Here is a 121222-nt window from a genome sequence, read left to right as displayed (position 1 = left end):
CTAGTTAGGGTTGTGATTTTGAAAAGTGATTTTTAATTGTTATACATTTATTGTTTTTATACACTGGAAATCAAAATTTGAGAACAACCTACAATTTCCTGAATATCAAGGTCACTACGTAGTTCTATATTTGGAGGTTATCCAAACAGGAGTAAAAGAGCAGTATTTCAACCACATGTTACGAGTTACATAAATTCAGAAGCACAGTATAAGAAACTTAAATATTTGAAAAAACACATTCAGATACCTCTCAGTTATTGGTGTAAATCTGGCAGCCAGTGCTAATTTGCTTAATTATTTGACAAACCCTATTTAACTGTCAGCCTAACTTTCCAGGTATCAATGACTTTGCAAGACATTGAGCTGTTCTAAAGTGACTGAAACCCTGTGGCAGTAGGTTGTCCAGATGAAGGCCAAATGGATGACCCATATCAGCCATAGCAAGAGAAGCTGGTCGTTCCAAATCTGTGATTTCTAATATATTGCACCTTTACAACGTCCCAAACTCATTTAAGTTCTCCAAGAAGGCTGGTCGTCCACGAAAGACAAATGTAAGAGTGGACAGGATAATGCAGAAAATGTCAATGGGGAATCGTCTCTACACTGCAGCTGGAATTGCTCACCAATTCAGCGCTGAACAGGATAAGGATCTGTCTTTTCATACAGTGACTCGACGTTTAAGAGCATTTGGACTGTGAGCCTACTCTGCAGTGACCAAACCTCTCATAAGCAGGAAGAATCAGAAGGTTAGACTAGACTTCGCTGATGAGGATGTTGTGAGGACAGAGGAGAACTGATCCAAAGTTCACTTTAGTGATGAAAGCAAGTTTAATTTAGTTGGGTCTGATGGGAAGCATTATGTTTGTCGTCAAACTGTGGAAAAACTGAATCCCAACTGTGTTTAGTCAGTGAAAGGTGGAGGAGGAAGTGTCATGGTTTGGGGAATGATTTCTGCAGCGGGATTTGGGCCTCTTATACAGCTACATGGAAGAGTGAATGCAAATTTTTATCAGAACCTTCTTTGACAACATGTGGTTCCTTCCATGTGTTCAGTTCCTTTCAGTTCCTTGAAACTGAAAACATTGAAATTATTAAATGGCCAGCCCAGAGTCCTGGTCTAAACCCAACAGAAAACCTCTGGAAAATCCTTGGCAACAAAGTTATGGCTAAGAAACCTTCTAGTCACTGAACTGTGGAGGAGACTGCAAGAAGTAACAGCAATTCCTTCAAATGTTGAGCAACGAAATCTGTGAAATCATTATTTATGAAAAAAAATCAAGTGTTTATAAATTGTTCTCTAATTTGTATATCCAGTGTATGTCGTATAGCTCCTTAAAATCGTTATAATTCAACGTCTGCTGTATAACTTCATATCCTACGTAATGTGTCCGACCCGGATACGTATCTTCGGCGTCCCGGAAGCACATAGTCACCAAGCTCCGAGCGCCACACGTGCGCGAAGAACGAACCTGCTTGGTATTTATTTCTCTGAGTGAAATGGCCAAAAAGAAAAAATCAAAGCCGGGAGGAAAAAATAGGGAGAACAAATGTATTGTGACGTTCAACGAGACGGATCGTCAGTAAGTTTACTTAACGCAGTGTTTATTAATCTGAGACATTTAACATATTAGAAAGCCCATACAAATGTCATTTATCTAGATAAATACATTATAGTCGTTTTAACAGTTTAGGAAACTACTGATGAAGTACGGCGTTCCATGTAAAGCTAGTTGCAATACATATTGTTTAGCAAGTGAACCATCATGCCTGACACTCGTTATTTGTATTATTTCTCTATTATCTTTGGGAGATATTACGCTATTAATCGTCTACTGTAAATATTGAAGTTATTGCACTTTTATTCTGATGTACTTCATTTCGAAACATCTTCCTGTCTCCTCAGAGAATACCTGACAGGATTTCACAAGAGGAAAGTGGAGAGACGGAAAGCTGCAGTGGAGGAAATTAAGAACAAACTTAAGGAAGAACGGAAGAGGGTTAGAGAAGAGGTACCGTGGAAAATGTAGTGCTGGCCAGTGGGATTTAGTGTGAGAGGAAATCGTTTTAGTTCATTTTGTTCATTGCTTGGGTTGTGAGCATCTGTAACATCTGTGGGCAGTGGTGGCTTGATGGTTATGGACACGCATTTTGTAATTAAAAATTTTCAGGTTTGAATCCCAGACCAGCAAGGCACCACTGAGGTACCCTGAGAAAGGTGCCGCCCCCAAGCACTGCTCCCCGGGCGCTGAATTAGCTGCCCCCTGCTTTGTCACATTGTCACATATGGGTTAAATGCAGAGAAAATGGTAAATGGATTGCATTTATATAGCACTTTTCTATTCTTACAAGTACTCAAAGCACTTTACATTTTATGCCTCACATTCATCCATCCACACACACATTCCTACACCGGCAGCGGAGGCTGCCATACAAGGCGCCAACCTGCTCACCTGGAACAATTTGTAGTTCAGTGTCTTGCTCAAGGACACTTCGGTTGCTGCGTCTCGAACCTGCAACCCTCTGGTTGCCGAATGATAGCACTACCTCCTGAACCACCATCTTCCCACATTTCGTTGTTATTCACTGTGTGCTGTGGTGTGTCGACAATTAATCACTAAATTCAATTCAAATAAAGTTTTTAGGATAAGGACAAGAAAGGTATTGTTATCTGTACCTTTTCAGTGTGGTGTTCCCAGAAACATAATGGTATAACTTTATTAGGAAGTAATAAAATCTTTATCCTTTGTTATAGAGACATAAGGAGTATTTGAAGATGCTGAAGGAGCGAAATGAGGCCCTCAGTAAGTGACTGGGAATGAAATGTCTCTGATATATTGTCGTTGCTGATGAGTATGTATATCCACTTTTTGACGATTGTGACTTTTTACTATTGATGGAATACGCCCATTCTATGATGATATCCTGGCAATTCAAACACGATCACATCTCTGGCCTGTGTTCTTGTGTGATATTTCTACATAGAAGAAGCAGATGAATTGGAGGACGTGATTACTAACACGACAGAGTCGCTTCAGTATGATTTCCCTAACCACACTGTCACCGTGACAACCATCAGTGACCTGGACCTGACCGCGGCCAGTCGTCTGGAGCCAGTGAATGCTCAGGTCTCTGCATTTTCTTTGGTGTTTACAGATTCCACGCTCTGTTGAATATTATTGCCCAGCCTGACAGGTATTTAATGTTTCAACTGCATGCAGAACTGACTCCCATTTGTTCTCTCTTGTGCATTTTTGCTTAAGCAGGCAGATGACGTTAATGAAAATGAGAAGGAGGATGCAGTGAGCACAGTGCCAAAGACGGCCAGAGCACCGATACTTTCCAAAAAGTAGGACCGCCCTCCTGTAACACCTGTATAATGTGTCTGAGTGACTCTGTACAGCCTCCTTAGTCAGGTTTCCCTTCATGTTTTGCACCCCCAGGGATTAATGGGGGGACTGGAACCTGTCCAAGGTGCCATATGGCTCAGGGCAGGGGAACATACTGGAAGAACACACACACACGCACAATAGTCAGTTTAGAGGTGCCAGTTAGCCTAACTGCTAATCTGTGGACTGTTTGGTGGAAACCAAAGAACCAGAAGAAACCTGCAACACAGGAGGTTCTGCATCCTCAAAGCCACAACAGTGAGCTTTAAAAACTGCTCTATTCCCTGTGGCCCCTCCCAGCCTAAGACTGGCTCTGTTAAAAGGGCTAATAACTCTAAATCTAAATGTATTTAATTTCTGCACATTCTGCTTCCATGACAAACAAAACAATCTCACCACCAATTACTTGGTTAAGTGCATCTCTTTGTCTCTGTTTTTAAAATGTTATGTTTGTTATGACTTATAAATCATAGCAGACGCATTTATGTATGTGCATGCGCATATAAAGCAGTATTTATATTTTGTTTGGTTAATCTCATTGGCATTATGACCAACAGCGACAGTAGTTCACTACAGCGTATGACTCCATGCACCAAATTATACGTTTTATACGAAAAAAAAACCATACAAGGAGAATATGCAGATTCCTGTATAGAGTTGCAGTGACAGCTCTAAGAAACTTTATGCATGATGTTTCTCTTGCTTACTAATTTCTCCACTCTTGTGCACCCCGCCCCCACCCCCCCCCCCCCCCCAGGCTGTCCTCTCTCACTGCCTCCCTCCACGCTCGCACTAAAAAGCGGAAGAAGAAAGGGACGGTGAGGGACCGGGGGCAGGAGAGATCAGGAAGAGGCCGGGGGCCAGACAGGAAGTTGGGGCCCACAGACAGGAAGTCCAGACTGGGGCGAACCAGCAAGAAACAGCGACGCAGACGGACGGGGAGGAAGACCTACCATGAAGACTGAGAGGGGCAGGGAGGTGGTGGTGTCGGGGTCGCCTGGGCTTTTCGGGGACCAAGCAGTTGTGATGAGCTCCGCAGCGGAAGATTTGTAAGCTAATTAAAGGAGGTTGGAAAGAAATGGCAAGTAACAGCACTGGAGCACCATATGACCTCTTTATCGACTGTGACCTGCAAAACCTGCGCGTTGTTGTTGTAATGATGAGCAGTGACATCTGTCTTAGATTTCTTTACTCATGGTGCTTTTGTACTATACTTGTGTATAAACCTGAACAATTAATGTATTCACATTGTTAATAAAACCCTACCTGTGTTGTCTTTTTGACTACAGCTCAGTTGACAAGATTATTGTGTCTTCCAACAATTGAAGAAATAAATCGAGTGATACGATATATCCTGAGATGATCTTAATACAGTTGATAACGCATGAGAGAAATGTTAATTTACAAATTTCACAGACACTTGAACCATCCAGTTGCCCAGTTTATTAAAACCCCACCATTTTACTTATTTATGTAGACTGCTGTAGGTGTATGCTTGCCATCTGTGCATCCCAAAGGTCCCTCGTCTACTTTTCTATAGCAGATGATATTCAATACAGCTACTGGGCAAGAAACTGTCAGGCCATGGGTGCCATGTTGGCTCTTATGGGTTATTGGGGGGTGTTATGTAGCAGTCCCCATCTGAGCCAAAATGGCCAACCATGTGGGTAGCAGTTTTCCCTTTGTTTGAGCAGCCAATGAGCTTGTGAACCCCTGGGGGGATTTAAGTACCCCAAGAACAGGCCTGCCTCGAGTTCTGCTAGACAGATTATTTTCTGGCTTTAAATGGATTGGATCTGACCGAGGGTGACTGACATGGGAGGTATTGTTAGAAACTCTTTATTGGCTTTTCTTGCTGTAAATGAACTTGGAACGTGCTATAATTTATTATTCCAGAACTGCACATTTTTTATTGCAATGAATGTATAATGCAAGTCTTGATGCAGTGTTTTTCCATATTTGTGAAACTGTGGATTAAGTTAATTGAAACGCTATAAAGTGTATAAGAGCTCTTTGTTGTGTTTTCGTTCGGGTAGCGTAGGTAATGACCTCGCTGTTCCGCCCGAATGAGTCTCTGGCTCTGCTGAGCTGTGAAATACAGTCCACAGAGCTGCGCACAGCTGCAGTTACAGTCCTGCTGCATACGGCAGGGTCGCATCTGTCCCAACTGCGATGACAGGGACCTGTAGTGAACAGAAAGCAGCATTTTTTTTGCAGGCAGCTTTTTTAAAAATACATTTCTTCCATTGCTACTGTCTCACCATGGCGAGATCAATAAGGCCTCTTTTTCCAGTTCTGTATTTCTGTGTTATGTTGATTCCTATCTCATACAACACCGAGCCGTGCTTATAAATCCCTTGTTTTGATAGTAGGGTTTGGGAAGGGCAATGAGTGATACTGTGTGCCCCTTCCGGATGCGACATGCCACTTGCCGGCGAAGACCTCTACTGTCGCAAGTTCCAGCCCAATATCTTCGACCCGTCCCGTTGCCAGACCTGCTTGCGGCTCAGGCACCTGCATGCCAACGTGCCACAGCGGGTGAGTCACAAACAGTGGTGTTCCATATCTGGGGGATTTCTACATGGGCTGGAACGGAGCTGAGGAGGAAATGGGCACAACCAGGCTGAGCGAGAACAGTAGGGAGTAACAACATGACAACAAGGAATCAAGACTCAACTGATTTAAAGGTCGAAGCAGATGTGGAACATCCATCTATTTCCCAAAATCCTAATTTGGGCCTGAAACACAGACGTCCTCGAGTCCTGACCGTATTTCTGAATATATTAAACCCACGGCAGGTGAAGTTATACCCAGTTAAACTATACGCCAGTGCTGCTGGAGGATTGTTAAAAACCACAGGCGGGGAATGGACAGGAGCACACAATCTGATTATAAATTAACGAGAACAGGTAGCTTACAGTGTCATTGGGAATAGGAGCGTAATATGAAGACGGAGTCTGCATGAGACGGGGTAATGACTGCGACCTGTTTGCTCATAAATTCAAAGTCATCATTAGTAATGCTAGGATACCTCCTTATGAACTGGAGCGTTTACCTGTAGGAGGTCCATGGCTTTAGCAGGCCCTCTAGCACCATTTTGTTAGTCATCTGGCTGCCTGGTTCTCTCACCCTTGTCTGTCTTTCGGTTTGTCCTTTTAATTTAGTTTTTTTGGTTTTAGTGTTTGTATAGTCATTCAGGTGAGTGGATAAAAAGTTCAAAAGATTACGTACTTGGTATGAGGAAAGCAGGTGAAAAGGGATGAAAAAGGGAAAAAATTCTCTTTAAAGGTGTTCATGTAAGAACATTATTTGACTTGAACAATTAAGTGGTAAGATGATTAGCACTTCTGTGAAGTGTGTGTTCTCAAAGACAAACGTGATACCCAACAGACGAGCGTCAGAAAGTTAGTCGAGAATTAACACATCAAACCATTGCATTTAGCAGACGGGGAGATCAAGAAGATCAAGACGACTGAGCCTATAAGAAACATAAAACAAAAAAGCATTGCAATTAAATAATCATAAGATAGCTTGAGTTACAGCAGTGTAACCCTGTAGTCTAGAGAAGGAAAGAGTGCAGAGAGAGCTAAGGACACAGAAGACGTTGTGTGCCTTGTTGTATCTCTGGCTTTGCAATGGATTCATAAATAGGAGCTCCAGACCAACGCTATACTAAGTAAGTTCATATGACTGTGTTTGCGTTTCTATATCAGTACACATGTGTCTTTTATATATTATTTATGTTAAAGCGCGGCATTCTGAAACTAAACGGTATCTAGTCTCGGGAATGTTAAGTTATTTAGTCAAAAGATTCCAAACCCGGAGAACTGACTGGTCGTATTACTTACAAGAAAATTGTTGGTCAATTTTCTAATCATGAATCTTACCTTCAATCAAGATGAATTTCTGGTACTTTAAATGTCTTTTCGTGTACTGGACTACCACAACATCTCAAATTTACCTATATTCCAAAGCAATGTGCAAAATAATCATTCACAATTTTTCTTTCATTGGATGTTTATTTTTATCCTCCACCAATCAGGACGATTCAGATGACCTGTCAGTGGTGAGCAGCTACTGTGACATCAGCAGGGATCACCTGGGCTGCGAGGAGGGTTCCCTGTGCATCCTGAGTCCTGACTGTGAACTTTACATCTGTGACGAGGACGACAGCACAGACAGGTTGAATTATTAGACTGAAATTCCGTGCTTGAATTTATTGAGAGGGAAGAGCTTATCTGAGCTCGGTATTTGTACTGTGTCTCTTTTGTGATTGTGTTTCTTAGTGTTGATCTTTATGTTGACCCCATGTCCTCAGTCCTCTAATAACTACCTGATACGTTTCCTTGCCTCCACTTTGTTTTAGCCACCTATCTGCCCTATTTGTCTGTTTTTTTCTCTTGTCACTTTCTCCTTCCCAACTTCCCTATTTGTATCCCAACTGACCAGCACTCAAGATCCATCTGACTTCCCTGAACTCAGCGATTCGCTCAGCCAAGAGGAAGACGAATTTGCCCACCAGGACGGAGCATCTTACCCCACCATGACTCGTCTGCACCCAGCTCCCCACAGACCCAACCCCCAAGCTTGGATGGAAGAGGCACGGAGCAGAGATGGCTTTTCTAGACAAGCAGGTTTGGCCTTGCTGCTCCTAGACTCCTCACAATGTATGATTGTGACACCAATCAAGAACCGTAAGGACTGAACCACGTGACTTAATTGGATATATTCCTAACTATTGAAAAAATGGTGTGATTTTTGCCTGTACCATACACTGTTGTACAAATCTAGCTCCAAACTTCATCATGTTCTTTTCATGACTGGTATTTACTTTCCATCAGGAGCAAAAGGACAAAAAGACCATGACAGTGGCTACCTTTCTCTGGGAAGGGCCGGAGGTATCCATTCTCTTAAGGAGAAGAAGCCACCAGCACCATATCGGCATTTAGAAATAGGCCACCCCCTACCCAGCCACCGGAGTCCAGAACCCAAAGCTACTATCCCCTTTCGGAACCCAGACCTTGGTGTACCCTCTCAGAGGCGGAGCTCGGAGACACAAGGATATGATCCATCTCTGGAAAATTCCCCACCTTCGGGGTTCTCAGAATCCAGCTACGGTTGGAATTTTGACTCAGGACAGAGAAGCCTAAGTCCCACCCCTTTTAGACAGGCAGAATCTCTGGAGTCACCCCAGCATCGACGCTGTGACAGCTCTTACTCTAGAGGACAGCAGTCGTCTTACTCTTCAACCCATCAGCAACCCGGAAATTTGCAAAAGCAGGGCTGTACGTTTTCTCGATCATCTTCACCATGCCGGAGTGCTTCTCCATTCAGGCAAGCTGACCAGTCAGGCATGTCCAGCAGGAGGAACTTTGACTTTCCTCAAGGGTCCAGTCAAGGGCCTCGAACACCGTCCCAAAATTCTTATGGACGAGGTTTGGATATTGCTAGCGTATCAAAAAACTTTAAATCAGTTGGTAACTCTATTGGCTCATATTCACAAACTGACTCCTTTGCAAACCTAAGAAATTCTCTCAGGAAAAAGGATGTGAATGTCTCCAGTGGAATGAGGTCAAACAGTCGCGACTCTTCACCATCAAAACGAGGATGTGATAATCCAAGCCAAACTCTCCTCCGAAAAACAGACACAAAAACCACTCCTAACAGTTATAACCGTGATAGCCGTAGCTCCTCCCCATCTAGGAAAATAAACGAGACTCCAAGCCAAACCCTCCTGCGAAAAACAGACTCAAAATTAGCTACCAATAACTACAGTAATAACAGCCGTAGCTCCTCTCCTTCTAGGAAAGGATATGACACCCCAACCCAATCTATCCTGCGAAAAACCGATACAGGAAACTCTACCAATACCTCTATCCGTGACAGCCATGGCTCAGGCCCTTCAAGGAGAGCCTGTAATACCTCAAGTCAAACTATCCTGCGGAAATCGGAGGCAAGAGGCACTTCTGGCATTCAAAGCCATAACAGCCAAATTTCTACCCCATCCAGAAGAGTTGGAGAGCGACTGAAAAAAGACTCAAACATGCACTGCAACAGTCGAAGTCTCGACAGCCGGGGCTCATCTCCCTCCAGGCAAGGTCATAACACATCAAACTATTCCATCCTACGTAAAACCGAGACGAAAAGTACAGCAGGCATTCATGGTCATGACAGCAGGAGTCCCTCCCCTTCAAGGCAAAGTCACGATTTGCCTCGTCCATCATTTCCACCTAAAACCAGGGCAAACAGCTTGTCTAATACCCCAGCCTACGACAGTCGTAGCTCGTCTCCTTCACGTAAAGTCTATGATACCAACCAGCCAGCCCCAAGGAAAGCTACTGATATAATTTGCAGACCGGGGTCAGTATCCTCTGAAATAAAAAAAACTACTTCTCAATCAAGTCCCTCTCCAGGCTCCTGGCGCAGCTCCTCAAACTCGCTCCACAGTCCCCCCATCTCACGTAGCTCTTCCCCATCCAGGAGGCAAGGTCAGGGACAACATATCTCCAAACCAACCTTCAACACCTCTGAAGCCAACAGCAGGGGCGGCAGTAGGAACAATAGCAGACAAAGGAGTCTGGAGCCCCATACCCCCAGCCTGGAGCATCGACAGTCATTTCATCATAACCCAGGTCTCTCCCCCCAGTCACAGCAGTACACATCTTCCCAGAGTTCCCTGGAGTCTGAGTCCAGCCACCTCTCTGGGGGATCATTGTATGTGGGGCTGAACAAGGAGGAATATGCTCTCATGGCTGACCTTCCTAAGGTCAAAACAATATATGAAAGGGAAGGTCCAGGGCAGTTTGGAAGATCTCAGAACCATATCTTGGCAAAGGGGGAACTATATAAGCCGGCAAGGTAAGCAATCATCTGTATACAATTGTTCTAGGTGATTTACATAAATGACAAGCAGTAGGGATTAAGGGGTGGTCTGGCAACACAAAAGTGAATAATGAAAATGGAGTGTGTAATTCAAGAAGACGAAGACAAAAGTGCTAATGGGAGAGATATAGCATAACTGTTTTTTTTTTGTCATTTTCAGCAATGTTAGCATACCACAGTGTAGTGTGGGGGCTACGGCCAATCCTGTAGGCCAAGCTTTTGTTCCAAAAACTGATGTTATCAGATACTCATCAGCCAGTTTCATTGCAGTGCCGGTTCTTGCCAATGTAGCTCCCTAGGCGACTATCACCGCCAGCGCCCCCCTGTCTGAGGCAAAAAGGCACCCTAGGCAAGTGCTTATGTCACAGATAGGATTGACTAGACCTGGCAATAATCTAATAAGTACCTCCTTAGAGATATAGAGGCAGAGATATTATGCACAAACTAACTGAATGGTTGCAGTTTTATTTGCCTACACATAGGCGTCTATTCTATAATCAGTCACTCAGTCCTCAAGGAGGGCTGGTGCAAAAATTTGCTGACATCAACAGGTATATAGCAAGAGAAGCTATTGACTCAGCACAAGTTGATGGCTTGAATCACAGGTACTATAGCAAGGAGGCTCCTGGAATTTGAACCGATCGTTTCCAGTTTAAAAGTCAAGGTTGTTGTCTACTGCACTACCTCCTGCTGAAACACTGCAGCCCTGGGCCAGTGTCTCTGTCTGTCTGTCTTCATGTACAGTATTAAAGCTCGTGGTCTGTTACAGTCACACCCAGACAAAGGAAGTCTACAGGGACCAGGCTGGGCTGGGTGAACGGGGAAAGGCGAATGGAAGGGAATGTGACCAGGGGCAGCGGCACAGGCAGGACAGAGAGGCTGGCCAGTTAACAAGGACCCAGTCCAGCAGCTCTCTCCATACACAGGTGTGGATTAAAAAAAGGACACAATGATACTTGCTGAAGAATAGTGTTAATGCTCCTCACACAGCAGTAGACAGGAGGCATTCTGTGAGCAGAATCTTCTGTGCTGGAATACAATAATATAATAATGCAATATAATAACCACATTCAATACAAAAGAAGTCGATGTCAGTCAGTTTATGGTATGTTAATTGACCTTAAATGTTCTGTATAAGAATACTAACACATTCAAGTATGATACACTGAAAAAAAAAACAATATAGAACAACGATATAGTAGTATGGTTTGTTGTATGTTATCACACAATATAACAAGAACCTCAACATTTCATTTAACCACTAGAGATCAAGCAGTCCCTCACAAGAAGAAGGTAACCATTGGAAGCTACAGCTGAAACGTTCATCTGGACCCTCTCAGGTCAGTCATTGAAATAAATCATTTCATTTAAATATTTATCGCTATTTTCTCAATTAATTTTCCTTTTTTTCAACACATTTCACGTGTAATGTGACGTATAGTATTTGCTTCTTAAAAACGTAGCATGTCTGTTTAATTGCGTGAATTCTAACACTGTGGAAATACAGGAGCTGCTTCCAGACAGAACTGCTGGAAATTGCCGTTCCAGATTCCCGTCAGACGAAGCGCGTGAAAAGGCAAGCATCCCTTACCACACCGTCATTGTTTTGCTGAGGAAGCGCAAGCTCCAGTAAAGATTTCATCATGGGAAAGACCCACCGATTAGTCCGACAGTAATGTTAGTTCCCCTCCTTAGGGCACAGCTGTCGTATGGTTATGATACGCATCATTGCACTCAGGTCATACTGGTATATCGACGGGATATAGATACGGGACACTTTTGATGTTAAAATAACATTCTAAAGTAAAACATGTATGCATTGAGATAGGGGTAATGTACTTTCAGACGCCCCTAGTTAGTGCTCAGAACTGTAAATGTTATATATGCTAAAACTCAAATCATAGTTGATATATTAAAAATACATTTACGATAAATTGTTTACTGAAAGATATCAAGTGTGTACCTGAAAGGTAAATAGCCTTGCTACTTCCAATTTTTAGGAAGATTAATTGCTTGTTTTTTCAGTTTTAATAGATTTATTGCATTATTTATTTTTGTTTATTAGTTATATTGGCACTTGTCCCGCACTGAGGCTGTGTGAATAGCCGTAGCAGCTGATGTCCCGGTGGCTGTCCGTCTCTTACGCAATTAGTCATCCTTCCCTTAGTTGGCAGGGCCTGATACACGCGTACATTTGTCCGATAAATTTGCCGCCATTGTGCGTGTGGAGCGTCCTGCCGAGATATGAGATGCCTTTATAAAGGAAGAGTTTGACTCCTAAGAACAAAGTGATCAGTACTGATACGTTAAAACGGAGACTGCACGGCCCAATTAGCCTACTGTAAGTGAAGATAAGGCATGTACGTTCTTGCCTTTTCTTTATTTACAAGCACACGGTGCAAAATTCACCTCCATCAAACACTGACCACTAGCGCGTCAAGTCGCGCTCGCCGGCGGCGTAGCTGATAGGTTTGCGGATCCGCCCAGGAAGTAACCAGTCTTTCTTGGGTGGTGGTGCTGCAAACTTGTCAGAAGTTGTGAAAGCTGCGGATTATCGAAACCTGAACGATCGGCGTCTCAGTTCAGAAACATAGATCTGCTTTTTTTCGGATATATAATCGGATTATGAATTAGGCGTTTTTGCAAAGGGCTGAAACGGCCGAGAAAACATGCTGGTTTTCACCGCTGGCATCAGGATCGCTAGCACATGAATTATATCAATGTAGATAGATAAATGCAACGCGTTTATGATGACAACCGTGCCAGCGACACAAAACTTGGTTAGTTAACATCTGATTATTTTTGTGTGTTTAACATCTTTTTCTGCCTCTGTTTTACAATCTGTCCTCCGGACCTGGCTGACATGACGGTAAGTCTTGTCTGTTCTTGAAATGTGAATGATCAGTAGGCTGGCCCAGCTAGCTTGTTGGCAAAAAAAGGTTGTAGTTAAGAGAAAGGTTGTAGTTAAGGGAATGACTTGTGGAGAGTGTGATTTTTAGTTAACTATATTGTGTATGTCTCCGTATTGTTTTTGGGCGTTAAAGTTTCGTTTGAGTTTTGCATATATGCAAGTAACGCTTTTGAGAAGTTGATTAAAGTAAATGGTGGGGCGGAGGAGTGGGTGTGTCTTTATGCGGTTGGAGTACGATTAAATTGGTAATATACTGCAGTTGTGTAGTTTCGTTATTTGTATTTTAACCTTGACGAGTTTGTGTTATACCCTTTCACATATCTACCAGTATCCGCCGATATCATTTGCGCAAAATACGGATGGGGTTGCGTGGTGCGTCTCTGCACGCGTGTTTATTGGACCGTGCTGTGAAATTAGTATCCAGGAAACGACGTTTTATCACGCATCTGTAACAAGTTCAACCCAAATACACAAATGACTATTCATTTTCTTTAAAATTAGCTGTTAATTGTTGATGGGTGTTATTAAGATATGGGATATTTTGGGTAGCAGGTTTCCCGGAGATGTGACTTGGGGATCAGCAAGCTTCTTTGGGTTCTTGTTTGTTTTGTGTCTCGGCAGTATCGTTGTCCATTCGGCTGAATTTAAATGCATGGGACCTTTCGTCCAGAAACTGGCATAAATTTTGTCCGTTCATATCAGCCCCCTTATGTGTCGCTTACGTCTACATTTCCTCTTCTTCCTCTTCGTTTTGTCCGTAGGTGTTTCCTGAATACGTACTTCGTCGTGTAGTGCCATGTTTTATGTTAGCTGTCATGTTTTAAATTACTCCGTTGCACGCACTTTAACCTCCGTCTCAATATTAGTTTCTCATGAAACTCTGCGTTTCTGTTGGTCGATCAGTGGTCGGATTTTACGCAGACGTAAATATTACTCTACACAGAGTTGCTTGCTTGATACAGGGAGAACCTTTTAAATTATGAGGTGTTCCTTAACACTAGTCCAGTGTAATTTTAAATATATACATAATATACGTATATATGTATATGTAATTAATATAGAATAAGAAAAGATTGTTTTGAGAAATCACTTGATGTCGACTTTAGCTGAGAGTAATGCAGAGTATTGTCTGAGGGTCAGGAAACTTTGCATAAGGCAGCAAGAGATAAAACAGAAGTTGAGGAATGTAAATATAAAAAGCTTTCTTAATCTGAAACCACAATCTGGAGGGCTGATTTTTTTTGTTGTTGGTGTCTTGCTCTGTATTTGAATTTCTCTGCTGTTTCGTGTTTTTTTTTCTTCATTTAGGTGTTTCCTGCAGCTATTCACACATTTTGTCATATATCGCCTCTTCGCTTTCTTCCTGCATTCACACATGTACACGCAGACGCGCACAGCTGTGTGCACTCCTTCATTTGCACAGACTTTCAGCAACCCTGACCTTATTCACTCCTGCGTTCACGGCCCTCTGGGCCATTATTCACCAGCTCCTCCAAAAATATCATGTGTTACATGAGATGCATTCCAAGGTGTGTGTTGTGAGGAGCACAGAAACGCCACGTAAATTGTGTACGGCAGTTTGACAGTATCACAGGAAAGATGGTTTTTAATTTTAAAAGTTGTGTAGTTTTGAATGTGGATGATCTTGCAGTTAAGCACTTCACTGGAACAGTATTGTCTGTTTATAACAAAGATCTTTCCTCACACCCAGAAATGAGCTTGACAGCTGACTACCTGTGTTCTGTCTCTCTCTGCAGCCCGATCTCCTTAATTTTAAGAAGGGGTGGATGTCAGTGCTTGACGAAAATGGAGAGGTACAGAACCGAACTCTCGCTGTCCCTCCTGTAGCCTTGAGTTTTTATTGAACAATCCTTTTTAAAAATCAGCTGAAGTGACTGTGTCATCCTGCTTTAACTGAGCTGACCTTTTATGAATATTGGCATCTTTAAGGTCCCTCTAACTATTAATGTCAGAGTATTATTGTACCAACATCTATTTAAATGTTCAAATGTTGAATACTTTGGTAAACTGTTTTGCTGTTCTGTTCAGTTTTGTATTTTTTGTAAACAGGTTTGTTTGGTGATGCTGTAATAAGACCGTGTAATTATCCACTTCTTACATCATTCTGTCATATGGGCTCATGTACCCTGATATGTACACATCATTCATGTGGTCATATAGACTTGTTCATATGTTAGATGGACAAGGTCAGTCAGTCATTGACTGGTTTTTAGTCAGTATACGAGTAGATCAGACCCTGTGTTTGGTAATACCTCGGTATGGATTCCATGTCTTACAGTGGAAGAAACATTGGTTTGTGCTGACTGACTCCAGCCTGAAATACTATAGGGATTCAGGAGCAGAAGAGGTGAGCTGGCTGTTATACTGGCACTTAATACATTTATTACATGGTATTTAACCCTTGATGGATGTTTTATTTCCTACTTTAAAATTTCCTCTGGTTTGCTCTAGCAATGCTTCATATTTGGTAACTATAGCAACATCTTTATCCTACTACAGGAATATGAATTAACTTTTCACAACTGCTTGTTCTTTCATGTAAATTTAGTTCGCGTGCCTTCGCTTGGCGTCTGGTATTTTATCTTCTGTCCCCCACCCCCACAATAGAAGGATGAGCTGGATGGGGAGATCGACCTGAGGTCCTGTGTGAATGTGACCGAGTTTGACGTCGAAAAGAACTATGGCTTCCAGATACAGGTGCACATTCCTGATTGGTCCTTGGCATTGCTGTTCTTCGTGTTGCGTCAACTGAAATCCTTCCTTTTCCTGCACCCCCCCTCCCTTAACTATCATCTGGCTTTTGCCCTCCCCCCTCCCCCCCCCAGACCCTGAATGCAGTCTTCATCCTCTCTGCCATGACTGCTGGAATTCGCAAGAACTGGATCGAGGTTTTGAGGAAAAGCGTCCGGACTGGCAATACCCCCGACATCACACAGTAAGTGCACGGTGCTGCACTGCATGGGCCTTGTCCATTAGCAGTGCAGTGATTACATGCTGCGTCACTGGCAGCAGGTGTATACAGTGAATCGCTACACACACCTAGGGACATGTAAATCAGTGGTCTGATTCATCGTCTTCTCATTCCCATGCAGACTGCCGGATAGTAGTAGTGACAAGGAGAACTCCCATAGTCTTGGTCGCACCCCCTCCTCCCGTCAACAGCCCTCCTGGCAGTCGACCGGGGCAGCCACCCCTCCCGCCCTGGCTGCTGTGCGGCGGTTCGACTATGTGGAGCTAGCGCCGGTGACTGTGGCCCTTGGGGTTATGCCCACCTCTCTCCGGGGGGCGGGGGAGGGGCAGGCTCGGGAGAAAGGACCAGGCACAACGATGGAACAGCGGCAGCGAATGGAGGAGGAGATTGAGAAGAAGTGGGTGGAGTTTGAGAAGCTTCCAGTGAAGAGGATGTGCTCCCTGCCCCCAATGAGCTCGCTGGGCGGACAGCCGGCCAATGAGGCGCTGCAGAGGGAGGTAGTGAGTGAAGCAGATTTTTAATTTGCAGATGCAAATTAACAAAATGCTACCCAGTGTGTGGCCACCCGCCGCTTTTGGTTTGCGTCTAGCTGCCGCTTGGGTTAGTTTTGCTTGCCTCCTGTTCCCTTGCAACCAGAGAGTAGATAAGCATCAGAGGAGGGGAGTTTAACTTTGCCACGTTGTTCCACATTTTCTCTCAAAATAGCACATTACGAAGCCTTTAACGTGGATTTTGGAGTGTATTTTAAAATAGTCACCTGAAAAAGGAATCTTTTGCAGCTCTGTTTTACCATTGCTAATAATGAGGGAAAGTCTGGATAAACGGGGTGTGTGTGTGTGTTCAGGTCCTGTGTTGTTCAGGCCTCCCCCTTGGTAATCATGTGACCATGCCGGCCTGCTTTACCCCTCTCTCCGCCTCTCTGTTGTTCAGGTGGCGTCTCTGAGGCAGCAGCTGGAGCGAAAACAGAGTGGAGGAGGAGGAGGAGGAGGAGGAGTAGGGGGGATGGGTCACTGTGGGCCCGAGGCCCCATGTGGCCGCAGCTTGGAGGCCATGGAGAGGGCGCACCAGCATGCCCTGGCCGAGCTGCAGAGGAGACACGACAGGGAGACACGGGAGCTGGAGAAGGAGAGGGACAGATTGCTGAAGGAGGAAGCACAGGCCACAGCGCAGGGTGAGGTGGGGCCAGGTGGCTTGAGGCGGGGCCAGGCAGACCAAGGGACTCCTGTCGTTCTGCTGCTGTGTGTGAACTGTGTTTATCAGATGCATCCCCATGTGAGAACTGTCTAGTGTGTACCCCAGGGTTATTATCTTTTGTTTTTAGTACTATTCATCTAAAGGAATGAATGTTTATCTCTCTTCCCTGACAGAAATCATTCAGGGAAATATAATCCAGTATATTATCTTTAGATAACCATCGATACAACCTGGGACATGTTTTCCCCATTTGGAGGACATTTAGTACATTACGTGTCGTCAGACATGAAATACCTCTACTACTTTAGGACTATCCCTAAATATATAATTGCTAAAACTTAACCTGAAAGTAATATGTATCTAAAACTAAATTGAAATATATTTGTAAAATCAAAACTAATGAAACCACACATTATACTGGATTTTGAATAAAAATTGAAAAGAACATGAAAGTGAAAAACAAACTTAAAAATTAAAATAACATCACTGGTGTAATGCAGCCTTGCACCCTGTGCCCCCCCCCCCCAACACTGAGGGAAAGCAGTTGGATGATGAATGTTATTATTTTTTCGTCCCCTCCCCAGCAATGGAAGCTCTGAAGAAGGCCCACCGCGAGGAGACGGAGCGAGAACTGGAGGCAGTCCGGCGGCTGGTGGGGGCCAGTGCAGATGTGGAGGCTCTGCAGAGGCAGCAGGAGTGAGCACCTGGGAGGGCCCCTGGTGGATGGGGGTGGGGCTCTGGCAGATGCCAGGCTGCAGTGTTGCGTAACTCGCTAACGGCACATATTGGGGCCCCACGCATATCCTGCGGAGCTGGGTGGGAAAATGCAGAAGCCCCGAGAGCTGCGTCGCATTCTTCAGGACCGGTTCCGTTGCATTTTGCGCTAAAACACTGCAGTCCGGTGGGTGGCAGGATACGGGCTGGGGGGGGTATTACAGTAGGAGCCGCTGAACTATGGGTTATGCTTCAGTTTTACTTTGGTTTCGGTCTATCAGTTACACATCATGCATGCTGCCGCTTTCTGTGTGCCTCTCATGAGGAGGTGTTAGAGGTATGGTCCAGAAAGCGTGTGTGTGCGTGCGTGCGTGCGTGCGTGCGTGCTTGTGTGCGTGCGTGCATGCATGCGTTATGTATATATTGCATGGTGGGGTCGGTCCTCACAATGTGATAAAAGTCTGTTCTTTTGACATCGTAGACACCATTTTGTTGGTTCCCACGAGGGAAAACTGAATTTTTTAAAAATCTGTAACTGCCCTCAAATTTAAAATGTCAAAACTCTTGCATTTTGTTTGCTTACTTGTGTTTAAGGTTAGGGCTGAGTAGAGGATAGGGTTGTCATTGTTGGGATTAGGGTTTTACCCATAAAAATGGAAGGATGGTCCTCAAAAAATATTAATACATACGTGTGTGTGTCTAAAGTCATGTCTAGTCTTACAATTAGAATGTTTTGTGCCAATTTTGAGGCTTAATAACTGATTTTGAGAGCTGATGTCAAGTTGATGATGTTGTTTGTGATGGCGCCCCCTGCTGCCCTAAGGTCAGAGCGGCAGGCCCAGCAGAGGGAGCTGGATGGCCTGTCTGAGAGGTACTCTCAGAAGTGCCTGGAGCTTAACCGGGCCATGCAGAGTGGCGGGGAGCGGGAGAGAGAGCTCAGCCGCAGGGAAGCAGAGATGGAGCAGCTGAAGAAAGACAACCAGGTGAGGGAAGTGGGGGGGGTGCTGATTAGTGCCATTTAGTTGTGTGCCAGGATAGTGGGGGCTGTAAATGGTGATGCTTAATCCTGCTCAGTTTACAGAAGTACCAATGCCAGGAAACTCAGGACACGTAGTCACACGTTAATCGCGATTACCTGCATTGATTCACCCAGAACCCTGAAATACCTGTAAAATTAGACCCACCTATGGAAGGCCATTTGGAACTTAACGTCTACTTTGACATCCGTGTCAACACGTCAAACAAATTGTCTTAACACGTACATTATTTACGTGTTAAGCCGTTCGGACGTCTTAACACGTCTTAAAATTACGTGTTAACGCGGCCAATTTGAACCTCTTAAGATGTTTGTACCTTTAATGCATCTATATTATTGGTTGGCATAAACATACACACCCCTTTTGACGTAGGGGCTATATGTATGCAGTACGTGCCATGTATGTTGTAGTCACGTGGTCGCCATGTGAGTCCTACATTGTTATCACGTATAGGCAACGTATGTATTACGTTGTATTGGGCACAGTCCATTTGTTGGAGGGGTGAATCGTGGGCTTATTTACACTGGCAGAACAGATATCTGAAATGCTATTTTTTGACTAGGAATAATTGTATTCGAGATATCTGCAATACATATCCAGTCTAACTATTAAATGTTAAAACGCCTTGCCATACTTTACATGTATTGTTCCTGTGCTGCAGTATTAAACTATTTTAAAATGCAAAATAATTATTCTGTGATTGCATTGTTTATTTTTTTCCCACATATTTTAACAAAATTTATAAAAAAAGAAACTGTAAAAACATGGAACGGATCAGACAGTGACAGTCAGTCAGCTACCTGAGGTCATTATCTAGTGACCGAGGAACATCTTTCTCTTCTTGCAATGTCTGTCTGCAGGACTTCCCCTCAAAAACCGATAAAGTGGTAGTATCCAATTTTAAACGTCTTCAGAAGTTCAAATTGGCCGCGTTAACACGTTGTTTTAAGACGTGTTAAGACGTTCGAACGGCTAAACATGTAAATAATATATGTGTTAAGGGGTAAATTGTCTGAGGTATTGACACAGACGTCAAAGTAGACGTTAAGTCCCAAATGGCCTTCCATACCCACTTGACACGCCCGAAGGTGGAACTCAATTTTATAAAAATCTGAATGAAGTCTTGTATTTTGTGTGGTTACTTATGGTTAAGTTTAGGGCTGGGTAGGGGTTAAGGGTTTTATCGTTGGGATTATGGCTTTTCCCATAGAAATGAATGGAGAGTCCCCACAAAGATAAGGGTACAACAGTGTGTGTGTATACATGCACGGTAAGCCCTGATCCTTCAGTTCCTCTCCTCTCAGGTGCTCCAGGCCCGTCTGCTGGAGGAGATTAGCCGGATGCACTCCTTGGCCAAAAGCCCGGGGTCAGATGGCATCCCTCATGATGGCCGTCAGCCCGACTCCTGTCACCTGGAGGTGAGTTTCAGGAAGGGAGCAGTCGCGATTGCGGTGGGTGGGGGTGGGGAGGATTCAGTCAAGGGGAGCGGAAATCAGGTCCCGCCTAAAGCAGCGAGAGGGTCTCGTCAAACCGGTACTGGACTGCGGATAAGAACTGGCAACTCAGTGAAAGTTGAGGAAACACTGGAGTTAGATGGAAGGCCGTGCAGACATGGACCACCTAGAGCAGAAAGACCACCAGTGCAGACCGTGATCCACACTGGCGCTGAGAAAGGAGGAGGAGGACTTTGTCATCTAAAAAAAGTCATTTGTCAAGGGCTTCAGGAAGATCTGCAGCCAACCTGGCAACCCTGGTGACTTTTACATTCATTGCTTTGGCAGCACGATTCTGCTGTTAGTCTGTTGTGTAAATAATATCGTTTCTACAGCTACAGATAGCATTTTTTTCCTCCATTGAATGTTCCCGCGAATGGGTGGGGTGGATGGAACAGATAAACAAAGGAACTCCTTTAAAATTAAAACAAAATAAATCTTTAACTGATGGATGACAAGGCCGCATATTTTTATTTTATTATGCAAAGTGTTTTTTTTTTTTTTTTTAAGATGACGATTGTTATGAAGCTGGCTGTAGTTCCAGAATCTTCCCAAATGTCAGTGACTTGTGCAGTAGCATCTGTTGCAAACTCGATTCCAAGCCAAATATTTTCTCCATGAAAAACGTTTTTAAAAAGAGTTTTCTCTCATGTGGCTGCTGGGATTTCAGTGGTAACATGCACTTCTGGCCTTGTCTGGTCTGCACCAAATGAGTACCTTCTTCTGCAGAATTACGGGTTTGGGATTGTGGGCCTTTCACCTCCCCTGCTCTCTGCCCTGGTCTCCCTTTATAAACGTTTAAGTGTCTGTGCTTCACTCGTTTTAGGAGATATTGCTCCCTGACATGGTCTGATGCATCTCAAACATGTGCTTGGAGTCACATGCTTATACTGGTCTGGAAAAAAATTGAGACCCCCAGCAAAATTTTCAATTTCACTCATTTTTATGGGTAAGCTTCTGTGTAAAATACACATTTTTTTGCGAACTCTAGCCTGGCTCTTCCCTGCTTCTCATTACTGAAGGGATTCTTCCTGACTTTATGGGTCTTTGCTCCTGCACTTAATGTTTCCCATTTCTTTTGAAGGTCACTTGATGTCATCCTCTGATTCATCATTCACTGTCGGATAAGTTGACAGTCATCTCTGGCATTAGAAAGTTGCTTCCGCCCTTTTCCTGACTGGTTTATGGTCCCAGTGTCTCCTGCTTCACCTTGTCCTGTGTACTGCTGTCATAGAAACTTTGAGCCTGGAAGCAGCCTGCCTCACAGAGTAGCTTTCTGCCAGCACACCCAAGATCAAACCAGGTTTTAAAAATGCAGATTTTTATAAAAATAATATAGGATGGTCTCATTTTTTTCCAGAGCTTTTTCAGTTCAGTTGTTTTTTTTTATCCATCCATCCATTTTCCAAACCGCTTATCCTGCTGGGTCGCGGGGGGTCTGGAGCCTATCCCATTTTTACCTCGGAGCACCTTACATTTACCTATAATTACCCACGGCACACCGTGCAAGGAGAAGAAACCCAAAGACAAAGGGTAATTCAGAGATGTTACGGAAAACCCCCTTTAAACTGACAGTCTCCTTGTTTTTATTTATATCACATGCCAGTTAATAGCCGTATTCCAGTTAACAAACCGGCTGCTGTGCGTAGTATCTCTTCCCTTTCCTTGGCGTGCGCGTTCGATCGCATCATTCCCTGAACACGCAGAGCACCAGTGTGCCTCTCCTGAAGTGTGCCTCAGGGCCCTGCCTGGCAGGTCTCATGAAACTGCTGTCAAGATGAATCACTGCCCTGTGTTTCCGGACAGAGGTGCTGTTCTCTGTTCTGTTGGGACAGAAGCTACAGTATGACCTCGGAAGCCAGTTTAAAAAAAAACAAAATGACAGAGGAAGTAGCAGCGTATTCATCTTCAGCTTGAAGAGTGGATTTTTCTAAATTAATGCAGCTCTAATGAGGAGGAATCCTGACACCTGGCAGCCAGCAGTTAATGTGTCAGTGCAGCATTTCTAACTTCAAAGCTACGTTTTTGTTTATTATACTCTTAGGATTCCACGTACAAATATTCAGAGCATGAAAAAGGCAACAAGTTGAATAGACTGCAAAATGAAATCTGATTTTAACAAATAATGCGAAAATGAACTTTGTCATCAAAGGGCAGACAGTATGGTTCATCGCTTAGGTTTTCTTTTTTTACTAAATGTCTCGCTGTTCCTTGTAGGAAACGGGTTTCACATTGCTGGTGAAGTTGTCGTCTGTCAAATAAAATGCTATGTCCCGTCCTGTCAACCCATTTGGGAAGTGATTTGTCCCGTATTTCTTCAGATTGAAAGTGGAAACCGTAATTGCTGGTGTTTGAGACTGTAAGAATGCAAATTCTGCTGGCTGACAATGCTACAGGTTTAGCTTGGCATAAGTTTCTGGCAGAGTTTGACACGCAACACCGGTCTTGCGTCGGACTTTAAACTGCAAAACGTTCCGTCACACCACCCTTTGTTATCCACAATATCTCCATTTTAAAGATGATGTGCCTGCTGAGCTGTCACTTTGCCATTTGAAGCTTTCTCTGGGGGGGGGGGGGCACTCATCTCTTCCATACTCTTACCAAAAGAGTAACATGTGGCGTGCTCCGTTAACTCAATCAACCTTGCTGCGCGTTGATTGGGCAGAGGGTGTCCATTCTTAAAAGGATACTGTATGATTGGGTGGAATTAGGCTTGTTTCTGTGATGAGATGGGTTGATGTGTGCTATCGAGCAGTGTACCACATCCACAGTTTATCAAAATGTCTCATTTTCGTATTATTTTCATATGTTAAGTCGATACATTGTTCATATCGCCTGGCCTTATAGCCTCTATGAATTTTGAGGGGCTTCAGGTGTGTGCAGTGGCCCATCATTGACCGAACCACATTGTCCTGCCGCATTGCAGTGGACCAGTGGTCGAAAAACACTGCGATAGAGTACCAGTGCTGGTAACTGCATAACTAAGATTTTATTTGGACTGATAGCAGGATGATCACAGTAACACTATTATGTTTTTAGGTGCTGCTGCGGATGAAGGAGAATGAGGTGCAATATCTGCTTAAGGAGATCGGCTGCCTGAGAGAGGAGCTGCAAGCCCTCAACATGGTACTGGCCGTGTGTGTGTGGGGGGGTTATGTATATATTATATCGTGGGGACCGAATGTCCCAACATTGTCAGAAAAACCAGTTATTTTGACAATGTAGGGACAATTTATTTTCAGTCCCCACAAGGGGAAACTTAATGTGATAAAAATCTGTAACTGGGGTTAAAAAACTAAAAATACCAAAAGTCATATTTTGTTTGGTTACTTAAGGCTAAGATTAGGGCTGGGTGGGGGGTTAAGGTTGGGTTGCAAAGGGGCAGAAAATTTCTGGAAACTTTCCATGGCAAATTAAGCTGGGGAATTTTGGAAATATTGAATTCGGTGGAACTCCACTTGAGCTGACAGAAGTCAAAGAAAACAGACTGTATGAATAATGCAACATGGAATATGCCTTATAAGCAGTGAGTTTTGATGCATATGCTTATTTTGGGGTGTTTTTACTCACATAATTATTACAAGCACTTGGTTACACAATGATATCACTATTAATCCCATAAAGATGCTTTTTTTTCCTCAAGCACATTGAAGTTCCGCGTTATAGGCTAACCTGTAATTTTCAGGTTCCAATTTTCAGTTTTTCACTCTTCTGGTTTCCAGTGTAGCCCGATATGTACACACATGCACACACACATTCCCATTAATTGCCATACATATTCCTGTTACTTCCAATGAAAATTCCCAGAATTTTGCAGCCTTGGTTGGAATTAGGGTTATGCACAATGGAAATGAAGCAATGGTTCCCACAAAAATAAGAATACAGACATATGTGCGTGTGAGAATGGAACCGGGGAGTACATATGGATCAGACACACTTATGAACATCCCATATGAAGTCCCACTGTTGCATCTTCAGGTTCCTGTGTAACATGAACAGTGAACAGGCTGTTGATTTTGTTTGGCTCTGTGTTAAAATGGCCTGTATGTGAGACGCAGAGACCCTATCAGATTACGTTATGATTTTCTTCTTAAAGAGAAGGTCATCCTGCTTCACCCTGCTCCGGCGGTGCCGCTTCTCGTTTGTCTTATGGTTTAGAATCGGCCTAAATGGTCACATGGTGTTTCTGTACCCCCTCCATCAGGAAAAGCGGGAGGCATGCAAGCGCTACAAGGAGGTGCATGCGGAGCTGAGCGGGATGAAGAGCCGTAGCGAGCGGGAGGTGGTAGCCCTGAAGGAGCACCTGAAGCTGGCCATGGCAGCTCTTCAAGAGGGCCAGCGGCTGGGGAACAGCCTGGACCACTAAGATTGAATCGGGGGGGGTCCGGAGGGCTGAGTGCACAAGTGGAGAGGAGTCGCCCCCTCACCTAGGATCTTGGGTGGACCCAAATCATTATGTCGTGCTTTGTTGAACTCCCCCTCCCCCCCACAAAATGAGCTCTCCTCCTTCCTAGATGAGCTCCTCCCACACTGGTCTGACTGCTCTATATTCTTTTTTGGATGAATGGAGCCCGGGTGATGAAATTTCCGGAATCTGACTGACCTTCACTGAAAGGTCTTTAAAACTGGTTGTTAAAATTAAGAAAAAAAAGGTTTTACAAGGGTATTCCAGGTCTCGAGGATGCAACCCATTGTAGAGGGCCTTGGTGCAGCCTTGTGTTCACAAGATGCTGTTATGGGGGACTGAGCTCTTAGTCCCGACCTGTCAGGAAAGTGCGATGATATGCTTTAGCTAGTCGATTTTCTACACTGGGTCAACCAAATGTCAGCCTGCACTTTTTAGCTGTGAGCAAGTGTGGGAGTGCAAGCAAAGAATGAAATGTAGATTTTAGGCAGTGGGTGTTTTAGGAATTCTTAAGTGAAATTTCTTCTGAGCAGTGAGTGTAAAGTAAAGCATGAGTAATTTCCTATTTTGGTCACTTTGCATTGCAGCCTTGGATAATCAGATGGACCCAGTGTGTGCGGAGTCATATCAAATATAAGAAATAGTGTTTTGGATGGTTGAGTGAGTATTGTAGGATTCTAAATGAGCTCTGTATATAGATATATTTTTAAGATTATTTCCTTTTTTGGGAGAGGGATGCTGTGTTTGCTTAGTTTTTTAAACTTTACTGTTGAAATGTGTGATCAACCATGGCTGTAATTGCAACACATTGGGACAAATTAAACTGGAATGGTTACAGGGAGCCTGGTACACATGCCAACCCGTTTCAGTCAGTAGGGGGCACTGCAGCCAATTGTGTCTTTTGTCAATAAAGGTTTATTTTCACTGTGGTGCTTCTCTTGATTTTTAAGCAGTGGTTGACTGTAGTTTAGATCTTAAGAGGGAAACACGGGGAACACTATTGATGACGGGAAGAGGATGTGAATATTGCGCATGCCACTAGAGTGCTGATATGAGCCAATACTAAGTTAAATTTTTTTATGATTTATATATTGAATTTGTAAAGTCATACATCTCTTATAATTAGTGAAATGGGAAAGGTCAGAAGTGTACTTATTTGCAATAAAATTGTTTACAAACAGTCGGTGCATATTTCAAGTGCCCTAATGAACTTAACAGGATGTTAACATATTCGTAATAATGTTTGAATCCGTGTTCAATTCCTTATTCAGTTGCCGTTCATCTGGTGTTGCACCCGCTTCTAAAAAGATCAAAGTAAAACTTAAAGATTATTGTTGCACGCAATAGTATATGGATTATTTAGATAGTTCCTCCAGCAGAAAAATAATGGTAATATGTGCAAAACCAGATCTTCAGCACTAAGCGCAACAGTAACACACACGGCAGATACAATTATACTCGCAGTGTAGGGATGGCGTCCCTGAGGGAGGGCCAGCGGCTGGGGGGACAGTCTGAACCACTGAGACTGAACTGGGGGGTGGTCCGGAGGGCTGAGTACACAATAATCACTGGAAAAGCAGTGATAAAAAGACTTTACTTGAGGGGCAAAAATAACTCAGTAGTATACTCTTACTTAATGTATTAATTAAACAGAAAACGGTTCATGTTTCATGCAGTTACTCTATTTGTGCCTTATTTGTACTCGAGTGGTATCTGAGTTACTAAGGTACTTGTGCCCCCTTGTGCCACCACAGTGTTGTAAGTTCTAAATTTAAATGTTTTGATTTCCTTAAAACCCACCGAACATATTACTTATGTTTGTATTTCTGAATTACAATGTTGTGCTATTTCTACTGTTTATATTTTTTTCTATTTCATTTAAAAAAGCTGAGATAATGGAAGGTTTTAGGATATTAATGATGTGGTAGTTTACACTCCAGAACTCAAGATGGCGCTGTTGAGTAAGTAAGTGTTAAATTAAGAGTCTGGAGCTGAAGAAGTAAAAAAGGTACGGGACAACAAAGATGGCGTCCGCGGCGGCTACCCGGGGAGCCAGCGGAGCGGTTAAAGTGGTTAAGCCAATTTTCAGTCGCGATTTGGATGAGGCTAAACGTAGAGTCAGGGAATTGTACCGAGCGTGGTACCGAGAGGTGCCAAATTCAGGTAGGAAGAAAATCTTGATGAAATGTTTTTGTATTTCAAGGAAGCCACAAGTAAACGTCAAGGTCGCGTACATACCACTAGCTATCTGGCCAATCTGCCTTTTAAATCGAAGTTATTTAATCCTTACTCGTTATTAGTACTGCCCGGTATGAAACACCCTATATATATCACTATGACTAACGCAATTTCCATGCTGTCATTATGTAGTGACCGTTTTTATTGTTGCAGCTGGCCTGTACACAGAAATTTATATTGGCATTATTTGGACTGGTAACGTCGTAGGCATATGATTGTAATTTATTACATTCTTTGTGGTTGATGGGGACTTTAATGCTGTAGAAAGTGTACGTCATTGTTCTGATGAGTTTAAATATACATCTTCTTTTGGTGCATCCAACAGTGGCGATATATCAACTGGACGTGACGGCACGCCAGGGCCGAGAGAAACTTAGAGAGATGTTTCTCAAGAACAAGCACGTCAAAGACCCCCGAGTCATCGATATGTTAGTCATTAAGGTATGCTAACTTTCTCTGTGTCTTTGATCCAGTATGTATAGGTGTTCTGGTTGAATTAAACACTTGAAATGTTATCGCTCATTTTGGGGCTTCTTTGTACCTTGGTGAGAAATTGCACCCAAAAACGGTTACACTATTTCATTTTCAATCCTTTTCATTAACTTGTACCTTAATCTGTCTTTCAGGGTAAAATGGAGCTTCAGGAGACTATACAGGTCTGGAAGCAGAAGACTCACGTGATGCGGTACTTCCATGAGACAGAGACGCCAAGACCTACAGACTTCCTGTCTAAATTTTATTCTGGACATGATCTTTGAACTCGATGCTCTAAGCATTTCTGTACAGAAAGTACTGAAGTTGTGAACTTACTGACTGTAAATATACACTTTACATCTGATTCATTGTGTCAGAATTATTAATGAGAATTCAGATTATTTATTCTTTAGTTTATAGTCCTGGATTATTAAAGGGGCTGTTTTTCAGACTTGGGTGTAACAAATCAACAAACAAGGAACTTAGAATCACAGTGTAATCTTTATTTGTAATCAGATAGTATAAACAGCATGTGATATAGCCAAGAATGATATTACAAGCTTTGAATATGCGAGTATGAACAGAAACCATCTTGTGATATCAGCTACTAAACAATTGTTCCTCACTCAGAACATTCACCTGACTGGTTCACAATTCCAGTAGTGGCCAAAGCCATTTTGATTAAGTTCTTTGGTCGTTCTGTTCATGCAAATAGTAGAAGCCAGAAAGAATGGCACCACATTTCTTGTCCATCTCTTTCTCTGGTGAGTCATAATTAAATAGAGGAAGCACGCTGTGGAAGTTGAAGGACAGGTGATGCTGATTATCCAGATACAGGTGATGCAGCAGTCTACTCAGTCACTTTCCAGTGGTTTCTCTCTTTGCAAGCTTTAGTGCTGCACACTGCAGGAAAAAAAGACATTGGGCAAGCATTCATGTGTGGTCATATAGCAGGTTACTGCATATGTGCTTTCATAACGGAACACTCACATACGTGCATGTTTAACCTCCCTATAAACGCGTGACGCTAATGTAAATCATAATTTAGCTTTAAGAAGTAGAGGTTAACTTGATTCAAAATGTCATACTATGACAACGTGTGTTTCGGCGAACAATCGTCCTTACCGGTGTCAAATTAGTCGTCGTCATCGTCGTCCTCGGGAACGAAAATGTCATGCTCCTCTAGTAAAGCGGCAAAGTTCTTGCTAATGAGAGTACCCACATACAAGAAGGGCACCACGACCACAGTTATCCTAATCAGGCCAAAGGAGATCTGTATGGAAGAACATATGTGGTTTTGATACTGCGGTTTTTTATGTGAATTAACGTTAACTTCAATATTGTGAAATACGGATTAGCCACCAACCAAGTCTTAAAACGGTTTAGGTGTCAACCATGCATACATATATAGCTTATACAATTTTCACAATATAGCCTTATGCATTATTTATACATATGCTTCGTCTGTTACGTGTGTACTTACAAATAACACTGAAATTGTGTGTAGGAAATTCGATGCGAATCTTATTTAAACCTAATGTTAGTGTAGAAGAAATGTGCTGACATAGCAAATATCTATATATTAGGAGACATTGTTGCCTTTCCTTAGTAAAGCTACTGTTTGGTACGTAAATAAACGGTTTATTTACTTCCATATAGCAGAATCAACATGGACGCACAAACGCCCCGGTTCTTCCATTTATATAAGCCGGAATCTTGGTTGCAATCGTAACGGTCCTTTAAAAATTGCTTTAGGAGTCCGTACAGAGCTCCTTCCTTCCTATAATAACATCCAATTCACTTTAACAAATTAGACGCTCACCTTGACAGGCTTGGGCAGAATGGCCCCTGTTGAGGTTGCCACAGCGTTTCGGCACTGCGGTGCATCCGGCCGTTTCGGTCCGGCACTGCGTGTCAGGACCGCGGCGTTGCGGAGCCTCGAGAGCCGGGAAAAACGACACACCACGGACGCCATGTTTTTCCACTGCTAGATGAGCTCAGCCGGAGCCGGAGCCGGAGCTTGAGCTGGGCGGGACCAGCGTCCGGTGCTGGCGGACGCTGATGTGAACCGCCCCCCTTGGCTCATCTTTCTGCTTTCTACAAGCGCAGCTCCGTACTGATCGTCAATATACTAACATTAAATTATTGATATGCATAGCTTTTCATTTTGTATCTGACATATAACGCCATTGAATAGAAGCGAAATCATTCAACGAAGTAAGAGAATAAGTGCGTGTTAATAAACGGTCGTGTTGAACTATAAACTATAAAACGTACACATGAAATGTAGTGGTTTTTAAACACGGTTTTATTTTGTGACATTATTCTGTAATCAGCACTATTTAAAAATTGTATTTACATTACAAATAACCCCGTACAATCAATAGCAATAAATAGCTAAGTAGGATACTGCACTTTCTTAATACCTGGATTCAAATCTAAGGTACATTCTTTTGAACAGTTAGTGCGCAACGTTGTATTACGGTATTGTAGCGCCGGTGAGATGAGTCCGCATAGCGGAGCCTATTAGCATTTATATGGCACCTGTGTATGTCTTGTAACTTGTTCTGTGGTTGTTCTTATGTGGTTCTTATCGTGTGTGCCCTTGCTTGTGTTTTGCGTGCATGAACCCTGTCCGATCATTTAGCCGTTGTTGTTTGTGCCTTTCTATCCGTTTTAAGGATTTAATAACATAATTCTTTCCCTGAAAACCAAGCCTCCTCCCTTCTTGTTGGAGTGCGATACCTCTGTGCTACATTGCTGTCAGGGATGAGATTCTGGAAGTGGACCTACCGGCGCTGCTGGAGTGGGCTCTTCACACCATCATTTGGTTAACTTGCTCCAGCCCACAGACCTGCAGGCTGCTGTGAAGTGGTGAATGGGGAGAGGCGGCGGTAAGGCCAGCCCAGAACCACAAGCTGTGGGAGGAGTTCATCTGCTGAGGCTACACCAAGAGGGGGCACCTGGTACGCTCTGGCCTGGAAACCCATCCCAAAGCCAAGCAGCCAAGCTCGGAGTTGGGCAGCGAGGGAGGTGTCACCCAGTCCTTCTGAAGTACTCCAGACCTGTGCAGTGCGCCCTCAGTGCCACTCCTGCCAGACCTGATGACAATGTCAGCAAATGAAGAAGGCAGGTGATACCGCGGACTCCGACCGCTTATCGGCCATACTTTTATCCAAAGTGTCACATGTAAGTCCGTTTGTTGAGAAGATGCAAACTATTTATTGTAGTTCTTCTCCAGCCAAAAACATGTGCCTGTTTTTTTTAAAGAATCCCCTGTGCCCGGTCCTCGGTGCTGCCTTATGACATCATCTTACAGTTGCCTGCAGTGCTTTTATAGCCACTGTGTAAAATATCAGTAACATCACATCTCCCCTTTCTAGAACCAATAGGTGGACTACCATTGATCCAACAGACCTTAGTTGATTATTCTACCTCTTTCTGCTGGGAGGTCTGCTCCTGTCTGAGCCTGAACATACTAATCTTTAACTCAACCATATGACAGTAACCATTTACCTTAATACTACATCTCTCTGGCTATTAATTACAAAGTTACTTAAGTTATTTTAAACACATTCACAGCGCTTCCCATTTTGCACCATTATATACACATATATATAGTCCAACTTACTTGGTTTCATCCCAGTTCACCCAGACTTGGTTCTAGGAGTTGATGGTATACTCCGCCTTGATGGTTCATGTACAACAGAACTCTAAAGTGGCACACTATCTGGGCATGGCACATGAGTACCATCACTGCTCTGCTCAGGCAGCGCTGGCACAGGAATGAGATGATGGCGATTTTGTTTCACCGTCCCATGACAACCGAACATGACATATGAACGTGGAGTGGTGTGTTCACCAAGCACTATTCCAGGTTACCTATGGTCTGTCACCCATATTGATTGACCTGGTGAGGGATTGCTGAGCTCTCTTGTGCTGTGATGCCTGTTGTACTTTTGTGTATCCCTCATTCTACTCTCCCTTTCCTTCGGTACAACAGAAGCACCATTGGAAAGAGCAGGATTGAGCAAAGCTGGAAGCATTGGGAATGGCGTGTAAAGCTGCCTCTCTATGAGGAGCTGAGCAGGACTGTATGCAGTTTGCAGTGGGGTAACTCTATGCTAGCAAAGCGAGGTACAAGTCAGCTGCCTTTTTGAGGAGATCCTTCACGGTCTTTACTGCGTGTTCAGCTTTGCCATTACTTTGGGGAAATTTCGGACTGCTGTCAGAAGCCGTATGACTGGGCAAATGCTGTGAAGGACGTCCCAGTGACCTGTGGGCCATTATCTGTTGTCAATGTCTCAAAATGCCATGCCATGCAAAAAGTGATTTCAGATGGACTTTAACATCTGTAGATCCTGAGAGAGTTAATTGAGCAATCCCCACATATCAATGTCAAAGTGAACTTTATTGTCATCTCTTTTGTATACAATATCTTGATGCATAGTCCACCACCAGCAGATAGGTCTTTCACCCCCAGCTTCTGCCATGGTCGCTCTGGGTAATCTGTGGCTATCAGTGATTCTTTGTGGTTGTCTTTTTCTGCAGCATATTCGGAAATTTAGGGCCAATTCATTTAGCTGCTGACTCGGGCCTGGCCACCATACTGACTGTCGTGCACGCTCCCTGCATCTCACCACACTCTGGTGACCCTTATGGAGTTTGGCAAGTACGTCATTTTTCATGGTCAAATTCCCCTCAGCAAAAACCCATCTTTAACCTTAAGATAGGTCTATTCTGCCCAGTACAGCCTAAGCACTGGCTCACTGTTGCAGTGTGCTGGCCAGCCTTTACATAACTGCATCACACATGCATAGACACGGTCTCTCTCCAGCTTCAGTTAAAGCTCATCTAGGTACGTGGCTTTCGCTAGCAAGTTTCCCATGACCATGTCCACATATATGTTTGTCTCTTCAAAGAATTTGTTTTCATCAGGTGCCACGCTCCTCTTCACCCGTGACCATGAGACAGTGTGTCTACTGTCCACAAACATTTCCCCGGCACTTGAGCAATGGAGTAGGAGTAGTGCATTCGCTGCATGTGAAAACGCTGAATATGTGAAGGGAGGGCATCCAATGCTTGTGACCCCAGGAGACTTACTAGTGGCATGTGATCAGATTCCAACAGGAAAAGTTTGCCGATATGGAAGTTCCTGAACCTCTCACAGGCCCAGGTCAAGCCCAATGCCTCTTTCTCCATCTGTGCATAATTCCGCTCTGTCTGTGTGAGAGATCACCACACATAGGCACAGGCTTCCACGTTGCCTCCCATTTTTGCAGCAGCAGCACACCACCTAAGCCGTATGACTATGCATCCGCTGACACCTTGCAGTCTCTGTTTGGCTCATACATAAGTAACACCAGGGGGAAACCAGTGCCTCTTTCAGCCCATTAAAAGTTCTCTCACGTTCGCATGCTCGCAGCTAGCAGTTCTTCTTCAGCAGGAGATCTCGCAAAAGGCTTGTCTTTCTCAGGAAGTTGTGGGATTGACTTCCCAAGCTGATTGACCATGCCAAGGAAGCTCCTCAGCTCCCTCAGATTTGTAGGCTCTTTCATTTTCCTAATGGTCTCTGTTTTCCCTGGGTCAGGACTAATGCTTTTGGTGGAAATCACATGACCCCAAAATGTCACCTCGTGTTTTTACAGGTGGCACTTGTCATTGTTCAGGGTGATGCCCGCCTTCTGGATCTTTCACAGTACTGCACGTAGTCGATCATTAACATGGCAGACAACCCCTTTGAGACCCCCTGTGACCTAAGTCACCACCCTGTCTTGAAAATGCTCAGGCGCAGAAGCAATCCCGAACGGCATATGTCTGAAGCAATATTAGCCGGAAGGTGTCATAAAGGTTGTGTTAACTGAATCTTCGGTCAGGTGTATTTTCCAGAACCCATCTGTTATAGTTGTCTTTTCGGGCAGCCCTTTACCTTATCAGTTCCTCCCGAGAGGACTTAGGAGACCATGTCGTGTTATCGAAATTAACACACGTGAGTTCATCTGTTGAGAAGACGTGAACTATTTATTGCAGTTCTTCTCCAGCCAAAAAACACGCACATCTGTTTCTTAAAGAGTCACTTGCGCTCAATCCCCAGTGCTGCCTTATGAAATTTTACAGTTGCCTGTAGTTATGTTCAAGCTGCCACTTTAAATAATAATAATAACACCACAGTTCCCTCTAAGCCACATAAGGGAAAGGGTCTGCGCCTGGGGCGACCTGCAATGCCAGTGCCTGCCAGCAGCTCAGTGTTCGCCAGCCTCCCGCTCTGCTCGGCCTCACCAATGCTTGCAAGTGGATGGCTCTCCCCATTATCAGAGACACACCAGCTGGGTGTGGTTTCCGGGACGGTCGAACTTTGGGGGGGGGGGGGGGGGGGGGCAGTATAGCGCTGGTGAAATGGCTCCGCACAGCGAAGCCTATTAGAATTTTCCGGTAGGCTCGCTAGTCTTCTGCATAACCCCTGTGTGTCTTGTTCTAAATATGTTTTGTGGACCCAATTATCGTATGTACCTTTGTGTTATGAATGAATGCTGTCCAATCCTCGCATATCTTTAGCCATTGCATAAATTACCCATCGTGTGTATACCTTACAGTCCAACATTAGACCTCCCTGTGTTTCTTCGTTATGTGTTGCCAGTGGTTGTTTGATGTCTGTGTTAGTCTTTTTAAGGGCTTAATAAAAGGGCATTCCTTCCCCCTAAATCAAACCTTCTAGTTTCTTGCCTCCACTGCAGTGTTTCGGTCTGCCAAACGTTACAGGATCATCAGCAGTGATTCAGACACGCATTGTTTATACCACATAGCACTCTAAATATGATCGAAGTGGTTAATTTGAGTAGCCCAAATCAGGGGCTACGTTACGCCCTTCTTTGGGTGTTTGAGTGTACTTTGAGGTTATCGAATTTTCCAGTCACGTGACATTCTGTTATTACTCTAAGATGCTGTAAAATAATATGACAAAATAACGTCCTTAGAATAAATTAGATGACCAGTAAATATATAGTCATTCACATATCTATGTACTTGATCAGTAGCACACTTGCTTTGTACCACACAAGCCAGACCTACACAGAGCAGCAAAGAGAAATATAAGCAAACACATGCATCACTGTACTATATGAATTAATTAAACCAAGTCTGTTACTAAATTGTTGTTTAAAAAGCTTTTGACCAGTGTTGGAATGTGTCCCAAATGCGTTCAAACAGACATGCATTTTTGTGCTTTCTGTCTAGTGAAATTGTAGTGGTGAAGCCTAACGTATCAGTGCTGTCTATATAAATGATGAAACATCTCATATGCTATTCAGAGATAGAGTATAAATAAATAAAACAAGTTCCTTACAAATAAAACCTTAAAATTTCTAAAAACAATTATCCCATCTCCAGTAGTCTGTACAAATAGCTAGGAAACAAAAAAAAAAGAAAATCACATTTTGTGGGTGAGATTTGTGGTTGCTTAATCCAGTGAAAATGATACTCCACCCCTTCTGTGGTTCTCACGCGCTGCTCCATGGTGACGCAGAGTGGGCCCAGGAACAGCCTCTGGTCACTGCATGTGGGTAGAAACGACACTGACACCGCCGCACTAAAACAATACTCCCTCAGTACAGCAGCACTCTTCCTGGCTCTGCTAACGTACAGCTGCGTAACATAAAACCCTACATGACCCTCCCATATTCCAACCTCTCAAAACCACAGATTACCTTTGTCTTTACCTGATGTGGACGAAAAGAAAGCTGTCTGAAGAACTTGTTTATCTCGAAATCCCCAGGCCTGAGGGACTGGCTGGCCCGCCGGGCCTCGCCTAGCCACAGGACGCGGCCGTCTGTGATCAAGGCCTTTAGCCTCATGTGCTTGACCACCTGAGCGTCAGGCTTGGGGCCTGTTGGCGGGTGCCGTGAGGAGACCGTGACGTAGGACGCATCTTTCTGCTGCTCCTGGTAACTCACTGAGAGACAGAGAGAGAAATTAAGAGAGATCCATGTTCATGGTGTCAGTATACTGACACAGGGAGTAAAATAATATAGCTGTTAGAGAAAAGGAATTCGACGAGAGATCCTGTGGGAGATGGCACTGTGAAATGAACACTTCATATGCTGGGAACATTGGCACCTTCAGTTTATGTCGTAACATAAGAAAAAACACTATCGGGCGAAATAATGTGTGAGTTTGTGGCCACAGTGGTGACGTCACTATGCCAGCAATAAAAGGCAGTGCCTGGCATTGTCCCGTGGAAACCCCGACTGACCACAGCTGGCGGCTAAAAATTCAACTTCAACTGAGGCCATAAAGAGAGGAGAAGAAAGGAAATATCTGGCTGTGTTGGGTTCCTGACAGCAAAAAAGCAATAATTAATTAGTCTGTTTATCAGCATAGGTGTACAGTGCGATTCCGTGACCAGGTGCTTTAAATGCTGCATGGATGAGTTGAATTTGTCACCTGCGGCAGTGAGAATGGTGTCTGTTGTACTCGTAAGCTCCACGAGGATTGTGGGGTAGGCGGGGTGCAGCAGGTACAGTTTTCGGAGGACTGGATCAGCCGGGGACTCCACTGGAGAGGGCTGCAGAACAGGAATCAAGATAAATATATGAATTCTCAGTTCCCATTTGGGGTGGCGCAGTGGTTAGCACTGCTGCTTCACACCTCTGGGACCAGGGTTGAAGTCCCCACCTCGGATCCATGTGTGTGGAGTTTGCATGTTCTCCCCATGTTGTTCTGGGGTTTCCTCTGGGTACTCCTTTCCCCCCCCCACAGTCCACAAACATGCTGAGGTTAACTGGAGTTTCCAAATTGCCCCTAGATGTGCTTGTCAAGTCAAGTAGGTTTACTCTCATTTCAGCCATGCACACAGTGAAATGCAACATTGTTCCTCCAGGACCATGGTGCAACACAAAGAACAAAAATAGAAGCAACACAAGACTGCACAAGTATAGGCAGGACAGAACTATACAGAGTGCAAGGAGAGTAAATTGAGAGAGTACAAGATAAACACAAGAGCAACAAAACAATGTTACAGGGCAATACAACATACAGTGCATTTAACAAAAACAGTACTAGTTTGAAAGAATGCAGTATTATGACAGACTGTGCAAAAATGCAAGATTGTGGTAGATAGCAATAAATAAATAACTGTGCTAACAATAGCAGCAGCGTGATGTGTCTGTGACAGAAGAAAGAGAGACCCCGAAGACGTGACAGAGGGGAGAGAGACCTTGATGATTTTTTCTGCTGTCCTCACTATCCTCTGTAGGGTCTTGAGGTCCAAAGCGGAGCAATTCCCGTACCAAGATGTGATGCAGCCAGACAGGGTACTCTCGATCGTCCCTCTGTGGAACGTGGTGAGAACGTGAGGTGCTCAGTGATGTGAACACCAAGGAACTTGGTGCTCTGGAAGATTTCCACTTAGGATCCATTGATGTTCAGCGGAGAGTGGTCACAGTTGCCCTTTAAAGTCAACAACCATCAGTTTTGTGTTGTCTACATTCAGAGGTGGTTCCACAGCAGTTCATTAGCCATTGTACCTCCTCTCTGTATGCCATCTCATTGTTCCCACTGATCAGACCCACCACAGTTGTGTCATCAGCAAACTTAATAGTGTGGTTTGAGTTGTGCTTTGCTGCATAGTCATGGGTTAACAGCATGAACAGCAGAGGGCTGAGCACAAAGCCCTAGGGGAGTCCCTGTACTCAGGGTGGTGGTACTGGAGATGATCCTGATCCTGACTAACTGAGGTCTCCCAGTCAGGAAGTCCAGGATCCAGCTGCAGAGAGAGGCCCAGTCGTCTCAGTTTTCCTAACAGATGCTGAGCAGTGATTGTGTTGAATGGTGATCTGAAGTCTATGAACAGCATTCTCACATAAGTATCCTTTTTGTCCAGGTGGGTGAGGGCCAAGTGAAGGGTGGTGATGATGGCATCATCCACTGAGCGGTTGGGAAGATATGCAAACTGCACAGGGCACAGTGAAGGGGGCAGCTGTGATATTATATACTTCATGACGAGCCTCTCGAAGCATTTCTGATGAGGGGTGTGAGTGCGATAGGATGGGATGGTAGTCCTTGAGGCAGGATACTAAACACTTCTTTGGCACTTCTTTGATTGTGCTGGCTTTGAAGAACGTTGGAGCAACAGTGGTGCTCAGACAGATATTGAAAATGTCCATGAGGACATCTGGCAGCTGGCTTGCACTTCCCTTGAGCACACGACCAGTAATGTTGTTTGGTCCGACTGTCTTCCATGTGTTCATTCTGAGCAGAGTTCTCCTCACATCAGGCGTGGCCAGGCAGAGCATCTGGTTATTGGGGAGTGGAGTGGTTGTCCTCGCTGCCATGTCATTCTGTGCTTCAAACCGTGCATTGAAGTGATTCAGCGCATCTAGAAGGGAGGCTTCATCATCACAGGCAGGTGAAGATGTCCTGTAGTTGGCGATAGCCCAGTTTCCCTGCCACATGCCTCATACGTCCCCAGGGTCTTGGAAATGACTGTGGATTCTCTGAGCATGTGCACACCTTGCCGCTCTGATGGCCCAGGACAGGTTGGACCTTGCTCTTCTCAACTGACCTGGAGGCAGTGTCTCTGGTTCTCAGCAGCGCACACAACTCTGCAGTCATTCATGGTTTCTGCTTGGAGCGTGAGATAGTAACATCATCAATGCACTAACGCACTTGCTGATGTAGCCAGTCACCGACACCATAGGTTGCAGCTTCCCTAAACATGTTCCAGTCTGTGTCCTCAAAACAGTCCTGAAGTGCAGAGATGGCTCTTGGGGGTCAGATTTTCATCTGCTTCAGAACGAGTTTGACATGTCTAAAAAAGATGTGGGGTGGGGCTCAGCACGGTACGTGCCAGTGATATTCGTGTAAACACATGTTTGCCCCCTAGTAGCAAAGTCCACATACTGATGACATTTAGGTAGAACTGACTTGAGATTTGCATGGTTGAAACAACAATAAACAGTCTGTCTGGGTGGGCGTTTTGAATCTCGCTGATGGCTCCTTAAAGTTCAGCCAGTGCGTTGTTGATGTTAGCACTGGATGGGATATATACTGCAACTACGAGCATGGTGGTGAATTAAATGTAAATAAAGTGGTCTATATCTAACAGTCACAAACTCTGTAGCGGTGAGCAGAAGCTAGACATCTGCACAGCATTCCTACACTATTCTGTGTTAATGTAGACAAACAAACCCCCCTCCTAGTGTCTTACTGGTCAGAGTGCGTTTCTATCTAAACAAAACGTTAGCAAGCCGGTTATCTGTATTCCATTGTCTGTCATCTCTGAGCCATGTCTCCATAAAAACAAAAACGATCTCTGAACTCAAGCTGGATAGTCCAGTTTATTGTCCAGCGATAGAACATTGGCGAGCACAATGGACGGGATAGCTGGCCGGATAGTGTTAGTTTTTAGCCTAGCATGGACCCCTGCCCACTTGCTGTGAATCCGCTTCCTCGCGTAACACTTGCGATTTGCACTCCCCCGGCCAGTAGCATCAGACGACCCTGCGGTCTGAGGACCTGGCCCTTCTACCAAACCGAGGGTGCATAGATTGTTCAGCGCGCCATCCTCAAGATTATTTTCCTGTTGCTGTCTTAGTTTTATCCGGGTATGTTGGTGACAGACATGTGCACCAGTTGTTCTGATACACATGTGAGCAAATATGTGGTGTGAATGTTGACTGAAACCACACTTTTGCATCAAAACATTGGACCCAGAGAGGCCGCTGTGACTTAGGGCACCGCCATCTTGTTTCAGAAGTTGTTGTGTGTGTGTGCCCTGTAATGGGTTGGCACCCAGTTATTCCCTACCTGTTATTGACCTACCATGATCCTGAAAAGAACAAAAAGGTGCTAGACGGATTTAGTAACATCATACACAGACAAGGGCAGAGCAGGCAGGGCCACAGCCTCTGAGCCCTGCCCCTAGCCATAAAAGGCCCCTCCCCTATACAAACAAAGTTATACTGATATAATTTCTCCCAAGCTTTTCACAACTAAAATATATTACTTACACTTTAACTGTGACTTGCAACTTTATATATCTTTCATTTTTGGTATACATTCTTATTATGGTGGGTGTATGGTGTAATTTTTTATAAAAAAAATCTTTAAAATCCCTATAACAAACTTAAAATATAATACACAGTCATGTTTTGAAGTCAAACTAAGCTGTTCCTTTTGCATTTAATGGTTTTCCATTGAGGAATTTGCAAAAAACTACAGTGCATGATGGGTAGAAAATAGCCCGATTATATGCCGTGGGCTTTTTCATTTGTTTGTTTGCAATTTCACCAGGTAGGCTACCTTCTTTAAACTGTGTTTTGTTAGACTACATATTTCCGGATGTTTTATTGTAATTTTTGTAAGCTTAAGGGAGCAAGCCAGCTCAACTAGGTGCCGGTCCCAAGCCCGGATTAATGGGGAGGGTTGGTGTCAAGAAATAAAGAGACTGTATCTTCACTGCATCACTCATGTCAAAATGTGGGAAATATGTGGATGTATAAATAAATGCGATACAGTAGGTTAATGATTCTGTGCTGTCTAAATTGTATGAAAAGTTGGCTACCTGACATTTGAATGGGTTATTCCCGGATGCATAGATGCATTATGAGAATGAGAAGGACGGCGTGTGCACACTAATTAATCTATACCCTGTTCACTTAGACAATACACTGTAATTCTGGCAACAGAAATGGATGAAACGCAATTTAGCCACTAAAACTTTACAGATTTTGTGAGGGATAGTCGAATTCTCTCGTTAAGTTTTTTGTGTTCTTGCACCCACACTTTAAAACTCGTTTCAGCGCCACCACGTGTGTGTGTGTATGTGTGTGCACGGGGGAGGGGGGGGGGGTGATCCGCCACTGTACACAGACTCAAAATGGAATGAGCTATAGACTTAAATACCATGGGTATAGCTACTGCACATATGAGATCTATTCATATACTGACTTCCTAAAATAGTCATACATACTGGCGATGCATCCGATCATTTGTGCAGTACAGGTTCTTGGGGGGAGGGGGGAGCAATGTGCACCATGCATCAACCCTGGAGGTGTTCACCATTATACCCACTAAATCACCGTGCCATTCATTCTGATACATTCTGAATAAGTCTTATAGGACTGTGATGCTTATCTGCCTACTCACCGTTGCTATGGAGAGGTTCTGAGGCCGCTGGATGTCACCGGCCCAGAACAGGAAAGCCGACTGGCCAGAGCTGGTCAAGAGCGAGGATCCCTGCAGGTGTATACGCGGACACACAAACTCCGCTTCCCAAAGGTTCTGCCCGCTTGCGCCATTGATGACCTGCACCTGGAAGCCAAAAGGAGACAGTTCACTGTCACACCACGGGCGCACCTGGGCACGATACCAGTTCTGTCATGCGGAGGGACATGTGATACCTTTCTGACTCCTGGACCAGCAGACTGCTGGATCAGAAGGTCTGGTATTCGATCTCCATTGAAATAGCCTGGCGTTGGACGGCTAGAAGAGACAAAAATCACCCTCTAGGGAAATTGGACTCCCCTGATTTGCCTTCATACTCCCCAAGACCCTCTGCAGCCTCTTGTCCACCCTTCACTATGCTGTCCCTCTGTTACTTGCCATCTTACCCACCTCTGTATGGCCGCGGTGCTGACCATCCATTCTGTTTGGGCATCCTGCTCCTTCAGCACTGACAGCCTTCTGGAACCGTAAACCACGGCCCAGTTGCTGCTACTGGCGTTCATATCAAACTGGAAGTACAGGTTGTTGTGGTTGCTACACAACCCTGCTGCCATGGGGAGGAAGAAGTCAACCTGATCGGGGCCACTGAAAATACAGGTAGGAGGAAATATAGAAATGTAGCTTCATCTGAGAAGACGACCATTGTGTCAAATATAAAGTGTTTCTCAATACCAAGAACGCAAAGATCGTACTTGTGGTCTTGGCAAGGGCGGTCTTGCCTCCAAAGAACAAACATGGGACACAATGAATAATGGGATTGTTCTTGTTTGGTGAGGATGCAAACAATGCATCCTTGATATTTGGGCTGGCGCAATAACAACATCCGAGGATTTTTACCATCCTCTGTACTTCTGTTCTTGAGTATTGGAACTAGTCTTCGGCAGTGGAAGATGATGCAAAATGGGTACATGGGAATACAAGTACGATCAAGAATGCATATTAAGAAACACCCACAATCTATTATGCTCTCTGGTAAGCTAAAAAAACACTGATCTGAGAAAAGGGGGCAGTGAGGAAATGGACCTGTGGTTTAGCCTGAATGACGGACCGGATCAGGGGGAAGGAAAGCATTACCTAGAGATGTGTATAAGGGAGGAGTTGGGCTTGTGCATCTTCTCCCAGCTGGGCTCTTTGACTCTCAGGGCAGGAGAGACTTTGGTCCTGCTAGGTGCATTGCTGGTGGCTTGGGTGTAAATGTCTGTGAGCCACACTGCTTCCACGGTGCCTGGGGGTTAGCCAGACAGATCCTTCAAAACACACCCTGCTTGCCGTGAAAATGAAATTTAACTGTCCGATGCAGGGAAAGTACTGTGTTGTTAAGAAACCTGAACTCATTTAAGGGAACAAAGGGAAGTAGGAAATAATATACTCAGGAATGCACATAAGTGGCACACAAGTACGCATTCACCGTATAAAATGACACACACGGCACTTTTTTGTCATAACAGTGCAATGTGCATTTGTGCTCTTATGACAGGAAATAACCATGCATTTTAACCTTCATACAACTAACGCGTACTACATTTGCAGTACGAAGGTTAAAATGGACAGTAATTTCTTGACGGAACATGGCCACTGCATGGATTAGTGGTCTGAGCATGTGGCTTGGAGGTTGGCGTTTCTTTGGGAGCAGCGTGTGGCTCAGTGCGCTAACCCTCTGTGCTTGTGATCAGAAGGTCACCACCTCAAGCCCAGCGCTGACATATCTGCACATGCTTGAGAAAGGCCCTTAACCCCCAGCTCCATGGATACCACAACCAGTAGCTGCCCTTCACAGTCAACTTGCTCCAGCTACAGAGAGTAAGTTGAGGGAGATGTAAAGGTAATTCCCCCCATAGGAATCAAGAAAGTACATTGCCCAGCAAAAAAAAAAAGTTGTCATTTGAATTTTTCGTTAGACCGCTTTTAGCTTTGATCATGGCGCACATTTGTCATGCCATTGTTTCCACAAGTTAATGCAGCATCTCCTAATGCTTTAATTAAAAAAAAAAACAAAAAAAAAAAAAATTCTGCACTACTCAACGGAGTTCTCAGAGATAGTATTCATAGCTTGGGTTCTTATTGAGCTAGCATCGGAAATTCATTGCAGAGTCTCAAAGCACTTATGTAAGTCGCTCTGGCTAAGGGCGTCTGCCAAATCCTGTAAATGTAATGTAAATGTAATGCAGCATTCCTTTCTCACCTAGATCCTGTATTGACAAGTGAGTTGAACCTCCATAAAGCCTCCTTCAGCTCATCCCAAAGACCTTCAATGAGGTTAAAGTCACAACTCTGTGGTGACCAAGTCATCCGTGAAAATGATTCCTCTTGCTCCCTGAACCACTCTTTGAGAATTTGAACCCAATAAAACCCCATTTTTGTCCTGGAATATGCCCATGCCAACAGGGAGGAAAAAATCCATTGACGATGGATGGAGGAGTAACCTGCCCATTCAGTAAATTCAGCTGTAATAGTGATCCAGTCATTGACTGTTACGTATTTGCTGATATAAATTCAAATGGCAACTTTCTTTTGGCCAGTTAGTATATTTATCATTATTTACAAGTGTCATGACAAAGAAGTGCCACGTCTTCTGCTGTATACGGCAAACATGTACTTGCACATCACTTATGTGCATCCCTGAGTATAACCCTTTGTTTTGACTATTCATCAAAAAAAAATTCTTCCATTCATTCAGGACGTAATACTTTTAGAGTCAAAAAGGAGGTGTTAAGTGGTACATCGGGTGTGGGATGATGGGACATGGGAAGGACATCCAACACACACTTCCTGCAGGTAGAAGACAAGCTGAACAGCAGAGCCATGGGCTTCCTCACCCAGTCCAAACAGAATGTAGTACGCTCGCTGCTTGGTGACATGCAGTTCAGGCCCAATCAGTTTGCCTTGAGTAGTGACGTTAAAGGTTACAGGGTGTCCAATGGGCCCGCCGGACACCCCCGACAGTAGCATTAGCGAAAGATCAGACGCCTAAGACAAAAAAGGTGTTAATTTTTAGCTGAACGGTGGAGTACATGTCTGGACGTGCCAAGCATGCAAGTTTAAATGGTAGTAAAGGAGAGAATTAATCTCGAAGAAATTATATAGACAGAACACCATGCTGAGCATGAAAATAAAAAGGTTTACAGTGTCCTCTGTGCAGTATACGACAACAACTTGACGTAATGCACCTGAAATAATACATGCTTGAGCTGCCAGTGTTAAGACAGAACAAAAGAAGCTCTTGTGAGCATTTTGAAACAACTTGTCCATACTGATCCGTGCAGTGATTAGTGGAAGTGTCATGGATGCCGGTGTCTGGGCCCACCTGATCGGGGGGCAGGGCGGCAATGAGAAGATCTGGAACGGCGTCTCCAGTGAGATCTGGCACAGACACCACCTGGGACACTATCTGCCCCGGGGATACAGTCCACAGCATCTTACCTGGGGGGTTAGTAAGACATTAAGCTGGGTGATGACCATTGCTGGGATGCTACTACAGCTGATCTGAGATCAGGGGTGTCAGATTTTAAGTGAGGCAGCTCAGTCGGTCATTTGTCCTTTTTCTTGGTGTCACCAAACATCACAAGGGTTTCGTTTTTTTACACAATCCTCAATTAGGATGACGATGTTACCTTATCAAATAATGCACTCTGAATGGCCTTGCATCTGCTATATAAACAAACTTGCTTTGCCTTCAACATAACATTCTCTCATAGTTCCGCAACACCAACCCAGTGTGAATGTAAACATGCAAGCAGACAAGGTCAAAAGTTCGCCAATTTCATTATTTAACATCCTCTGGTAATGGAAAAGGCAAGTATGTAAACCAGTATAGCCATGATCTAACCAGTGGCGGCATCAAGGGCGCTGAGATGGGCTGAGCCAGTCACTAGGCAGATGGGTCCCCTGCCCTGGCCCGCTGGCCCCGAGACAGACTGCCGCTGTGGGAATGTTCTGCGTGGTGGGGCCACGGGACGAGCCTGTGGACGCATCCCGCACTGGATGGACAAAGCTGGTTCCTTCAGGCCTGTTTTCCACAGCACGTTCCCCCGGACAGCAGATACAGCGGCCACGCTGTGCTCTGACGGAGAGACAGATGGTGAGCAACAGGGATTTCTAACTGTAGACTCTTCTTTCCTTTTTGTTTTAATCACAAATCGGTGTGCAAACACTCAGAAATACCTTTGCTGTTGCCCTGAGGGCCTCCCAGCCGGCTGTCATTGGTTAGCTGAGTGACTGACACTAACACATCTTCAATGGTGTCGTTGTCCACATCCCACAATGCTAGAGGGGGTGAGTTAACACCTGGATGTGGGAAAAATGTACCTTTAGTTTAAAAAAAAACTATTCTTGCATTGAGTTGCCATACTTAACAACGCTGAGCAGTCCAACAGTGACTAGTGTAAAAGTCAGGACTTACCCGCTGCTATGCTTTGCTGCAGTCACTATTAAGATACTGGATTATTGGATCAGTACTAAAACATACCATTAGTTACTCACCTACTTCCCCTAATCCGGTTTCCCACTGTGGTATCCCATTCAACTCTCCCTGCTGGCAGGGCAGTAGAAAGGCACAGAGCAGCACCAGTAAAACAGCACAGCAAAGTGGCACCAGGAAAACTGTGGTGCGGATCGTCCCTCTCATCCGAATCCTCTTTGCCTCTGGGTCAGATCCTGAGTCCAAACCAAGCCCACCAGCACGAGTGGACCCTGGCCCCCCACCATCCTGGAACCCAAGATCACGGCCCTCCCTCTGACTCCAGTACTGCCTGCTCTTTAGGTCGTCTCTTTCCTGTCGGTTCTTCTTGAGATGTTGTTCCCTCCACTCCTCCTCATCTTCGTCCCTTTCATCCACATCATCTTCATCTTCCATAAGCCTTCCTACCCTACCACCACGCATATCTGTTGTGCCTGAGCCCATACAGTTGCCCCTGCCCAGCCCATTGCGAGGGTAATTGAGGACCAGGTCATCTTCCTCACTGTCATCCTCACTGTCAGCCTGGGTCAGGGGGTCATATTCTCCAAGCTCTGAGCCCTTTTTACCTAAATGGAAAACACATTCTTTAGCAAATATTTACAGCTAATTATGTCCTTTAATGCCAGACTACTTGCGAAAGGTTTTGCGGAATCTCGCAAAAGTCTACACCAACTTTGCGAGATCTCGCAAAAGTTCACGTTTTTCTTGTTTTTCAACGGCCAGTTTTTCCTCTCCGTGTCCATTCCGGGATACGCATACATTTGTTTTGTTTTTGTAAAAACATTAATTCGATTATTGTACCTTTTGATATCCGTGAGACAATCACACCATACCGGTAAAATCAGTGAAAGTGTCTTTTTGACAACACATTAAAATTAAAATAATGGATTTAGTAGCAAGTATGTCGTGGCACGAAGATAAAATTACAGAAAATAAAAACAATTTATCTCTGCCATTAAGTCTGTGGTTATTTAATATCTTAAAAAGAATACTGTGAAACAATCTAAATTAAAAAACGTGTATAAATAATATAATTCAATCTAATATAATAGTATAAGAAATAATGAGGCCTATGTACAGAATAATGTGAAAATATTATACAGCAGAGTGTGACATCGCTAATCCTGTTGTGCGTCACGGACAGCTAGCGAGCACTGCATCGTACTGTATATACAAAAAATTGGAAAATATTTTCCAGCTATATTTCCGCCATTTCCCAGAACAAAATAACATACTTGAGTAAAATATATCGATTGCATTATCATGAAATCATGGTTACTGAGCCTTTTTGATGGTTGCTATATCAATGACTATTGTGACAAGCAGATAGAAAGCTAACAGCATCGCATCGTGGAAATACAAAACTAGCTGAATAATTGTAATGTTGGGTGGAGTAGCAAAGCTAACAAAACGGCTAATTTATTAATTTTTCAGAACGCACAATTTGGTCTTACCAGGCAATTTAAGAGCTCGCGACAGGGCTGCTGCCATCGTAGAGAGAGGAGGATAGAAATGTCACAATATGCGGGCTGTCATTTGAGTACAGAAAACGGTTTTTAATTCGCTATGAAGGACGCCCCCTTTTGTGGAATTCTGGGACTCGTAGTTTTATTTTTCTGAACGCATAACTATTCAATTTTCTTTTAATTATAGCTGCTAATTACTAAGCCAAATTCGGGCTGTGATCTCAGATGATACCTTTAATGTTTTTCAAGCACTGGTCAAACACGAAAGTGTCGCGCAAATGTTTTCGGCATCAAAAGAAGTGGCACTTCTTGAATCTCAGGATTTTGTCACTCATAATGGCAATATCTCTGTATATTTTCAGCAGTAAATCCGTATTTTAAATAACCTTAATGCACAATACATATGTATACAAACCTGTGCTGCATACTACATCATTTATTCGTCGGTCACTATTTTATGGTACAGAGTTTAATAGTAATGAGAGATGGGTGTGACGTAACGGTACTTTGGGTGCGCGGATGCGCGCAGAGCTTCCTGAAGCGAACGAAAGAGAGCAGAGCGCGCTCACGAGTGCGGAAAGTCAGGAGGCACGGGGCTAAAGCAGGGCAGATTACAGTGCAGTATCTCATATATAGCTAGTGTACGAATTAAAATGAATAATAAATGAAATACAAAAGTACCATCAAAACAAGACGTGCGTGTTACTTTAAAAAATAAAAATATATTTAAAGTTTTGGTACATTGCTAGCAAGTTAGCTGTCCTCACTGTCGGTGTCATACTAAGAGCACGCCGAATTTGTATAATCCGAGGCGTCAAAATTAAAGATAGATTATGTGGGGCATAACTAAAGCGACGTTAGTTTGTTAACTAACTTTATTCGTGGAGCTGTGAAGCCGCGAGTGTCCAGAAAAAAAGTTTTATTTTTTGAACCCGGAAAGTTAGCTTCAGGCTAGCCGTAGGCCCGTCGCGTTCTGTGTACAACAATCGGCGCGTGGCTTGGCTTGTCAGAAAGGGCGAAGATGTCGGCACAGGCGCAAATGCGGGCCATGCTGGACCAGCTCATGGGCACGGGAAGAGACGGTCAGTCCCATCACGTTTTACACGTTATTACATTAACTATTTCGATGGAGGTGTGTTGCGGGTGCTGCAAAAATGTGACCAGTGACATCAAGCTTGCAGGCATTCTTTATGAGTAACGAGCCGATCTGCTAGCTTATTATAAGCGAGGTATGCCATCCTACCAGGACAGATAAAAACGTTTGTATTATCGGTCTCTGAGGCCGGCCAATATAAGAGTTTTTCTAAAAGCTCGTAAATACTACCACCGATCACTTATTTTGCTAGTGACACGTGAACATGGAGAGTTCACCCAAATTTCTGTGAATAACTACTTGCAAATTTGAGTGACACGTGGAAAGTACAACATGAAATATTCTGTGAAGAAAAGTATATTTTTTCGAAGAAAAGTATTGTAATATACATAAATAAATATATTCATCTTAAGTGTCAGTTATACTAACTATGCAAAAAATGTAGTTTCAGCATTTTTCCCAGTGTAATTATGTGTTTTAGACATGAAAAATCCACTAAAAACAACGCTGAACACCACTGAGCCATAAATAAACTTTTGATGTTGAAATAAGTATGTGGTTTTCTTCCAGGGGACAGCATGAGGCAGAGAATCAAATTCACAGATGAGAGAGTGTGCAAGAGTCACCTTCTGGAGTCCTGTCCCCATGACATCCTGTCTGGGACGGTCAGTAAGCTATGGGGCACGTCTTATATGTTTGTTTGTGTGAATGCATGTATCAGTGTATAGTGTGCATTTGTATAAGAATATTACCTAAAATACTAAATTGCCTATTGTATATGTAGGTGTGCACCCTACAATGGTCTGGCATACCTTCTAGGGTGTATCTATCTGTGCTTTGTACTTTCAGGGATAGTATCTAGGCTCTCCATTATTATGGTGCATTGGACAAGTGCTTGTAGAGGATGGATGTTTTGGGTCCTAAAAGATGGGACCCACGTTAGGTGCTGTAGGCAGTGATGTATAGTGTAGTAGGAGTGACATTCATTCTCTAATTCTGAAAGTTTTTTTGGTTTGTTTTTTGAATGGTGCAGCGAATGGATCTGGGGGAGTGTATGAAGGTTCACGACCTGGCCCTCCGGGCTGACTATGAGATCGCCTCCAAACAGCAGGAGTACTTTTTTGAGCTTGACGTGAGTTTTAGTCCCCCTACTGCATTTCACTCTCTGTTTCTCCTGTGTCTCATACTGCCGTGTTCTGTCACCGCGTCTCTGTGTCCTCTTCCTTCATCCGTGTGACTTGCCTCGCTTATCTCGTGCCTTTTCCTTAGGCTGCGGAGCACCTGCAGTCCTTCATCGCCGACTGTGACCGGAGAACAGAGCTAGCCAAGAAGCGTCTGGCAGAAACTCAGGAAGAGATCAGTGCGGAAGTCGCAGCTAAGGTGCCACTGTCGGGTTGTCATCGTACCTTAGAGCCCCCAGCTCTGTCCCTGCTACACATGCTCCTTAGCTGCTCCATCCGTCTTCCCCTGCTGCTCCTGTCTCATTCCGAGCGATGTTCAGGACGGGCATTGGCCAATTTCATGTTCCCGTTCCGCTTGCAGGCGGAGCGAGTGCACGAGTTGAACGAGGAGATCGGCAAACTGCTGGCCCGCGCTGAGCAGCTAGGCGGGGAGGGAAACGTGGAGGAGGCGCAGCAGGTGCTGGAGAAGGTGGAGAAGACCCGGGCCCTGAAGAGGGAGGCCGAGGTGAGGGCTCCGGCCAGCTGGTGATCGACTCACAGTAGCCAGGAACAGACGTGTGCATCTGCTAGCATTGATCTCAGTCTCAGGTCTTATATAAAGTGAACCATTGTTTAGCTGAAAGGAGGGTAGTCCAGTGGGTTTATTATAATTTTGATATATTTTATAATAAATGGAAAGTGTTCTCATTTAATTTCGATTTTTCTTCCTTTTAGGATATATACAGGAACTCAATGCCTGCCTCGAGCTTCCAGCAGCAGAAGCTCCGGGTCTGTGAGGTGTGCTCTGCCTACCTGGGTCTCCATGACAATGACCGTCGCCTTGCCGACCATTTCGGTGGAAAGCTTCACTTGGGCTTCATTGAGATCCGTGAGAAGCTCGAGAAACTGAGGGTGAGAGAAGGATGGTATTTTACTGAAAAAGCTGTGTGTGATTTGAGCACGTTGTCAGTGTTTCACAGGTGGAGCGAAATTTAAAGGTAAATTCAGTCTCTGAACCAAAACATCCAGTGATCCATAGATTAACTCATGGACTGACACAATGCTCACATAAGTAACTATTGATTGACTAAGTCTGTCTCCTGTTTTTGGAAAAGCAGAGAGACAAAGCTCTTGGTCACAGAAAGTTCTTGTTTTCTTCTGCATCAACAGAAAACAGTGTCTGAGAAGCAGATGCAGATGAGACTCCGGAGACGGGAAGAGCGTGACCGAGTGGAAGAGAGGGAACGCGAGTGGGAGCGGGAGAAAGAGAAGGAGCGGGACCGGGACCGTGAGAAGGAGAGAGAGAGAGAAAAGAGGAGGCAAGCCAGTGGAGCCGTGGGGGTTTTGGAAGAATTTTCAAGAACCTCACAGTGTCATAAAGATGGTGAAAGTTTATATCATGACGTGAAATGTGTTTTAAGTACAAATTCCTGTTCCTGTCCCTCTTCCTCTGTAGAGATGGCAGGAGCTCCTCTTCCCATCACAGCCGACGCCATCACTCCTCTTGCTCAAGGGAAGAAGGAGCTGAGAGGGAGCGAGAGAGGGAGCGGAGGCACAGGCATAAGGACAAGGACAAGGACAAGGACAGACATCGCTCCCGCTCACACTCGCACTCCCACCGGAGCAAGAAGAAGAGGTATGTCACATGCTTTTGGTTTTGTTTGTTTGTATTTGCAAATATCTGTGTCCTAGCAGAGTGAGGTTACTATGTCTGTTATAATCTCTGCAGTTAGCCAAAGTGATGGCAGTAGGTTGTGTGCTGATTTAAGCTGTGGTTTCTTAATCTGCATCAACCTTAGAGGATTTTGACGTCCACATGTGGGATTTGCTGGTGCAGCAAGCGCATCTTATACTTGGAAATGGTTATTCAAAGCTGTCTGCGTTATTCGTGTTTACGCTTTATAAAGCATTGCCTTTAATACCAGTTAGGCCTAATTTTTATTGCAGATTTTTATTACTCTTATTTAGGAAATTGTATCTCCTGGGACATGCAGGAGCTGGCCTAATTTTCATCTTGTCTTTCAGATCTTCCAGAGACAGATCCCCACACTTGAAGGAGAGTGATCAGTCACCATCACTGGAGAGAAGGAAGGAGAGGAGAGGAGAAAGGGGAGCAGAGTGGCTCAGGGAAGGCCAAGCTCTGGGCACAGAAGACTCCCCATCCACAGAAATGCCCAAGGGGAGAGATTACGGTCGAGGAAGGGAGAGGTCACTGTCATTTGAAAGAGAGAGACGATCAAGCTCTGAAGAAAGAGAATCGGGGGAGCTGTGAAATCAGAGGAGGCGTACGATAGGGGCCATGGGGGGAGGGGGGCGTGTCGCATACTGCAGGGGTTGTAGATTATTGTGGGTGAAAGACTATTGTGAGTTTCACTGAGAGGCAAGGAAGCTGAAAGATTGGAAAAGGGAGAGATGAATTATTAGAGAAGAATTTAATCTGGAAGGATGGTTTTAGTAGCTCAAAGGGGGGACAGACTACAGAGTGCTGTTAGTATATTTACAGAATAATGAAAGCAGGGTAGGCAGAAGGACTCCTGTGATAAAATGTACATAAACAAATTCTACCTAACCAGTTTTTTTTTTAAAGTCTGGGTCGTTTTTTTTTTTATTATGATCATTATGATTGCTGCAATTAAACAATTAAAGATCTGATCCCCTACAGACTGTTTGAAAACGAGATCTTTACACTGAATGAAAATTCACCTGTATTTATGTTAGATGTCATTGTCAATTCCGTTTTTAAGCACCAAGAGCCTATTCTAGGGCACAAGACTGCGGTACAACTCGGACGGGGTGCCAGTATGTAGCATATGGGGTATAACTTCTATCAGAACCAAACTGGGCTCACAAACATTTGATTTCAATAAACAGAGTGGGGCATCTTTTATATTGCTATTGATCCTGCACCAACAAATGAGTAAACATTTATTTCCATCCATATAACACGTATGCTGGGAAAAATTTAAGGGATGGATTTTGGATACCCCCAATGCAACCCATTGAGCCACTTTACCACCAAGAATTTTAGTTCTTTGGGAGGGTGTGACTCATAGGTATTCCTGTACCTAAAAATATGTTACATAGACATTTTTAACTCCGTTTTATATTTACAAAGATGCAATGGTGATTAGGTGATGTTTTTAACAGATGAGATGATTAAAGTATTATTGTTAGGACATCAGTATAATATACTGACCCAAAAGCAATAGATGTGTGCTATATACTGGAATGTAGATATGGGTAAATGTGAGAAGTACAAAATAGGTAGAGCTCGCGAAAATCGGCATTTTATTTCTTCGCTTAAACAATAAAATGTAAAATCACCAAATATTTATACAACTAGCCATCTATTGGGAGAGTTCATCAATATCCTAAATCACATTTCATTTTCATTAATTGCTCCACAAAGCATTATTGGACGCCGGACGTTATAGGGCAAGATTTATCTTGGTCGACTGGAGACAAATACTAAAAGGAGTGAGTCATTCAAAAGAAATTAATTATAAATGTATACAATAACAGTTCAATGGACATATATTTCCGACAAAGATTAGGCCAGAATATGCAAATGTATCTATATACAGTTTTATCCTCGTGTTATATTGTTCACTGAAATTACAGTAAATTTGAGATGTAAGTTCTAGGTTTCTGCTTTTCTGCTGCTTTCTTTTTTTCCGTTCGCTTTATCTATTTTGACCCAATTTGGACACCATCCCATACAGTGTGACGTAACACATCAGATTGAATGAACCGGAACCACTAATAATTTACTTGCGTTTCCATGGATCCCAACCAATAGAAAACTAAAAAAACAAAAACGGTAACTTTTTATCGTTCGTTTATATGTGAAATGCAGCTATACTAAAATTTAAACAATGCTTTAGTAGCATGGTATTTAGTAAATAAAGCAATCCATAAAACAACAATAAAAATATGATGAAAGATACACGGTGTATTCCTTCGTTATAGCCACCAATCCTATCTATTAACACATATTATTCCATGGATGAAATAAACGTTGCACGTTCGCGCTTGTAAAACGAGGCTCCTCCTCCTTACCCTAATTGCACCCGATGGTTAACGCCGCTACATCTTCCCAATTTTATTTCTGTTCATCCACAAACAAGATGGCAGACCTTCCCTTGGATGAGATGATGCGCCGGCGATTTTTTAGAAATAACATTCGTGGGATAAACAACAGGTAGCAAATATGTTTTGTATTACATATTATGTGTCTACTGCGATTATACCAGTACTGTTTGTTATTAACCGAAGTGCAGTACTTAATCATCTCATTTTATCGTACGTTTTCAGTATTGATGTCGATTGTTGGCAGTATTATATAGAAATTGTTATATAAACTGAGTTTGTGGTTTAATCTTACGTGGTGCTGCACGCATCCTGTTTTCCCGACTATACTGGGCTTTAAAGTGTCCGTTTTCTGTACAATAAAATTGTTATTATGTCATATTAAACAGCAGTAACGGGAACTGCACGATTTTTCATCATTTGTTTTGTTAGGTGAATATTACTGCAACAAAGTCATACGTTTGTCTTCTTTCGGCCTTACTGAAGGGCCTAATGATTTGTGTCCAAGCATGTCCATTGGCAAATGCTGTTCTGGAGCTAAAGCTATAACAGTCTCAAAACTTGCATGATGGTGATGCACAGAAATCAATATGATACAGTTTATGATGGCGAACTAATGTTTTTCACCTTATCAGATCACTCGTTGGTCGGGGTGCAGGAGATTTTGGGGGAACTTTTGACGCCCGACTCAAGATCGGAAATACCGATGTCAAGCAGAGACTTGGTGGATCAGGAACAGGTAAATAATTAAACCAATAAATGTTACGTTCCACTATGACTACAGAAGTACGCGTCAAGTAATGATTAATAGAAATTCTTAATATCTTTATTCGTTCTACTTTTATATTGAAAACTATCATTGCTGGATGTCTGCTTGGAAAAGCAGAAATATGTTTCTCATTGCAATGTATTACCCTTTTTTTGTGATTACTGCAGTATTCCAGGTGAAAGATGCTAGAGAAAAGCTAAGTCAAAAAGACCCCCGCTTTCAAGTTAGGGGCAGTAGTGCGGGAAAGACCATTCAAGACGCCAGACAAACAATAAACTCTCGCAAAGAACAGCACGGATTGAAACGGCTGCACAGCACAAGGACAGATGACCCACCAGAAGTAAACCAACAAGTTCACCATAACAGGAGTAATGTGAACAAAGCCTTTCTTAATGTGAGCCCCTCCCCTCTAGGATTAAATGTCAAAGTGGGCGTGGCATTGCAACAGGGGGGTGGGCCTAAGAGGGAGGTGGACGCTCGTGATAGGCTCCGGCTCAAGAGAAGCCCCGCATTACTGTCATCTTTCAAGATCACAAAGACCATCCAGGTAAGATCAAGCATTTTTCGGGATTCCCATTTTGCGGGCTTGTCTGCAGTCTGTCGGCTGGCCTCTGTGTCTGCTCACGGCTTCATGTCGTTACGTAGCAGAAGCCTGCTGTGGGACTGACCAGTGGGATTTGTGTTGGCGTAGCCAGAAGAAATAATCAAATGGATGAAATGGAACCAGGAAGTGATGCAGAGGAGGTACACATTGTGTTTCCCATGTTTCTCAGTTGAGTCTGTTGGCAAAGCGTTTGTCGCACTGACAGACGGTACCCTTGTCCATCGCCGACTGGTGACAGGCATTGTGCTGTTGGGCCAAGATTGATTCTGGGTCATTCCATGTCAAATCATCACACTTAGAGACCTCATCGTCACAGATTTTAACAAAACCTGGCATGCTGATTTGGTCACATGAGCAACTCATGAAACTGAAATTGGATGTGTCTTGGATCAATATTGAGGGGGATTTTAGCGTATTAACTTATTTTTGGGGGGGGGGGGGGGGTTATGACTTTAACTGTTTATATGTACCTTAATATCAGCTGCACATAAATGGTTCTCATATTGTTTTAAAGCTATTGTCCAGCTCTATAGATTGAACAAATATTCCATCCCCATATGAAGAAACTACACCCAGCACTGGAGAGTTGAGACTGAGCCTTTTACATCCTCATGGACCATCTCCATCCTATTCATTCCCATGCCATCCTGATAGACTTGTTATGGATCATCAGGATATGCATTAAGTAGTTGAACTGTGCATTAAGTAGAGTACTGTGGTAGTAGTGTGGGACAGCGTGTGGTGCAGTGGGCTAAGCCTGTGTGCCTTTAAGCAGCAGGTCACAGGTTCAAACCCAGCCGCAGCATGTCTGTGGGTCCTTGAGCAAGGCCTGTAACCCCCAGCTCCCTGGGCGCCATTGCAGGTGGCAGCCCTTCGCGGACAGCTTACTCTACATGGAGCAAGCTGAGGGAGGCGTAAAGACAATTTCCCCACAGAGGGATCAATAAAGTATCAATTATTATTATAGTAACAGGGCAGACATACACGATTTCAATCTGACACAATAGCTACATCCAAGGCTCTGATGGACTATAAATTTAGGGTACAGTCAGTCCTCGTGCATTTGCACTTCATGATTCGCAAATTCACAGATCTGCGAAAATTACATGGACATGTTTCCTTCACGTATTTTATTGAATTGTACCTTGGTTATATATATGACTTCTGTCAATAATTTTACAGTCCCATTCATTTACTCATTTTACCTTACTGTGAATGCAAAAGAAAACAGCAGACAATGCCATGTTCTATGAATTAGTAGGGGTAACATTAGTATACTGTACTGTAAATGTGCTAGTGTGACAAATATCTGTTAGGCGATACTGTACTCTGTTTTTACATCAATCATTATTTTTTTTAAAGGTGATGTATTAAGCTAACTCTAAATTAAAGTGTTTTGGGAGCAAGACTGGGGTCACATTTACGGTTTAAACTATAGAAATAAACACATATTTCCATTTTAGTGACTCTACCAAACATTCGCGACGGGTTCTGTAACCTAACCTCGCGAGTGTCCGAGGTCTAACTGTATAGCAATTGTTTATGTTCTTACATTCCCACCTTCCCTTTAAACAGTACTTGTATGTAACTTATGCATCATTACACCTATGTTGAAATGTTCTCCTTACCCCAGTCCCATAAAAGCCTATCTAGTTTATTTATTTTTTGTTAGTTTTTCAGGTTTTTGACAAATGAAGGCCCTTTTTAGTAGGCCAGTGTGTAGTCAAAAGTATAAACTAAAGAGGAAAATAAACTCTTCTGATTGTACCATTAATTCTCTTTTTTCCAGTTACTTTGGAAATATTTTCTTTTTATTCATTTTTAATAGTAATTTAAAATGTTTTAATTTATATTTCCACAGCTAGTTCTGGCATTAGCTGTGGTTGTCATGGAAAATAATAACCCTGTACCATGCATTGATCACTAACTGCTATTCTGCTACTGCTCACAGCATTGTAAGGAACTGTGCTTTTGATACACATTTCACATAAGTAATGATATCTCAGCAACAACTCAAAGACCAAATTTTCGGGAGATGTTCATGACATTATGTGCTAGCTTTAGTAAAAAATTCATCAATTTTGAAATATATTTACGTAGTAATTATTCATATGGGGATAGCATGTTATTTGTTCACTCTATAGAGCTGGACAATAGCTTTAAAACAATATGAGGACCATTTCTGTGCATCTTATATTACAGTAAATATAGCCAGTCAAAGTCAGTCCCCCCCCCCCCCCCCCATAAAAGTTCAAATTCTGTTCGCTTAAATCTCCCTCAATATTAATCCAAGACACACCCAATGTCAGTTTCATGAGTCACTCATGTGACCAAATCAGCATGCCAGGTTTCGTTAAAATCCATGACGATGAGGTCCGAAAGTGTGATGATTTGACATGGAATGACCCTTCTGGTCTATTTTATTTTATTTTTTTTTATTGTCTTACAATTAATTTTCACATGTTCTAATGTATTTTTTTCTGATCAAATATACACTTACTACCCAGATGAAGAGCCTTAAACATTTTCTTTGCCTGCCTAAGACTTCTGCACAGTACTGAATATATTTTGTTGTGATTCTCCTTAGTCTGTCGTGGGCGAGGAAGATGTAACCCCAGGCAAACAGATGAAGGTTGTGACGTCTGGCAGCGCATTGCACGAGCAAGTGAGTGGTATTGTGTGAAAAGGGCTCGGTGACACAGGCATGGGCCAAACTTTAGCGTGTGGGATGCTGCTGATTCAGTGTAACATGCTGCTGTATGGTATGGCATTCAGTGCCCTGATGGTGAATAGGGGGCATTGGGGATCCCTGTCACCCTCCCCATGACACATTCATGCCCCATGTTTCCCCCACCCTATGCTCTCTCTGCAGGCCGATTCCATCGGCTGCCCCTTTTCTCTCTCAAGCCCGATTACCAAAGTCGTCCAGAATGACAGCTACACGGCCAGTCCCTCTGTGCAAATCCCGCCCAGCGCCAGCCCACCGGCTCCTGCCCTACAGCCCGTGTCCCGGACCCTGATCACTGGGCAGATCCAGCAGGGCATCAGAGAGGATGCCGAACCTCTTATTGGAACACAGGTACGGGAGTTTAATCCGTCCAGCGTGTTTGTCCATTTAAAAACAATTTCGCGTACTTTAGCTTGAAAAGAAACAAGTGTCTTGGAGAAATTCAACAAACAAGAATGGACATTTTAATCTATAGGATATAATAAGTCCTTTATTTGCTATTTGGACAAGTAAAGTACATTGGACAGCTTCTCTTCACCTCCCCGTCTTGCTTTCCATAGGTTGGGGGTTGCAGTGCAGGGTCAGCGCCCTTAGAACTGGGGGTTAAGGGTCTTGCTAAAGGGCGCATAGACATGTGACTGTCCAGCTGAAGCTGGGGCTCTAACCAGCAACCTTCTGATCACTGCCCCATATTTTTGTCGTTCTCCTGTATAGCCAGCTTTCAGTCCACTGGAAGGGACGAAGATGACAGTGAACAATCTTCATCCACGTGTCACAGAGGAAGACATTGTTGTAAGTAACGGCTTGGAGGTTTTCTTTTTCTTTAAAACCTTTATTGCACCTCTTTAATGTGGTCTGTGTAACTTGTTGTCATTATGGCCTCCTTCCACACCCACACAGGAGCTGTTCTGCGTGTGTGGAGCCTTGAAACGCACACGGCTTCTGCAGACGGGTGTAGCAGAGGTGGTGTTCGTCAGGAAGGAGGATGCCATCGCGGCCTACAGGAAGTACAATAACCGCTGCCTGGACGGTATGTCGGGGAGTGTGGAATGGGCTGGGCTTACTAGATTGGTTACTGTGGAGAGTCCCGTCCAATCACATAAACCAATGAGAAGAGGGTGATATGGGGCGAGCTCTCTGTTCTTTGTGGAGTAAAATGCAAAGAAAATCACATAAACTGAATTTGCAGCTTCAGTCACCCCTCTCCTCCATCCATCTCTTTTGCCTTCAGGCCAACCCATGAAGTGCAACCTTCACATCCAGGGAAACGTCATCACGTCAGATCAGCCCATTCTTCTGTAAGTGTCTGGGTGCCCTTTTTAGACCATAGCATTTTAAAGCCAGGAGGCACAGCAGAGAGACCTGCCTTTTTTTGGTGGTTGGGTGGGGCTTAATGAATTAGGCCTCTGTGTCTTTGATCGGAAGGTCGCCAGTTCTTCATTGGGCCTTTGAGCAAGGCCCTTAAACTTGGTTAGGGAAGCACACTTGTAATTGAAAGATTGCAGGTTTGAATTCCTGACCGGCAAGGCACCACTGAGGTACCCTGAGCATGGTGCCGCCCCCAAGCACTGCTCCCCGGGAGGTGAATTAGCTGCCACTAATTCACTATGGTGAATTAGCTGATATGTCACATTGTCACATATGGGTTAAATGCAGAGAATACATTTTGTTGTTGTGCACTGTGTGCTGTCGTGTGTCAACAATGACAATTGATCACTAAATTCAAATTCAAGCCCCAAGATACTCCTGGGATGGAGCATAAAGAACTGAATATGTGTTTGGATCTAAGATTCACTCGCGTGTGTGTGTCTCAAAGGAGAACTAGATGGGACATGCAAAAAGAAGCGTTCCAATGTACCTGCACTCGTACTTGTGTAAAGATTTCATTTTCATTTATTTCAAATGCATAAGCTTTTGACCACAGATGATATAGATGAGCACAGTGCCCCCACCTGTTGACCAAAAATGAGTCGTAAATCTCTTAGAACAGTGCTTGTGTTCTTAACTATGTGTATTCCATGGCTGTGGGTGGGTTACTGTATTTATTTATAGATGGCTTGATTTCTTCATTGAGGTGTATCTACTTCCTCCCTTCTTTTAGGAGGCTTAGTGACACCCCGGGTGTCAGTGACGCAAAGACAGAGGGGCTGCCCACCTCCCTGTCCCACCCAGTAGGGCGGTCGGCTTCGTCTCAGCCCCCAGTGGAGGTGAATCCCCAGACCATCCTGAAAGCCTTGTTCAAGTCGTCACTTCCGCCCTCCACATCCTCAGACTCTGCCGGCTCGCAGGCGACAGCCTTTTGCATTAAGATCTAGCAGCACGCGTGCACCGCTGCTTGTCGGTTCTCTATCAGTGGCCTAAGGAGTTACATATACATGCCATAACGTTTGGCCAGAAACTCTTCATGCTCCAATATTCAGCCGCAACATAGAAGACAAAGCCACAAAAAACTCCTGCCCTGTGCACATGCATCTGCTCGCAGGAATTTTCGGGTGATGACCTCTATATCAGTGTATTAACATTTACGTTTGCTAGGAAGAAATATCTGATATGGACAGACAGGATTTTTAACAGTCGATTGATATTAATGTTGATATTAAGTGATAATTTGACCTTTAAAATATTTTTATTGATTCCTATAGTAGCAGTAAGACAAACCTCATTTGTTTGCATTCCAAGGGAGACAATGGCTTACTTTATATATTTGCAGGTTGTTCACATTGAACACTACTTTTCTGTTTCCCCTCAAAATCGAATAATATTGTACATTCTCTTCCACATTTTCTTAACATTCAAACGAAAGTCGGTATGTGTTTGTGTCTTTTTTCCTCTCTTTTTTGGCCTGTACCTTTGTTATTTTGGGCATCTGTGTCCCTTCAATCAGGGAACAGTGTCTATGGGAAGAGTTAAGTACAGTTGGTGTTCATAATTTACACTGATAGTTACGGCTACTTTTGTGTCATTTCTTGAATACATTGTTGCTTATTATATTTCTGCTTAGTGAAAAATGAAATATTTTGTTGAACAGTATATACATCTGGAAACTAATAAACTGATACACCCCAGCATGTATATTGCTTCTCGCCTTTGAGCACAGATACGTTTAGTGGGAAGCAGTACACGCAAATTTAATGGGCGTCGAAAAGGATAGCCAACGTCCTCAACTGAACGTGCCGACTCTTAACATCCGATGCAGTAGGTGGCAGCAATGTGCTCGTGAAGAGAAAATAACGCCGCGTTGCCCGGAGAAGACGAGGAGAAACGCTGTGAAGATGGCGACGTCCAAGAAGAAACATGCGAAAAAGCCGTGTGTTATTCCGGGCGGTTTTACGGGTATGTATATGATTTGCTATGAGAACTAAAGGACGTGTATATATACTGAATGAGGGTGCACTAAACGTGTGCGAACAGATTTAAGTTATATTATAGTTTTTAATATGATTTGCTAAATTACCGACGTGGCTGCACTTCGGACATGAACGTGAAACACGAAGCCTGTTTTGTTTACAACGATTTCGAAACCCAACTACTTAACAGCATTTCATTTGTAACAAAAAAAAAAGCTGCTTGGTCAAATAAATTAAGCAATTTATTTACTTTCTCCATAGTCGTTCAGTATTATAATCAGATACTGTCCAATGTCAGACGTTTGGTATTTTCAATCAAATTTAACTTTAAAAAGATTTTTATCGTATACCATTTCTAGTAGAATATGTATTTACTAATTTGAAATTAGCTGTAGTATTCTATATTTCATCCAGGTATTCTTTTTTGTTGGTGATTACTGCGGATAAAGTTAAGGAGCCATGGTAATTAATATCTGTTCTGCTGTTCAGTTATTGCTGTGCTGTTTATTGAATACCTGCTGATCTTTTTGTTTATTAGTCCTGCCTCTTCAATTCAGCGCAGACAGTGTCAGTCAACACAGCATTTACGTAAAGGAACACAGAGTTCGGGCAGAGAAGACCTCCCACAGACCACTTGAAAGGACGTTGTTTGTGGTCAACATACCGCCTTACTGCACAGAGGTATGCAAAACATAACTATGTTGCAAATCGTAATACAAAGATTCAGGTTTATGTCAATGCCTTTAATGCAGTATTTTTACCATCTTTTAAAACACTTCCGTCTATAAAAAAGATTCATTGGTAAACAAAATAAATAGTTAATAATTAGGAATTTCTCTCCCAGGTTTCCAAGGTGAAAAAGAGTACCTTTACTCAAGATTGTGTCTGATAAATAGTTATTGATTGTGTTCTCTCAGTTTGTCTCTCACTTAACGCTTGATTTGTATCTTTTAGGAAGTCGTTCATAATCTGTTTACATTGTTCGGCGAAATCCAATCAGTGGAGCTGATGGAAAGGCCTGGTGCCACCGATCACTCACAACTGCAGCTGTCTAAATATTTCAGACCAGCAAAGAAAGAGGTGGGGGGGCTTGGCAGGAGTGCATCACTGTGTGTTTACAGCCCAGTCATGCTGCTTTGTTTGATTGAATCAGCCAATTATGAAATGTCCATATGTTTTGTTGTTGTTGGTTTACAGGGATTCAGTGTGGCATATATTGTGTTTAAAAAAGCATCAAGCGTGAAGGCAGCAAAGTCACACCCCCATAACATCCCATTGGTTGTTAGCACAGAACAACAACCAGTTAAAGTTGGTCTGAAGAGTGAGTGACACAGTTGAACTTATTTTTTAATTTTAATTATTATTATATGTATTTTTTTTATTTTATTTACATGGTCAGTGGATGCTTGGAAACAGTGTGTCTGTTGTCTTTTCCCAGAATGGATAGATCAGTACAGACAGTCGGTAGCTTACCCAGACAAACTTCAAGAAGCAGTGGACACCTACATGCAGGAGTATGACAGGAGAAAAGAGAAGGTCAGTCTTAGTGTTTGGTCCTCGTGTCGTCTTTGTCTGTGTGTTTGTTTGTTAGAATGGTTCTGAAGGGAAGTGAGGTGTCAGGTTATATTTCCAACCTGGCAGTTTCTGAAGATTTTCTTGATTCTTTCCACCTTGTCTCTCAGGAATCCCAACAGTTGCAGAAAGATGGGGATGGGGACGAGGAAGAGGATGATGAAGGCTGGGTGAAAGTCACAAGGGGCACCAGGGGAAGCAAGGCCCGGCCTCACACCGAGGCGGCCAACCAGAGGGCTCTCCAAAAGGAGGACAAGAAGCGGAAGAGGAAGGAGCTAATAAATTTCTATGCATGGCAGCACAGACAGACGCAGAGAGAGCGTAAGTCGCAATGTACCTTTTGATGAAAGACAAGGCTGCTTATCTTTTTATCACAGCCATTTTTTTAATCAATTTCATTTGTATGAAACTTCCTTCTAGATGTTAGAGTTGTATGTACAGCCTAATTAATACTCTGCATGTCCATGTGCTGTTATGGTCTGCGCACAGTGCAAATGATGTGAATTTTCATTGTCAGGAGTGTCTGCTCTGGCTGCATGTGTGCAGCCCGGATATTGGTTCTAGTGTATTTGTTGTGCGCTAGTGTGCATGGACTGTACATGTCCAAGGAATTGATAGTTTATTTCTAGGTATTTTCAGTAGGTGGAATCTGCTGGACTGGTGGAATATCCTTGCTGTGTGCATGCACTGACTACGACCACATGCATAAACACGCAGTGCCCCAAAATGTAGGATGTGCACAAAAGTTTGTGTGCTCAAGCATGTGTGGCCTGTAGCAGCACACAGACAATTGCAGTATATTCTAGGCTTATTTCACCACAGTGTTGTGCAAACACCATATTAACTAAGAATGTCTCATGATGTAGAAGATAATTACGTTTGTCCTTCAAGCATACAGTGTGCACATCATGATTTGGAGTCTAAATCCAGTATTTCCTGACTTTCAGATATTGCGGAGCTGCGGAAGAAGTTTGAGGAGGACAAGCAGAGGATTGCGCTAATGAGAGCACAGAGGAAATTCAGACCATACTGAGTCGTCACCATTTATACACCTTCATTGTTTTTTGTTTCATTCTTATCTTGCCATCTACCCATTTCCTCTCCATTCCATTAAATAAATCTCATCTTTATTGTTCCTCATTTGGATTGTTGTTATATATCAGATCATATAAACAGCATTTCCAGCAAAAGCAAAATGAGATGAATAAAAATGCATATGGAAAATGTGAGGTGACCACATGCTGAGCATTACTTGTTAATTTATTAACAGACAGTCACATTGTTAGCAACCTGCTTTTAAATAATTTGACATTTATTTCTTAACACCTGAGAACACCAGTAAAGAAATCAGAGAAATGTAATTTCGATGAAACAATGGAGATGCTGTGTAAAACGGAACAGTACATTTCACATTGCAACGTAATGTTCCTTTAAAAACACTGCTCATGAATTTGAAAAATTAAATGACTTTTAGTCTCGTACGTATTACATGTTGTCACGTCATAAAACCCCTGTTTTTATAACTAACAAAGCAAGCATTGTGGAATTTATACTATAATATTTAAGTTAAAACATAGTGCTGTTAGAAAAACTTGATTGTATTAAATGGCTTGGGGAAAGAACACAAAAGCGATGCACTGAAATAATGTGTCCAAAGCTGGATAAAATAATAAAATGCAATGTGATGGGGGAACAAGCTGAAGTCGCCCAACTAGTGACGTAAGGATATCACGAGACGGCGACCAATAAAAGACATTAGGTAGGGCTGTGACGTCACGACGAGTGAGGAAGCGAGAAGGGGGAGGAGAAGAGCTAAGCTGATTTGGTTGAAGAGGATCTTTATGCCACTGGAAAGAGGAGCGACACAAGCGGTGTTGGATCCTTAGGCATTACAGACATGGCCCTGAATCGGAATCATTCGCACAACGGCGGCGTTTTAATCAACAACGGAGAGAGGTGAGGCGTCACGCGCGGCGAGCCCCGCTCGGGTCCGCGCGCTGCCCGTGACCATTACCCTGGCTAATCAGAGGATAAACTTTCCTTGGGCCTCGCTAACTAACCGGCGAGTGATAGTTTCGTGGTATCTTACTGACCGGAAAGCTGTCAGGAGCTGCACCGCCGGATTATTTCAGTTTATATAACAAGTTATACATGGAAGGCAACTACGCAGTTAGCTAGCTAACGAAACCAGTGGCTGTTTCATAAGTCAATAACAGTAACTAAGATTATGAGTGACTATACTGCGCAGGTAAAATTAGACCTACTAGAATTTTGACGACGCTTATTTAAAGCACAAAATGTCGACTCTTTGGCTGTCCTAGAAAGGTACCTAATTAACTTATTTAACATGGGCCGTCACAGCTGGATTACGCGTTTGACCCTTCGGATTGATATTGTGATCGAGCCAGTTGCTTTAAAAAAACAACTGAAAGTAAAATTCTTGGTCACGTCTGGCTGTCACTGAAAATAAGTTATTTAGATGATTTGATCAACTTAATGTTAAGAGACACACATGTTTTAGGCCGATACCTACGGTAACATATGATACTTGTTTTGTCATGCGTCAGTAGATGTCATATCCGGGAAGTAAACAATATTAATGTATACAGTAACTATTCTGACAGCACTCACGGGGTATGTTTTTATTTTTAAATCATCTGTAGTTTCACAGGTGTTCACCTAGCTTGGCTAATGTATTCTAAATCAGGTTTTTTTGCTATGAATATTCACTGATTAATAGTTATAGGACTATGATGGCAAAATGCTAAACGATTTCTAAATAACAGAAAAGTATTCTCAAATTGCCATGTGATGGACCGACATCCTGCTAGGTTATACCCGAGCCATGATCTGCCTGGGATCGGTTCCTGGGCCCACTGTGTCCTCGACCAGAATAAGTGGTTAGAAGGCTGATAGTTCTTCAGTTCAGAGAGCCTGTGTTGTGTGGGATTCCACTGGTCATTCCAGTTTCCTCCTGCAGTGTAAAGACATGAACTTAATTTAAATTGGTGTCCTCTGCTTTAGAGTGCAAGTGTGTCTACCTTGTGGTGCGCTAGTATTCCATCCAAAGTGCCCCCCAGCTTTGTTTTTTTGTCCTCCCTCAGGACGCTGTACTGAATAATCAGTTTGAATGTGGATGGATGAAATTGAGAAAGCAAAAACAGGCAGTTTCAGTTTATAAAGGAAGTGTTGAAGTGATGAAGGAACTTGTGAAACTGGAGAGGATCTTTATTAGTCCTTTTGTGAAATCCCACAGGTGACCCCACAGTGTGGTTAGAATTTCTTGCCACTGCAACTAGCTTGTAGTAATACTACATTTTTTTTATGTATTCCTGTAATTGAATGAAATATAGCTGTCTGTTTCCTCTGTAGTTAGACTTAAGATGCTTAAATGTTTGGGGTTGAGCTGATCTTCCCTTCTTCTAGTGTGCTAAGGCAGTGCCGAAATGTGGAGCTCACCTTCAGTGATGTCACTAGCAAGATGGAATTGCTCCGGGGTACGAAGAAAGGCACTGTTTACCTAACACCATACAGGGTAGGCCTGTGACACTCCTCATTCTTTCGAAGTGCATTTTGCTCTTGTCGTTCAGGCTGCATGCTCTTACACCTGCTTAATCTCTCCCTCACTGTCTAGATGCTGTTTGTGTCCAGCAATAGCAAAGACTGTCTGGGCTCCTTCATGTTTCCATATTACTTGATGAAGGGCTGCAGCATCGAACAGCCAGTGTTTGCCGCCAACTACATCAAGGGCACTATCATGGCCGAAGCGGGCGGTAGGTGTTCTTTCATGCTTCTTAACTCTCTTGGCACTTATTGCATTTTTCTCCCTCTGGAACCTATTGTGTTTGCTCCTTGTACGGCTGTGTCTGTTTCAGCTAGCCTCCTCACACTTTTAGCACCAGTTTATACCATGTCTGTTTGGTAGGGGGTTGGGAAGGAAAAGCAAATTTCAAGATGTCATTCACCTCCGGTGGTGCGATAGAGCTGGGGCAGCATCTCTTTAAGCTGGCAACCAATGGTAAGTGTGTTCAGCCAGCCTCTGCATTGTGGACCTTCTGTGTTTTTTTCTGTACATATTGTAATGAAATATTTGAGTAAAAACCGCAAGGATTCATGGACTCGAAGGCTTTGTCAATTGCACAAGTACAAGTTCATGTGAGTGAAATAAGCTTTACCCAAAGTTCCTTGGCATCATTGCCAGGAGAAATCTCCCTATAATGAATTGGCATTGTCGCAAGGTGCAGTTTTTTGTACGTGTTTTAATCTAGTTTAATGAAATAGAAAGCTAGACCATCTTCTGTAATAGGAGTTGAGGAAATGCATTGAATGCTAATTGGGTGAAAAGCAGAAAAGCTCTGGACCGCAGACACTTGTTTGTGGATGGCACTATGGGGCAAATGTTGTCAAGGAGTCGCTTAGCAAACATGAAGCTAATGTTATGGTTGGATGGATGGATGGATGGTAATGGGGTCATTTTGAGGTGTAGTGGTCTGCTACGTAGGACAGGCTGGAAAACAGAAAAGACAAAAACCTGAAAAAATTGTTTCAATATTTAATTTCATTGTGTCAACAGCATCTCGTGCCCCTCCTCCTCAAAACGGAGGGCCTTCATTCGGGTACCCCTCCCCAGGAGCCATGAATGGTTATGGGGTGCCCCCAGCTCCCTACGGGTACCCATATGCCCCCCCGGCAAATGGCTATCCTCCAGTACCTCCTGCCAACATGGCCTATATGTACCCACCACCACCCCCTGCAGGTACACTAATGTTATTAACATATCAATAACATATGTAAGTTTTTTTATGTGGTAACATCTTCATACAGCAATCAATTTGTCAGGAATGTTTTCTTTGTTCTACTTTATACTTCTGTGTTGTCATTAATGTAACTGTGTTTGCTTCAGGAATGTACCCATCAGCCCCTGTCTTCATGCCAGAGCCCCCACCTTATCCTGGCCCCCCCCAGAACTGGACAGCTCCTCCTACAGGTCAGTGTGCATCACTGCTCTTGTCTAATGACATCACTCTGTTTTCCATGAGCCTTGTGGACCATGCCGTATACAGTTATGTGGTTTTATAATCAGAAAGGATTCGTCTCTGACACTGTAAAATAGCGTTTGCCGATTTGCCATTTAGTATATGTGGGATATGGACTGACCATCAGAGCTGCATGCTTTCTTCAATGACAATGACACAAAAAATGACCAAATGGTTAGTTTCAAAATCCCAGTGTTTTTTTCCTGCATTGCTTGATAGCTTTGTTCCCTTGTTCTTCCGATGCTCTGCATAGGGGATGTGTTACTGTCATCTTATTTGTTTTCCTCATTGTTCCTGCCTTTCCAGGAAATCCTAAGGCAATGGAAGCTGCAGGCAGTGCATACTACGACCCCAACAAGCCACACAGTGTCTACATGCCCATGGTGAGATCACCAGCCTCCCCCTGTTCTTGGCTTATTCTGTATTTATGTTTAAATATGTAGTGTAACATCCATCACTCGCCTATCTTTTTGTTATTCTTAAAGGACCAACCTCCACCCTATTCCCCATACCCACCTCAGTCTGACAAGAAGAACAACTGAGGCAAACAGGCAGTAGGTGAAAAGTGCTCCATCTTACTGTAAAATTACCAACATCTTCTAATTTGGGGAAATGAGAAACCATTTAAATATTTTGCAATAATTATGCTATACTCAAAGCTTTCATTCAGTCTTTTTCATCTATACACAATGAACCTTCTGACCCAGATTGTGCTAATCAGGTTTCAGTGTGATCATGTGATTTGTGTTGGTTTGACAGGGATGCATGCTTCAGTCTGTAAGAATGACAGAATGGCTGGGCTCTGCGTTTGAGTAACGGGGACCTGGGTCAACATGGCTTCTCTGTTTACCCCAGTTGGGTTTTTTTTTTACCTGCAATGCCTCTACTGCAACGTGCAGGTCTTAGAGCAAGTATATTTATACAAAACGCAATTGTTAATGATTTTTATAAAGTAGAAAACTCAGCTGCATTGTTTTCAAATTGGCGTCCTAAAGTCTAAGTACAGCAGTGGAATTCCTGTTTTTACCGATGATGTCAAAATGCCGTGAATATATTCAAGTAACAAATAGCTTTTTCCTCATGTAATTCAGGCTTCATAGTTAATGACTGGAAAAATATTCTACGTGACTTTTTTCTTCTCAATTGTTTCAGCTACTTGTCAATTAATTTATAATGATACAGTGTATGAACTGGTTTAGTTTATGCATTTAGAATAAATGTTAAATTCTGTATAGATCTATTAAGGTTTCAAAAATAGTAAATTTCTATGACTTTTTCTCACTTAAAATTGTCTTTTTTACAATTTATTGGTAAATAAGCAAATACTTGTAGTAATTGTTAATAAATGTTTTACCCATGACGTGTTGTGGGCTGAAGTATAAATGAAACTCCGCATTTGTAGCTGAATATTTTTTATATATATATATATATATATAATATATAAAATATAAATACACACACACATATATATAAATAAATAAAATAAAATTGGTGAATGAGTCAGTGTAATTGATGTTTTGATAAAAGCAAGGTAGACAAGCCAAAATTGGGATATGTACAGAATGTTGAATAGGACCAGATGACTAGGCAATGCCCACAATACATAGATGGCTGATCCTCTATCTTGGTGCTACTGTCATTGGGAGCAGGAGGTGTCTACCCGTAACGAGTACGAAGGAGAAGACCAACGCCGAAATGCTGCAAAAACGATCGGTTCTCTCTGGGAAAGACCGTTATGATTATTGGCACTGTCTGCCCCTAGTGTTTTTGATGTGTCATTACATTTTTTTCCATGGTAAATGGGAGGGACCACAGACCCCTGCAGTGTTTATGTGATTTTTATAACCTACCAGCAGGAATCTGCAAATCCTCAAGCAGTGAGGAGGGGTGCAGTGAAGGTCATGCTTCATCCCGCTGTGTACTGTACTGTCTGTCAAACCCACGCTGCAGTAGCTGAACACTTAAGACTGCTTTTTCATTCTGACGTACCTGCTTGTTTACACAGTCATAACATCTTCGTTAAGAGATTCCAAGTACATTTGACGTGCAGTAATGTCTGCTGTCTGAGCTGGCTGGTCGGTTCATAATTACAGTGCATCAGAACAGTTTTGTTTGCTGCCCATGTCACAGTATACTATCCTAATGTGTTTTGTGATTCAAATTTCACTATGAGCTTCATTACCCTTGGGTGCCTGACGCTGACAACAGCATTTGTAAACAGTGCCATCTGCGTTGCCTTAGAAGTTATAATCATTATGTGCGTCTAGCTGAGTGTAATTTTCTAGTGACTTCAGATAATCACTCGGTTTCTTTGCCCGTTAGACTTAACATGTAATTATTGTGGTGGTTCTAATAATAGCAAGTCATTTAACATTTGACTATTCACTCTTTTTTCCATCCCTTTGTCCATTAGTCATTTTCAGACAGACTTGATGAGTTAACATACATGCTAGTATTAAATGACTAAAGATGAATGCTTCTCTGTCAGACTCCCATCTTGCACCTACATGCATACAGTTACAATGCCGGTGAGAGCAGAAATGCACAAGCAGCTTGTGAATTCTCACTCATCTATATTGCATTCCTCTTTGGGGTGGGATGGCGGGATGTCAGTGTTAAGGTGACGGCTTTTTGGGATTAGCTGTCTGGCATTGTGTTTTGCTGAGGGGCCATACTTTTAGTACGTACGTACGGAAGGGGGGAGGAGGGGTCTAACAATTTGACCAAATTTTGCGTACATGTGCGTATGCTGGGGGGGGGGGTGAATCAACTTGAGAAATTTCAAAATTAAGTGTTTCGTTCACGATACCTGACCTGCTGGATTGCATTCCATACGTGGATATAACTTAAAACATCTTTAGTTCATCTGATCATCAGCCGGCCGGCGGATAGTCCATCAACATCGAATCAACACGCAAGCAGAATTATAAGCATGCAGCACTAACCATTATTATTAATGTCTAACAACTGTTCGCTTGACATACATATTCGATGTTTTCATGTAATTTCAAATTTTCAAGCACCATTATGGCACGTTAACTGTCCAGCGAACCAAGTTTTTTTTTCAGAATTCTTGACAAGTGCGTCTGCTATGCTTATGCCTACTTTTGAGGAATACGCTAGTCCTTATAGCTTATTCCTCCAAGTGCCGACTGAAATACTACATGTATAAGAATTAAAGAAGTCTTATTTGTTGCATTTCGTTTTATTTGAAAGTGATTTTATTGCAGTAAATCTCATGACATCATTCTTTTGTTATCCCTAAAGTTAACAGGAACGTTTGTAGCTCCAAAAAGAAGTGCATAAGTCGACTGACGATCGCCCATGCGTACGTACGCGGGGGGGGGGTTCAACTACCCAGCGTATGTGTGCGTACGGGGGGGGGAGAGGGTCCAAAAAATTGGTAAAATGTGCGTACGTACTAAAAGTATGCCTCCTGACTTGTGTGTGTGTGTGTGTGTGTGTATATATATATAAGTACGGGTCTGTATGTGTGCACGTGGATGTGTGTGTGCTCCCAGGTGCACATTTAACCTGTCTCTGCCAGTGTGCAGTCTTACTCCAAGGCCAGTTCCTAAGTTCATACTCAAGGCAACATTAGTCATCAAGGTGTATCTAGAATAGAAGGGTCACTAGACATTCTGTTGAGTTTTAGTGGGTCAGTGAAAGAGACAGGAAGACTGCAAACAAAAAAGAGTATGGAATAGCAACTGTGTTGATAATGTTCAAAGGGAGAGAGTGCTCTGTGTTAAGCTTGGATAAAGGAGGAGGAGCAGTGATAGTTGGAGATAGATTAATGTTGATGGATCCCGGGAAGATTATGTTGGAGTTACTGAGACATGCTATTAATAAAAGGCCCCTGCTGCATGAAATGGTACAAAGTCAATTTAAACAACAGTAGGGATCCAGCAGCTTTGCGGCTTGGACCCCTGATAAAGAAAACTCAGGATCAAAATGAAAATCTTGGGACTCCGGCCAACAGCATGTCTGTCCAAATATCCATCTTAGACCGGGTTGGGGTGGGCGGTGCCTGGAGCCTATCCCAGGCTGCACAGCAGACAAGGCTGAGGACCGGATACACTCTGGATGGAATACCAATCCACCACAGGCTGCATACATGCACAGAAAGAGCCAGGACTATTGTTAATAAGCAGACACATTTGTCTCAATGATACAGCCTTGAATAATTTTGGTAAATGGATTTTTAATTGTCCTAATAATATCAGCCAGTGGCCATGAAGCAAGATGAATGCGAATGTTACACTGAAATGACATCATTCTGAGGAAACGCACAAGCTGCCAAAACTCACAATTTAATGCAGTTTGCAGAGCCCTTCCTAAAGATCGTGTTAGAATAATCTTCTCAAAATCACACGATGGGCTTGTTTGCATGTCTGATGGTGTACGCCATTAAAAAAAGTTTAGATGCCAACTCTGGACAAAGCTTTGTTTTATGTGCAAGTTGATTAATCCAGGAATGAAAACACTAATAATTGTGTTTCAATATATTCTAATCAAACACAATGGAATATTGAAAGTAGAAAGGGGGTATTAGAGGAATTGTGGACAGCTTGCATGGAAAATATAAGATTTATTCAAAACACCAGTTCTTTAACTGCTATGATTCCCGATATGTCATACACATTGTTTATATTTACACACATTGTACAGAATAATATTCATTCACAAGCACAGTGACACTGTCAAAATTAAACCCAAAAAAGGTCAAGGACCGTCACGTTGACCAAAAGCAAAGATGTTCATGAACTTTGTACATCTTTTCCGAGACAGAAAAGGTGATGTACCTCTGTTGGCTGTGTCCTTAATACACACCATTTGCCTATCATCAGTCTTCATTTCCCTTTTATGTTACATTATCTCATCTTCATGATATTTTTTTTTATTATTTTGTACAGCAATCTTTATTTCACTTTTAGGTATTTTGATTACACAAGTTGAACAGCTTTTTAAAATAGCGAAAGAAAGCCAGGATCCACAGCCACCATCAGTTGTTGTGTCTCCACCTTCATTTTTCCCATCCTTTCCCTCCTGGCTGTGTGGGCAGTTGGAGGCCCACTAATCTGGCCACCTGTTCCGGTGCTCGCTCCCCTTTGCCATGGAAGAGCTTGTGCAGGGTGAGGTGGTGCCTGGTCGATGCCAGAAGACACAGGTAGGAGTGGGAGGCATGAAGAGCTTCCCTCTGAGCACGGCAGTGCCGTTCACTAGTGACCTGAATGTGAAATACAGGATAAAGTGTAAGTGTTTCTGAACTAGTAAAGTTACTTTGTAAATTGTAATGTTAAATGTTTTTACATTCAAAACACTTGCAGTGGTGCTAATTAAATATTTAAGGTTTATGGAACACGGTATGACAATATAACCCACGGTTATATCTACTTTATTGTGAATTGTTTAATGTGAGGTAAGTAGACTGCAGCTGAATAACGCAAGCTGGGTTTTCACAATAACAATCCTAATAAAGCATAGAATGTGAAATTTCACCTAATTAAAGCATGAAAATAAATCGAACAACGTCTCCTTTTGACCATGATTAAGAATCCCGTTCAGCGAGGTGACACCTAACCAAATTTATGTTAAACACAAGAAGAAACCATTATATTTCGTATAATTTGTTGTAATTGCATTTACCAGCATTATCTCGTTACCCCTGATTTTAGCGTCTGCAGTATTGTCCATTCCCGTCCTTGCAGTTATACGTGTGACTAGTTTGTAACGCATGACATCGTAGGTCACCTTGAACAAATTCTCAAACATCGGCGCCTACACTAATAACCCACTGACGTGTCTTTCACGGTGTGTCGTGCCTTAGAAACTGTCTTTTTTCACAATTTCACTGAAAAACATCGTTTCCTCAACAAAACATCCGCAGGCTCCTTAGCTAATACACCCAGTAAGGTAGCACATTGCCTAATGGCCCTTGAGTTACCTGGTTTTTACGAAATTGATCCAAAACAAAGTTATACGCTAGCGTTTGTTTATATTCCGGACCCTTAGACGCCCGTAGCTCCTTCAGGATACCGCGACACACGCGTAGCGGTGAAGACAACGCTGCCATCTTGGAGGTCGGGTCAGTCTGCTATCAAGGCAGTGCTATGGATTATCGAGCAAGCGATCGGCGCAGACCCTACTGGCCGATTCAAACCCCTTCGGTTGTACGCAAATAGGCTCTGCGTATCTCGCGGGGACGACGAATGTAGATGTTCATAACCATGCATAGCTATTATGGAGCTTAATAGCAACGGAAATCCGCTGTTTGTAAAATGAATTAAGTTGGACAATGTAGCATACTTCTTTAGTAGATTTAATAAATCCGGTTCGACATGTTTTAAAAAAAATACATATCGGTTAATTCTTGGTTTTCATACCTAGTGACGATTATATGCTTCGAATATATTATACTGTGTTGTTGGAGTTTGAGGGGCTACAGATATGGAAATAGCAATCGGAAACAGGTGAGCCTCCTACTTCTAACTGCGAGTTTAATATATTTTATTACAAAAAAGTGATGCATGAAGCATATGCATTTAAGTTGCATGTTATACAACCTCGTTTCCAGATAAAATAAAAATGTCTCCAGAAATGCGTAAAACGTAAATAAAAACAGAATACAGTGATTTACTTACATATACGCCCATATTTAATTGAAAATAGAACAAAGACAACACATCAGATGTTGAAACTGAGAAATTTTATTGTTTTGACAAATAAGCTCAATTTGAATTTGATGTCAGCAACACGTTTCAAAAAGGTTGAGACGGGCACGCTGACCACTGTCCTGCATCACCTCTTGTATCAAAACTCTGTAGACGTTTGGGAACTGAGGAGACCAGTTGCTGGAGTTTTCTAAGTTAAGTGTCCCATTCTTGCCTGATAGACGATTTCAGCTGCTCAACAGTTTGGGGTGTCCTTTGTCGTATTTTTCCTTTCATGATGCACCTAATGTTTTCAGCGGGTGACAGGTCTGGACTGGCCAGTCTTACTCTCGGATTCTTCTACAGCGGAGCCACGCTGTTGTAACACACGCAGAATGCGATTTGGCATTGTCTTGTTGACATGTACAAGGCCTTTTTTGAAAAGGACGTTGTCTAGATGGTACCATATGTTGCTCCAAAACATGTACATATCGTATATATGAGCATTAATGGGGCCTTCCGACATGTGCTAGCTACCTAATCCAAGGACACACTAATGCACCACCATACCATCATGGATGCTGGCTTTTCAAGTGCCTGTTGATAAGATGGATGGGCTCACCTCTGCTCGGAAGACATGCCCATAATTTCCAAAAAGAATGAAAATTTTTAATTAATCAGACCAGAGAAGTCAGCGATGTTTTTTGATCATGTTTGGATATGGTTTCTTTGCATGGTAGAGTTTCATCCAGCATTTGTGAATGCAACGACGAACTGTGTTGATAGACAGTGGTTTTCGGAAATGTTCCTGAGCCCATGCAGTGATTTCCATTAGGGAATTGTGTCTGTTTTTAATGCAGTGCCGTCTGAGGACCCGAAGATCACGGCTATCCAATATTGGTTTTCGGCCTTGTCCCTTGCGTACATAGAGTTCTCCGGATTCTCTGAATCTTTTAATTATATTATGTACCTTAGATGATGAAATTCCCATATTCTTTGCAATGTTACGTTGAGGAACATTATTCTTAAATTGTTGCACTATTTGCCCACACAGTGTTTCAGAGAGTGGCGAACCTCTTCCCATCTTCATTATATAGAGACACTGCCTCTTTGGGAGGCTCTTTTTATACCCGATTAACTAATTAGATGCGAGATATTCAACCAGCTGTTTTGTTTTAGCATTACACAACTTTTCCAGTCTTTTCTTGCCCCTGTCCTAACTTTTTTTGAAACGTGTTCCTGGCATCAAATTCAAATTGAGCATATGTTTGTAATGAAACGATAAAATTACTGTTTCAACATTTAATATGTTGTCTTTGTTAACAGATACATTGAAATGTCTATTTTCAATTAAATGTGGGTTTATATGATTTGTAAATCATTGCATTCCGCTGTCATCTACATTTTACGCAGCGTCCCAACTTTATTGAAAACGGGGTTGTGACAAAGAAAAAAGTGCAGTAAACAATTTTATGTGATAAAAGAGATTTATACTTTATGAAAAGTATGACGCTTTAATTATATACATGTTTATTACGTAGGTCATATTCAATGAACCGCATGCAGTGCCTTGTAACGACATAACTGTATAATTACATAAACTAAACTTTCCAGTAAATGTATGTATACATGTTTTATATACTAATAATTTTCTTGATCACGGGGTGGCGCTATTGCGCCATTGTTAAGTCGAAGTGGTTCAGGAGACAATGAGAACTAAAAGAACAAAATGTCGTGACAGTGACACAAATTACATTTAACCGTTTGTTATATACATCCACTTGTATTTTTTTATCCTTGTCAGTCACAGTGTGGCAGTATAAGGTACAAGGCTGGGATGCATCTGGGATGGGATGCCAGTCTATTGTAAAACACACACATGTACACAGATTATGGACCTATATCTTTGTGGCTACTCTTCATTCATCCCTATCCGCACAACCCTAATCCTAGCTATGACAATCCTAACCTCCACCCAGCCATAACCAGTCCCACTAACTGCACCAGTTTGCCACCATAATATGCATACAAAATTAAATTTGATACCAAACATACTAAATTCAATAAAGAAAAAACGTCAGCACACCTTATTAAATGTTACTATTAAAGCTTTGGCCATTTAGATATTTTATCCGGGTAAATCTGCAATATTTAAATTCAGAGTTTTATTTGTGTCATACACTTAGGATATTGAAATGTCGTATATTCGGGTTGTGTGCACAGTTACCGCAACAGGGCTTCATGTAAGCCTTCAACGTGCAATTATTTCAGAAACAAACCCTCGTGCGCGACCACTACCTGACCTGCTGTCTCACACAGCAGTAGTCAGAAACACTATATCACCACCTAATTACAGCTACATTAGGACTGGTGTATAACAGTGCCGCCTTGCGTCGGTTCAGTCTGGTTTATACCGGTTTGAACTGGCTGCTCGGAGATTTTTTTATTGTGCTTTCCTCCTTTCTTCTCAGAAAAGAATTTGGTAGAATGGCATTGTATAAATGGCCAATAATTAGGGAAAAGCAGTTGCACACACGAGGTGAATGTAAACAGATTACAATTATTAAAAATTATGATAGAAATAAGATTTGTAGTTTTATTCTTTGCTTGTGTGTCTTAGTCTGAGTAGTCAGCTTTTAAAGCACATTTGGTTTAAAACCAAGTTCACATTTATTAGTATAATGTGAATTAAAGTTAGATAATCACCAGCATTAATCGACATTCAACACATCTTACTCATTTATGTGAAATATAAACATGACGCTAAAACAGTTTAATTGTATTTGCATGTTCAGGCATGTGACAGAGGCACAGGAACATTCCTGTTCTATCGAGGTTACAGGGGTTCTCAAACTTTCTGATCAAAGGTCACCAGATTTTTGTTCGAAGTCAGAGGTCCGGAACAGATTTCAATAAGAAAGCATTTCATTAACTTCAATTGATTAATAATAACCTTCGAAATATACATAAAAATATAGAACAAAATGGGTACCTTTAAACCCTTAGTAAACATCGGGGGCGGGTACGACGAGTTATGTACGCGTGTGCGGGGTTTGTTGGCTCTGCGTAGCATTTTGTACTGTACTTCAAATCAGGTTAAGCTTTTTCACGTTAACCATTTTGATTAATAAGGTCCATTATCCGCTGGGTCCAGATTAACTTCTAGTTTGGTCCGGACTTTGAGAACCCCTGATCTAGCACATTATCTCCTGCCATCGATTTTACGGTGGTCATTGCAGCAGCTGATAATGTGGTGATCGGCAGCAAGTTGAAATTAATCATTAGAAAGAAAAAAAAATCATACATCGGCCTAGCTAGCTGTAGGAGTGTCTTCATAGTTGGCATTGACCTGAAATACAACTGACAACCATGATCTTCAAGTGGGAACTGGTTGGTTTCAAAATCACTAGCTGCTATTGCAGAGCTTCTATCTATTTTACCGATATTTTATAGACATCACTTTTCCCTTTGTATTTTCGAGCATTTAAACATCTCAGTCAGTGGTAACCAACTTCTCGTCATCCCAGCAACCGGAATCATTGCCTATTAATTACTTCTCCTTAAAAAGTACATTTGTCTCCAAATAGATCATTGACTCATATGCAGCTGCTGAATGAGACAACGACCCTGTAAGTGCCGAAACGGGAGGTAACCTGCGATCATTCTTTTATTAGACAAAAACAAACCCAGCAGCCAGGGTGTCGATCCTATAGCAGAATAATTGGTCGATGTAATTAGGGCTCAGTTCGAGATTGTAAAATAATTATTGGGAAGCTTTTCACAGTGTAATATTTCTCATTACCCAAGTACATGTACAGTAGCTGAACAAAAAAATATTATGTCTGCGATTTGAATGACGTTGTAATGTATCACAACACACCCATATAAAGCGCCTTAGGGCGAATCTGTTGTAGAAGGCACTGTATTAAAATAAATTGAATTGAATGTAAACGGCGGGATTCGTTCATCGCATGTGCACAGGAGAGAGATAAGTTGCATTAGGTATTCGAATCATGCTGCCGGATCACGTAATTAAGAAAGGTAGGTGGTAGGCTTCATTAAAGATTAGGATCTAGTATCAAATGATGAATTAAAATTCAAGTAATGGAAGTAACATATATAATTACTTAATAATACTAATACTAATTAATGTAAAGTACCTTTTTGAACTTGGATTCTCTTGTATGGTTAGTTCTGGATAACATATATTGGTCGACCCATTCCTGCTGACCGGCGCCCTACTCGAGAAAGGCTGATCATTGATCAAAGGCGTTTCAGATTAGCTATGTCTGGTAGAGCTGTAATGGGGCCTTAAAAGTTAGGCCCGACAAGGTCTGAGCCCGTGTAAAATGATCGAAATTAAGCCCGAACCCATCGGATCCCGTTGGTGTTCAGGCAAAGATCTTCAGCTCTACACCTGACTGCTCATTTATCGCGCAAGCCCAGGCCGAGCCAGTGTAAAATGATATAAATTAAGCCCGAACCCATTGGGTCACTTCGGGTTCTGTCGGGTTCGGGCAAAGATCTTCAGCTGTAATGTCTGGTTATTTTTCGCTGAAGCCGTCTATGCAATAGACATAAGCAGTTAGCTTTAAAATAGTTCACTGCAGTTTTGTTTCCTTCCCCAAGATAGCTACATGAACGTTATCTTACTGCCAGACCGAAGATCCTATTTTCCATAAATCCTAGCTGCTTGTCCTATGTACGTTTCCCAAAAAGTTCCTGTCACAAATTGCATAGTTGGAACCGTTCGGTTGCAGGGTTCCAACTATCTAAATTGCTAACATTGCTAGCAGGTACGCTTTTGGGAAACGTACCCCCTGGATTGCAGGGAGTGTTCTATTATATCTGATTATACTGGGCAAATTCTAGAAAGTGGATTTAGCGAGCAGTCCCGATTAAAAGCGTGAACCTGGGCGGTGATTTCTTGTTTAGCTGGGTAGTTTTTTGGATTTAAGGTAGTCTGGGTTAAATTGACTTAATCATCGTTCAGTTATATTTAGCTCAGACTGCTTAAATCCGTCCCGGCTAAGTAAGAAATCCTGCTTCGTGGAACATCACCCAGATCACTTTCCGTTCCAGAAACCGAGAGTAATTTGAGCGTCAGTCAATCAACCGTGACAAGTAAAGCTCGGAATTAAACCTACTCAATAGGGGTTTAGCTGACAACTGCGTCAGGGGACTTCGGAAGTTTTATTTGGCGTGTCAATTTTTTCAAGAGACGGTTAGAAAAGAAGCGGAAATTCATTAATTCCTTGGTGAATGTCTTCGCGAACTATACCGTTTCTCATCCCCGTCCATGATTTATTCAATAATGTTCTCCCGGGATCAGTAACATTTTTTCAGCTTAACATTTCTAAACGTAACACCGTTGAGTTGCATTCTCATCTTTACAAACATTATGTATTGCCCACTCTTCGGCTACTGGAAGCCTCTTATATAAAACAGGAGAATCCGAAGAAATTGCCAAAACAATGGTATGTTGGTATCCTTAGCACTCAAAAAGTTACTGCATATTTTTGTCGTTATCTGGCTAAGAAAGAAATCCTCCTTTGAGAAACAGGCCCCAGTTCTAGTCAGGTTCATTGTTAGTCACTGTTAGCAACATCAGCTGATAACAACACATCATGCACATAACAACAGCGGAACGGCATGTCTACGGTATATAACTACAGCTGTCAGTCCTATTGATGAAGGGTGCAACCATCTTGAGGAGATTCTTCTTGCAGAGGTTCTTTCAAATTTCCAAGTCGGTCCAGGGGCAGTCTAGTTGAAAGTTCCGACTAGGAACTCAGAAATTCTGACTTGCGAATTCAAATGGAATTGTTTACTATTATCATGTCCAAGAAAAATGGCCAATTAAGCTCTCTCCATGACTCAAGGATTTATAGTGAATGCACATTGTACAAGAAATTTACACAGGATACATAACTTCCATAGTCATAGCATAAGTTGAGAGTCCCATTCTGCTGTACCACTCAACCAGAGGAAGAACAACTCCTCCACACCTTGCAGACGTCGGAGATGACATAGTTCTCATGGACATAATTACAAATAACCATTTTTCTTAGTAATCATTCACAGTGACCACAGTAAATGAAATAAAGGCAATTTTATTAGTTTCATTTATGTGCTTTTTATTACCTGCATATAAAATGACATATACACATTTTCTTGGCCATTTCACAGAAATTAAGAATCTTTTCTTTTGACAATCACAAAATTCACTTTAACTATTAAAGTAGTTAAGTTTATAAACTAGTTGTTCTTTTTAAAAGACTAATATGTTCCCTCTGAAGATAACATTTACTGTATTGTTGTCTTTTTCTGTACAATAAATCCATAATCGGCATATGTAGAGGATAATTGTTCCATTTCCAACTGATTAAAGCGCCGAGCAGTACACTCTTGGCATCTACTTCCATGATGAATCCTTTTTTCATTCATCTGCTAATGATGGCTTTTGTTGTTCTGCAAAACTGCACTTCAGTTAGCATTAACATGCACTTGAGAAAATTCAACCCCTGACATCGTGATCATTGTTACCGGAACCCAAAAATTGTGTTTACGTTGTTCAAGTCTGATTCAAGTCGGAGTAAGGGCTGAACCCTACCTTGTTTTCTAGAATACCCCTTAGGCAACTAAAAGCTTGACAGCCTGTCTAATTAAATTGACTATACAGGGCTTGTGCAGCATTGTACATATATGTATGTATATAACCATATGTTACCATGCATTAGGCATGATATTTGGGGTTAGGGTTAGGGTACAATGAAGCGAGTTTTACGTACCCAGAGTTAACACTCTAGATTCTACATTGCTAGAGATCAAGGGTTTGTATCACAAAGCTGGTTTAACAAAGTCAGGGTTAGAAGATAACTTTCAGCTAAATATAACAAATACAATATGTGGTAAATGATATCACTATGCTAACTGTCAACAATCTAGTATTTAGTATGGGGTGAGTAATGAGGAGAGGTGGGGGTAACAAAGAATATGGTGATTCAATAGAGTGTTGAGCATGGGGTAGGGATTAATAAGTATGTACATACTTCCTCCTACTCCATTTCGGAATTGACGATTTATTTATTTTTTTCCTTTTATGTTATTAAGATTTTGTCAAAATGTACCTATATAGGCAGGTATGTATGTATATACGTATGTGTATATATTGGTTGACGTTATGTAGTGCTAAATAATATTCCATAGTTGTTGTATAGGTTTGAAATAAAAGGTCATCTATGTTGAACCAAGTTTTCTTACTGAAACTGAGGCCCGATCCCAATGTGCCTCGTAAGGCCTAAGCCCTGAATCTAATCCCTAATTCCCAAGTCTGTGCAATAATCAGCCAATCATTTAAGCATGGATTGCAACAGGGCTACATATTTCAATGCGGTGTAAGAGAGAATTTTTATAGAAAAATATGAAGAATTCAAAAGCAAAATAATGGCATAGACAACACTGCGGCTGCCACCAAAGCTAGAAAGGCATGCTGGCAGCAGATTACTGACAGTGTAAATGCATACATACAGTTTAATTGTCATTAAGAAAATAACATTTATTTTATGAATTTCCAAATATGCATTTTGTGGTTTCCATAATTATTCTTAGTCTTTTTATTCATATTCATAATCCCTTTATATCATTCCGTATTAAATAAAATTGCCCCTCAAAACCAATTCAGTATTCCTTTATCCATCTCACTCACACACACATACACACACACACACACACACAAATATCAGTATCTGGGTAAAATGTCGGTTTGGAAAGAAAATCAGTGGTTGAGTCCATCCCAACAATTTTATCAAAGAGCGGCTTTTATATAGCTAGTTTTTTTGGTGAGAGGGCAGTACATGTATATGCTTTTGGTGAAAGGGTGGTACTTGTTTTAAGTTGAAAGCCTGCCCTTAAACCTTGTCTGATTTAAGGTACCACAGTTATAATGGACTGTTGGTGTGTGACAGTAACTGACCTTCAGTTATCGCCTTTGTCGGATGTGGGCTTAGACTACACACAAAGACATAACAGAAAAGAATTATCATGTGGTTTGCAGTTCCGCCTTGTATTCTACATTTCCGACACAGTTAAAAAAACAGGGCTATTATTTTTTTAACTAGCCTACTAGATAAAATAGACTAATATCAGTGTATATAAAGTTGGCCATAATAGTGATAGGCTGTTAAAAAGTTTGGCACCTTCAAGTGTAGCAACATGATAGCCTGGAATCTGATACTCAAATTCAGATCATGTATTTCTTTGACAATCCACATCACGTGTTCTGCTTTTTGAATGATGGGAATGAATCCATATGAAAGAGTTATTTCCCCAGGGTTTTGGTTTGTTATTCTCTCTCTAAGCTTGAGCAACAAAGAAGGCAGCTCTCTGCCAACAACTGGCAACTATGACATCGTATCTCTTTAGTGTCAGTATTTGCTTGTGGGCGACCTGTAATTACGGCTGTGGAAATGAGCTCCATGATCCAAATTAGCTTAGCCCCCAGGGCCTTCAGGCTGTTTTGCAGAATCTAGTTTGTGCTGAATGATGGAGAATGTAAAAGACAGACAGCAGTCTGTGAAAATGCACAAGAATGCCAAGGGGTTCTCAGTCCATGTGTTACCCAGTGTTTGGGTGTTGAACCAATTCAGTCAGTGAAGGTCAAATGTCTAAAGGTGTAATTCAATGAATTTGGCGTAGTGATGTTCAAGACATTAAAGTCCTCCTTCAAGTCTGGCTGTTTAACCTCTGTTTATGATTTTTGCTCAGGTGTATGAGGTATACGTAAAATTGTGCCCTTTTTATTGTGTTTTGGTTTTGCGTAAATCTTTTGCATTTCTGGAGGTTTTTTTTGCTGGTAGTCAGGGGAACCTTAAAGGGGGGAATATTAGGATAATTCCAAGGGCTCCCGAATGACAGATAATAATTGAATTGATCTGAGTTGGCAGCCCAATATGATATGCTTCCATGAGGCCTCAAATCTCTAGCGGTACCCCTGCTAGTAGTGGTTGTGATGTGATGATAATTTGTCATGTCGCAACTGTATCCACGATAAGCTTTTCAGAATTATTGCAAGAATCGTGATACAGCATTACTCAACACAATTATTATAATGACAGAACAAACCAGTAAGCGCCTGTCACACGATGCCTGCATGTTCGGAGGCTGCAACAGTGCTACAACAAAGACAGTCCGATTTGAAACAAAGCAATTTCAGCCTGCTTAACGTTTCAGCGTTGTTCGTATCTCACTTCTCTGTCTCAGTGCTAAGTAACGCAGCAATAGGGTAATAATACTGCAAAGCCATATTTGTTTTATGTGCATTTGTGCTGTTATGACAATAAATGACAGCACATTTGAACTTTTATCTGGTGAATATGTACCTTATTCAGTCTATAAAGGCTTAAATGTGAAGTAATGTCATGTCATGACAGCACATAATTATGCATTTGCCCCATTACAATAAAAAACTGCCACACATATCATTTTATGTTGAATGTGTACTTGTGTAAAAGTTTTGTCAATCCCTGATTATAATGCAATATGCAATATTTCTTTAAAGAATGGAATTGCTACTTAAGTGGTTAGATAGTTAATTAACATTACTACATACATTCCAATTTGGTTAGTTTGTGAAGAAACAAAAACATCATAATATATATCTTGGATTGTGATTTTAACCAAAAATATTGTGATATGACACTTTGCTTATATCCCCCACCCATACATGACTGTACAGGTCTTGCCTCTGTATGTTACATAATTCCATGTGGGCAAGACATGTTACTCAAACCAAGTCAAATGTTCTAGTTGTTTGTGTAATAGTATTAGTTGTAATAGTTGAATTGGGTCATGGCAATAACATTTGGTATCATTAGTTTGGGGGCAGGATGTGACCAGTTCAAGTTTTAGCAGGAATGGTCAAGTTCCAAGATTTCAGTCGAGGTACAAGTCGAAAAAATTCAACAGACGCGTTCGATGCCCGAGTTGGTCGAGTTAAGAGGCGTTCGAGTTCCAAGGTTCTAGTGTACAAGTAATTTGCTAATAAAAGAACAGTTTCAATTATATAATATTTTTTCAAAATCTTCTAAACAGAAGGGGAAATTACATATATTTTTTTTGTTAAATAGGATCTATTCTTAATTCCAAGTAAGGTTGCAATGATATGAAAAATTCACGGTATGATGATTGTATCCCAATATCACTGTTTTCGTTATATCACAGTTTCAGCACCATGTGCAATTCAATAAATATATAACACAAACATATGTGGGCTGTCACAGTTAACACGTACAATTATTTTACAATCATAATACATCACTATTTTTTCGATTTCTTTAACAAATGCAGTATTTTGATGCCCAAAGGGGAAAGTAGTATGAGCAAAGATTTTTATTAGAGACCTTTTAGTTTTTCATTCTGGTTTTAAACTAGATCTTCAATCATGACTGTCATGCCCGGCTCGTACGATCCTCATGTGTGCCACACCCCCCTGATTATCCACGTGTGCTTCCCTAACAATGCCCAGCTGTATCCTGTTGTTTTGCCCTGTCTTTGTTCTATATCAGTCCACGTCTTGCCCTGCCTTTGATCCGTCATTGATGTTAGTTAATGTTAGACGATGTCCCATTCTGCCCGTAGCCATCTTCCCCTTAATAAATCCCCAGTTTTCCTCACCTTTAGCCTCCCTGCCTCGTCCTTCCCTGCCTCCTTCCTGCCAGCCTGTCCATCCACACCCGCGAACTTTGACAATGACGGTCCACAGAATCCCAGAATTAACAGCTAAAATAAAAATATTCATTTAGCAAGTCGCATGGAAGCTGATGGAGGGAACAAGCGAAGAAATATTATTACTTAGTTCATTTCATTTTATGAAATTCCCATATGGCTCAGAGGATAAATCGTAATTTTGAACAGTAGTCTTATTTTATCCTCTGGTTTACCCCCACATTCCAAAACCATGCTATGATTAATTGGAGTTACTAAATTACCCATAGATGTGCATTCGTGAGTGAATGGTATGTGAGTGTATCCTGTGTCCCATCCTGGGTTGTTCCCTGCCTTGCACCCATAGCCTCTAGGATAGGAGCAGGGAAACAAACTGGGACCACAAGGGGTCCAAACAGGAAGACGAGCACTGGGAAGGGCACAGGCAACAGGAGGATAGACGTTAATGACCAGACTGGGGAACACAAGACTGGGAAGCACCTCTATATGGGACTAATGAGGGATCCAACAAGAGGCAGCTGGGAGTGATTTGCATATGAGGATTAGGAATAGGTATGTAACGATGAATCGCGAGTTGGTTAAAAATCGATCTAAATGTATGACGAAAATGAATCACTACTTTAGGAGTATGTCAAGGTACTTTGCTTAACAGAAAAACTAGGGTAATATTACATTTGATTTCATGACGTCAGTTCGACGTCTGATGTCACTGCGTATTCACGTTGTACGTCAGTTTTTGGTTTAGAACGAACACGAGATGGCAAGTGAATTTGAAACTGAGGATACACTCCCCCTCCCCCCCCCCCACCCACCCGATCTTAAATCGGCGGTATGGCAGCATTTTAGCTTTCTGGTAATCACAAACAAAAACGGCGAGAAAAGCACAGACAAGACAAAAACTGTGTGCAAACATTGTAAAAGGCTGATAACATACACAAATAGCACAACAAATTTGCTTCAGCATGTCCACCGGCACCACAGTGAGCTCAATTCACCACCGCCAGAGCGAAGATTATTAAAAGGGCAAATCATGCTAAAAAGCTGCACATGCAAGCCTTAGTTTATTTGGTCATGCTTTGTATTAAGTGCACCTTCATAATGCATTCATTATACATTTATAGAACATTCAGTGCACTTTCATAATACATTCATAGAATATTCATAAACAGCATGCAAGTACACTTTAACATCCTAAAATCCCTTAACAGTTTTAATATATACTGAACAAAAATATAAACGCAACACTCTTGTTTCTGCTCCCATTTTTCATGAGATGGACTTAAAGACCTACAATTCATTCCAGATACACAATATTACCATTTCTCTCAAACATTTCTCACAAATCAGTCTAAATGTGTGATAGTGAGCACTTCTGCTTTGCTGAGATAATCCATCCCACCTCACAGGTGTGCCACATCAAGATGCTGATCTGACATCATGGGTAGTGCACAGGTGTACCTTATACTGCCCACAATAAAAGGCCACCCTGGAATGTGCAGTTTTTTGCTTTATTGGGGGTCTGGGGACTCAGAACCGGTCAGTATCTGGTGTGACCACCATTTGCCTCATACAATGCAACACATCTTCTTCGCATAGAGTTTATCAGATTGTCAATTGTGGCCTGTGGAATGTTGGTCCACTCCTCTTCAATGGCTGTGCGAAGTTGTTGGATATTAGTGGGAACTGGTACACGCTGTCGTATACGCCGGTCAAGCACATCCCAAACATGCTCAACGGGTGACATGTCCGGTGAGTATGCTGGCCATGCAAGAACTGGGACATTTTCAGCTTCCAAGAACTGTGTACAGATCCTTGCAACATGGGGCCGTGCATCATCTGTCTGAGTGGCTGGTCTCAGACGATCTTGGAGGTGAACCTGCTGGATGTGGAGGTCCTGGGCTGGTGTGGTTACACGTGGTCTGCGGTTGTGAGGCCGGTTGGATGTACTGCCATATTCTCTGAAACGCCTTTGGAGACGGCTTATGGTTGAGAAATGAACATTCAATGCACGAGCAACAGATCTGGTTGACATTCCTGCTGTCAGCATGCCAATTGCACGCTCCCTCAATGCTTGTGGCATCTGTGGCATTTTGCTGTGAGACAAAACTGCACATTCCAGGGTGGCCTTTTATTGTGGGCAGTATAAGGTACACCTGTGCACTACCCATGATGTCAGATCAGCATCTTGATGTGGCACACCTGTGAGGTGGGATGGATTATCTCAGCAAAGCAGAAGTGCTCACTATCACACATTTAGACTGATTTGTGAGAAATGTTTGAGAGAAATGGTAATATTGTGTATCTGGAATGAATTGTAGATCTTTAAGTCCATCTCATGAAAAATGGGAGCAAAAACAAAAGTGTTGCGTTTATATTTTTGTTCAGTGTATGTTAATAATAAACATTACATGATTATACATTATTATTATATAATGTTTGTTATTAATGTATATTACAGCTGTTAAGGGATGTTATGATGTAAAGGTATACATGCATGATTTTTATGAATGATTTCTGAATACTTAATGAATACATTATGAAGGTGTACTGAATGTTTTATGAATGCAGTATAAAAGCATTATGAAGGTGCAGTTAATGTAAAGCATCACCGTTTATTTGAATATTTTTTTTTATTTTGATTTGGATTTTTTTTTACAGATTTTTTTTCTGTTTAGAAAGATAAATAAAGGAATACTTTTGAATAAATTTGTCTGCAGCTCATTCTGTTAAAAAATCATGAGAAAATCTAATCGCGAGTTGAGTGTATTGTTACATCCCTAATTAGGAATGAGACGCAAGACAAGAGGGATAAACAAGTACCAGGCGAGGCTTGTTAGGACCATGACAGGGAGGAGACGGGCAGGGGTATGAGACATTTCAGAAATAGGTTTTAGATTTAAATAGGTTTTTGTCCATAAGCATTCACCTTCTGTTTTGAGAGCAATGTCATAAACTAAAAAAATTGTCTGTTGGTAGAAATAGTGGATCACAAATATTTTATGTCATAGCTGCTGTATTTGATCTATGCATAATTGAAATAAGCATAATTGATGTTTATCTTCATTTATTGTCATGTGATGCCAGGTAGAAGCTGTCCCTAAAACAGGTGATGTGAGTTGTGATGCACTGATACAGTAGATAGAGATGCACCAACTGCCATTTTCTTGGCCAATTCCGATTTCTGATTTTTGGCAGGTGTGACCAGCCGATACTGATTTTTACCAATTCTGATTTTATTTTTAAGAACTATAATTGACAGCAAATCAACTTTTCTTCAATGCAAAATTTAATTTTCATAATAAAAGAAATTGTTAAACTTTACAATATCCCCAAACTACAATTTGCTATAGTTATAGGTTATAGTGGGGCGGCATGGTGGTGCAGTGGTTAGCACTGTTACCTCACATCTCTGGGACCCGGGTTTGAGTCTCCGCCTGGGTTACATGTGTGTGGAGTTTGCATGTTCTCCCCTTGTCGTCGTGGGGTTTCCTCTGAGTACTCCGGTTTCCTCCCACAGTCCAAAAACATGCTGAGGCTAATTGGAGTTGCTAAATTGCCCGCAGGTGTGCATGTGTGAGTGAATGGTGTGTGAGTGTGTCCTGCAATGGGCTGGCCCCCCATCCTGGGTTGTTCCCTGCCTTGTGCCCATTGCTTCCGGGATAGGCTCCGGACCCCCCGCGACCCAGTAGAATAAGTGGTTTGGAAGATGGATGGATAGGTTATAGTTACAGTTATAGGATCTCTTCTCACTTAAAGAAATCTTAAAATAAAGTGCCCTGTGACTGGAAAGAGGTAGAAATAACAATTAACTCAAAATGAGCTGCTCTACACCCAGCTTCTGACATAAAGTTAAAACTGTTGCACAGTGCAAAAGATTTAACCAAGAAACCAGACAGCTTGCCTAGATTAGGGATACCAGGGCCTCACCCTGGAGGCAAACTTTGGGGGGTGGAACTTGTCTGCGAATACCTGGTGGTTGGCCCTTCATTCATGGGGCCTGGTCTTGCATGGCCCAAATGAGCCACATGGGACTTCAACGACAGGAGGAGTCATAATGATCCAGCAGTCAAAGGCAGAGGCCTTAGCGAACTGATCCCTGATTACCAAAACTGGCTGTAAAGACCCTGAGTCCATTTTGGTTCCCTTGTTCTGTCCCAGTGCAGTCTTTCCAATTCTCTAGGTTTTATTGATGGTTCATGATTGTCCTGCCCTGTTCTTGTGTCTTGTTTCCTGTTGTTCCCTCTTGTGCCCTCTCTTGGCAGTAACTCTTGTGCCCAGAGTGCATACATTAGGAGGGGATACTGTCAGGATCCTGCCCTGTTGTTGCCCTGCCTGGCCAGCAGGTGTTGCTGGTCATCATTTTCCTAGTGTTTGAGTCTTCTGGGATTTGTGAATTGACCCACACCTGCTTCTTATTGCCTGTAGTCTTTAGTTTTTGTTTGATTGTTATTGGCCCGGACTTGTCCCTTGTCTTACCCTCATTATCTGTGAATATATGTGCCTGCCCTTGCCCTTGTTCCTTAGTTGTTCATTTTGTGTTTGTAGCTGTTCTTGCCCCATGTTTGCTGCTGTTCTGCATTGGTAGTTCCTGTGTTGTTCCATTCTTATTCTTGTGTTCCACCCTGCCTTGGTTTTTGTCATTTACCTGCTTTGTTTTTAATTCCTTGTGGTCCTTCTGTTTCTTGATATTTTTTAGCTTATTAGTCCCTTTTTGTAAGCCACAACATGGATTGTCCATCCTTCCATATTCCCATTTATAACAGAATGACTCCTGGATAACACATGCAAGGCTCCAGCTAACATGCCTCTCCAAGATGTGTTTTGAAGTCCACTGGGAACATGAAAGATGTTACTCCTTGGGTTCACAGACTCATGAACAGGGTATGGTGTTCTCCAGTTTCCAGCCCAGCAGAGAAGCCTACATCTCCTGTGTCTGGCCTAGCAGCGGAGGCCACTGTCTCACCAGAGTCCCGAGTCCCAGGCCAAGAGGAGGCTGCATTGCCTGTCCCTTGCCCAGAGGAGGCTGACGTGCCTCCTATACTTTTCATGAGTGCCACATCAGGTTCCAGGGCCAAGAAAAAGAAGCGTAAGAAGCAGACCGCTCCTACTCACCTATGTGTTCAGCTCCCTGCCCAGATCGGCACCTGACCCAGGGGGTGCCAGTCACCCCAAGCCTCCAGAGCCTAGACCAGAAGGTGCCACTCAGCCCAAGTCTTTAGCGACCAGCCCAGAGGGGGGCACGTAGCCTGAGCCTCGAGAGCCCGACCCAGAGGGGGGCACTCAGCCCCAGTCCCCTTTGCCCAGCCCAAAGGGGGCCACCTACACCGAACCTCCAGAGCCTGTCATTGAAGGGGCTGCCCCAACCAAGTCTTTGGCACCCAGCCCAGAGGAGGCTGCCCTGCTCAAGTCTTCGGTGCTTGGCCCAGAGGAGGGTGCACAGCCCAAGCCTCCAGAGCCTGACCCAGAGGAGGGTGCACAGCCCAAGCCTCCAGAGCCTGACCCAGAGGAGGGTGCACAGCCCGAGCCTCCAGAGCCTGACCCAGAGGAGGGTGCACAGCCCGAGCCTCTAGAGCCTGACCCAGAGGAGGGTGCACAGCCCGAGCCTCCAGAGCCTGACCCAGAGGAGGGTGCACAGCCCGAGCCTCCAGAGCCTGACCCAGAGGAGGGTGCACATCCCGAGCCTCCAGAGCCTGACCCAGAGGAGGGTGCACATCCCGAGCCTCCAGAGCCTGGCCTAGAGGGGGCCGCCCAAGCCTCCAGTGCCATCCCAGAGGGGGCCACCCAGCCTGAGCCTCCAGAGCCGAGCCCAGAAGGGGCAATTAGCCCGAGTCTCCAGAGTCCTGACCAGAGGGGGCTGCTGAGCTTGAGTCTTCAGCGCCCGGCCCAGAGGAGGCCACGCAACCTGAGCCTCCAGAGCCTGGCCTAGAAGGGGCTGCTTCACCCAAGTCTTCAGCGCCTGGCCCAGAGGGGGCCACCCAGCCCCCAAGAGTCTGGCCTAGAAGATAGTGCTTAGCCCAAGCCTCCAGAGCCAGGCCCAGAGGGGGGTACTGACCAGAGGGGGCCGCTGAGCTTGAGTCTTCAGCGCCCGGTTGAGAGGAGGCTGCCCAACCCGAAGCCTCCAAAGCCCGGCCCAGAGAAGGCCGTCTGTGTCACACCCCCCAGTCTATCAGACCTCCTGTCTGTGGTCTTACCCTAAACCTCCCAAATTCATTTTCCCTCATTTCGCCTCCTGGTGCTGTTCCTTTTGGTCCTCCATTCGTGAACCCCTATGCTCAGGCAGGTCCCTGTATCATTTTGCAGGTCCTGTTCCTCCTCGTGTGTTACGTCCTATCCCTAGTCTGTGTGTCTCATATTTCCTGTTCCTGTCCCCTGTGGTGTTCCCCATTCTGTATTCCCCATTCTCTTGACCCTGACCCAGCTCCTGTTTCACCTGTCTCTCTTGTTTTTTTTTTTAGGTTAATGAAATCCCTTTTTGTGAGCCACAGTGTGGACCATTTGTCCTTCTACAATGCCTGTCTGTACCAAAGCGAGGAATGTGTGGGAGAAGTTCGATGAGGCTATGGAAAATGACTTTCAGTCAGTCTTGCAGAGATTCTGGAAAACCATCAGGGGGAAACAGGCTTTGTCCATATTCTTTACAGTAGGGATGGAGTGCTCTTGATTTCAACTGGGAATATAGTCGAGTGGTGGATGGAGTACTTTGAGGACCTCCTGAATCCCACTGACACACCTTCTTCCTTGGATGAAGTACAGTCAGAGGACTCAGAAAAGGACTTGGATATCACTAGGGCTGAAGTCACTGAGGTAGTCAAAAAACTGTTCAGTGGTAAGGCTCCTGGGGTGAATGATTCACCCTCGTTTCCTGAAGTCTTGATGTTGTTAGGATGTCTTAGCTGACATGTCTCTTCAACATTAAGTTGAAGTCAGAGACAATGCCTCTGGATTGGCAGACTGAAGTGGTAGTCCGAGTCTTTAAGAAAGGGAACCAGAGGGTATTCTTCAGGGGGATCATATTCCTCAGCCTTCCTGGGAATGTCTATGTCAGGGTACTGGAGATTAGGGTCTGTCCTTTGGTCAAACCTTGGATCCAGGAGGATCAATGTGGATTCTATTCTGACCATAGAACACAGGATCAACTCTTTACCTTCACAAGAGCCCATACTGGAGGGTTGTTGTGAGTTTGCCCATCCTGTCTATATGTGTTTTGTGAACTTGAAAAAGGCATGTGATCATGTCCCTTTGGCTTGTACTTCAGGAATATGGGGTGCTGGCCCATTGCTACAGGCTATTAGATCCCTGTAGAACTATAGCACAAGCTTGTTTTACATTGACAGCATTAAGTCAGATTCGTCCCTGGTGGATGTTTGACTTTGCTAGGGCGGTCCTTAGTCGCCAATTTTGTTCATAATTTTTATGGACAGAATTTCTAGTGGCAGCCAAGTGGTGGAAGATGTCTGTTGACCTCAGGAACATATCTTTGCAGATGATGTAGTCCTGTTGACTTCATTGAGGTGTGACCTCTGGCATGCAGAGGGTTTGCAGCCAAGTATATAGCACCTGGGATAAAGATCAACACCTCCAAATCTGAGGCCATAATTCTCAATCGGAAAAGGATGGATTGCCACCCCCCCCCCCCAGGTTGGGGATGAGTTACTGCCTCAAGCAGGAGGAGTTCAAGTATCTTGGGGTCTTGTTCACAAGTGAGTAAAAGAATAGAATAGGAGATTGACTGGTGGATCAGTGCAGTGTCTGCTGTTATGTGGACATTGTACTGCTTGATGAAGAGAGAGCTGAGCTGAAAGGTGAAGCCAGTTGATTTACCAGTCAATATATGTTACTACCTTCAGCTATGCTGGTTCTGGGTAGTGACTGAAAAAATGAGATCACAGATACAAGCGGCAAAAATGAGCTTCCTTGGCAGGGTATCTTGACTCATCCTTTGAGATAAGGCGAGGAGCTTGGACACCCGGGAGGGTAGAGCCATTGCTCTTCAGCATTTTAAAGAGCTGGCTGCAGTGGTTCAGGCATCTAGGATAACTCCAGGATTTCTTGGAAAGTGCTCTGGGCATGTCCAACCAGAAGGAGACCCGAGGCAGACACAGGAGAGGTTGTAGTTTTCGGCTGACCTGGGAACACCTTAGTATTACCCCAGAAGAGCTGGAAGAGGTGGCTGGGAGTCTGGGAATCTCTGCTCAGACTGCTGCCCCTGTGACCTGGGCCCAGAAAAGCAGTACACAATGGATGGTTCTCAACAATAAATCCATCTTTTTTTCTAAATCAGAAATTGTGTGTGTGTAGCTGAATGAGCTTTTGGGATAATTTTGTTAACATTACTTGCACCCTCTATTTCCTCAGAAAATGTCAATATCTTTTGACTGTACTAGCTACCTAACCAGCTAAGCAAAGGATATTGTTTTTCTTTGCTGGAATTTGTTGCGCCTGCATATTGGTTATGGAAAATCACAGTAGATTGTCACAGCCTTAGGAATTAAAACGAATGAATGTGAATCGGGAACATTCAACGTAATGGATATTTCATGTGATTGTAACATATTATTAGCATATTTGTGTATGACATCATCATTTAAACCAGATATAGAACAGCACCAGAGGTATAACGCATATTTCAGATTTTTTTACATGGTATACTGTTGTACCGTTGCACCACTAATTCCATGTTTCTGTTCTGTGTGTTTGCATGCATATACTGTAAGTATGTTAAAGCCCTGAGCCAGAAGATAGTCCTTGAGAAGGTACAGCAAACACTAGTGTGTCACTATTCGTCGTCACATGTGTCCGGTTGGACATAACATCACCTTGTGTTTGCAGATGCAAAATGTGTTTCTGCACCCTCTCAAACCATGCCTCTGGGGGAAGGCTGCTATTTTGAGTTAAGACATACAGGCTGCAAGAAATTTTTTAAAAGAAGAGTTTTTTTTGTTTTTAGTACCTTTATGTGCAGTTTTTACTTCTGTATAGCAAACTCTTGATAGTTCTGAATTGCTTGGCATACTGTGCTGAGTGTTCCTGTGCTCGCTGAGATAGGCTCCAGGTTCACTTTGACCTGACACCGGATAAGCGGGTGGATGATTTAGTGCTTTTTAAAATAAGAACTTTATCACATCTGTAGACTAAGGTCACTCAAGTTTATCGTATCTGTAGATTGTCTTTTTTTTGCAAAAATATTTTGAAGTGCTTCTTTCTACTCATTTGTTGGCTTAATTGGGGAAAAGGCACTTTAGCAGCTGACATTTAGCAGCAAAGCACTTTTTTCTTTTTATATGTACTGTGAAATAGCACTTCTTTGTCTAATTTGACTACATTATGCTCTATTTTGCATAATTCATTTCAGAACACGACTGCAGGAGCTGAATCCGAATGCACCATATTGTTCATCTGGCTTTCTTGAATGCCTTGAGTCGTATTTTCTGCAGAAACCATGAGACTTGCTGGTGCTTCGGATCTGTTAGTGTGTTTCTTCAATACAGTTTGCAGAAATGACTCTTTGTTCTAGGTTTTTTTTAATAATGCAATAAAGCCTTGTCAAAGAAGGGAGGGCTTAATATCTAATTATTGCCAGCACCCGCCAGCTAGTCAGCAATTTACGTTTCAGCCTGCGTCCCCTGCTGCTGCTCGTATGGCTGGGGGGTGTTGGTTCTTTGCTAATACTGGAGCTATATTTGCTGTATGTTTTTCTGCAGAGAGTGAGCTGTGTGTAGCCTTGTTTGTATCTTATCATGGGGCACTCTTCACTTCCGGAATTCTGTTTTGTCTACATGCCAGCAATAAAAGCAGTCACTGAATCTGCAGCGATGGCGCAACAGTCCCCTGAGTGGGGTGACAGTTTATTGCTTCCCACATTAAAAGGAAATACCATGTGATCAACTAATGAGCAGCCTGAAGCTCTTTGCTTCAGGATGTGGGGTTTATCTATTTCTGGGTGCATGCATCAAGATTATTTTGCTGCTTTCTTCATAAGGGGACCTCTGTAGTTCAAGGGAGGAACTGCACAGGAACAAGAGACATTTTCGGTGTGGAAAGAATGCTTTGAGGTAGCTGGCATTGATTCCAAATGCAAATGGATTCCCAGTGTCTCACAATACTACTCACTGCCTTTTACATTGTTCTGTGATAGCAGTTTATAAACACCGATATCTGTCTTCTGTCTTTCCTCAAGAAACCCCAGTGTATTACATACACAAAATAGAGTACATTTTCTAATTTTCCAGAAATGTGAATGTATAAAGTGATGAGAAGTATATTTTAATTTTATTGTAACAGATTATTGTATACAAAACTGTACATATGGCACACAAGGACATTGTGGCATACGCTGTAATTCTCTCCCGTCAGTGGCGTAAGACAGGTCCTGTGGGCTACGCTTGTTGGCTGAAGGAAGCGATTGAGAGAACTGGGTTGCTTGTGCAGTGCAAAAGCTCCGCCCCTTCGTCTGTGCCTCACGGCCAACCCTCCCCCATCTTTTGCACAGCTCTGTTGACTTACTCTGTGTGCTCCTCCTCCCCCATTCCCCTTCCCACTCTGTCTCACGCTGCCCAGTCCTCACACCTTCCTGTCTCACTCCTGCTCACTCCCTCAGACACAGCATGCAGTTAGATTAACATACGGATTGAGGAATCTATTATCTCTGAAGTGGGAAAAAATGCGGAGCTCTTCACTGCTGTGTGTCTGCAGTGTATAATCCCTCTTGATTCTTGTAGCAGGGAAAACAACCATTTCCATTTTATAGTCCACCAAACAGGATACAGAATGTATAGGCAGGAAAAAGGAAGAGCTGTGGGAAAATACACAGTGTGTTGCTTGTGTATTTATTGTGCATGCTGGAGCAAGTCAAAATTGAGGCTCATTTGGCATAGTGCCTTTCACTGGAGTTTTGAAAGCTGTGCTGGCTTTGATGGCATGTTTGATGATGTAAACAACTGGCCTTCTGGATGCACAAGAACATGTTCAAATGATATTTATATATAATATACATTATATGTATCTTTTGTTTTTTGTGTGTGTCTGTTCAAAGGACCTCTATGGGTGACTTCTGGTACTGCAGAATCACAGGCAGACATTTTAGGTGCAGTATAGCTTGCTTCTGACTAGACACGAGCACAAAATGGCTGACTGGGGCGGGTCTTGAATAATGACCTGGTGTGAGGTTTTCCTTTTCTGTGTTTTAAGATTTAATTTTTGGCAAATTTGTGCGAATGTGATTTTTGCCCCTTTTTGACAAAACGTTGACAGAATTATTATAAATCTCGGCCAGGAGAGTGGATCACAGAGGCGTCATAATGCACATAGACTAGTCCAGAAGTTAGTTTTGTCACTGATTGGTCATTCAGATTCAAATATTATAGCTGGCATGAAAATCTGCTGCATGGAAGAATCATCAGGATTAAGTTATGCGCAGGCAGTGAAATGAAGTTGTGACCAAAAGGCTGCATGCAGGTTGCAATCCCAAGACTACTGCTGTACGCTAGAGAAACACATAATGCCTCGATTACTTAACGTTAACAAACAGGTTACGGTGTAAAACTTTAAGCTTTATGTGTTGTTTTTAATACACATTTGGTGTGACAAAGTATAGATGGTGTCACAAACTGAACAGGAGAAGTGAGTGTGCTACAGGAATTTATTGATCAGGAATGCAGAGGAAAGAGACTGAATGGCGCAGCTCACGTGGCATAATTTAAGGTGTAAGGACTGCTACTTAGAGTCGTGAGGAACAATAGCGCATAGCACTGTTCATGTCTCTTGGGGATTTCAGTAGTCTGGCATGTGCCATAGCGCTGCATTGGCTCCTCCCACTGTTTTTTCCCTACCCCTCCCCCCTGCCTTCCTGTACCCTAGAGCTTTGGTGCACTCACTCACCATATCCTAATACGCACCCCCCCTTCTCGTTTCCCTTTGTGCAGTGTTGTATTCTTTCACCTTTCGGTTCCTCTTCTCCATGAGCATTTTCACCAGTCTTCACAAAATTGTGGGGGCGGGAGGGGGCGGGGTGGACTCGCTGGCGTGATCTGTAGTATCTGAAGCGAGAGTGAAAATCATTTGTGAAATTAATATTGCACAATAATTTTCAGATTTTCTGAATAGTGAGACAGGAATTACCATGGTGCATAAGGTCTGGACACATTTATGTAACCGTGTGTGGAGACATGGCAAATATGCGCAATACTTCATCTCAGAAAGTCGCTTTTTAAAAATGCGATTATAATGTATAATTAAAAAATGGTTGGATGGCTTAGAGATATGCATATATACAAATCTATAGACATGGACACGTACTCACAGACTGTGCTCACAGACGTGCTGTTAACACTGAAGGCTGTGTGCTTGGTTGCATTGGGAGGAGTCTGTTAAGAGACTTGAAAACAGGAAGCACTATGTAGCTGAATAGAAGATTCGAACAGTCACACTGCCAAATCTGTTGAAGATCAAGTAAGATTTTACATTTTTCTGTGACTCAATACAATTTAATATTTGAGTTTAAATAATAATTATCCCATTTTTGAGAGGGGCTTGTCGTTTCATCGAGAATTTTCATATGCATGCGTTTTATAATTAGACTGAACTGATCTTTAAAATGGTACATATTTACGCTCTATTTATATTTTAAACAGATGTGCAAGCGATACGTATTGTGTAAAGTTTCGCGTTTTTCAGAACGTCGATCTGCTACGGGGATTTTGCCCCCCCTTTTGCTCCTCCCCTAGCCCCGCCCCCTTCCGCTTTACTGCTTGGTGCGGGAGCGAGAGAGAGTGTGAGTGTGACTGTTGGCTGTCTGAAACAGGAGTGCGCTCACAGACGGGGCCTGCTCGCGCTGTACTCCCGGTACGTGTGATTGTGCGGAGCTCCTCGTGTCACCCTCGGGTCATTGTCTACGCAGTCAACTGACTTGAGTAACAGACTGATTAACTGATCAAGTTACCGACCGAATAACCGACATAGCAGGCGCCTTAATGGCTGACTGAAAGCACAAATGCACAAACTCTAAACAGCTAATTTTGGCAAAACATTTCTGCAGCGTTTTGCGATTTAGCAACTGGATTATTCGCAGTTTTCGACTTTGGGAATCTAAAAGGAAAGGTAAGTTTTTTCAATTTTTTCCCTTTATTTTGTATGATCGATTACAATAATTTTTCTGCCAGATTATGTGTAAATGTTAATGATGTTTCTGTCAATTTGATTAGTTTAATGTTTCTGTGACTGTTTTAGTGTGCTTTTGACGACTTCTGTTGACTCATGTTTCGCTGTTTGTATCAGTATGCGGAGCGTTTATTGAAGGAAATAATTGAATCACTTTATAATATATATAGTTATAAGTTAAATGAGAGTTTAAGTGCTTCAGGCCTAGTGTTAGAAAGTTTTATATGGTTGATTTTCATTATTCATTTGTCACTAAGAATTTATTTTAAGTTGTGCTGTGATATTTGTGTTTCATCACTTGTATTTTTTATTTTGCCTCAAAGATTATTGTATGGGTATATGAAGCATTTGCAGAAGTTGCGGGAAGACAACCTGTTCAAACGTTATTGAAGTAAATGAATGGAAGTAGTTAGGAAAGTACATCGCAACCAGACATTAATGTCATTCTTGATTGTTTTATCTCATTTTCAGTCATTTGTGTCTGATATAATGTGTGACTTCACCCAGCTTTTTAGAAAGAAATGGTCATCTGGCCGGCCTGAATTTTACTTAGACATAACAAAAATTGCCAAGCAGAGATTATTTTTACTGTATAAGAAAAAGAAAGCATGCAGACATCAGAATGTACACCTGTAATTGTACTGTAGGAGAAAATCACACACTCAACATCAGTTTGTCTCAAAATCACTTAGTTTCAATTTCAGGTACAGCTGCTGTTTGGGGGAGCCTTCAATCAGATTTATTGCAGTTACAGCCATTTCTCTGTTGTTACCAACAAACAACTTTCTGTGCAGTTTTACTTATCACAGGTATTGTGCAGGTTCAACATAAATCTTATGTGAAGCAGGAATGGAGGAATGTTTGATGAATTTGATGAGATTGCACAGTGTCCCATGCTGTGTTATGACATTGGGCAGTTTGCTCCACTGTTGTTTTGTGGCACATCACAGAACACCAGCCTTTCATTTACATTTACTTTGCATTTGGGCTGTTTATTACATGCTTTTACAAGTGAGGCAAATGGCACATTACAGACACATGACTGTCAAGCAGCTTTATTGAGCTTCCAATCACTGCCCAATTATGCATGTGGTAGGAATCCTCGAATAATGCAGAATAAATTCCCACCAGATTTACCCACCTGATAAATTCGGTTCCCTCCCTTTTAAGCCTCACAACTGTTTGGTCAGTGTTCGGTTTTGCTGGAAATGCCTAAAACTGGAGACAGTTGAGTTCTGTAATTATTAACTTTAATGTATGATGTATGAAGCTGTAGAGGTATGAAACAAAAGATTTTGAGAAGGTATACACACTTGTATCTGTGAGAGGTATACATGTTCCTGTTTGTGAAGCCTGGTATTTAGGTGACGACTGAGGAAAAGTAGCGGAGAGGTTGAGGTGTTGCATAGCGGGGGGTGATTTGACCCCTAGGGCTGATTAATTCTTCTGCATAGAATCTATGACCTACGTACTACGCAGCTGCATACTCCAATGCAACCATACTTCTAAGGGCCTCTAGACAGCCCTAGCGGTGCCTGTGTGCATGGCAGAGGAGGTCAGTGGTGGTGCCATGGTGTGGGTTTGTCAGGCTGAAGCAAACTGCTTGTCTTGCTGAAACCTTCTATAGTAGGTTAACATGGTGAAAAAGAAACTGGTATTTATTCAGTGTAAATGGTGAGGGGATCTTGTCTCTCCTTGACCATTCTATCTCTTTGGTGGTACTTTACAACAGCACGTGACAGTGTCTGTATGTCAGATCTTAGGTGGATGGACACCAAGAAGTTAAGCTAAGACTTTTGGCAAAATTTATTGTTGCCCATAACAGACTAAACCTGCAGCATCAGCAATGGCAGGAAGCCCTGGTTCCAGGGTACCATCAATGCTCTCCACTTTATGTAATGGGCAGCAAGTGATCGGATGCTATATGAGGAAAGAATGAATCTTCTGTGGATGGGAAATGACAATATTGTAATATTTTAATATTGTAATAATGTTATTTTCTTTTTTTGTCAGGCCAAAAAGGTCACGTCCTAACGCTTAATTAGTTCATTTTGTAAGCTTGGCGACATTCTGTCATTTTGTGTGGACATCATTTGAATACCTGGATGAGCGAGGGAGGTCGGATTTCAGAAACTTGAAAATGTTGTCTCACGGGAGGCAAAGGCAGTTTTCTAGAAAAATGCTGAAATGTGTGCTTAGTTGTAGCAGCTGAGGATGTCTTATCTTTGTGGATCAGGTTTTGCTACTGTTTCATTTGTTATGCAAAAAGGTTAATCGCTATGGAACTCGAGCATCTCCAGAGTTGGTAATTTCCAGTGAAAGCAAACGGATAGGTGGTCTTTTGCGTTGGTGTGATATTTAGCACACTGAATATGTTACCAGAATGCGGAGTGTTCACATTCTTGTGTAGAAGCATTGAGGCACCCATGACATGGTACTCCAGTTAATCATGTCTATGAAGGCGTGCCAGGGGAGCTACCTTTGCAAGGTGCCTTTAGCATGCAGAGATGCATCCACTACCAAACCCCATTGTTGCTGTTGACTGGCGATGGCACGAGAGAGTTTTTGGGAGGTATTCAGTGGCATGCTGACTAGTTTATCACACGCATATTGACACCCTTCTCTGGCAGATATCTGTCAGGCAGATGTTGGAACTCGCACTTTTAGCTGCATTAATGTAAATGAATCCTAGGGTGAGCAGTGCATAAAATCTGCAGTGAAAATCGTTTCAGAAAACAACACTGTAGTACAGCCAAGGTTGTCGTCGATGAGGGTCATGATTACGCAGCTCAGTGCCCTGTACTACTGCCTGAAGGAATTCCAAACATTTTTAGGAAGTGGTAAAGATGGAGGGGCAACTGGCTGCATTATTTGTGTAGTGCTGCAGTGGCAGATATTTGTGGATTAATGTATATTTGTAAACACAGATGGCATTTCCGTGATACTTTAGATATAATTAGGTAATCAATCAAAATATTTCTGTCCTTATCTATTTTTTAGACATTTAAAGTTACATGCACATTATAAGCCAACTACTGAGGATAGTAATTCCCTTTTTTGGCAGTCCGTTAACTGTTGAGTACAAGAAACAGATGGATTATTAAGCCTTTATTTAATATCTTCTTAGTATTGTTTTTGGTTGGGTGGCTATTTAAAGAGTATAATAGTAACGCCACTGCTCATAATTTGACTGCAAGTCTGTATTCAATTTCAGAGTAATTAGATTTGTTTCAAATTGGTAGCTGATCTGTTGTGTCAGCTCTTGACCTCACAGAAATTTAGGTCACTGCTGGAATTACAGAACATTTTGAAGGTCAGTGCATTTGCCCAAGTACAGCAGTTGGGTATAATTTTAAGTTGCACTTGGAGTTATTGAAGTTTGATTTTCTTTATTAGGATCAATGAGCCTCATATTTTCATTGGTTGACTGCACAAAAAGACTGGATGTTTCAAATACTGGGAGATGTGAATGGGGGGTTTTTTAAATCAGTAATGGCAAGTGGAATAAATGAAATGATGTTTAAGCATCCATCCATCCATCCAAAATTGTTACTGTACTATAAAAGGTATTATACGGGAAGTCTATCCTGTTATTGATGAGTATATCTTGTACTGAAATCTGTTATATGAATTGAACGTTTCACCTTAGCTTATTTGTACAAAGTGGTTGCCTTAACCTAATCTAAAAGATGAGCAAGAACATAAGAAATTTAACGTATCTTCACATGTGTGGAATGTGGGATGGTGTGTAACTAGCCAGTGGAGACTAAGCGAAACGACCAAGGAGCATTTTGGAGAAGGCCACCACCTGGCGAATGCAGGAGAGTCCGTCCGTCCATCCATCCATTTTCCAAACCGCTTATCCTTCCGGGTTGCTGGGAGTCCGGAGCCTATCCTGGAAGCTATGGGCACGAGGCAGGGAACAACCCAGGATGGGGGGCCAGCCTATCACAGGGCTGCAGGAGAGTCTTTTGTTGTAAATGCGTATAAGACAGGGAGTGGCCCTTCTCTGAAGACGCTTGGTGACTGTCAGATAGTGCTCCCTTTTGCTGCAGCGTCATTAATAAAGAAGCAGAACCTCTCACCTGTGTAACACTTGTGTCTTTAACATTGACACCTCTTTTTGACACCATTAGAAAAACAGATTAATTTTTATTTGACAACTGTTTCTTTTTTGCGCCATAAAGACCCTGCTATTCTTTCCTCAGTAGAAACGTTTGGTAATGCTCGGTTGATCCTAATTAGTTACTTAATTGATTGCGAGGTTCCCTCCCTCTGGTTTCAGTGTCTCCCCCCCAGTCTGCTCAGCTCTGAGTGGTACAGTCCATACTCTGTAATTTTCCACTCTGTCTCCTTGACTGTTTGTCTGACTGTTGAGGTGGGGGAGGGGTGTGCAGCACTTTCTACTCGCATTGCAGGAATCGATTTGGACTCGGATGTTGAATGCTTACTGGAGACGGAAGAATTCTTATTGACTGTAAACATTTTGTGCGTAGAAGTGTACATCATTGCGATATACAGATGAAAGTGTTTTTAATGTAAGAGAATGAGTCTGTTCCTGTATGTGTGGATCATATTTCTAAGGCTGTGTTGCTTCATGTTTAGATTGTCTGATTCGACTTTGAAAATCAGGTGGAACAGCCAAGAGCATCGCTATGCCGCTTCACATTGCATCTTGCAGCTGGATTGCACAACTCGGGGCAGCGTTATAGGGGTTGTGAACAAAGGCAAGCATTAACATGTTAACAGTGCCTTTATCTCAAGCTGTTGAGGAGGGGGAGGTGATCTGAGGCCAGACTTTTTGCGCAACAGCACCATTGCAGCAGCCCTCTGACCTTGCAATACCCCCAGTAGCTGCAGCAGCACCAATGCAGCTGTCTGCAGGAATGTTTCTAGCACAGTTGCTTTCCAAGCATAATTCTTTGGATGGCTTTGAGGTGTGGTGTTTATGGTTAGATTTACTGGATGCACAAATATCAATAAAGTAGATGTTTGCAGTTTCATTAAGATATTTAAGGCGTATCTGTAATCTACAAAAGTATGCATGTATGTGCATATGTGTAGTTTCTGGTGAAATACTGTATTTTCTAATTAGGTTCCAGATCTTTCTGGGAAATCTGGGTCATACTGAAGTTCTACAATATTCACGACTCTGTATTAGGTCATGGAAAAGACCAGTGCCCAGAATATTTATCCCGTGCCATAACGTGTCAGTGGCTTAACAAGCCTAAACTGGTTCAAACTGGTTTCCGTTAACTTCCTGAGGCCAATCAGCCCAAACAAAGGCTCAGGATTTAAAGTGGAAGTCTTGGAAGTTTCCCTATCACATTGTGTTTCTAAAACAAGACCCCAAGTAAATGTCTCTGAGTGAACAAAGGACAAAAAAGAACAAGAGATGCTTTGGTGAGAACTTCCAGTGAAATGTTTCCACGGTTACAGCAACATGCTTTCCAGACTGTTGCAGTTGTTTTCTCATGTTTTCATGTTTACAAATAAATTCAGAGTCTGTTCACGTGCGTGCAGTGCCCTTTAAATTATTACAGGGTTCTAAAACGGTCAAATCAATGTACAGCAAGCTCACTAAACATGTATCACAGATAAGGGTTGCCAATACAACTTTACACATCAGAACATTTCTTTTTCCTTATAATACTCAGTTGTGTATATGGCGAGATTGACTTTGGTGTCAGTAAGTGTGAACTGCAGCTTGGCTGCTTCGTATTCTTGTCAATAGATTTAAAATTCTCCACCCCCATGATTCGTTCAGGTCTCACAGTGGTACATTCCGCGGTCAGCTGTAATTTTCCACTCTGTCTCCCTGTTCTTGTCTGATTGTAAGTGTGGGGGAGGGGTAAATGCATTGCACGTTTGCTTAAGTGTGTCAGCAGATTGTGAGTCTCTTGGGAGGTGTTGTAGTGGTGTTTTCTTTGTAATTGTGGCACGCTTGTTCCTATTGTAACTGATGTGTGATAATTGTGGCTGTAAAGGTGCCACATTCAGTTTGCTGATGTATTTCTTTTGTGACCATGTAAATGCACAGTTGTAGTCTGCTAAGGTGTTTCTGTATTTGTCTAACTTTTTTTTGTTACAAGTTTGGGTGTGTGCCTGTGGACCGTTCTTTTTGCACTAAAATCAGAGACCTTTTGTGCACCTCTCCCCTCCTTTAAGCTCTCTTTGGTACAGCCTGCATTCCACTCTGCTTTCCTCATGCTCTTTTTTTTGATCTTCAGCTGTTGTTCACTCTCACGCAGACAACAACAGTATTTGCTGCTGTTGTGCTTGACAAATATGAATAACGACCAAATGGAGATATTCTGAGGTTGATCACAGAAGCAGATAGAAATTCTTCACTGTCATTCTATGAGTAAAAAGGACGTATCAGATACTTATAGGGAGTCTACAGGTTCACAACTGTGAATGAAATGGGCAGAATATGTGTGTATTTTCTTCTGTAATTTTTTCTGAATCCAGTTTTTCGGTTCAAGGTTACTTTTATTGTTATCAGCAGCTTCATACATGTACAAAGTGATGAAACAACGTTTCTCCATGGCCCCGGTGCGACATATAGTAACATATAGTACACTTAACATCACAGCAGCAGGGTGTGCAAAGTGCAAACAGGCAGTAAATAAATCGTGCAGAAATGTGAACTTCGTATGATTTGTGCAGTTGCACAAGGCAGTTGGCAGGATTTTCCCCAACATAAGACACTACAAAGTGCAGTAACAGAATAAAAAACCAATGCAATACAAACAATAATAGACAGGACAATAAATAGACAACACACAATTCCACAGTTGTTGGTATTTGCATGCTAGTGGTTAAATTGCTCTAAATGACAAGGTGTGGGATAATCGTTTGAGAACATTGTGTAAAACTGGGGGGTAAATTATGTATTAGTAGTGTACAATTTTCAAGTCGGCTAGTTGAATTCAAATTCAAGCAGCCCGAACATTCCAGTATGCTGTAGTAAATTGGTGATGAACCACCCGTGGCACACTGATTATGCAGGTTGTTTCTGTGAACTTTGACCCACAATGCCCTTCTGTCCTTGGAAGAGGTGACTCGTGAGGCATCGTCTTCCTTGTTTTCCCCTGAGAAGGTGTTTTCCTATGACTCCACACTTTGGCCACTAGGCCGTATTGCAGCTTGCTTTTGGTGCATTTTCCTTGCTGGGATCTCTCTGCAGAGCTGCACCAGCACTGTCGTTTAGGCCACAAGGCCCCGAAAGAACCACAACCACTCCTGAAAACCAGCTGACCCATGTATCAGCATGGAAATGGTTTCAGCTGGGCTGCTATCGGTCTAATGCAGATTTACGCATTCTTCTTTAGGTCCACCACATTTTCCCTCCTTGAACCCATGAGCAGAGTCATCCTACATTCACACAGGTAGGAAGACTGGTAAAATAGACATGTTGATCAGTCGTGTCAATTTTATGCCATTTCAGTAGCACGGTTAGTGATGGTGTCATGTAATATGTAAATGTAATAATGCACAATTCGCAAAGCATTATGTTGTCTTAGTATCTCTTCATGTTGTTAAACACCATTTTTAACATGGTGAGTCTCATATCCACTGTGGATCTGGAGTTCAGGAGCCCAGAAAGGACTATTAAAAGGTGTTGCTTATTGTCACAAAACAGTATGCACATATTAGAATAGTTAAACATCCCTATCAATGGAAAATATGGTTAATCGTTGTTATTTTCTTTGTTACTGGGCAGACTTGGTAGGTATGTTCAGTGATTGGCTCTACAGAGAGAACCAATGAGAGTGTAGGGGGAGGAGTCAGACTATTACTGCACCCCAGCAGTTTTGTGCAATGGAACATTTACGTTTGTTCATATCAGTTAAATTTGATTATCTATCCTCCTTCATTAAAAATCCAAGAGATGCTTTTCAGCTTTGTCTAATTTACTGTTCATAATTTTCATTGAATCAACTGGATCCTGTTATTAAATACACTCATTAACTGGGTTGAATGGAACAGTCAATGCATCGTGTCTATTTTAAGCATGATATATATAACTATGGTTTTTATCTGAAATATACACTGGAAATGGAATGAATTTGAGTAGGTTTGTTTTACTTTAAAACAAAGTTGTAGAATGGAAGACATTATCAGTAAGAGATCGCCCCCTGGTGCAAGTACATATCAACTACATCTCACCTCTCTTGCTGATTCATCTTCCCCTCTGGAGTGTGTGCTAAATCGGTGGTGGTGAACCTTTTCTTCTCCCCTCAAGGTGAAGCATGAATGTGGCCATAGCAGAAGAACCCCAGAAGAAAGTCTTCAGGGCCAGAAAAACGATGAAATTAAGCGACCGGCAGCAGCTGGAGTCTCTCCACAACATTCGGTCGTCTCCTTCCAACACACCCCCACCAGTGAACGGCAAGCACTCCGAGGGGGGTCAGACGGAGGCCGAGAACGACAAGGAGAACCGGGAGGGCGTGGCTTCCGGCTCGGACTCTTCTGTCTCTGTGGCCCTGACTTCGGCGCCATCCCCGGTGGCCGGGGCTGAAGGAAAAACGGAGGATGCTGAAGCAGAGACCGTGGGGGTTGGTGGGAAGGAGAACAACAGATCGAAGGATAAGAGCGACACTGAAAATGAGGTGTGTTGGGAGGGGTGAGGTGTCAGAATAACACTGTCGGAGAGTTGAGATGAGTTCATGCGCTTCTGAATGTGGACTGCAAACGTTTGTTCACTGCCTAAATGTTGGAATTTCTTTCCAGGATAATGGTTCTAAAACAGAAACCAGCCCCCCGCTGGCTGATGAGCTCGAACAAGCTGGCAGTGATGCACCCCTCAAGATCTCTGAGGACGCCTGCGGGGGAGCAGAGGGAACAGCAGGGGGCGACACCAGGCTTAAGCCGACAGGCAGCATGGAGACAGATTTGAATAGTGGCACCCCCATGCAGCCGCAGTCCCCGCTTGCCCCTGGAAACATCACCTCCTCCCCTTCTCTGTCTCCATCCCATGCCCCTGAGTCTGACCAGGAGGTAAAGGAAGGGTTTCTTGTCCTGAGTGAAGAGGAGGAGAGCCAGGGAGAGAAGGAAGATGGAGATAAAGGGGAACAAGATGAAGACAAGATGGAGATGGACAGTAAAGGAGTTGAAGGGGAAAATTCAGAAGTTTCTGCCAAGTCTTCTCTGGCCCCCATTACAGCATCCCCACTTGGAGAGAGAGGTAGTTGTCATGAGGGATCTGTCTAGCCTGTGAGCTGCTTTGGTGCGCTGGGAGTCAGCTTACTTTGGTTCTTTATGGTCAACTATAAAAGTGAGAATAAAAGGCACATGAAGTAAACTGTAAGCACATATAATCAGAATGGGTCCTCATTTATTCCACTTATTAATAATAATCATAAATAAGATGTAGCCATTTTGGTCTGGTTACCTGCCATCCAACTGAAAAACGATGTGACAATGAGCTTATTTGTTTAATAGGAGCATACAGAGTAACTGTTAAGGTACTGTGAGCTAAATATACCTGTGCTCTGTGAGTAAAGCAGCGATTGTGTTGTAAAGGCTGCCGTCAGCTGATCGTTAATAGTAGAGCTGGATGTGATGTCATGTGACTCATCAGACGGAGAGGAGAGCTCAGGCTCTGCGCGGAAGCGAGCGAGATCCACGGAGAGTGGAGGAGAGCAGGATGGAGGGGGTGTGGCAGAGGAGAGTGAGGAGAAGAAAGCCCGGGTGGAGGGGGAGGAGCTGGAGGCCCAGCTAGAGCTGAAGATCAGCGGGAAGCCGGGAAGCCGGCAGCGCCTGGAGAAGGTGAGCACAAGCGCAGAGCCTGAAAGGGGTCAAAAAGGGGCGAGGCAGTGAAGAGGTTTTCCAGGTTCAGTCTTCCGTATGGTGCCCTCCCTCTTCTACGTCCTTTTTGTTCCGTTAATCACTTATGCCAATCGAGTCGGCTGTGAGAGCCCCCCCTTACTCCGCCTATATGCTGCCCCACCTGTCCACAGGTGGTACAGCACCTGGTAGCGGAGCAGCTCCGAGTTCTGCAACTCACCGTTTTCGACCGGAGCCTGCAGGAGCTGCGAGAGCGGGTGGATCGCATCGACTGTGCCACCAAGCACCAGCACTCTCTCAACACTCTGCAGGTACACTCCCACGCAACACCTGAACCCCGCCCCACTACGGTGAGCCTTGTAAAGTAAGCCCGTGTCTGCATTCCTCTTCCAGGCCAAGATCGCACGACTCACCAAGAAATTCGGAGCTGCCAACCAAGCGAAGGATAGCACCAGTAAATCTCAGGAGGTGAGTGGATGGGAGCGAAGGTCCCAGACGCTGACGTTCCACCGGGGGAACTATAAAACACACAGAGGTCCTTTAAATAAAATATATCTGTGATATAATTTTCATAAAGCTTCACTGGAGAGCTGTGTGGCATTTTTACTACGGACACCAAACATCTTTTAGTGAGTTTTTTTTTTTTTCTTTTTAGTTTTTTTTTTTTTTTTTTAAGATTTCAGACCCGAGCTTCACACTCTTGTCAGCAGATCTAACATATAAGGTGCCAGTCAAACAGACCTCCATTCTTTTTTTCTCAGGCGGCCCCTCCCCCTGCAGCTACTGCTACCATGGCAACCACACCCACCTCCAGCACAGCCCCTACCTGCCGGTAAGGGCCCCTTTTACATTTACATTTACAGTATTTGGCAGACGCCCTTAGCCAGAGCGACTTACATAAGTGCTTTAAGACGCTGCGATGAATTTTTCCAATGCTAGCTCAATAAGGACCCAAGCTATGAATACCATCTATCCGAACACTGTTGAGAAAGTGCAACAATTTTTTTATTTTTTTTTGTACACATACACACACACACACACACGGAAAAGAGCTGAGTAAGAATACAGAGTACTACTTCAGGTATTTCTGAAAAAGGAAAGTTTTGAGTTGTCGCTTGAAGATAGCCAAGGTTTCCGCTGTTCGGACATCAAGGGGGGGAGTTCATTCCACCAACTAGGTTTCGCACCATGGTGTCTGGATAATATATGGTTAATACAATAAAGGAACTAGGCACCTGTTTTGTTAGTTTTATTTTTAACTAGTTAATTGTTAGGTTGGTCATCCAGGGTGTTGAAGAAACAAAGGGCTTAATATCTGACTGCTAGGACTGAGAAGCAGTTTAGACTTTGTGCTTTTTAAAGCTGGTCTTTCTTTTTTGGTGGGGTTACAGCAGCTCTGTTGGTAACACTGTCAGATCACACCTCCAGGGTTGAGGGGGGCAGTTCCTACCTCCACTGTGTGCGCGTGTATGTATGTGCGTGTGTGTGCGTGTTTTTGTGTTATATTTCTATCATTGTGAGGTCCCACTTACGAAATACACCGTCAGAGTGAGGTCCTAACCTCGGGTCTCAAACTAAATTGTGTCTAGAGGCTACTGACAGTTTCTCACTGACCTTCACCTTGTCTGTAATGACCAGATGTCTGCCATTAGATCTAATGTTTACTCAAGTAAGTCTGCTACTGGATTTAACTTATTACACACACATTAAAGAAAATCTGGAGAAAAAAATACAAAGTATAGTAAGCATATGAAAATCATATTCTTAAACGTATTTGTTATTGACATGATATCCTTTGGAATATGCAGGCTAAATGTACTTGAAGTATCTAATCAAACATACTACCATTGTGGTAAATCAGTATTATTACTACTGAATGAAAAGCAGTGCTGTCCAGTTAAAGTATGAAAATACAGGTTTTGAAATGAACACTCTCAAACGTGAAGAGGCATAAAGGCCCCTTAACTGACTGCACCTTTCAAATCATACATTGTATGGCCGTTGCTAAGAAACAGGGTGGAGCGTGGGGCCAGGGTAGGAGTAAATGCCTGCAACTTTACTGAACGTGCTTGTATGCCGATAAGACCCGAAACATCACAACTTCATCAAAAACTGCGGCAGGTGAGCTTTTATGTTTTTCTTTGCCTTGTGAATTAAATGTGTTCATGTGTATTATACACTCACTGGCCACTTTATTAGGTACACCTTGCTAGTACCGGGTTGGACCCCCTTTTGCCTTCAGAACTGCCTTAATCCTTCGTGGCATAGATTCAACAAGGTACTGGAAACATTCCTCAGAGATATTGATCCATATTTACATGATAGCATCACGCAGTTGCTGCAGATTTGTCGGCTGCACATCCATGATGCGAATCCCCGTTCCACCACATCCCAAAGGTGCTCTATTGGATTGAGATTTGGTGACTGTGGAGGCCTTTCGAGTACAGTGAACTCATTGTCATGTTCAAGAAACCAGTCTGAGATGATTCGAGCTTTATGACATGGTACATTATCCTGCTGGAAGTAGCCATCAGAAGATGGGTACACTGTGGTCATAAAGGGATGGACATGGTCAGCAACAATACTCAGGTAGGCTGTGGCATTGCAACGATGATCAATTAATACTAAGGGGCCCAAAGTGTGCCAAGAAAATGTCCCCCACACCATTACACCACCACCACCAGCAGCCTGAACCGTTGATACAAGGCAGGATGGATCCACGCTTTCATGCTGTTGACGCCAAAGTCTGACCCTACCATCCGAATGTCGCAGCAGAAATCGAGACTCATCAGAGAAGGCAACATTTTTCCAATCTTCTATTATCCAATTTCGGTGAGCCTGTGCGAATTGTAGCCTCAGTTTCCTGTTCTTTGCTGACAGGAGTGGCACCCGGTGTGGTCTTCTGCTGCTGTAGCCCATCTGCCTCAAGGTTCGACGTGTTGTGCATTCGGAGATGCTCTTCTGCATACCTTGGTTGTAACGAGTGGTTATTTTGGTTACTGTTGCCTTTCTATCAGCTTGAACCACTCTGGCCATTCTCCTCTGACTGCATCAACAAGGCATTTTCGCCCACAGAACTGCCGCTCACTGGATGTTTTCCCTTTTTCGGACCATTCTCTGTAAACCCTAGAGATGGTTGTGCGTGACAATCCCAGAAGATCAGCAGTTTCTGCAATACTCAGATCAGCCCGTCTGGCACCAACAACCATGCCACATTCAAAGTCACTTAAATCACCTTTCTTCCCCATTCTGAAGCTCGGTTTGAATTGCAGCAGTTCGTCTTGACCATGTCAACATGCCTAAATGCATTGAGTTGCCACCATGTGATTGGCTGATCAGTAATTTGCGTCAACAAGCAGTTGGACGGGTGTGCCTAATAAAGTGGCTGGTGAGTGTATATTAATATACTAAATATTGATGTTTGTCTGTATGTGCTGGTGTGTATGTGTGTGCGTGTAATTTAATATATAGCTGTATGGTTGTCCCCTGACTTGTTCTCTAGGCTGCCTAGGATAGGTTGCAGGCCACTCGTGACTTTGTACAAGATATGCGGTTAGGGAATGGAGGGATTTGTGTATTTTTCTATATAAAATATGGTTGTCAAATGCGCTAATGTATTATTCATTGCAATTAATTAAAAATATTTAATGCATTAAAATAAATGAACAGAATTATTGCAGTTGATCTGTGACATGGATGCAGCAATTCTTGTCCAAGCCAGAGACAATAGATCTTGGCAACCAACGTCATGGCACAGTGCATTATAGGGCAACCAACATCATTGCGCATTGTGGGGCAACCAACATTATCGCACAGTGCATTGTGGGGCAGAACCACCATAATGTGTAGCCATGAAGCAAAATAAACTGGCCAACTCGTCTCCGCACTATTCATTGTGATGTGCGATGTTTGTAGGCATGTTTCAAATTTCAGAAAGAAAAGGGATTGTATAGATACAAACTCCTACCTATGCTATATTGAAAAATATCGGATGCATGGACGTTTTGAAATCCCAAAAGAGGAATTGATTTGTGACCCCGAAGCCTTACCTCCCCTCACAATTCTCGATATTTTTAGTTATATTTTGTGTAGTGTGAGTGCCTTTACCGCTGCACAATTGCATAATTTTAAATCATTAGAAGAAAAATTCTGAAAAAAGTAACTGTAAATACAACTTACTAGTCTTGACATGTAATCTGGATGATGTCATATGAAAGAAGAGTAAGCTTTATTACACCATATTAAGCTGTTACATGAATATTTTTTATTATTTTTATACTTTCTTGATTTATACTTCATTATACCTGATTAATATGCGATTAATCGTGATTAATTTGTTGCAAAATGTGCGATTGATTAGTTTTTTGGTCGATTTAACAGCCCCAATATGTATTGCAAAACTGGAATATATAGCAAGCGTTGTAAACACTTACGGATGTTTTCATCTAGACATCTATCCATTATCAAATTGTTATACCATTCGCGATTACAGGTGGCCTGTCCCCGGCAGCCTAGGGCACAAGGCTGGGGACAAACCCATTGCAGTTAACATTTTGCAATAGTTAAAATTCTAGTCAAAGTAAATGCTCATCATATTAATCACTAACCATCACTAATGTAAAAAGACGTTTTTCATATCAGTAATTGAGTTAATTTAGAAATACATGTTTTGCTATCAAAATTTGACATTCTTGATGTTAAGCCAGATTGTTAAAAATTAATTTAAAACTTGTTAAATGTGTGTGACTTTATGTATTCATTCAGTCAAAATGCTTACTGAATGTGTTTGTCACTTTAGGTCAATGTCAGAAAAAAATCTGAAATGGAATGCGTCGTCGCTAATATTTTAGATGAAAACACACACAGAAATTCGTCAGACACCAGAGACACATCAGAACATGGTGCAGATCATGATTTGGCGGAAGAATCTGAAGAGTCTGTCTCCAGCATGTCTGAATACCAAGCATCCGACGATAAGTCTGACTCTTCATCAGAATGTTTTGATCGTGACTGTACTACTTTGAACTCTCACCCACCTACAGCTGGACACTTTAGTAAAAAATCAGTATCTCTACAGCAAACTAGCACAACAAAGAAATTGGACAAAAGACACTATTGTGTTTATTGTCATAAATCAAATACAAAAATAGCTCGTCATCTTGAAAGATGGCATTCAAATGAGGCAGACGTGGCCCATGCTTTGAGCTTTAGAAAAGGTTCAAACTCTAGAAGGAAATTGCTTGAACAGCTTCGCAGCAAAGGTGACTACTGCCATAACATCAGAGTTCTCAAAGAGGGCTGTGGTGAACTTGTCACTTGGAAACAGCCTTCAACCAGTGCATCTGCTAATGATTACCTTCCCTGTCAGCACTGTCTTGGTTTTGTCTTGAAGAAGGACCTTTGGAAACATGAATGTTCATGCCGACTTAAGGTAGAGTCCATGTCTTGTATAAAAAAGCAAGTACAGGCAGCATCTGTGTTTCTTCTTCCTTTACAAGATGATGAAGATGATGAAGAGTACAAAAAAATACTACTGAAGATGCAACCTGATGACATTTCTAATCATGCCAGAAGTGATGCATTAATATGTAAATATGGGAAAATGCTTTATGTGCATAGTCAAGATGCACAGCGTGCATACATTGGTCAAAAAATGCGACAACTTGCAAGGTTAGTCATGGCAGTAGGTCAACTTGAAAGTAGAGTGAAAAAACTTCGGGATTTAATTGTGCCATCCAGATTCAGACTCGTCATTGAGGGTGTCAAAAAAGTGAGTGGATTTAATGCTGCTAAAAAGAAGTCTACAGTACCATCTTTGGTGCGCAAACTTGGATATTCCTTGAAGAAATGTGCTGAGATTGTAGTGGGTGAAGCTTTGCTGGCAGAAGACAAAGAAACAGAAGAAAGAGCAAAGAGCTTTATCAAGCTTCACGAGGCACAGTGGAGAGCTTGTCTGTCTAGCCATGCCATCTCCTCCCTTCATCGGAGTAAGTGGAAAAAGCTGGATATCATCCCTCTTACGGAATATGTCTCCCTTCCAGAAATTTCTAGAGAGAGACTGAGGAAAATGTAAAGCAGGAGCTAGAAAAGAACCCTAGTCCATCAGCCTGAAGGGGCTTATGTGAGACACTGCTGGTTGACGCCATACTTCATAGTAAGAGAAGAGAAGGTGAAGATGCTGAAATGCTACTAAAAATGTACGAAACTTGAAGCACTGCCCCAGTAAACGCAGATGTGTACAACAGCCTTATGAACCTGGAATCAGAAACACACATGCAAAGGAAAGTCTTTGGATGAAATGAATCTTTCAGCTGAAGGTAATACATAAGAATAGTATTTAAAATGCAGTAGTCATTTCCATAATATGCAAATGTGAATGATAGTGTAACTCAGTTAATGTCTTTGTTAACTGGCTGTCGTTTTTGATTCATTATAAGGCACATTTCTATCTGTACCCTAGAGTTTAGAGTAACAAACGATAATGATCAGATAAATCCTAGAAAAGTGCTTGCTACTGATTTGAAAAATGTTTACAGCTGTGTAAAGAAAATGCAATTTGTTGATTGTAGCTTTACAATGTTGGACAATGTTGAAAAACACTAAGCATAAAGTCTGTCATTTTACATTAAGAAACGTCTGTTTTATTACTTCCCTTGTGCACTTTTTGAAATTAATTTCACTGTGCAGAAGATAGTGACAGTGATGATGAGACTAGAGCACTAAGGCCTGGATTACATAAGGAGACAGTTTGTTTTGATGTACATTTTGCTCGGTGTCCAGTCCACCCACCAGTCAGGTAATAATAACAGCCGCCTGCACGTGCTCTGTGCATCTCCTTATCATCCAGTAGGAGGCTAAGAAGCACCATCAGGACTAAAACCTCTAGGCTGAGGAACAGCTTTAAGCGCACCCCCCCCCCCCCCCCCCCGCCCAGCACAAACATGGACATCAGCACTATGCACAGCCCAACTTTGCACTCATTGTCACACAGCGTTCCTGCTGCTCTCCTCATCTCAGACTGCACTGTCACTTTCAGCCCGCATTCTACCTTTAGTGTATATTTACTGTGTTTTTATATTTTGCTGTATTTTTCTTTATCTGTTATTTTTCATTCCGTTCTTCTGCTCTTGTACTGTGTGCCGAGACCCACGGAAACCACGTTTTGTTCCATTGCGTTGCATAGTGTGCTGATGTGTAGGAATGACAATAAACCTTTAAATCTTGAATCTGAATCTTAAAAAGCCATCCTTCAATGCAGTTTTTACCAGCTTTTTGATCTTCTTTCGGGAAAAAAAAATCTGTGTCTCTCTGTGTGTGTATGTGTATACATAGTCATATATACTTAGCCATGACTGTCGTGCTGTCCGTGGAAATTATATATATGTCTGAGTGTGTGTGAGTGTTGTTTGTTAAGACACAGAAGGTCAGATGTCTGAGTGTGTGTCCAGTACCCAAGGAGTGAAGTCTTTCAGCCAATCCTCTGTAGCTTTGGCACTGTAAATATTGAATAAGTAAGCAAAATTCATCATTTTCATATTGGGTCATTTTTGCTCCCAGATTACAATTTGTGTTATGTCACCAACCTATAATAGAAAAAACAGATAGAACCATATTTTATGTTGAGAAATATTAATGCATTTTTGGTTCTAAAATGAAATGTGTGCTAAATGTCACTGGATTGAAATTTTTCACAAGTACGCAGGCCATTGCTTATACTCTGCAGCAGACACTGTTATTGAAGTTTATTATCAATAGAACAAAGCATTTTTTTTTGGCTTTTTAGAAAAACAAAAGGTGACAAAAAGCTCGTGAACAAATGCGGATTGGTTAAACACCTGAGCAAATTTATTTCTGTTTTGAGAGTGTCAGAGTGAGCGTGATGCTTGTAAAGGCAAAATTTATATAGCCCATTTAAAAACAGTCCCAGCTGAAGTGCTGTTCAGTTAGACAAAATCAAAAGCATGTCCAATAGAGGAAAAAATACGTAACACGGTACCATGAAACAAAAACACATCTAATACAGAAATTAAGACAGAAAAGAAAATATAAAAGTAAATACAAAGATATCGGTAGTATATGTTAAAAAAACGTACGATATAGTATGACGCGGAATGTGCGAATGCATAAAAATGTGTTTCTCCTGGCTTAGCCACTGAAGCTGGGGAGGTGGAACTCCCTTATTTGGGATTACAGCAGCAAGGGGGGGGAGAGCAGAATTTCAGTTTGGATAGAGAAGATGCAGGGAGTCGTCATGTCAGCTCAGGCTGCTCAAGGAGAAACCTTAGGAAGACTAAGTGAACGATGGTTGACAGATAACTGACGTTTTTCTTTTTTAAAAGTAGTTTGAAAACTATATATTTTTATTAACGGCATGGCTTGTTCTCGGAGACGACCATATTTAGAAATGTACGCCGATTCAGGGAATTGTCTTTGTATTTATGTTTTTGCTGTTTGTCTTGAAACATAAAACTTACTCTGTACGTTTCTGAAGCCTTTTAAAATGCTATTCTTGACTGCTAATTTTATAGTTGATGCTAATGTTTCCACAAATTAAATGCTAGCATTTCATTGCGTGTGTGATTTTTTTTGTTATGATGGACCTCAGTCTTCACATGGCGACCACATGGCCCTTACTTGGATGGTTCATGACGCAGACTGGTGTTCCCATTAATGTGCTAATTTGAAGTTGCAAGTCTTGAGGTAAAAAGCCTCTTGACCCATTTTGAAAACCTGGGCCCTCCCTTGGTCAACAGTTTATCACAGTCCTCATTATGACAGAAATCCAAACGTGTGTGTGTGTGTGTGTGTGTGTGTGTGTGTGTGTGTGTGTGTGTGTGTGTGTGTGTGTGTTCGTGTTCGTGTTCGTTCTCCTCATATTTCACAGGTATTCTCATGCAGTCAAAAAGACAAAGCGTTAGGCTAACTAGTCTGTAAACTGCCCATGAAGGAGCGTATGTTTGTGTGGATTCCTCTGTGATGGACTAGCATCCCATCCAGGGTGTAGCCCAGCCTTGTGCCCAGTGCCTCCTGGGATTGGCTCCAGGTCATGGTTAGAACCAGGCGGGTCTTCATATGGGTAGCTGGGTTCCGCTGCGTGTCACTCGGTGCCTGATTCGTGCCCCATGTGAACTGGCTTGCAGCCTTAAGGACGGGATCGGCTCCTCCCCGTATAAGGGCAGTGGCGCCAAGTGTTCATGGTCCCAGAGGGCTCCCTCATCACTCTCCATACTTCCCTTACTACTCCCTATAACCAACCTCGCATCTCCCCCCCCCCCCATCAGCACCACTGTCCGGATGATGCTGGAGTCACAGAGAGGCGAGCAGCAGAACTCTGTTCCGGGTCCCGTCAGCTATGCAGGTGAGTGTGCGTGTGAATCTCAGTCACCTGATTCTTTCCCGAGAATCCTCTCCCCAGCACACAAACACCTTGTATCTCATTCTTCAACACCCTCAGGTTCCCCAAACCAACGCAAGCTGCTCCCTACTGTTACGGCCCCCACTTCCCTGGTCCGAGGCCCTGGCTGCTCCACCACGACGGCCTCCAGCACCTCTGCCCCCTCTACCTCTGTCACCAGCGCGGCGTTACCTCCTGCTCAGAATCGGCCTGCGCCACCCCCCGTGCCCAAACCTGTCCCCGCCAACCCCACGATGCCCTCGGGGATACCCAGCTCCACCCCTCAGTCTGTGTCCCTGCAGCCGCTACTCATCCAGCTCCCCCTGGCTGTGAGCGGTTCCCAGGCTGGGTCGATACCAGCTGGTCACAGCCCCGGTGTGGAACTGATCTCCATGTCGACCCTCAGTGGCGCCAACGCACTTGGCAAGGCCAAAACCAGCACTCCTGGCACCACCTATATCCTCCAGAAGACCACGGCAGCCGCCTCTTCCTCCTCCTCCGGCTTGTCGGTGACCTCCTCTGCCTCATTGCCCCAGATCTCTGTGGCTCGGGCAGCCATCTACTCAGGCGGCAGCGGCCTGATCGGTGTGCCCAGCCCTGGGGTGTCTGTTTCCTCCGCCCGCACACCTGCTCAGTGCGCCCCTGTGATCGGAGTCACGTCGGCATCGTCGCTACCACCTTCCTCAGCCCCCGCGGCAACGGGAGGCCAGACTCCCGGGCTGGCGGCTGCGGGCCCCGTCTCGGTAGCCATGATGGCCTCTAAAACAGGTAAACGCAGCTCAGAATTCCAGCCCCCCTCCTCAATCTTAGCGGGTTTCTCCCCCCTTCACTGTGGTTGCCCCTGAGTGCCCCTTATGTTGTTTCCGTTTTGTTCTATGCATCAGACGGTCAAACCACAGTCCGCACCGCCGATCCGGCCACAGCAAAGACGCCCGCGCAGGTGCAGTACCGCGTCGCTCCTCCGCCTCCCCCGACCCTTTGTGCATCTTTAACATCCCTGCTGACGTCATGCTGCTGACCATGTGACAGTAGGAGGCGTACATCTGCCTCGAGCTGAATCTCATGTTCTGTGTCTCTCTCCCCACAGGTGCCTCGGGCGAGCAGCTCCGGTGCAGTCATAGACTTGACGGAGGATGATGACGACGTCCAAGGTGAGTCTACCTCTCCTAGCGCTCCAGCCACGTTTTCTTGCTCCATCTGCCGACCTTCGCTTGTAACAGTGCTGTCTTTTTGGCAGTGACCGGGGTGAAGAGGGCCCCCATGCAGCCGGGACACCCCCCCATGACGTCACCGGCTGCCCACCGGGCTCCCGGGGCCCTGCCCAGCCTGAGTGGCGGTGCCCACTCTCAGCAAGCTGGTACACCTCTCCAGTCAAATGCTGGGGAAGTGGGTGGGGGGCGGGGGCACTGCACTGCAATGGCACTAAGTTGAGTGGGTGAGAGCATGCAGGGATGGGTCTGGTGTGCTGAGAGGAAGGACTGGTGACACAGCTGGAGATGATGGGAGCCTTGGCACAGGAAAGGGCGTGACCGTGAGACAGGTGTGACACGAAGCTGTGAGACGTCTACGTGTCCCCTACTTCAACAGTGCTGTCACCTTCCATTTCAGTGAGATCGTCTCCTCAGGGTCAAAACATGGTCAATGGACCCCAGCTGACCGTGCACCACCGTCCTCAGCAGGTATGGAGTCATCTACTCATTCCTGACTAGCAAAATCAGCCTCTAAAGTCACTCTGTTACTCAGATATATGCAGCACTGAGCAGAAGTCTTAGGCAGGGAAACAGAATGGTGACTTGCATGTTAATGTAAAGCTGATATCTATTTCAAAGTGTGCTGGCTTAACAATCCAATGTACCCATGTATTTTTTGACTTGACCACTAGCATACCACCTTTGGCTAATCGATACTTCATTGGCTTTTTACAATCAGTCTGATTTGATTGATTGAGCTGGCGATGAAATTTAACAAATACATAGAATGACTGGGATGCCCCTGAGGAGAGGCTTGGGAACCGAAGCTTCATATAGCCATCCAACAAGATATCAGTAACTTTTTGGAGAATAGTACAAATGTTAGTTTTTATTGTGTCATTCTTAATTTGCGTATGTTCTAATGTCAAATTGTGTGTGTATATTTTCCCTTTGAGTTTTGCTCTGTATTATATACGTTTCTTTTAATGGTGTTTCCACTCCATCCCTCCCAGGAATCCCACTCTAAGAAGTACACCAGTGCCACCTCGGGCCCAGCGTCCACATGTGGGGCTAGCCAAAGTGGCATCCCTGTGCTGCCCCCCCCGCCATCGCCGCCAGCCCGTCTCCCCCCAGAGGCGAGTCACACTTCCCTGCCACAGCAGCCGCAGCTGAAGTTGGCTCGCGTGCAGAGCCAGAACGGCATCGTGTTATCTTGGTCTGTGGCCGAGGTCGACCGCAGTTGCGCCCCAGTGGATAGCTACCACTTGTACGCCTACCACCAGGACGGGCCGGCCTCTCCGGCCTCGCAGTGGAAGAAGATCGGTGAGGTGAAGGCGTTGGCCCTGCCCATGGCCTGTACGCTCACCCAGTTCGTCTCTGGGTCCAAGTACTACTTCGCTGTCCGCGCCCGCGACATTTACGGCCGCTTCGGGCCATTCTGCGAGCCCCAGTGCACCGACGTCATCGCCCCGTCCTCGTCCGGCTGAGCCGTCCTGGAGTCAGCGACGTGAAGCTGGGGCGGCATAGTATTTCTAGAAAAAGTGTTTGCCCTTCACCATGCACCACCCAAGACATGAAAAGATCAGTGTTGAAACTGTTGTTTGAAAGCAAGGAGTTACTTTGCTAAATTACGCAGTTTCGTTGATTTTTAAGTTTTATTTTATATATATATATAACAAAGCTGAACATTGTAAAAAATGTCTATATGTACGTATTTTAAGTGCTGCACAGATTCAAGTGCGCAGTTAGAAAGTCAGTGACAGATGACTATTAATTTTTTACATTTTGTCTGGCAACCAGACTGCAGAAAAGGTTTCAATAAAGACATTAAACAAATCTATTTGTCGTGTGTGTTTCTGTGTCTCAACGTGATACATTTCAGTTAACGAAAATGAGCCGTGTAGAGAAGTGTCTGTGAACCTTCCCACCCCCCAAGGCCCAGCTATTCATCATTTACCATGTTCCCAGTCTGGGGGGGGGGAGTTGTCCCTCATACAGCTAGACAAAATGGCTAAATATTTTATCACAATATCGATATAATTATCACGATATAATTTGCTATGATACATTTCTTTACTTCAAGGCTCAATTTTTGGTTAAAATAGCTTTATGGTCCCCCTTAAAGATTAAGAGCATGCAACAGGTGACAAATTAAATGGACTGCAAAAAATTAACTTTAATAAAATACTAAGTATATTACTGTCATTAGTAATATGCTAACAGTACAGTATGTTGCTGTTTTTTTTCCCGCTTGACTGCCTCGCTGCTCATTACGGGGGGGGCTTGGCATTGCTTCTAGAGTTGTCACCTGTACCATTTTTAACCAATACGGGAAGTGATTCGTCCCATATTCCTTCAGATTGGAAGTAGAAATCCTAATTGCTGGTGTTTGTTACTGTAAGCACTTGCATTTCATATGAGTGGCCAAGCTTCGAGTGGTGAAATAAGTTTTAGTTTTCACAAGTATTCGGCGGAGTTTGCGGCACACAGCAGCACTAGTCTGCTGCATGTCAGACTTTGAAATGCAAAATGTACTGCCACATCACCCACATCTCTCTCTTTCTTACCTTTTTTTATCCACAATATCTCCATTTTAAAGATGATGTGCCTGCTGAGCTGTCACTTTGCCATTTGAAGCTTTCTCTGGGGGGGGGGGGCACTCATCTCTTCCATACTCTTACCAAAAGAGTAGCATGTGACGTGCTCCGTTAACTCAATCAACCTTGCTGCGCGTTGATTGGGCAGAGGGTGTCCATTCTTAAAAGGATACCGTATGATTGGGTGGAATTAGGCTTGTTTCTGTAATGTAATGTAGTGTAATGTGTACACTGTAGTGTAATGTAATCTGATGTGTGCTATCATGCGATTTACCTCAACGGTTTATCAAAGTTTCTCAATTTCGTATTGTTTAAATTTTATATGACCATAAGTGACTATACCACTTGTATCAGGTTGCCTTATCCACTTTGGAAATTTCACCAGTTGGGGAATTTTCCCAGGCAGCGATCAGTTCTGTATCCTTGCGGCATTCCGGGATGAACTATGA

General features: G+C 43.0%; 12 protein-coding genes and 1 long non-coding RNA gene across 33 annotated transcripts; 10 read left to right on the top strand and 3 right to left on the bottom strand.

The window, feature by feature from the left end:
- The first annotated feature begins 1393 nt into the window (after positions 1-1393).
- On the top strand, positions 1394-4736 carry nol12 (nucleolar protein 12). Its single transcript, XM_048992077.1, has 6 exons — positions 1394-1580; positions 1904-2009; positions 2753-2801; positions 2983-3125; positions 3264-3346; positions 4144-4736. Exons 1-6 carry the CDS (start codon positions 1498-1500, stop codon positions 4349-4351), a joined length of 672 nt encoding a protein of 223 aa, XP_048848034.1. The 5' UTR covers positions 1394-1497; the 3' UTR covers positions 4352-4736.
- Positions 4737-5095: 359 nt separating this feature from the next.
- LOC125718285 (serine/arginine repetitive matrix protein 2) lies at positions 5096-12535 on the top strand. Of its 2 annotated transcripts, XM_048992023.1 has the most exons (9): positions 5096-5208; positions 5756-5924; positions 7429-7568; positions 7836-8020; positions 8228-9746; positions 9867-10244; positions 11038-11194; positions 11534-11608; positions 11776-12535. In XM_048992023.1, the coding sequence occupies exons 2-9, from the start codon at positions 5808-5810 to the stop codon at positions 11899-11901; spliced, it is 2697 nt and encodes an 898-aa protein (XP_048847980.1). In that variant the 5' UTR covers positions 5096-5208; positions 5756-5807; the 3' UTR covers positions 11902-12535. The 2 variants fall into 2 exon arrangements, with proteins under 2 accessions (XP_048847980.1, XP_048847979.1); XM_048992022.1 differs by having other exon boundaries at positions 8228-10244.
- A 239-nt stretch (positions 12536-12774) lies between these two features.
- triobpb (TRIO and F-actin binding protein b) lies at positions 12775-25943 on the top strand. Of its 5 annotated transcripts, XM_048992045.1 has the most exons (13): positions 13167-13936; positions 14488-14708; positions 14937-14993; positions 15479-15547; positions 15808-15897; positions 16026-16135; positions 16293-16671; positions 17102-17342; positions 17950-18061; positions 18903-19062; positions 20421-20534; positions 23649-23735; positions 24814-25943. In XM_048992045.1, the coding sequence occupies exons 1-13, from the start codon at positions 13828-13830 to the stop codon at positions 24973-24975; spliced, it is 1911 nt and encodes a 636-aa protein (XP_048848002.1). In that variant the 5' UTR covers positions 13167-13827; the 3' UTR covers positions 24976-25943. The 5 variants fall into 5 exon arrangements, with proteins under 5 accessions (XP_048848003.1, XP_048848005.1, XP_048848002.1 ...); XM_048992046.1 differs by lacking the exons at positions 13167-13936; positions 14488-14708 and adding an exon at positions 12775-13048; XM_048992048.1 differs by lacking the exons at positions 13167-13936; positions 14488-14708 and adding an exon at positions 12776-13137.
- A 1053-nt stretch (positions 25944-26996) lies between these two features.
- ndufa6 (NADH:ubiquinone oxidoreductase subunit A6) lies at positions 26997-28090 on the top strand. Its single transcript, XM_048992081.1, has 3 exons — positions 26997-27177; positions 27578-27693; positions 27879-28090. Exons 1-3 carry the CDS (start codon positions 27039-27041, stop codon positions 28008-28010), a joined length of 387 nt encoding a protein of 128 aa, XP_048848038.1. The 5' UTR covers positions 26997-27038; the 3' UTR covers positions 28011-28090.
- A 118-nt stretch (positions 28091-28208) lies between these two features.
- On the bottom strand, positions 28209-29814 carry LOC125718314 (essential MCU regulator, mitochondrial-like). Its single transcript, XM_048992084.1, has 3 exons — positions 29549-29814; positions 28852-28999; positions 28209-28629 (listed from the first exon to the last, which is right to left on the bottom strand). The coding sequence occupies exons 1-2, from the start codon at positions 29699-29701 to the stop codon at positions 28862-28864; spliced, it is 291 nt and encodes a 96-aa protein (XP_048848041.1). The 5' UTR covers positions 29702-29814; the 3' UTR covers positions 28209-28629; positions 28852-28861.
- A 3912-nt stretch (positions 29815-33726) lies between these two features.
- Positions 33727-47379, bottom strand: fam234b (family with sequence similarity 234 member B). 4 transcript variants are annotated; one of them, XM_048992026.1, is made up of 13 exons: positions 47285-47379; positions 45427-45969; positions 45109-45231; positions 44774-45007; positions 44252-44367; positions 43764-43914; positions 42022-42172; positions 41338-41532; positions 41124-41205; positions 40870-41034; positions 36166-36286; positions 35430-35674; positions 33727-35275 (listed from the first exon to the last, which is right to left on the bottom strand). In XM_048992026.1, the coding sequence occupies exons 2-13, from the start codon at positions 45845-45847 to the stop codon at positions 35273-35275; spliced, it is 2007 nt and encodes a 668-aa protein (XP_048847983.1). In that variant the 5' UTR covers positions 45848-45969; positions 47285-47379; the 3' UTR covers positions 33727-35272. The 4 variants fall into 4 exon arrangements, 3 of the variants coding, with proteins under 3 accessions (XP_048847983.1, XP_048847981.1, XP_048847982.1); XM_048992024.1 differs by lacking the exon at positions 47285-47379 and adding an exon at positions 46858-46994; XM_048992025.1 differs by lacking the exon at positions 47285-47379 and adding an exon at positions 46858-46994 and having other exon boundaries at positions 35442-35674.
- LOC125718317 (uncharacterized) lies at positions 41500-43259 on the top strand. Its single transcript, XR_007384813.1, has 3 exons — positions 41500-41544; positions 42621-42747; positions 43134-43259. It is a non-coding gene; the product is annotated as an uncharacterized LOC125718317 (long non-coding RNA).
- A 26-nt stretch (positions 47380-47405) lies between the features above and the next one.
- LOC125718300 (putative RNA-binding protein Luc7-like 1) lies at positions 47406-52765 on the top strand. The gene is made up of 9 exons (XM_048992058.1): positions 47406-47951; positions 48533-48627; positions 48996-49094; positions 49232-49342; positions 49505-49648; positions 49858-50034; positions 50293-50441; positions 50579-50758; positions 51148-52765. The coding sequence occupies exons 1-9, from the start codon at positions 47891-47893 to the stop codon at positions 51392-51394; spliced, it is 1263 nt and encodes a 420-aa protein (XP_048848015.1). The 5' UTR covers positions 47406-47890; the 3' UTR covers positions 51395-52765.
- A 67-nt stretch (positions 52766-52832) lies between these two features.
- Positions 52833-60380, top strand: poldip3 (polymerase (DNA-directed), delta interacting protein 3). Of its 3 annotated transcripts, XM_048992054.1 has the most exons (11): positions 52833-52941; positions 53248-53323; positions 53847-53950; positions 54148-54527; positions 54626-54724; positions 57172-57249; positions 57457-57663; positions 58027-58104; positions 58213-58342; positions 58544-58610; positions 59414-60380. In XM_048992054.1, exons 2-11 carry the CDS (start codon positions 53250-53252, stop codon positions 59625-59627), a joined length of 1431 nt encoding a protein of 476 aa, XP_048848011.1. In that variant the 5' UTR covers positions 52833-52941; positions 53248-53249; the 3' UTR covers positions 59628-60380. The 3 variants fall into 3 exon arrangements, with proteins under 3 accessions (XP_048848011.1, XP_048848010.1, XP_048848009.1); XM_048992053.1 differs by lacking the exon at positions 52833-52941 and having other exon boundaries at positions 53006-53323; positions 54629-54724; XM_048992052.1 differs by lacking the exon at positions 52833-52941 and having other exon boundaries at positions 53010-53323.
- Positions 60381-60494: 114 nt separating this feature from the next.
- rrp7a (ribosomal RNA processing 7 homolog A) lies at positions 60495-63371 on the top strand. Its single transcript, XM_048992068.1, has 7 exons — positions 60495-60645; positions 61198-61340; positions 61614-61739; positions 61857-61980; positions 62098-62195; positions 62342-62552; positions 63179-63371. Exons 1-7 carry the CDS (start codon positions 60585-60587, stop codon positions 63262-63264), a joined length of 849 nt encoding a protein of 282 aa, XP_048848025.1. The 5' UTR covers positions 60495-60584; the 3' UTR covers positions 63265-63371.
- Positions 63372-63993: 622 nt separating this feature from the next.
- Positions 63994-68627, top strand: wbp2nl (WBP2 N-terminal like). Of its 2 annotated transcripts, XM_048992076.1 has the most exons (9): positions 63994-64187; positions 65658-65766; positions 65866-66004; positions 66157-66249; positions 66805-66987; positions 67135-67218; positions 67574-67650; positions 67753-67821; positions 68027-68627. In XM_048992076.1, the coding sequence occupies exons 1-8, from the start codon at positions 64129-64131 to the stop codon at positions 67807-67809; spliced, it is 801 nt and encodes a 266-aa protein (XP_048848033.1). In that variant the 5' UTR covers positions 63994-64128; the 3' UTR covers positions 67810-67821; positions 68027-68627. The 2 variants fall into 2 exon arrangements, with proteins under 2 accessions (XP_048848033.1, XP_048848032.1); XM_048992075.1 differs by having other exon boundaries at positions 67753-68627.
- A 3211-nt stretch (positions 68628-71838) lies between these two features.
- Positions 71839-73386, bottom strand: fmc1 (formation of mitochondrial complex V assembly factor 1 homolog). Of its 2 annotated transcripts, none has more exons than XM_048992082.1 (2): positions 73215-73386; positions 71839-72497 (listed from the first exon to the last, which is right to left on the bottom strand). In XM_048992082.1, the coding sequence occupies exons 1-2, from the start codon at positions 73341-73343 to the stop codon at positions 72294-72296; spliced, it is 333 nt and encodes a 110-aa protein (XP_048848039.1). In that variant the 5' UTR covers positions 73344-73386; the 3' UTR covers positions 71839-72293. The 2 variants fall into 2 exon arrangements, with proteins under 2 accessions (XP_048848039.1, XP_048848040.1); XM_048992083.1 differs by lacking the exon at positions 73215-73386 and adding an exon at positions 72917-73198.
- A 72-nt stretch (positions 73387-73458) lies between these two features.
- Positions 73459-120012, top strand: LOC125718284 (activating transcription factor 7-interacting protein 1-like). Of its 9 annotated transcripts, none has more exons than XM_048992013.1 (16): positions 97014-97092; positions 97679-97740; positions 105135-105191; positions 106049-106415; positions 106537-106990; positions 107387-107574; positions 107766-107903; positions 107986-108060; positions 108354-108424; positions 116874-116950; positions 117047-117754; positions 117871-117926; positions 118074-118137; positions 118224-118343; positions 118595-118665; positions 119190-120012. In XM_048992013.1, the coding sequence occupies exons 4-16, from the start codon at positions 106056-106058 to the stop codon at positions 119661-119663; spliced, it is 2856 nt and encodes a 951-aa protein (XP_048847970.1). In that variant the 5' UTR covers positions 97014-97092; positions 97679-97740; positions 105135-105191; positions 106049-106055; the 3' UTR covers positions 119664-120012. The 9 variants fall into 9 exon arrangements, with proteins under 9 accessions (XP_048847975.1, XP_048847972.1, XP_048847970.1 ...); XM_048992014.1 differs by lacking the exon at positions 97014-97092 and adding an exon at positions 97131-97485; XM_048992018.1 differs by lacking the exons at positions 97014-97092; positions 97679-97740 and adding an exon at positions 73459-73740.
- Positions 120013-121222: the final 1210 nt, after the last annotated feature.

Source organism: Brienomyrus brachyistius, chromosome 22 (genome assembly GCF_023856365.1).
Source record: "Brienomyrus brachyistius isolate T26 chromosome 22, BBRACH_0.4, whole genome shotgun sequence".
NCBI lineage: Eukaryota > Metazoa > Chordata > Actinopteri > Osteoglossiformes > Mormyridae > Brienomyrus > Brienomyrus brachyistius.
Note: the sequence above shows the minus strand (reverse complement) of the source record. Positions and strands in the feature narration are given on the sequence as shown.

Excerpts from the sequence above, each read along its gene's own strand:
- nol12 (XM_048992077.1), top strand. The coding sequence starts at position 1,498 with ATGGCCAAAAAGAAAAAATCAAAGCCGGGAGGAAAAAATAGGGAGAAC. Across the intron at positions 2,010-2,752 it reads GGAAGAGGGTTAGAGAAGAG|AGACATAAGGAGTATTTGAA; the intron begins GTACCGTGGAAA and ends CCTTTGTTATAG. Across the intron at positions 2,802-2,982 it reads GGAGCGAAATGAGGCCCTCA|AAGAAGCAGATGAATTGGAG; the intron begins GTAAGTGACTGG and ends ATTTCTACATAG.
- LOC125718285 (XM_048992022.1), top strand. The coding sequence starts at position 5,808 with ATGCCACTTGCCGGCGAAGACCTCTACTGTCGCAAGTTCCAGCCCAAT. Across the intron at positions 10,245-11,037 it reads GAACTATATAAGCCGGCAAG|TCACACCCAGACAAAGGAAG; the intron begins GTAAGCAATCAT and ends GGTCTGTTACAG. Across the intron at positions 11,195-11,533 it reads GCAGCTCTCTCCATACACAG|AGATCAAGCAGTCCCTCACA; the intron begins GTGTGGATTAAA and ends TTTAACCACTAG.
- triobpb (XM_048992045.1), top strand. The coding sequence starts at position 13,828 with ATGCATGGGACCTTTCGTCCAGAAACTGGCATAAATTTTGTCCGTTCA. Across the intron at positions 15,898-16,025 it reads ACTATGGCTTCCAGATACAG|ACCCTGAATGCAGTCTTCAT; the intron begins GTGCACATTCCT and ends TCCCCCCCCCAG. Across the intron at positions 16,672-17,101 it reads AGGCGCTGCAGAGGGAGGTA|GTGGCGTCTCTGAGGCAGCA; the intron begins GTGAGTGAAGCA and ends TCTGTTGTTCAG.
- ndufa6 (XM_048992081.1), top strand. The coding sequence starts at position 27,039 with ATGGCGTCCGCGGCGGCTACCCGGGGAGCCAGCGGAGCGGTTAAAGTG. Across the intron at positions 27,178-27,577 it reads CCGAGAGGTGCCAAATTCAG|TGGCGATATATCAACTGGAC; the intron begins GTAGGAAGAAAA and ends TGCATCCAACAG. Across the intron at positions 27,694-27,878 it reads TCGATATGTTAGTCATTAAG|GGTAAAATGGAGCTTCAGGA; the intron begins GTATGCTAACTT and ends TCTGTCTTTCAG.
- LOC125718314 (XM_048992084.1), bottom strand. The coding sequence starts at position 29,701 with ATGGCGTCCGTGGTGTGTCGTTTTTCCCGGCTCTCGAGGCTCCGCAAC. Across the intron at positions 29,000-29,548 it reads TTCTGCCCAAGCCTGTCAAG|ATCTCCTTTGGCCTGATTAG; the intron begins GTGAGCGTCTAA and ends TCTTCCATACAG.
- fam234b (XM_048992024.1), bottom strand. The coding sequence starts at position 46,894 with ATGGCAGCAGCCCTGTCGCGAGCTCTTAAATTGCCTG. Across the intron at positions 44,368-44,773 it reads CGCCCTTGATGCCGCCACTG|GTAAGATGCTGTGGACTGTA; the intron begins GTTAGATCATGG and ends CTAACCCCCCAG. Across the intron at positions 42,173-43,763 it reads CTACATTCTGTTTGGACTGG|GCACCGTGGAAGCAGTGTGG; the intron begins GTGAGGAAGCCC and ends GCTAACCCCCAG.
- LOC125718300 (XM_048992058.1), top strand. The coding sequence starts at position 47,891 with ATGTCGGCACAGGCGCAAATGCGGGCCATGCTGGACCAGCTCATGGGC. Across the intron at positions 47,952-48,532 it reads CATGGGCACGGGAAGAGACG|GGGACAGCATGAGGCAGAGA; the intron begins GTCAGTCCCATC and ends GTTTTCTTCCAG. Across the intron at positions 50,442-50,578 it reads AGAGAGAGAGAAAAGAGGAG|AGATGGCAGGAGCTCCTCTT; the intron begins GCAAGCCAGTGG and ends CTTCCTCTGTAG.
- poldip3 (XM_048992052.1), top strand. The coding sequence starts at position 53,196 with ATGGTTAACGCCGCTACATCTTCCCAATTTTATTTCTGTTCATCCACA. Across the intron at positions 54,528-54,625 it reads AGATCACAAAGACCATCCAG|CAGAAGCCTGCTGTGGGACT; the intron begins GTAAGATCAAGC and ends GTCGTTACGTAG. Across the intron at positions 54,725-57,171 it reads CAGGAAGTGATGCAGAGGAG|TCTGTCGTGGGCGAGGAAGA; the intron begins GTACACATTGTG and ends GATTCTCCTTAG.
- rrp7a (XM_048992068.1), top strand. The coding sequence starts at position 60,585 with ATGGCGACGTCCAAGAAGAAACATGCGAAAAAGCCGTGTGTTATTCCG. Across the intron at positions 61,740-61,856 it reads TCAGACCAGCAAAGAAAGAG|GGATTCAGTGTGGCATATAT; the intron begins GTGGGGGGGCTT and ends GTTGGTTTACAG. Across the intron at positions 62,553-63,178 it reads CAGACAGACGCAGAGAGAGC|ATATTGCGGAGCTGCGGAAG; the intron begins GTAAGTCGCAAT and ends CCTGACTTTCAG.
- wbp2nl (XM_048992076.1), top strand. The coding sequence starts at position 64,129 with ATGGCCCTGAATCGGAATCATTCGCACAACGGCGGCGTTTTAATCAAC. Across the intron at positions 66,005-66,156 it reads TATCATGGCCGAAGCGGGCG|GGGGTTGGGAAGGAAAAGCA; the intron begins GTAGGTGTTCTT and ends TCTGTTTGGTAG. Across the intron at positions 67,651-67,752 it reads ACAGTGTCTACATGCCCATG|GACCAACCTCCACCCTATTC; the intron begins GTGAGATCACCA and ends TTATTCTTAAAG.
- fmc1 (XM_048992082.1), bottom strand. The coding sequence starts at position 73,343 with ATGGCAGCGTTGTCTTCACCGCTACGCGTGTGTCGCGGTATCCTGAAG. Across the intron at positions 72,498-73,214 it reads ATCAATTTCGTAAAAACCAG|GTCACTAGTGAACGGCACTG; the intron begins GTAACTCAAGGG and ends TTTCACATTCAG.
- LOC125718284 (XM_048992018.1), top strand. The coding sequence starts at position 106,056 with ATGAATGTGGCCATAGCAGAAGAACCCCAGAAGAAAGTCTTCAGGGCC. Across the intron at positions 106,416-106,536 it reads AGAGCGACACTGAAAATGAG|GATAATGGTTCTAAAACAGA; the intron begins GTGTGTTGGGAG and ends ATTTCTTTCCAG. Across the intron at positions 107,904-107,985 it reads ACTCTCTCAACACTCTGCAG|GCCAAGATCGCACGACTCAC; the intron begins GTACACTCCCAC and ends TTCCTCTTCCAG.